The sequence below is a fragment of the Dermochelys coriacea genome, chromosome 27 (genome assembly GCF_009764565.3).
Source record: "Dermochelys coriacea isolate rDerCor1 chromosome 27, rDerCor1.pri.v4, whole genome shotgun sequence".
Lineage (NCBI taxonomy): Eukaryota > Metazoa > Chordata > Testudines > Dermochelyidae > Dermochelys > Dermochelys coriacea.
The window spans coordinates 3,563,329-3,685,224 of record NC_050094.1 but is presented as its reverse complement, the minus strand read 5'-3'; the positions used below and the strand labels follow the sequence as shown (position 1 = coordinate 3,685,224).

Below are 121,896 nucleotides of genomic sequence, written 5' to 3'. Positions count from 1 at the left end.
TTTGTTGCAAGGATAGGTTCCTGGGTTAGTGGTTCTGTTGTGTGGTGTGTGGTTGCTGGTGAGTATTTGCTTCAGATTGGGGGGCTGTCTGTAAGCAAGGACTGGTCTGTCTCCCAAGATCTGAGAGAGCGATGGCTCGTCCTTCAGGATAGGTTGTAGATCCTTGATGATGCGTTGGAGAGGTTTTAGTTGGGGGCTGAAGGTGATGGCTAGTGGCGTTCTGTTGTTTTCTTTGTTGGGCCTGTCCTGTAGTAGGTGACTTCTGGGTACTCTTCTGGCTTTGTCAATCTGTTTCTTCACTTCAGCAGGTGGGTATTGTAGTTGTAGGAATGCATGATAGAGATCTTGTAGGTGTTTGTCTCTGTCTGAGGGGTTGGAGCAAATGCGGTTATATCGTAGCGCTTGGCTGTAGACAATGAATCGAGTGGTATGATCTGGATGAAAGCTAGAGGCATGTAGGTAGGAATAGCGGTCAGTAGGTTTCCGATATAGGGTGGTGTTTATGTGACCATCGCTTATTAGCACCGTAGTGTCCAGGAAGTGGATCGCTTGTGTGGACTGGTCTAGGCTGAGGTTGATGGTGGGATGGAAATTGTTGAAATCATGGTGGAATTCCTTAAGAGCTTCTTTTCCATGGGTCCAGATGATGATGCCTCTAGCTTTCATCCAGATCATACCACTCGATCCATTGTCTACAGCCAAGCGCTACGATATAACCGCATTTGCTCCAACCCGTCAGAGACAAAACACCTACAAGATCTCTATCATGCATTCCTACAACTACAATACCCACCTGCTGAAGTGAAGAAACAGATTGACAGAGCCAGAAGAGTACCCAGAAGTCACCTACTACAGGACAGGCCCAACAAAGAAAACAACAGAATGCCACTAGCCATCACCTTCAGCCCCCAACTAAAACCTCTCCAACGCATCATCAAGGATCTACAACCTATCCTGAAGGACGAGCCATCGCTCTCTCAGATCTTGGGAGACAGACCAGTCCTTGCTTACAGACAGCCCCCCAATCTGAAGCAAATACTCACCAGCAACCACACACCACACAACAGAACCACTAACCCAGGAACCTATCCTTGCAACAAAGCCCGTTGCCAACTCTGTCCACATATCTATTCAGGGGATACCATCATAGGGCCTAATCACATCAGCCACACTATCAGAGGCTCGTTCACCTGCGCACCTACCAATGTGATATATGCCATCATGTGCCAGCAATGCCCCTCTGCCGTGTACATTGGCCAAACTGGACAGTCTCTACGTAAAAGAATGAATGGACACAAATCAGACGTCAAGAATTATAACATTCAAAAACCAGTTGGAGAACACTTCAATCTCTCTGGTCACTCGATCACAGACCTAAGAGTGGCTATACTTCAACAAAAAAGCTTCAAAAACAGACCCCAATGAGAGACTGCTGAATTGGAATTAATTTGCAAACTGGATACAATTAACTTAGGCTTGAATAGAGACTGGGAATGGATGAGTCATTACACAAAGTAAAATGCATCCGATGAAGTGAGCTGTAGCTCACGAAAGCTTATGCTCTAATAAATTTGTTAGTCTCTAAGGTGCCACAAGTACTCCTTTTCTTTTTACTTGATGAAGGAATCCATCAGCTATCGCATCTAGGAAAATCTGAGCCCTATTATTATTACTAGCACTGGTCCTCCAGTCTATATCTGGGAAGTTAAAGTCTCCCATGATCACGCAGTTTCCATTAGTATTTACTTTATTAAAGACATTAAAAAGGGCTGTATCCATATCCAAATTAGATCCCGGAGGTCTATAGCACACCCCAAGCACTATCGTAGGAGTACATGGGGAAGCAAACAGTGAAACAAACTTTTCAGCTTTAACTTTTATGAGGAACTCGCACACTCTTGTCAAAATGTGCTGGGATGTTAAAAATAAGAACCTTATATTGCCTTCCTGTGACTTCGGTGTAATCATACACCTATAAACAATGAAATGTATGGGGTGGGGGGGAGTCCATTTAAGTTACATGTAGTCCATGGGTGAGAAAATCATGTATCTGAAATATGGCTGGGGGTTTGTAGGCAGCCCAGAAGTGTGCCGGGGCAGAGGTAGGGGTGTGACGGCCTGCAACAGCAAGGTGGGGGGGGGGGGCAGAAAGGGCAGAGTAGGGATGGAGCCTTGGGCAAAAGAGGCAGGGCAGGCTCCCCAAACGGGGTTTGGGGGGGGTGCACACACCACCCATGCCTTTGCACCTTCTCTCACTCTCAATTTCAGTCACTCCTGGCTCTTTTCCACCAACTAGGCGACTGCTTCCTCTAAGCTCAGACACCCTCCCTCTTTCCCTCTGTGGCTACCTCCCCATCTACTCCCTGTTCCAGGGCAGCTGGCCCCTTGAAATGAAGCAGATCCAGCTCCCCTTGCTAGAACAGGGGCTCCCAGTGTGGCCAATTAAAAGAGTGGGGCAGCACCTGGGGCTATGGACAGCAAGGCTGGCAGTAAGGACGGGATGCTCATGGAGCAGGAGGCAGTGAGAACGTGCTGGGGGAAAAAAGGACGCCAGGCAAAATGCCCTGGTAGGTGATGCTCTGTCAGAGGAGCACAGAAGAATCTGCGAAAAGCCCTGAAGCAAGAGGGACTGAGAGGCAAAGGGGGAAATCCCTGAGCACAGGCTGAGGATTTGTTTTGTGGGTTTTGCTCATGTTTGGGAAATAAAATGGCATGAAAAAAGATGCTGGGCGTGGCAGCGGCTCCTCCATGGGCTGGGGACAAGCCAGCACCTTACATGTCCTTTGCCTCCAAACTCCGGGACTCCACTCTGTTGCCTTCCTCCCCTGGCTGGAGGACAGATTTGCTAAAGAGCTCGGCAGCCAACCTGCACCTGGCATGCTGACTGCGGAGAAATCTGGCCACATGTTGGTATATAAATGGAGCTGGGTTGGCCTGGAAATTCTGGCCTTACTCTCTCCTAGATCCTCCCCGCAACTGTGGGATTAGTGAAAGGTGAATTGGCATAAAGCACAGCTTCCGAAAGCCCCTCTCCGGGACTAGAGATAAACTGAGTGACCGCTTCCGTAGCATGACATACAATTGGGGATGGGGGGGATGGGACAGCAAGGGTTGCTCTTTGGGACCAGGTAGCTGAGGCTGAGAACTACTAACTCGCTGCATGGGTGAAATGAAAAGGGTTGCCAAAGCCACCACAGAGGGGGCAAAGGAGGGGGTGGTCACCAGGTGCTGACACAATGAATGTGACCAGGCTCTAGACAGTGAGTCAGGCAGGGGCCATGGGTGCTCTGTCCATTCCAAGCAGTGCAGTTAGTGAGGGAGCAGGCCAGCAGCTGGTCCTAGCTGGGTAGGTCTCTGCCCAAGGTGTCCGTTTGCTTTGCACTAATCTCCCGCCGTCCCTCTCATTTCCGTGGTGAATTGTCACAGGAGCAGGTGGGATGTTTGCAGAGAGAACGGGGAGGCATTGGCCGAAGAAAGTGCTACAAGTCCATGTCTCAATCGCGGGGCTGCAGCCTCCTTCCAGCCCAGGGCCAGGGGATAGGGCAGATGGTCTGGGAAGCAGCAGCTGAGATGAAGCCTGTCCATGCCCCCCGCCCCGATCCTGGGGTGTCTGGCTGCCGGCGGGGTGCTCTCGGGAGGGGAGGGGACTGCCAAGCAGGGGTGGGGGCTTCAGCGGGAATTTCCCATTGTGTTGGCATCAGGAGCTTTAAACAAACACAAACATCCCCTGAAACAGGATCAAAATCACCCCCCCACACACACCTGCAGACACCTGTAGACATGGACCCCCCAGAACTCTCCCAACCCCAACAAAGACTCTCCGCACAGTCACCCCCCGCCCTCAAGACAGATTCCCTTGTACCCCACATAAACCCTTCTCCCCAGATGTCTCTCCACACACACATATGGTCCTGGTGGGTTCCATGCTTCCATCTTCCCCTCCTTTGCCATCTACAACACACACAGACCTCTCCAGCCCATGGACTCGCCCCACCCATAAAGCTGTAGGGACTGGAGTTGTGTGGGTGCATCACACCTACCTGAGCCGCAGGGGGCGCTGTACTCAGCCTCTGTGTGTTCACCTGCAACAGCAAGGGATGTAAGGAATGGAGGAGAGACCCAATGGGGGGGATGTGAACCCCCTTCCCTAATCCCACCCAGGCAGAGTCTGTTACCCCAGTACCAGGGGATCCCTCCTGTAGGTCTGACTCCTAGAAGGGAGTGGGAGGTCTCCCCCAGCTGTCTGAGAGGGGCTGTACACTCTCTCCCATCCCCCATCTCCAAGTGAGTCAGACAGGCCCAGCAATCACCACTGAGTCACCCCTCAAAACGCTCATGGAAACCATCCTGCCAGCTCCTGGGCCCAGCACAAAGGGTTCTGGGGGCATCTGAGGAGCTGGATGGCAGGGTAAATGTGGGGGATGCTGAAGGGGCAGGACTCGGCTGCTCCTGCTGGGACGGCCCCAGTTACACCAGCCACACCCTCCACACTAGCCCGATGAGCACACGGCTCCTGTGTCCCTCGCGGTGAGCCTACCCCAAAGATCGAGCCCGGGAAGGCTCTGACCTGAGTGGGATTTATGGGAATGGGGCACTTGGAACCTGGGGAGATTTCAGTGATCCCACGCCCTGAGTGTGACACAGAGCCCACGAGAACAGCTGTAATGGGGGTGGAGCCAGCACAGGACACGCCCACCCAGCCACTGACTATGCCACAGAGCATTGGGGTGGAGCCAGGACAGGACACCCCCTCTGCAGCCACAGACGGCACCATGGGGCCCACGGGAACAGCTCTACTAGGGTGGGACTCACCTGTCTCATAGTAATCGTACAGCCTCACTGGGGCTGCTCTGAGATTCTTCACAGGGAAATCCTGCTCCAGGGAGAAGGTGAAACTCGCCGCCTCCTTCGTCAGCTACCAAGAGAGCGACAGAGCGAGCGCCTGGGCTGAACATCTGCACTGGCAGCTCTCACCCCCTCCTCCCCGAGGCTCGGACTAGCCCAACCCACTTCCTTCTGCCCCTGCGGCCTGGAGCAGTGAGAAAATGCTCCCCCCGAATCCCTGTTCCACCCCCCTGCAAAATGTGACCCCTTTCATCACACTCAGGGCCAGCTCCAGCCTCCACAACCCTGAGCTCCCCGTCACTCAGTTCACGGCCCTCCCTGGGGTTTAGCTGAGTCTGGTCCCATCTCCCCATCCTTTATGGATTTCACTTGGATTTCAGTGACCCCATGCCAGGTGTGTGACACAGAGCCCACGAGAGCAACTGTAATAGGGGTGGAGCCAGGGCAGGACATGGCCTCCCCGTTCACACCAGGCCCCCCTGGAGCCCCGAGCCACCTGCACTCACCTGGTCCAGATAGAGCGTCACCTGGTCGTTCTGCACCTCCAGCCTCTTCACCAAACGCTGCTTCTCCAGCTAGGAGCAGAGGGAGGAAACGGCTGAGCCAGGAACGGAGGGGCTGGGGCCAGAGTGTCTGCTCTGCTGGGGACTGGGATGGGGCACCAAACGCCCCCATGGCCGAGGGGCCTGGCTGCCACCCCCCATGTCAGTCACAGCTGAGCACTGGGTGTCTGCTGGGGGAGGGGTGAGTCTAGACATGGGTGTTCTGTTCTGGGGGAGCTAAGCAGGGTCAGGACCTGCTCAGTGACTGGATGGGAGACCCAGGGCTGCACAGTGACCCGCTGCAGGGGGCAGAGCTCTGCAGGGGGAGCTCCCCCTGGGGGTCAGAGCTGCAATCTGTGTTCTCCTGGGGGTCTGGGCTCTCCCCCCATGGATCAGCCCCTGGTTTCATGCTGTGACTGGCCCGGCCTGTTCTCCTCCCTGGGAAGCTCACCTGCCGCAGGGAGCTCTTGACAGGGGTGTAGCCAGAGGGTAGCTTGGCCTCGATGATGGCCATGTTGGTGACTGAGCGCTCCCCGCTGTACCTGCAACAGGAGCCGTGTGCTGAGGTCGGGGTTTGCTCTGGATACAGACCCCAGGGGATGGAGGGGGAGGGGAGGCCTCCCATCTTCTCAGACCTGCCGGCGTCTCTAATGCCCTCTGTCTGCCCTGGGCTGTGAGCCAGGGCATCTGGGAGCTGCTAACTATCTCAAAGCATCCCCCACGTCAAACCTAAAGCCTAAAGTGTATCATGTTAATTCTCTAAAGCCCTTTTATTCCAGAGAATTAAAAGATTTTCAGTTTGCAGCCCAGGGAGGAGATGACGTTGAGTGGCTTGAAGGTGTCTACTACAAAGGAAAAAGTGATGGTGGCATGGAAGAGGTGAACCTCTCCATGACCCTTGGGTGTATGTAGCGCCAGCAGATCAAGTAGCTGTGCACCAGGATCGCACCAATGTTCTCAGCCACCCCAGGACAGATCGAACAGGCATACTACTCCATTGACACAGGTAATGCTCACCCAATTGGAGCCCAACCTTACCGGGTTGCTCCTCAAGCCAAAATTGCTATAGAACGGGAGATCCAGGACATGCTACAGGTGGGTGTAATCCGCCCCCTAACAGTGCATGGGCATCTCCAGTGGTTCAAGTTCCCAAACCAGATGGGGAGATACGCCTTTGCGTGGACTACCATAAGCTAAATGCTGTAACTCGCCCAGACAACTATCCAATGCCACACACAGATGAACTACTGGAGAAACTGGGACAGGCCCAGTTCATCTCTACCTTAGACTTAACCAAGGGGTACTGGCAGGTACCGCTAGATGAATCCACCAAGGAAAGGTCAGCCTTCACCACACATGTTGGGCTGTATGAATTTAATGTGCTCCCTTTCGGGCTGTGGAATGCACCCACCACCTTCCAGAAACTTGTAGATGGGCTCCTAGCGGGATTGGGAGAATCTGCAGTCGCCTATCTTGACGATGTGGCTATATTTTCGGATTCCTGAGCAGAACACCTGGAGCATTTCCAGAAGGTCTTCGAGCGCATAAGGGAGGCAGGACTAACTATTAAGGCTAAAAAGTGTCAAATAAGCTTAAACAGAGTGACTTACTTACCTTGGACACCAGGTGGGTCAAGGAACTATCAACCCCCTACAGGCCAAAGTGGATGCTATCCAAAAGTGGCCTGTCCCAAAGTCAAAGAAACAGGTCCAATCCTTCTTAGGCTTGGCTGGATATTACAGGCGATTTGTACCGCACTACAGCCAAATCACCGCCCCACTGACAGACCTGACCAAAAAGAACCAGCCAAATGCAGTTCAATGAACTGAAGAGCGTCAGAAGGCTTTTAACTAGCTTAAAGCAACAATCATGTCTGACCCTGTGCTCAGGGCCCCAGACTTTGACAAACCGTTCTTAGTAACCATGATACATCGGGATGGGGGGGTGGGGGAAGGCTTGGTTTGTGCTCTTTGTTTATGTGTTTTCTCAGGAGGCAGAAAGGAACCAGGTCAGACAGAAATCCATCTCCTTCTCAGCATGCTGCCTCTCTCTTTCCTCCTCCCCCAACTCCAAGCACCTAAAGGCCATCTGTCTTTCATGTTCTTTCTGTCTCTCTTCAGCTTCCAATCTGGCTAATTCTAATTTCTTTTGGACCTCACTTTCTGTCATCCTAGCCTTCATGTGCTTAGCTAAGCCTAACCCAAGAGCTAGAAAGACAAAAAAAAAAAAAAAAACACTTGGGAATTCCCTTGCAGGAAGTTAATTACCCTGCCCTTAGGCAGAGAAAGAAAAACTCCAGCTGCTCTCAGCTTAAAAAAAAAAAAAAAAAAAAAAAAAAGGTGTCCTTTAAAAAAAACCTCTCTGCTCTCCAAGTAGCCAAAAGGAAAAAAAAAATTGTCCTTTTAAAATCCTAAGCTCTGTGCTTTTGATTCAAAATGATCCCTCCGCGCTGCCACCATGTCAGGGTTCCCTCCCCACTCTGAACTCGGGTACAGATTTGGGGACCCGCATGAAAGACCACCTAAGCTTATTTCTACCAGCTTAAGTTAAAATCTTCCCCAAGGCACAAATTCCTTCCTTGCCCTTGGTATTGCTGCCACCACCAAGTGATTTAAACAAACATTCAGGAAGGGTCACTTGAAGCCCTATTTTCCCCAAAATATCCCCCCAAGCCCCTATACCCGCTTTCCTGGGGAGGCTTGAGAATAATATCCCAACCAATTAGTTAGAAAGGGAGCACAGACCCAAACCCCTAGGTCTTAAGGACACTGAAAATCAATCAGGTTCTTAAAAAAAGAATTTTATTAAAAAAAATAAATAAATAAAAGAATCACCTCTGTAAAATCAGGATGGAAGGTAACTTTACAGGGTAACAAAAGATTTACAACACAGAGGAATTCCCTCTAGGCAACTTCAAAATTACAAAAACAGGAATACACCTCCCTCTGGCAAAGGGAAAATTCACAAGCTAAAACAAAAGATAACTTAATGCGCCTTACCTTGGTTACTTACACTTTTTGTAAGATTAGAGACTCATTTCAGGATTGTTTGGAGGAGATGGATTTCTGCCTGACCTAGTGCCTCCTGAGAAAAACACACAAAGAGCACAAACCAAGCCTCCCCCCCACAAGCTTTTAAATTATCTTCTTTCTCCATTGGTACTTTTGGTCAGGTGCCAACCATGTTATTTGAGCTTCTTAACCCTTTACAGGTAATGGAGGAATTTTAGGCTACCCTTAGCTGTATGGTTATGACAGCCCCACTAGCCCCCAGCCAGCCCTGAGCTCCCCAGGCAAGGGGCCCTGGCCCCAGGAGTGTCTTGGGAGCCGACTGTGTGTTCTAGATCAGCCCTGGGACCAGCTCTTTAGTCCCTGGCACATTTCAAGGGGCCCCCTGCCTCTGCCCCAAGGCCTGTGAGAGGATGGCTCCCCCGGTGATTCCAGCCATGCAGTGGGGTGGCTCTGCCCTGGCCATTTCCCCACTGCCTGGGGCCTGTCCCTGCCCCCGGGAGCTCAGACTCAGATGGGTGGGGGGCTGGGGCTCATACCGGGCGTGCAGGACGAGGCTGAAGTGGGATCTGGCGCTCTCGGTGCACTCCTTCGGCTCCGTCTCCACCCGCAGGTCAAAGGTCACGGCGCTCTTTGGGGGCGGCACGTTGTAGCGCAGAGTCAGCTGGGAGGAAAGCAGGAGGGTTGGGGCAGAGCCTGCTGATCAGCAGATCAGAGCCTGGGCCCAGAGCCCGGCGCCATGGGGCAGTGCCAGGGCACAGCCAGTCACCGCTGGGCCGGCTGGTCCCCAGGGGCCCCTGCACTCACCTGCACAAAGACACAGCCCTCGCCGCTGGCCCGCACCGTGTACTGCCCGGGGATCTCCTGCAGGGCCGCTCGCTGCAGCACCAGCCGATTGGCGTTCTCCACGTGGAATTGCTGCCGGGCCCCGGCTTGGGAGCTCACTGTCACCGACACAGCCCCGCTCGTGCTGTACGTCAGGGCTGCGTATTTGGCCAGGGCCTGCAGGGCCACCACCGTGTCCTGGGGAAGGAGAGTCACCGAGCTGCTGTCACGCTCTGGGGAGAGGAGCCCGGCTCAGACTCACTGCGGCAGCATCGGGACCCGCCGGGGCGCTGACACCGGGACCCCGGCTCCCGGCCCCTGAGGGCAGGGGGCTCTGCACCCAGGACTCCCTCTCCCAGGAAGGGCCCAGCTCAGCTGTGGAGATGCAGCCCCCGGGGGGCTCCTGGCCCCTTCCTGCACCAGGGCCCCGGCGCTGGTTTGCCCCAAGGGCAGGGGTGTTACCTGTGTGGAGGCAAAGCCCCCGTAGGGGTTCTGCTGCTTGCTGAGCCAGCGGACAATCTGGGCGGCAGTCGCCATGTCGGCTGCAGACACATTGGGCAGGGAGAGATAGGCCAGGAGCACGTACGCCATCATCTCCACCTCCGCCGACGGGGCCTGGTTCCCATAGGGGCTGGGCAGGGCCTTCACCTTCCTCTCCCAGTGGAGCTGTCCCCCTAGGAAAGGGGCCGAGGGAAGTGCAGCCCCATGGCTGCAGTTACAACACAGTGGGTCACCTGTTTGCTTTCCAAAGGGGCCCCAGGGGCTTCCCAGGCCAGAGGGACGCCTGCTCCTCACTGAATGCAGCCACCTCGGGGGCAGGACACGGCAGCTGATTCAGAGCGCACAGGAGGGCTACACAAGTGTAACACGATGCCCCTGCGTGGGTCGTCAGCAGGGATTGAACCCTGGCCCGCTGGCTCGAAACCCCTGAACCGCTGGTATCTGAGCTAAAAGCTGAGCCCAGGTGGGTCACCGGATCCAGACGACCCCTAAGCCTCTGGGGTGCAGCCACTAGAGGGGGGCAGAGATCCCCTGTGTTAGTTTGGGCCCCTGCCCAGAGTCTGACCCAGCCAAAGGGCATGGGGCAGAGCGGATGCTGGGTTAACACCCCCCTCCTGAGTGATCCCTGGGGCCTTGAAGACGGGACCTTCACCCGAGGGCTGTTTCAGGCCAGTGTCCAATGGGCCCTCGGTGCGCCCCTAGGAGCACAGCTCAGTCTGAGCTCAAATGGAGCCGGTGAGAAGCCCTGATGGGGCGCATGGTGCAGACAGGGTCGCACCCAGAGGCCTCCTCCCTGCCCAGCCCCTGCTCCAAGAACTGGTTTATGCCTAGTGCCGCCACTGCCAGAGGGGGGCAGAGAGCCCCTGAGTGAATGTGCAGCCCCCTGGGGGTGGGAGCACGAGGGGAGCACAACCCAGCTGGAGGACAGGGGTTGGAGCTGACATCGGGTTATCACCCCCGTCCAAGGGGTCCTAGGGACCTCGCAGATGGGTCCTGTTACCCAAGGGCTGTTTTACCCCAGTGCCTGGCGGCCCCTCCCCCAGGAGCAGAGCCCCCACCTCTCCTTTCTCTGGGGCAGGACCCAGGTACTGCTCCCAGCACTTCTTACCCGCCTCGGGGCGGGGCAGGAGGCGACACACACAACTTGCGGGCACAGACCAGCTCCAGCCGCCGCGCCAGGGCTTGGAGAGAAGGGACTTTTCATCTGAGCCAAGACACGACAGAGCTGCCCAGACCATGCAGGGGGGGGACGTCTCCCCAGGGCCCATCAGGAACCGAGCGCGCCAGGCCTCAGCTCCCAGCACGGCTCAGTCTGAGCTCGAATGGAGCCGAGGAGACGTACAGAGATCACTGGGGCGTGTTCATGACGAGTGTGAGGGACCCAGCTTGGGAATCCCAGGCACCACACAGAGGGCTCCTTCAGCTCAGCACCGACGCGGGGCAGCACCACCTCCTGTGTCCCCAGCCATGGTCCCAGTGGGCCTCAGGCCTCCCATGGGACCTCCTGCCCTATGGGGAGCTGACCCCAGGCTGCATAGCTCACACCGGGGGCAGGTCTGAGAGCGGCACAAACCCAAGGGCATTTGTGCAGAGAAAGGCTAGGGGGACTGGAGCTGGGGGATGAGTAGCCTCCCATGGGTCCATGGGGGGCACATGCCGCAGACAAAGGGGCACCCAGACACCCCCTTCCCTGTACAACCCCCTGTCCCAGGGACAGCAGGGCCTAGCCGGCTGCCAGCCCAGTGCACTCCGTTCCCCTCTCAGTACTAGCTGGGCCAAGCAGAGACTCGGGCAGGGACTCCCCCGCTGGGATGTCCCCAACACAGGATGGGTGCTGGGATCCTGCAGCATCTCCCCAGGGCTTGGTTACAACCCATTCCCCTTGGGAGCTGCCTACACAAGGCCCTGCGCCACAGGCTCTGAGCCCACTGGACCCCATCACGATCCTGGCCTCGGGTGCTTTACAGGGCTGGGCGAGACATGGGGCTTTGCCCCTCTAGGTTCTCAGCTCCGATCCCCACAGCCTGGCAGCGACCCAGACTCGTCCCCCTTCACTCTGTGCGCTGGGCTCTGGGAAATGGCGGACCGATCTCACTCCAGGTCTGAGGGGACAAGTGTCCCCATTACAGAGCCCAGCGTGTCGGCCCCTCGCTGGCAGCCTCAGCAGAGACCACGGACTGACTGGGCCATGGAGACCCAGCTCCCCTGCCAGGCTGAGAAGGCCCCAGGGCAGGGGTGACACCTGGGTGGGCAGAGCCGTGGGGGGCAGCTGGCCCTGCCATGTCGAGAGGCTGGCAGCGAGGAGAGCACTAGAGCGAGGTGCTGCCGGTACCAGCGCTGACGCTGTGCTGGGCCAGGCTCTGCAGAAGGGCGCCCCGCAGCTCCGTGCTCCCCGCCAGCCCGAAGGCGTAGGCCAGCAGCGCCTGCGTGTAGAGGTCACTGGTGCTCGACTCTCGGAGGCACTGGAGGGCCCTGGTCATCATGGGGTCCTGGGACGGGGGAGACACCGAACAGACTCCCCGTCAGGCTGAGCCGGCCAGAGGAGACACCCTGCGCCTGGGGCCTGCGGACGTCCCCCGGCTACCACCCCATGGGGCCTTAACAATGCTCCACCAGGCAGGCATCTGTCACCTCCCCTGACCCATCCCTCCCCACCACCACCTGTGCCCTGGGCCCATCTATAAACAGCCCACCCAAGCCATGCCCAGAGCCAGAGTTGCAACCGGACCCAGGAACTGACTGAGCTGCTGCATCTTTCTGATGCCCTGACTCCACTGTCCCCATCCCAATCTCTCCCTCACCCGCTTCCCAGGACCAACCCCTCTCCCCACGGCCCCCAACAGCACCCCAAATCCCTCCCTGGTACCAACCCCCCCATCTCACCCCAAATCCCTCCCTGGTACCAACCCCCCCACGACTCCCCCATCTCACAGCAAATCCCTCCCTGGTACCAACCCCCCCATCTCACCCCAAATCCCTCCCTGGTACAAATCCCCCATGACTCCCCCATCTCACCACAAATCCTTCCCTGGCACCAACCCCCCCACAACTCCCCCGGCTCCCCCCAATCTCATCACAACTCCCCGGCTCCCCCCAAATCCCTCCCTGGTACCAACCCCCCACAACTCCCCCATCTCAACCGAAACCCTGCCCTGGCATCAACCCACCCACAACTCCCGCATCTCACCCCAAACCCTGCCCTGGCACCTACCCACCCACAACTCCCCCATCTCACCCCAAAACCTTCCCTGGCACCAACCCCCCCCCACCCCCATGTCTCACCCCAAACCCTTCCCTGGCACCAAACTCCCACGACTCCCCCATCTCACCCCAAACCCTTCCCTGGCACCAACCCCCCCCACAACTCCCCCGTCTCATCTCAAACCCTTCCCTGGAACCAAGCCGCCCACAACTCCGCCGTCTCACCCCAAACACTTGCCTGGCACCAACCCCCCCACAACTCCCCCGTCTCACCCTAAACCTTTCCCTGGCACCAACCCCCCCCCCCCCCACGACTCCCCCATCTCAACCCAAACCCTTCCCTGGCACCAAATCCCCACACCAACTCCCCCGTCTCACCCCAAACCCTTCCCTGGTACCAACCCCTGCGCTCCCCTGTCTCACCCCAAACTATTCACTGGTACCAACCCCCCCCACGACTCCCCCGTCTCTCCCAAACCCTTCCCTAGTACCAACCCACACACAACACCCCCATCTAACCACAAACCCTTCCCTGTATCAACTCCCCATGACTCCCCAATCCCATCCCATACCCTTCCCTGGCACCAACCCCTGCACAACACCCCCATCTCAACCCAAACCCTTCCCTGCTACCATCCCCCCATGACTCCCCAATCTCACCTCAACCTTTCCCTGGCACCAACCCCCTCACGACTCCCCTGGCTCCCCCCAAACCCTTCTCTGACATCTACTCCTCCACAACTCCCCCGTCTCACCCCAAACCCTTCCCTGGTACCAATCCCCCACAACTCCCCCGTCTCACCCCAAACCCTTCCCTGGTTCCAATCCCCCACGACTCCCCCGTCTCTCCCCAAACCCTTCCCTGGTACCAACCCCCAACGACTCCCCCGTCTCACCCCAAACCCTTCCCTGGTACCAATCCCCCAAGACTCCTCCGTCTCTCCCCAAACCCTTCCCTGGTACCAACCCCCAACGACTCCCCTGTCTCACCCCAAACCCTTCCCTGGTACAAACCCAACCACGACTCCCCAGTCTAACCCCAACCCCTCTTTGGTACCAACCTTCCACAATTCCCCTGTCTCACCCCAAACCATTCCCTGGTAGCAACCCTACCACAACACCCCCATCTCACCCCAAACCCTTCCCTGGTATCAACCCCCGCACAACTCTCCCGACTCACCCCATACCCTTCCCTGGTACCAATCCCCCATGACTCCCCCGTCTTACCCCAAACCCTTCCCTCGTACCAACAACCCACGACACCCCCGGCTCACCCCAAACCCTTCCCTGGTACCAACCCCCCCATGCCTCCCCCATCTCACCCCAAACCCTTCCCTGGTATCAACCCTCGCACAACTCTCCTGACTCACCCCAAACCCTTCTCTGGTACCAACCCCCCCACGACTCCCCCATCCCACCCCAAATCCTTCCCTAGTATGAACACCCCCAACTCCCCCATCTCACCCCAAACCCTTCCCTAGTACAAACAACCACACAACTCGCCCGGCTCACCACATACCCTTCCCTGATAACAACCCCCCCACAACACCCCTGGCTCACCCCATACCCTTCCGTGGTATCAACCCCCTCACGACTCCCTCATCTCACCCCAAACCCTTCCCTGGTACCAACTCCCCCCACGACTCCCCCATCCCACCCCGAATACTTCCCTGGTACCAATCCCTCATGAGTCTCCCGTCTCACCCCAAACCCTTCCCTGGTTCCGACCCCCACACCTCCCCCATCTCACCCCAACCCTTCCCTGGTACCAACCCCCCCAACAACTCCACCGGCTAACCCCAAAACTTTCCCTGGTACCAACCCCCCCACGAATCCCCCATCTCACCCCAACTCCCACCCTGGTACCAACCCACCACGACTCCCCCATCTCAACCCAAACCCTTCCCTGGTACCAATCCCCGCATGCCTCCCCCGTCTCACCCCAAATCCTTCCCTGGTACCAACCCCCGTCATGAATCCCCCGTCTCACCCCAAATCCTTCCCTGGTACAAACCCAACCATGACTCCTCCGTCTAACCCCAAACCCTTCCCTGGTACCAACCCCCGCACAACTCTCCTGGCTCACCCCAAACCCTTCGCTGGTACCAAACCCCCACAACTCCCCCGTCTCACCCCAAACCCTTCCCTGGTACCAACAACCCATGACACCCACGGCTCACCCCAAACCCTTCCCTGGTACAAACCCAACCACGACTCCCCCGTCTAACCCCAAACCCTCTTTGGTACCAACCCTCCACAATTCCCCTGTCTCACCCCAAACCATTCCCTGGTAGCAACCCCACCACAACACCCCCATCTCACCCCAAACCCTTCCCTGGTACCAATCCCCCATGACTCCCCCGTCTCACTCCAAACCCTTCCCTGGAACCAACCCCCCCACGACTCCCCCATCTCACCCCAAACCCTTCCCTGGTACAAACCCAACCACGTCTCCCCCGTCTAACCCCAAACCCTCTTTGGTACCAACCCTCCACAATTCCTCTGTCTCACCCCAAACCATTCCCTGGTAGCAATCCTACCACAACACCCCCATCTCACCCCAAACCCTTCCCTGGTATCAACCCTCGCACAACTCTCCTGACTCACCCCAAACCCTTCCCTGGTACCAATCCCCCATGACTCCCCCATCTCACCCCAAACCCTTCCCTAGTACAAACCCCCCCACAACACCCCCATCTCACCCCAAACACTTCCCTAGTACCAACCCCCTACAACTCCCCCGTCTCACCCCAAACCTTTCCCTAGTACGAACGGCACGACTCCCCCAGCTCACCCCAAACCCTTCCATGGTACCAACCCCCCACAACTCCCCCATCTCACCCCAAACCCTTTCCTAGTACCAACCCCCCCACAACTCCCCCGTCTCACCCTAAACCCTTCCCTGGTAGCAACCCTGCACGACGCTCCCATCTCACCCCAAACCCTTCCCTAGTACCAACCCCCCACAACTCCCCCGTCTCACCCCAAACCCTTCCCTGGTACCAATCCCCCATGACTCCCCTGGCTCACCCCAAACCCTTGCCTGGCACTAACTCCCCCCTCACTGTCACCAACAAACTCCATTCCCCCCTGGCTGTTTGCCCCTCCCCTGGGACAGCAGGGCTTGGCCTCACCGTGAGCGGCTGCCCCAGCTCCAGCAGCGCTGCCGTGATGTAAGCCGAGAGAGAGAGCTCGTCCACCACGCCACCCTGAGGGGGATGGAGACACCGGGAGCCGGCTCAGACCGAACTGCGGGCCACCTTGCCAGGAACAGGTGAGCCACTGCCCAGCACAAGCCCATTGGGCCAGAACAGAACCGGCTCCAGCGCTCCGAGTGGCTGGTTTGGGTCCTGCCTCCTGCTGGGACCTGTCAGGCCCTCTGGGTCCCGAGCAGCTGCCCCCAGTCTGTGGCAGTGAGTTCCCCAGGCTAGTTCAGGAGAGGCAGTAGTGGCTCCATAGCCATGGCTGCACTGGACTCCCAGTATGAAATCCTATCTGAGCCCCCCTGGAACCAGAGGCTGGTAAATTGCTTTGAACTGACATTTGCCAGATTTCCTGTGAAGACCAGGGGCCCTTTTGCAGAGGCTGACGGATTCGCCCCTCGTTGGGCGAGTTCCTGCTCATTAAATGCCTCCCCTACCCCTTCCCCAGCTTGTCCCCTCCTCCCCCATCCCATCAGCCCATCCCGCGCCCTCCCACCTGCAGGGCATTGTTGAACAGCTTCCCCACACTGCGGAAGCAGCCGCTCTCCAGGTGGTGACGCTGCAGCCACCTTAGGGCGTCCTCTAGGTGCTTCTCGTCGATGGAGATGTAGGGTCTGGCCTGGCCAAAGGACTTGAGAACAAAGGCCGTCAGCCTGGGCAGGGAGAGACCCCGTTAGAGGGACACGCTGCCGGTGATGCTGCGGGCCAGGAGGGAGGTGCACGGGGGATGGGGATGGGGGTCAGCACTGTCAGAGGTGAGCAGAGCTGTCAGGGAGCCCAGGACGGGAATGGGGGGGTGCTTTGAGTGAGTATGTGGGACAGAGCTGTGTGGGGAGCAGGACTGGAATAGCAGTGGGGCTGGGGGTCAGGCTGCAGCCAGGTAGGCCCTGCCTACCCAGAGCCCTGACTTGCCCATGCCATGCAGCCCCTCACCAGGTGTTGCCCACGGCGTCGCTCTCCCCAAAGGCGCTGTAAGAGCCATCGTTGTGCTTATAGAGCAGCTCACGCTGGTAGCCTGTAGGGAGAGGAGAGAGACAGCGAGTCCTGCATCCGCTCATCCCTGGGGGCTAGAATCCACCCCCAGCCTGCGCCCCGTGGGGCCCGCTAGCCCTCCCCTCCCCTATGACACTGAGACTCAGAGATTCCAGGGGTCGGTTTGAATGGAGGGATGGAGTTAAGGCTGAATAGGGGCCCTGATCCCTCCATGCTTTGGAGGTGGAGAGGTGGGAAGACACTCACCACTCTGGAGGTATCCCTGGGCCTTGTGTCTGATCTCCGGGCTCAGCTGCCCGCTCTTCTCCAGGTACTGCTGGATGTAGATGTTGGGAGCGAACCGGACCATGTTCTGCTCTCCGCAGCCGTAGGGCATGGCCAACAGGCGGTCTATGTTCTGCAGAGCCGTGCCCATTATGTCTCCTGGCACCAAGGGAGTCGGGGGAGCAGAAAATTACCAGGCTGCAAAACAGCTGCCCTGTCCCTAGCACCATGTCTGTGGAGCCCTGGCTCACGGGGGCCCAGAGCCCCAAGTTGGATTCAGGCCTGGTGGGGTTACGTGGATATGTGGTGCTGAATGGCCAAGACGCCAATGCCCTGGCACAGCTTCATGGCATCACTGCGAGAGTCTATTGCCCCTTGCTGGGGATGAGGCCCTGGAGCACAGACTGCAGGGACCAGTCCTGCCCCCGGTCCCAGGCACCCACTAGACCTCATTGGTCTTTTCCATCCGTGATGCCCCAGCCTCTCTGATCAGACGGGCTGGTTGGAAAAGGGCACCGTGCCCTGACAGGGAGGGGGCATGGGAATTCCTTACCCAGGACAGTCACGTGGGCCCGCTCGGACCCCGCCAGGACATTTGCAGGCAGCTGCAAGGAGATTTCTTCGGATGCTGCATAACACGAAGGCGAAGACACACAGTTAAAGGTCTCTTGGGAACCTGCCCCTGCCTCCAGCCAATCAGATCCCTCCATTCCTCACCATTCGGGGCTCTCGCCCAGTCACAGCCCCTCTCTCAATCCCAAGCTCCCCCCACCATGGCACAAACGTGCCCTTGAGGGTGAGGGCTGGGGGGTCACAGTGTGGAGTCCTGCCTGTGGAACTCGGTCCCTCTCCTGGCCCCAGAGAGCTGGTGTGACGAGCTCTGCAGGGAGCATCGTACACACGGGGGCCAGGCTGAAGGGGAGAGGAGCTGGCGTAACAGGGGTCCAGTGAGACTCGGGAGCAGGAGCCAGACGTGCTCGAACCTTCGGCCCATGGCAGACAGGTCCATAACTGCCCACTGGGGGGTGCATCTTCCCCGGGCAGCTGGGCCTGGACCCTGTCCCAGGCCGGACATTGGTCTGGATGCCTCCTGCTCCAGTCCAGCCTGGAAGCTCCTGAGCCCCGAGCTGAGCCATCCAGCGGCCCAGCCATCACTGATGTGCCGTAGCCAAGAGACGGCTCGGGCATCTCCCCGCCTTAGTGACACCCACTGAGTCCCGGACAGGCGCTGGGATCCTACCTTCCTGGCAGAGCAGGGAGCTGTGCGCCTTCTCCTCCAGGATCCCCCCCGGCTGATGGGAAGGAGCATCAGACAGAAGGTCAGGATGAGGGACCGTGCACGTCACAGCCTGACAGGGCCTGCTAGGTCAGCCAGTGCCCATAGCCAGGGCAGGATCATCCCCTACAGCCCATGCTGTGGGGCTCGGGCACATCCAGCTGCCAGCACCACAGCGATGGGGCTCCCGTCCCTTCCTTGGGGAGACAGTTCCCAGCCCAGCAAATCTTGCCACTTCCTCCTCTTCAGCGCGGTACTTCCCTCTGCTAGTTCCCTCCGCCCCGTCGAGCCCTCCCGTGTGTCACACTCAGGCACCCCCCTTGGGGCTAACCCCTGCCTCTGTCTGCCCCAGGACTCTCCTGCCAGCTCCCTGATCTCGCTGTGACAGGGCCGTGTGACGGGGCTGTGCAGGTCAGGGTCTGGGACATGGACGGCGTAGTGCTGGGACATTATTTCCTGTGGCAGGACAAAGAACAATCACAAGTGCAGACTCGGCCCACGGCTACCAGGGGGTGAGACCCAGGCACCAGATCTTGCTCTGCTGTGCCAAGAGGCCCCGACCAGACACTGACCTGGACCAGCAGGGGCTTTATCACAGTGTCCATTCGCCCCTGAGCCGGCACCACGGCCAGCTCGTTGCCACAGAGCTTCTCGGTGTGCAGAGCCTCGGTGCTGACGGTGAAGTTCACCTCCCCTGCCGAGCAAGGTGGGAGATGCTCCCATTAGATAGACCAATGCCCCTGCCCGAGGCAGAGAGAAGCCTATGTCCAAGGGGGGGCGGATAGTGGAAGGGGAGAGGCAGGGGAGAGGGTGGTGAAAAAGGGATTGAAAAGCAGAGAAAATGGAGAGAGAGAAAATGGGGGAGAAAAGAGAGAGAAGGAAAGAGGGGAAGGAAAGGATGGAGGGAAATGATGAGTTGAGTGTAATGGGTTTCTCTGCCTTAGCCCTTGTGCGGGAACAGCGAATGGCAACCCAGAAACTGCACCTCTCCCTGCTGAAATCACTGACAGCTGCGTTAAGTGGGGGAACCTCAGAACGTGACATTGCAGCTGGAAGCAGCAGCGGCCAGCGAGATGGCAGAGGGGTCCTGATCTACAGGGCTTGGTCAGTGAGACTGCTGGAAGCGAGCGGGGAGAAACTGTGCTTGAAGCTGATGTAGTTTGTTAAGTCAGGTAATAGTAAATGGCTTCTCTTTATTTTTCTTGTAACTATTTCTGACTTTTATGCCCCATTCCTTGCACTCACTTAAAATCTCGCTTTGTGGTTAATGAACGTGTTTGATTGTTTTATCTAATCCAGTGTGTTTAAACTGAAGTGTCTGGGCAACTCTATTTGGGGTGACAAGATGCGTGCATGTTATTCTTGTAAAGGAATATTGGCCGTAATGTAACTTGTATTGTCCAGGAGAGGGCTGGGGAGGCAGGACAGACCTTTCTGGAGGAAGATCTGGGACTGGGGATGTTGGGGTTGCCCTGCAGTATAACCCAGGCTGGTGAAAGCCAGAGTGTAACCCGAGAGTGGCAGGCAGGCTGCAGTCACACACAGACGCTCATGGTGCGGCTTGCATGCTGGGGGCTGTTTGTGAGCGGCCCAGGTGGGAGCTACTGAAGTCAGCTAAGGTGTCAGGGCAGGAGTGACAGAGCTCCTCATTCGTCTGGATTGTGCCCGGCTATGGCGCAGTGGCTCAGCGGCAGAGAGCCAGTGGCAGCTTGGGCCAGCTGCAGACAGCAGCAGTAAAGGCATTGGCAGTGAGTGCGGCTGAGCTGGCTCTGTGTCGTGGTCTTAAGGGGAAGCCCTAGATATTGAACCCGGCCCTTGCTGCTGCCAGCTCCACCTGGCAGAAGGGTTAACATGAAAGGGGTCTTTCTGCTGGAGTGTCCTTCTCTTCCCCCTTCCCCCGCTGCAGCTCTTCCCATCCCCTTCCCTTCCCCTCAGCACAAAGTCCTGAGCAACCCTGTTGTGCGCCCTCCTTCTCACTCCCAGAACAGAGCCTCCAATGCCCCTTACCCGTCTCTCCCCCCATGCAGAGCCTCCAAAGGCCCCTACCTGCTTCCCTAATGCAAAGGCTCCAGCACTGTGCAGAGCCCCCCACCCCTTCCCCGCCCCTCCCCTCCAGCACAGAGCCCCCAGCGCCCTTACCCAGGCTGCTTGCCGTCACCTCCCATTGGAAGGTTTTCCCTTCATCTGCACAGAGGCAGCTGGTGTAGGCGCCGTCCTCACTTGCCTGCATCTGGAACTGCGCAGACTCCGCCAGCGTCAGCCGCACCTGTGGGGCCCAATACGAGAGCCCCCTTAGGGTTGTGGGGACTCACTCACATGTGCCAGCTCCAAGCCGAGACGTGGCCCCTCTGGGGCTCAGGCCCCCTCACCGTGATGTGCTGACCCCAGGGGTCACGGGGTCACAGCCGGTGACTGCCAGTGCCACTTGCCAGCCTGTGCCACTGCCCAGCTCCCCAGCCCCAGATCACCAGCCCCAGCAGCTCAGCCCCGGGCGGTGCTCACCTTGATGCATTGCTGCAGGTAGTTGAAGACGGTGGCCTTTAGGGCGAAGGCCTCTCCCCGGATCACGGAGTACGGCAAGGCCAGCTCCACAAAGAAGGGTTTGAAGGCCATGAAGGTGGCCGTGGGGGAGAGCCCAAAGCCCACCTCTGCCGTGCAGAACATCCCAGCTTTCCACTCCGTGATGGTGTCGGGCAACACGACTGGGATGTCCTTGGAGCCCCCCTTGCTGGGCCAGAACAGACACAAACAGAGCATCAGACACGCAGCCACCCCATGGGAAGCGCTCATGAGCACGGCCACCAGAGACGTCCCTGCCCGACCCTCCACTGGGCTGAGGCCCTGGGCCGGTGGCACAGAAACAGGCCAATCCCAGACAGCAGAGAGGGAAAGAGCTGTCAGTGCCCCCATCTCGTCCCCTCCTCCGCCCCATGCCAGCTGCGCAGGATCCTTCCCTGCTCCGGGACGTTCTGGTCTGGGCTCAGTGTGCCACGGGATGGGGATCCCCTTTCTGCAGCCAGACACATCTCCCTGTCACGGGGTTATTCCTGGGTGTCAGTCTCAATTCCCCCTGCTCAGGACTCCCTGCCTCTCCCACTTCTAACCCACGTGCCACCCTCAATGTCCCCCTTCCAGGGGTTCATTCCCCTCCCATGTTCTCAGTGCCGGAGCTCCCAGGCACCGCATGGGAATGAAACCACCAGAAGGGCAATGGGGTTGGGATGATAAATGGGTTCGGGATCCAGGGAACGGCCGGGGAGGGGTTGGCACGAACCCCGCTCTGCTGGCAAGACACAGGGTCACGGTGCTGCCTGGGCTCCCAGCCCTCTCCCCCACTCTGCGGGTTCATTACACCTGTAAATAGACAATTCCCATAGCACTGGGGGCTTGTTATTCTCCATTGCTGTGCTGGGTTCCTCTCCGCTGGCAACAGGGCGCAGGAACCAGCCTCATGTGGGCAGCCAGCCCTCCCCCAGCCAGTGCGCCGCCTTTGGGAGCTGCTTCTTTCGAGGGTGTGGCCTGGAGGCCGCTCCGCTGGGACGGTTTGTGACAGCTCCTCACTCACCCCACAGGGACCAGGTCCCACAGCCATGTCTCTGGGAAGTATGCACGTGCCACTGCCTCCTCCTGGGTGCTGGGCGCTGGCACTAGCAGGTCATTGATCAATGGGGTCCCTGCTGCACTATCCACATGTGCTGCCCCAGGGATCATGCCAAGAAAAGATACAAAGGCGGGTTGAGGGAGCCGCACGCTGATTTGGAGGCAAATCCAGACGATGATTCACGTGTGTTTGCACTTGCAAAATCTCGATGTTTGAGGACATTTCGGGGGACTGCACATGGCCACTGGGAGCTCTGAGAACTGACCCCTGCTGGCAGGACTGGGGCTGGAGGGGGCTTGGGCTGGGGGTGTCCTAGATGCAGCACACATTGGTCGACTCAGCACGTGGGCAGGAGCCAGGGAGTTCTGAGCTCAGTCCCAGCTGTACCCTGAGCAGCGTTAATGGTACATTGCACTCCTAGAGCCCTTCACAAAGAGCCGCTAGCCAGGCAGGTTAAATCATTAGCCACACTGAGCAGCTGGGACATGGAGGCCTAGAGAGGCTCAGTGCATTTCTGCTGCAACCAATGAGAATGAAAAGCCATCGGTCTCCGTGTGACCATAAGAACGGCCATACTGGGTCACACCAAAGGTCCATCTAGCCCAGTATCCTGTCTTCTAACAGTGGCCAATGCTAGGTGCCCCAGAGGGAATGAACAGAACAGGTAATCATCAAGTGATCCATCCCATCACCCATTCCCAGCTCCTTGCAAACAGAGGCTAGGGACACCATCCCTGCCCATCCTGGCTAATAGCCGTTGATGGACCTGTTCTCCATGAACTTATCTAGTTCTTTTTTTAAACCTGTTATAGCCTTGGCCCTCACAACATCCTCTGGCAAAGAATTCCAGCTGAAGGAGGAGGACCAGAGCTGAATTGGAAGGGTCAGATGATCATGTGTACCCAGCCCCCACTGAATACTCTAGAGAAACCCTCCCATCCCCGCCCTATTGAGAACAATGGACAAACTCCCACCCTCGGCGTCTTTGAGAACAATGGAGAAACCCCCACCCCCACTCCATTGAGAACACTGCAATTGACAATGACAGTGGCAGAACCAGGATCAGAACCCAGGTCCCAGGTCTGATCCACGAGCCCACACGTCTCCCCTCAGAGGGCAGAGAGGGCATTTGGAATTGCTGATCGAGGGGGATGGAAGCTCTCGGCCCAACTGACCTGCTATGGGGAATGACAGGCCAATGTCACTATAGCCGTAGTACTTTACGAGTCCATCTTCACAGGGCTGCCTGGTGTTGGTGTTGGTGAGAATTTTCAAAGCTGCATCCTGGGTGAGAAGGAAGACAGAGGAAAAAGCATCAGGAGCTGCTAAAATAGGGGACTGTGGCATCATTCTTTGGCCTTTCTCCTCCCCCACCTAAGCTGGAAGCAAAAAGAACCCTGGGAGGACAAAGACTTCAACTGAGGAGATTGGTCCCAAGCTTAAAAGATCCCCTTGGGACTGTCACCTGATTTGCTGAAATTGCCTCTGAGCCCATTTTCCCTGTCAGCTTGGGACTTCCAGAACCCTGTCTTGTTGAGCCAGACACACTAGTCTGCTGCAACACAAACCCAGGGTTTGGTCCATGCCCCCAAAGCTGCAGACTTAACTGAAAACAGCTTAGCAAGTTACCTGTCGCCAGCACCCAGACACCCAGCTCCCAATGGGATCCAAACCCCAAATAAATCTGTTTTACTCTGTATAAAGCTTATACAGTAACTCCTCACTTACTATTGCATGCATCCGATGAAGTGAGCTGTAGCTCACGAAAGCTTATGCTCAAATAAATTTGTTAGTCTCTAAGGTGCCACCGGTACTCCCTTTCTTTTTGCGAATACAGACTAATACGGCTGCTACTCTGAAACCTATTGTAGTTATGTTCCTGAGAAATGCAACTTTATGCGAAATGATGTTAAGCAAATCCAATTTCCCCATAAGAATTCATGTAAATGGGGGGGTTAGGTTCCAGGGACATTTTTTTCACCAGACAAAAGACATTATATACATAAATAGTATAAGTTTTAAACTAATTTAAACAAGCAGTTTAATATTGTACACAACAATGAATGATTGACGGAGGAAAAGATCCGAGGTTTGGAGATGCAGGTGGAAAGTCTGGTTGAGTTTAGGAAGGGGTTTGAGCAGATGATGGAGCAAAGATATGAGGTATCAGAAGGGAAAAGCTCAGACTCACAGATGGAAGCAGGGCTGGGGAATTTTGAGGGGAGACTGGATGAGGAAAGTGGTCAGTGGAAACATGTGACTCAAAGAACCAGGCAGAGAAAAAGACGGGCTAGTGAAGGAGAAATAGAGCTTAGGAACAGGTTTGCAGAGTTGGAAAATGAAGAAGGGGCTCAGCAGGTAGTCGCTGAAGGTGGAAGGGTAAGGAAGAAGAGAAGAGAGGCTAGCCCTATAGAAAAAGGGGAAGAGTCAAGGGAGACTACACCAAATATGAGCCCCAGGAGGATACAGGATGGGTTGAAGAAGATTGTAAGGGAAAATAGGAATGGAAAGAACTTGCAGCCAGAGAGAACAGGGGAGAGACTGGAGAATAGCACTGTCACCAGGAAAAGGCAGGTCTATGTGATCGGGGACTCTTTATTGTGAAGAATAGACAGGCCTGTAACTAGAGCTGATCCTGAGAATAGAAGGGTGTGCTGTCTTCCGGGTGCTAAGATACGGGATGTAGACCTGAGGTTGAAAAGGATCCTAAAGGGAGCGGGAAAGAATCCCCTAATTATCCTTCATGTGGGAACAAATGATACGGCTAGATTCTCGCTGGAAAGTATTAAGGGAGACTATGCTAGGTTGGGGAAGACGCTTAAGGAAATTGAGGCTCAGGTGATCTTTAGCGGGATCCTTCCTGTTCCTAGAGAAGGGCAACAAAGGTCTGACAAGATTATGACTGTCAACAGATGGCTTAGGCAGTGGTGCTATAAGGAGGGCTTTGGGATGTATGACCACTGGGAGGCATTCATGGACAGAGGTCAGTTCTCTCGGGATGGACTTCATCTCAGTAGGGAAGGAAATAGACTTCTAGGATCGAGGCTGGCACAACTGATAAAGAGAGCTTTAAACTAGGAATTGGGGGGAGATGGATGGGAGATGTCCAGAAAATCTCCACGCCAGATTTTAGCATTGAGAGGGAAGAAGATGAAGTAAGAATGGATACAGCCGTGGGTAGGAGAATGTATATAAGGACTGAGGGCGGTGTGGATACTAGTCTAATAGGTTATACTGGATGTAGAATGACTGTGCCTAATAGGGTACAAAATGTGAGCGAGGCCAAACAGTAAAAATTAAGATGTTTGTACACCAATGCGAGGAGACTAGGTAACAAAATGGAGGAACTAGAGCTACTGGTGCAGGAAGTGAAACCAGATATTATAGGGATAACAGAAACATGGTGGAATAGTAGTCATGACTGGACTACAGGTATTGAAGGGTATGTGCTCTTTAGGAAAGACAGAAACAAAGGTAAAGGTGGTGGAGTAGCATAGTATATCAATGATGAGGTAGAATGTAAAGAAATAAGAAGCGATGCAATGGATAAGACAGAGTCTGTCTGGGCAAAAATTACATTGGGGAAGAAAACTAGTAAAGCCTCTCCTACGATAGTGCTTGGGGTGTGCTATAGACCTCCGGGATCTAATTTGGATATGGATAGAGCCCTTTTTAATGTCTTTAATCAAGTAAATACTAATGGAAACTGCGTGATCATGGGAGACTTTAACTTCCCAGATATAGACTGGAGGACCAGTGCTAGTAATAATAATAGGGCTCAGATTTTCCTAGATGCGATAGCTGATGGATTCCTTCATCAAGTAGTTGCTGAACCAACTAGAGGGGATGCCATTTTAGATTTAATTTTGGTGAGTAGCGAGGACCTCATAGAATAAATGGTTGTAGAGGACAATCTTGGATCAAGTGATCATGAGCTAATTCAGTTCAAACTAAATGGAAGGATTAACAAAAATAAATCTGCAACTAGGGTTTTTGATTTCAAAAGGGCTGACTTTCAAAAATTAAGGAAATTAGTTAGGGAAGTGGATTGGACCGAAGAACTTATGGATCTAAAGGTAGAGGAGGCCTGGGATTACTTTAAATCAAAACTGCAGAAGCTATCGGAAGCCTGTATCCCAAGAAAGGGGAAAAAATTCATAGGAAGGAGTTGTAGACCAAGCTGGATGAGCAAGCATCTTAGAGAGGTGATTATGAAGAAGCAGAAAGCATACAGGGAGTGGAAGATGGGAGGGATCAGCAAGGAAAGCTACCTAATTGAGGTCAGAACATGTAGGAATCAAGTGAGACAGGCTAAAAGCCAAGTAGAGTTGGACCTTGCAAAGGGAATTAAAACCAATAGTAAAAGGTTCTATAGCCATATAAATAAGAAGAAAACTATGAAGGAAGAAGTGGGGCCGCTTAACACTGAGGATGGAGCGGAGGTTAAAGATAATCTAGGCATGGCCCAATATCTAAACAAATACTTTGCCTCAGTCTTTAATAAGGTTAAAGAGGATCTTGGGGATAATGGTAGCATGACAAATGGGAAGGAGGATATAGAGGTAGATATTACCATATGAGAGGTAGAAGCGAAACTGAAACATCTTAATGGGACTAAATCAGGGGGCCCAGATAATCTTCATCCAAGAATATTAAAGGAATTGGCACCTGAAATTGCAAGCCCATTAGCAAGAATTTTTAATGTATCTGTAAACTCAGGAATAGTACCGAATGATTGGAGAATTGCTAATATAGTTCCTATTTTTAAGAAAGGAAAAAAAAGTGATCCGGGTAACTACAGGCCAGTTAGTTTGACATATGTAGTATGCAAGGTCCTGGAAAAAATTTTGAAGGAGAAATTAGTTAAGGACATTGAAGTCAATGGTAAATGGCACAAAATACAACATGGTTTTACAAAAGGTAGATCGTGCCAAACCAACCTAATCTCCTTTTTTGAAAAAGTAACAGATTTTTTAGATAAAGGAAATGCAGTGGATCTAATTTACCTAGATTTCAGTAAGGCATTTGATACCGTGCCACATGGGGAATTATTAGTTAAATTGGAGAAGATGGGGATCAATATGAACATCAAAAGGTGGATAAGGAATTGGTTAAAGGGGAGACTGCAACGGGTCCTACTGAAAGGCGAACTGTCAGGTTGGAGGGAGGTTACCAGTGGAGTTCCTCAGGGATCGGTTTTGGGACCAATCTTATTTAATCTTTTTATTACTGACCTTGGCACAAAAAGTGGGAGTGTGCTAATAAAGTTTGCAGATGATACAAAGCTGGGAGGTATTGCCAATTCGGAGAAGGATCGGGATATTATACAGGAGGATCTGGATGACCTTGTAAACTGGAGTAATAGTAATAGGATGAAATTTAATAGTGAGAAGTGTAAGGTTATGCATTTAGGGATTAATAACAAGAATTTTAGCTATAAGTTGGGGACGCATCAATTAGAAGTAACGGAAGAGGAGAAGGACCTTGGAGTATTGGTTGATCATAGGATGAGTATGAGCTGCCAATGTGATATGGCTGTGAAAAAAGCTAATGCGGTTTTGGGATGCATCAGGAGAGGCATTTCCAGTAGGGATAAGGAGGTTTTAGTACCGTTATACAAGGCACTGGTGAGACCTCACCTAGAATACTGTGTGCAGTTCTGGTCTCCCATGTTTAAAAAGGATGAATTCAAACTGGAGCAGGTACAGAGAAGGGCTACTAGGATGATCCGAGGAATGGAAAACTTGTCTTATGAAAGGAGACTTAAGGAGCTTGGCTTGTTTAGCCTAACTAAAAGAAGGTTGAGGGGAGATATGATTGCTCTCTATAAATATATCAGAGGGATAAATACAGGAGAGGGAGAGGAATTATTTAACCTCAGCACCAATGTGGACACAAGAACAAATGGGTATAAACTGGCCACCAGGAAGTTTAGACTTGAAATCAGACGAAGGTTTTTAACCATCAGAGGAGTGAAGTTTTGGAATAGCCTTCCAAGGGAAGCAGTGGGGGCAAAAGATCTATCTGGCTTTAAGATTCTACTCGATAAGTTTATGGAGGAGATGGTATGATGGGATAATGGGATTTTGGTAAGTAATTGATCTTTAAATATTCAGGGTAAATAGGCCAAATCCCCTGAGATGGGATATTAGATGGATGGGATCTGAGTTACTATAGAAAATTCTTTCCTGGGTATCTGGCTGGTGAATCTTGCCCATATGCTCAGGGTTTAGCTGATTGCCATATTTGGGGTCGGGAAGGAATTTTCCTCCAGGGCAGATTGGAGAGGCCCTGGCGGTTTTTTCGCCTTCCTCTGTAGCATGGGGCATGGTTGACTTGAGGGAGGCTTCTCTGCTCCTTGAAGTCTTTGAACCATGATTTAAGGACTTCAATAGCTCAGACATGGGTGAGGTTTTTCATAGGAGTGGGTGGGTGAGATTCTGTGGCCTGCGCTGTGCAGGAGGTCGGACTAGATGATCAGAATGGTCCCTTCTGACCTTAGTATCTATGAATCTATGATTGTGAAGCTTGGTTGAGGTGGTGGAGTAAGAGGGTGGGATATTTCCCAGGGAATGCCTTTCTGCTAAATGATGAACTAGCATTCGGCTGAGCCCTCAAGAGTTAATACACTGTTGTTAATGTAGCCTCACACTCTACAAGGCAGCATTGACTGAGGCAGGAGGGAGGAAACACAATAGCTGCAGGGCAGTATCTGCAAACACTTTCCTGCAAAAAAATGAACATGATGATGAGCCCACGCTATCCAGCTGGATCGCATCATTTCCTCCTCCTGACAGCACATGCACGTCTGCACAGGTGCAGACTTTTCAAAGTGCTGGTGGGTGCATGCATGAGTGAGAGAGAGACATGCATTGCCCCTTTACGTACGCTGATGGCATTTCAAGTACGTTGCCCTTTTAAGCAGATCAGCCAGTTCAGACAGGAAGCAACAGCTTCCTGCAAGCTCCCCCGCCAGTCTTCTCCCTGAGCCCTGTGACTGTCCCCTCCTCCACTTTCTGGAGAAGGGGTATGGAGGGGGTGGGGAAGGAACAGGGGGCATCTAACATCAGCAGCATAGGTGCCAAGTTTTCTCGCCCCAGGCCCTGCCCCGACTCCATCCCTGCCCTGCCCCCTCCCGCCCCTGCCCCGCCCCCATTCCAACATCTGACATCAGCAGCATAGGTGTCAAATTTTCTCGCCCCTGGCCCCGCCCCAATTCCACCGCTGCCTTGCCCTCTCCTGCCCCTGCCCCGGCCCTTTTCCAACCCCTTCCCCAAAGTCCCCACCTCAGCTCTGCCCCCTCCCTGCCCCTATTGGACTCCTTCCCCAAATCCCTGCCCCGGCCCCGCCTCTTCCCAGAGTACGCCACGTCCCCCCTCCATCCCCTCTGTCCCAATGCTTGCTGCGGCGAAACAGCTGTTTCATGGCAGCAAACCCTGGGTGCTAGGTGGAGAAGCGGGAATGCGGCGCACTCAGGGGAGGAGGCAGAGCGGAGGTGGGGTGGGGTGGGGGGGGTGGGGAGCTGCTGGTGGGTGCAGGGCCTATGATCAGCACCCCTCTCCGCCCCTCCACCAGCAAGCAGGAACCTCCTGGGAGCCGCTCCAAGGCAGAGGGCAGGGCAGGAGCAGCACGGCAGTGAGGGGAGGGCCACTTGAACTGATGCTGGGCAACTGCTGAAACACCTACCTCACAGGGAATTTAGGGGAGCTGATGGGTGGGGGGGGTGCTGCCGGCTTCCCCTGGTTCTAATCCCCATGAGGAGGGGCTGCTCTTCCAGAGAATCCTGCAAGTGGTGGACAAAGCAGGCAGCTGCCAAACGACATTATAAGGGAGCATTGCGCAACTTTAATCAAGCAAGTTCCCTAATTGATCAGCAACGTAACAACGAAACAACATTAACCGGGACAATGTTAGACAAGAACAAATGGGTATAAACTGGCCACCAGGAAGTTTAGACTTGAAATCAGACGAAGGTTTTTAACCATCAGAGGAGTGAAGTTTTGGAATAGCCTTCCAAGGGAAGCAGTGGGGGCAAAAGATCTATCTGGCTTTAAGATTCTACTCGATAAGTTTATGGAGGAGATGGTATGATGGGATAATGGGATTTTGGTAAGTAATTGATCTTTAAATATTCAGGGTAAATAGGCCAAATCCCCTGAGATGGGATATTAGATGGATGGGATCTGAGTTACTATAGAAAATTCTTTCCTGGGTATCTGGCTGGTGAATCTTGCCCATATGCTCAGGGTTTAGCTGATTGCCATATTTGGGGTCGGGAAGGAATTTTCCTCCAGGGCAGATTGGAGAGGCCCTGGCGGTTTTTCGCCTTCCTCTGTAGCATGGGGCATGGTTGACTTGAGGGAGGCTTCTCTGCTCCTTGAAGTCTTTGAACCATGATTTAAGGACTTCAATAGCTCAGACATGGGTGAGGTTTTTCATAGGAGTGGGTGGGTGAGATTCTGTGGCCTGCGCTGTGCAGGAGGTCGGACTAGATGATCAGAATGGTCCCTTCTGACCTTAGTATCTATGAATCTATGATTGTGAAGCTTGGTTGAGGTGGTGGAGTAAGAGGGTGGGATATTTCCCAGGGAATGCCTTTCTGCTAAATGATGAACTAGCATTCGGCTGAGCCCTCAAGAGTTAATACACTGTTGTTAATGTAGCCTCACACTCTACAAGGCAGCATTGACTGAGGCAGGAGGGAGGAAACACAATAGCTGCAGGGCAGTATCTGCAAACACTTTCCTGCAAAAAAATGAACATGATGATGAGCCCACGCTATCCAGCTGGATCGCATCATTTCCTCCTCCTGACAGCACATGCACGTCTGCACAGGTGCAGACTTTCCAAAGTGCTGGTGGGTGCATGCATGAGTGAGAGAGAGACATGCATTGCCCCTTTACGTACGCTGATGGCATTTCAAGTACGTTGCCCTTTTAAGCAGATCAGCCAGTTCAGACAGGAAGCAACAGCTTCCTGCAAGCTCCCCCGCCAGTCTTCTCCCTGAGCCCTGTGACTGTCCCCTCCTCCACTTTCTGGAGAAGGGGTATGGAGGGGGTGGGGAAGGAACAGGGGGCATCTAACATCAGCAGCATAGGTGCCAAGTTTTCTCGCCCCAGGCCCTGCCCCGACTCCATCCCTGCCCTGCCCCCTCCCGCCCCTGCCCCGCCCCCATTCCAACATCTGACATCAGCAGCATAGGTGTCAAATTTTCTCGCCCCTGGCCCCGCCCCAATTCCACCGCTGCCTTGCCCTCTCCTGCCCCTGCCCCGGCCCTTTTCCAACCCCTTCCCCAAAGTCCCCACCTCAGCTCTGCCCCCTCCCTGCCCCTATTGGACTCCTTCCCCAAATCCCTGCCCCGGCCCCGCCTCTTCCCAGAGTACGCCACGTCCCCCCTCCATCCCCTCTGTCCCAATGCTTGCTGCGGCGAAACAGCTGTTTCATGGCAGCAAACCCTGGGTGCTAGGTGGAGAAGCGGGAATGCGGCGCACTCAGGGGAGGAGGCAGAGCGGAGGTGGGGTGGGGTGGGGGGGGTGGGGAGCTGCTGGTGGGTGCAGGGCCTATGATCAGCACCCCTCTCCGCCCCTCCACCAGCAAGCAGGAACCTCCTGGGAGCCGCTCCAAGGCAGAGGGCAGGGCAGGAGCAGCACGGCAGTGAGGGGAGGGCCACTTGAACTGATGCTGGGCAACTGCTGAAACACCTACCTCACAGGGAATTTAGGGGAGCTGATGGGTGGGGGGGGTGCTGCCGGCTTCCCCTGGTTCTAATCCCCATGAGGAGGGGCTGCTCTTCCAGAGAATCCTGCAAGTGGTGGACAAAGCAGGCAGCTGCCAAACGACATTATAAGGGAGCATTGCGCAACTTTAATCAAGCAAGTTCCCTAATTGATCAGCAACGTAACAACGAAACAACATTAACCGGGACAATGTTAAGTGAGGAGTTACTGTACATGGTAAATTCGTAAATTCTTTGCCCTTTATATCACTGATAGAGAGATATGCACAGTTGCTTGCTCCCCAGGTATTAATCACTTACTCTGTTTATTAATAAACAAAAGTGATTTTATTAAGTATAAAAAGTAGGATTTAAGTGGTTTCAAGTAATAACAGACAGAACAAGGTAAGTTACCAAGCAAAATAAAACAAAACACGCAAGTCTAAGCCTAATATATTAGGAAACTGATTACAGGTAATAGCTCACCCTCAAAGATGTTCCAATAAGCTTCTTTCACAGACCTGACTCCTTCCTAGTCTGGGCCCAAACCTTTCCCCTCGTACAGTCTTTGTTAGATCTAGCTCACATCTCAGCTGGTAAGCAGGGATTTCCTCATGACTGGCAGCCCCCTTTGTCCTGTTCCACCCCATTTATAGCTTTGGCACAAGGCGGGAGTCTTTTATCTGTGCTTATCCCCACTCCCGCCTCATTGATGGAAAAGTACAAGGATTAAGATGGAATCTGGTATCATGTGACGTGGTCACATGTCACTGTAAGACCCCTAGTCTCCATTCTTCCTGGGTTGGACCACACGTACATAAGAAAGTTTGCAGGTAAACAAAGCATTTACAACCAATTGTCCTAGTCAATGGGAGCCATCAAGATTCTAAACCACCGTTAATGGCCCACACTTTGCATAATTAGAAAATGGACCTCAGAGTTATACTTCATATTTCTAGCTTCAGATACAAGAATGATACATGCATACAAATAGGAGGAATGTATCCAGTAGGTTATAACCTTTATTATGATACCCTACAAGAGACCTTTTGCATAAAGCATATTCCAGTGACATCATATTTACACTCATAAGCATATTTCCATAAAACATATGGAGTGAAACGTCACACCTGTGTATTAAGAACTATAATCTCTAGTGAGGTGAGAAAATTGCTTGATCCAAATACCGCCTAATGTAATTAAGGTCTAAGATTTAGACTGTGCACTTACCTTTTATTTTCTTTGGTAACTATCTCTGACCTTTTGTGCCTAACTTCCAAACGGAGCCGCTGCAGAGCGGAGGCAATGGGCACAACTCGCAGCCTCCGAAACCTGCCCCGGGTAGGGCCTGAACTCACAGCCCGTGGGCACCCCGGTGATTTACGGGCCACAGCACATCCCCTGGCACCCCTCGGTTACTGTGACACCAGGCTGCCTGCAAACTGGCTGGCTCCACGGAGCCCCAGCCAGGCTGCACATGCGCATCCCACTCTCTGGGGCCTCAGTTCAGGTCGCCCCCCACTCGGGTTCTGACCATTCCCCTCAGTAACATTGGGAATATTGCTCCCCAGAGATGGGGGTGGGGCACTAGCTGGGGTAAATCCCAAGCAGCTGAGATCAGTTCGGGAGAATCAGAGCCAGAGCTGGAGCCCCAAGTGTGCGCAAACAGCACAATGAGAACTGGCGCTTGTGTAAACACGTTTTATGAGGGGGGCTGTATCTTGAGTCCCCCCACCCCTGCTCAAATGACCCCACATTTGGCCCCCTAGCCCCACCCTGCACTGCCACAAGGCACAGCAAATCTCAAGACAGGCTGTGGATGTCAGAGCACTCAGACACTCCTCTTTTAAACAGCCAGTGACACTCAACCTCTGCTCGAGCAGAGCTGCCACCCCGCTGCAATGTGCGGCACCCGACCATGGGGCCGGCCGCGCCTCCCCGAGCTCCCCGCATGGCAGCATCTGTCTGGTCCCGTGGTGCCCAGAACCCAACACCCCTGCCCGCCTGGGGGACAGTTCTGGGGAGTGACTTGGCAACTGGGCAGCCTCTAGATGCCGCAGTGCATGCGGTGCTGGGTGCCATGGGCACCACGCTCACTGTACGGGGCTGCTGGCAGTGGGAGGGCAAGCTCGGCCCATTCCGCTATGGCCGTCTGACTGGGATCCCAGGCCCTAGGGAGGCTGCCATCACTCAGAGCAGTCCCCAGCTGGGACAGAGATCCAGTCTCCCAACTCCCAGCCCCCTGAGGGCTTTGGGAGGACGCCATCCATCCCTCCCTCTGCTGGGGCAAGATGCCATCACCCCACTCCCTCCTTTCCCCTCTTTACCCATTCCCTCAATCCCCTCCTTGCCACCCTGCACCTATCCCCCATCCCCTCTTTACCCAGCTCCCAGCCCCTCCTTTCCCCCTCCACACCCATCCCCCACCCCTCCTTGACCCCTCTTTTCATCCCCCCAACTCCCTCTTGCCCCCTCTGCCCTATCCCAAACCCTGTCCTTGCCTCCTCTGCACCCATCCCTCTCCCCCTCCTTGCCCCCTCTGCACATCTCACTCAGGTGGCTTCCTCCTCCTCCAGGCTGCCTGGGACCGGCTGGGGAGCACTGGGAGCGCCAGAGGCACCGTCTCCAGCAGCCCCGTTCCCACATCCAGTGCCACAGCAGGTCCTGCTGGCCGGAGGAGCCATTTCAGGAAAATCCTGTTCTGCCCGTGGCCCCGGGCTGGAGCAGGCTCAGTCGCTCTGTGGCGAAGGTGCGCGCAGGCCGGTCGGCACATAGGAGGGGATGGAGCAAGCGTGGTGCAGAGGGATTCCTTGCAGAATAATGCTGCCAAACTCCAAGCCTCTGCTGGGCATGTGGGTCCTGCCATTCCCAGGGGCTTCCCATTCAGCCAAATGGGGGCTGGATGCCATGGGAAAGGCAAAGGGCACCTCCCTGACCCCAGGGCAACCTCCCAGCCAACAGTCAAGTCTCTGCTCCGAGGCAGGGAGCTTCTCAATTAAACAGCTTCATTTTATCATGGGGAAATGGAGTATTTTCCCAACCTCCCCTTCTGAGCAACTGCTGAGCTGTGTTAGCTGAAATGCCTCAGAAAGTTCGGCCTGAGGCTGACCCCTGGCTGGAGGAATTTCAGCCCCAAACGTTTCAGTCTGACAAAGTTACAAGAAATGAAAACTTCTAACGGGAAGCGCCAGAGAACCGTAACTGGAGGTGATGCTGCCAGCTCCGCCTGTAACATCCCTGTACCCAGGAGTGGGGCGGGATGGGACGTTCCTGCTCTCTGGATACGCTGGGGATCTGTCCCAGGGCCTGGGCCATGTCTGAAGGTGGCTGGGGAGGTGTATCCCAGGCCTGAGTTTGCTACGAGCATCTCTGGGGATTCAGTAGAACAGGCCGGATCGTTTGGTTCGATGTCACCCCTGGGTGCCAGCAGCTCTGAGCACATCGGAGCCAGCTTAGTCCTTTCAGGCTACAGAGGAGTGTGAGGCATGGCCAGGAGCAGCCCTACCTTAAACAGGCTGTAGGCATCACGCAGTGGGGGAGTCCAGCTGCTAGTCCCTCTGCGACACCTCCACCTGTGACCTAAGCTGCGGCAGTGAGGAACTGGAGACTGGGGTAGTTGATAACATGAGTCAGGCTCGTGAGCTGCGGCGGGATAGTCTCCTTGGGGAAAATCAGGGAGCAAGTTATAGACCTAAAGACAAACACAGACCACATCAGCCATGAAACCAAGACACAAGCTACCCCAGAGCCAGTTCCTGCCCCTCCGCCCACTAACACATCACCCCACAAACCTCCGCTCTCGTCCCAGCCTCATCTCTAGCCTAGACACCTCTGTGCACTCTGCTCAGCACCCACCCCCAGCCCCCATGTGGGCGTCTGTCCCTGCATCTCCCCCCCACAGTCCTAGGAAAGGGACCTGTGGCTCCCAAGGCCCTGGGAGAACCTGGGGGAGGGAGGTCACGTGCCCCTTCTCTCCGTGGGGCAGTGAATGGCTTTTAGCACCCCTCCCCCACTCTGTCCGGATCACAGAGGTGCCTCGCTGGGGGCTGGCACTAGGACCACGGCTCACAGGGATACGTGACTCAGCCCCTGGTTCATCGAGTCCCGTCTCCTGCTGCCCCACAGGACTTGGGAGGCTCCAGTTGTCATGTGCAGAGCCCATGAGCCCCTGGACAGCAGGCACCAGCGATGGGCCGAGTGCGATTCCGTATCGTCACCCGGGCAGGGACAATGCATCTGGCCAGCTGACCCCTGCTGTATATGGGGGGCAGGGAATTCTCCTGCCCCTGCCCCTGGGGACCAGCTCTGCCCTGGAGAGCGAACTCCTGTTACCCCGGCCATTATCTCAGCTCCGTGTTCCCAGCCGGAGCCGAGGGAAGGGGGTGCCGGGAGCGGGACACTGCAAGGAAGGGCTGATGGGAGAATAGGCAAGGCAAGCGGGGACCCCCCAGAGTCAGAGGCTGCCAAGGGAGCAGCCCACAGATGGGGAGAGGTGGCCTCGAGGTCCCCCAGCAGCTGTGCATCGCCCCTCCCTGCATGGGGGGAGACTCGAGCAGGAGGGGCCGGGCGAGCGGCCGAGCTGCTCTGGACTCACCATGTCGACGCTGAGCTCGGCCTCGGGCTTCATGAGCAGCACGCTCTGATCCACGGCACGGATGGCGCACAGGGACCCGGGGGCAGCCTGCACCCGCAGCTGGAGCTCTGAGCCCGGCAGGGCCCGGTCCTGCGAGAAGGCCAGCTTCACCTGGCGAGGCACAGCATGTCAGAGGGGATGGGGAGAGAGACCCCCAGGGACAGGAGAAGACAGGCCAGGAAAGGGGCGGGGGCAGGCACCGAGTGTCACTCTGGCCCCAGACCCCACTGGCTGAAGGGCTGGGGCTTTGGGAGTCGGTGCTCAGGGGCACGGGGATTGAGACAGTCCAGGCTCATTCAGCGCCCCCGTGGGATGGCTCATGGAGCTGCAGTTATTCATAGACACCCTGGGGGTAGCAGGATAGGAGGTGCAGAGGGGTAGGGGGATACGATGGGATTGCCAGCCCCACCAGATAAAACTCATGAGTCAGATCCCTAAAAGTCCTGAGATTCTTGACAAGGATGAAGCCCTGGGTTGCAGTCTGTCGTCTGGCTCCTCCCCTCCCCTGCCCCTCCCTGTGTGTCTGGACACGAACAGCATTGCCGGGGGGGTCTGCTGAGATTTGTGCCCCAGTCTTTAGAAGCCCTCTAAAGAAATAGGGCCAGCTGGCGACCCCCACAAGACTCCAGAGAGGAAGGGGGATCAGACCATCATATCCTGCCCCCCGCCCCAGGAATCTCCCAGGGTGAGCAGGGGCAGCGCAGTCTGGAGGATGGGCAGTGGGTAGCATTGAGATGGCAGAAGTTCTGTGGGGTTGGGGGAGCATGTGGCTGTGCAGACCGGGGAGTGGGGAGGGCTCAGGGCAGCAGGTCCCTGCCGGGGAGCCCAGAGTGGGACGGGGAGGGGCTGGGTCACAGGTACCTGCCTGGACCTGGTCAGTGGGACGGGAGGGACAGGAGAAGCAGGAGCTCTGGGGAGCTGGGTACAGGGAGGGCGAGGGGTGGGGCAGGCAGGCAGCAGGTACCTGCTGGGCCCAGAGTGAGAGGCTGAGTCCGCGGGGGAAGCAGGGTGGGCTGGGGGAGGCAGGAAGGGTTTAGGGAAGCAGGTACTTGCTGGAGCCAGGGCGAGCAGAATGGGGAGTGGGGGGAGTGCAGGCACCTGCTCCTACACTGTGTGGGGGCAGGAGCATTTCCTGTTACCGCGGGAACGCCTGCAGACGGGGCATGAAATGGCTAGTGATCAATTCACCGGAGCTGGCACAATCACAATGACCCTGGTGCTGCTGTAAGGCTGGGGAAGGGAGGGCTGAGGGCACCCAGCGATGCCCCTGCTCAGCGCTCCTGTTATGGGGCAGGGAGCTATTTCCCCACCCCAGAGGCTCCTACACCCCAAGCCCCAGGCTCACCTTGTTCGGGAGGCACTTGGCCATGTGCAGCAGGGTGCTGTCGGCAGCTATCTCTCCATTGGGCAGCACTGTGTAACCCAGCACCTTGGCAGTGGGCGCCAGCTCAGCATCAACGGGCAGCTCCAGAGAGAAGGAGCCCTTCAGCCCTAGGGACAGTGGGAAACACCCAGGGGAAGTCAGGCCCAGCCAGCAGAGCCCCCACCCCCAGCCTGGCCCCTGCTTTGGGGCTCAATCCCCAGTTGCCCCCTGGGTGCCCACTATCTGCACAGACCCCTCCCCCGCCACTTACCAGCCCCCTCCCTGAGGTCCAGCCCCTTCTGGAGGATCCTGGCGATGGCTCCCTTGCCCACGACCTGCGGAGGAGGAGACGGGAGTCACTGAGCTTGTGACGCCATGTGGAATCTGGGAGACACTTTAGGGTATTGTTGATGCCAACATTATAAAATTGCAAGAAATCTGACCAGATATGCCATGTGAGGTATCTGTGAAAATGGTATGATTTTCCAAGTATGATGATCTTGTTTATATGTTTGTATCACCTTTGTATTGTGTTCTAGGTCTGTACGGTAGATCTGTATTTCAAAACTCATGCTGTGGTTCTGGGTGACACCCCCAGACAGATTGGCATCAGCACTGCCTCGCCTGTTCGATGGCCCATCACGGGTCATCAGCCCTACAATGAACCCACTGAAAGGAACCAGAAGATACACCTTACGGGTCAGCAAGGCATGTAGGGCAGGCTGGTGGACAGAGAACTCTCAGGCTTTTCCATGCCATGTGCTGTGCAGCTTGTGTTTGGGACAAAGGAAGTAACAGCCGCATGGCAAAAGGACTATAAAGGGCAGCTGCATCGTCTCCATTGTGTCTCCATTCCTGCTTCTTACCTCTAGAGTCACTTTTCTACAAACGAAGCTCTGAACAAAAGACTGAACGACCCATCGAACCTGTGGATCTGTTCCAGAGGGACTTTCAAGCCAGCAAACTCACCAATACTGCTCAGAACCTGATATATGGACTTTCAAGTCTCTGTATGTGATTGCTTTACCATTTAACAACTCTCTTCTTCTTCTTCTTCTCCTCCTCCCCTTTTTTCCTTATAAGAAACCTTTCATTTCAGACACTAAAGGATTGGCTGCCAGCGTGGTATTTGGGTAAGATCCAAACTAACATTGACTTGGTGACGTGGCTGACACTCTGGGGTCAGAAGAACATTTTGTATAGTGAGTAGAGGTTTTAAATGACTTCTCACTGTATTGGTCCTAGGCACTGATTGGGAGCCAGAGGACTGGAATGCAGTAAAGGGGGCTCTGTGATTTCTTTTTTAGCTTCTTGATAACCAGTATTGGGAATCAGGAGCAGTTTGCGACTGGTTGGTGAGTCCACCTTCAGTGTGAACCACCAGTTTTCAGAGAATCTGTTCTTTTTGCAGCCTGCCCTGACCTGGGCATTTCCAGTGAGGGCTACCCCAGGGACAGTGGGTCATAAGCTGATGCTATACAGGGGGCTGACAAATGCCCCGACATGGGGATGGCCACGCAGGCTGGAGTCAGGGCAGGGTGCAGCCTCTCCTCCCCAAGGACTGAGCCAGCAGAGGTGGGGGTGCAAGAAAGAACATTCAGGCAGGTATCCCAATCCCCAGCCCCCCAGGCCAGCCAGCCCCCACTTTGGGGCCAGATTGGAACCAGAGCCCCTAGTGGGGACAGGGGAAAAGCCCCATCCTGATCTAGCCCAGCCCTTGTAATTTAAAGGAACCGTTCCATTCCCCACTGCTCTGCTGTGGGGTCACAACGCTAACTCCGCAGCTCATGCTCACACACACACCTGCCCCCACACACACACACACACACGGACATACACATACACACGCGCACACACACTCGCTTTAGTGTACCAGGATGGGGCTCACCAGGAAGATGAAATCCATGCTCCTGGACCCGTTTCCCAGGGCCTCCCTAGCAATGATGTAATCCACCTGGAGCTGCTGGGCCTGGTCGCAGGGCAGCATCCCACCCAGCGAGTGGATCTTTAGGAAACTCTGGCTCTTGGAGTAGAAGGGCTTCAGGTGACGATGGGCATCCGGGTAACTGGGAGAGACTGTGTCATCCTCAGCACTGTCGTTCACCTGCTTGAAGTGCCCCTGGGGGACAGAGAGAGCGATGGGGATCGCTGGGGTGCAGAGAACCCAGCACAGAACAGGAATGCAGCCAGGGCAGGCTAGGCTCTGATGCTGCTGACTGAGCTCACCCCCATGGCCTCTCGCCCTGCGTCCGTAAGAGTGACCTGGAAAACCCCAGCGGTTCGAATGGGGCAGCCCGACAGCGGCAATGGGGCAGCTCCTGAGCTGAGCTGCCCAAAGGGGACGACCTTCCTAACTAAACCCCACCCCGAATATATGAATGAGAAGACAAGTGGCGGCACTAAGATGCCGTTTGCGTCACCCCATTGATGACTCTGCTGGTGAGTTCTGCGCCTTCCTCCACCCACCGTCTGGCCTGGCTATTCAGCCTGCAGGCTCTTCAGGCAGGGCCGTTTGCTACGCTGAGTGTGTGCAGCGCCCAGCACCATGGGGCCCCGATCCTGGCTGCTCCTTAGGCACTACCATAATAAATCACAGACACAACAACAGAGGCTGGAGTGCAGGGGCCCCACTGGGGCTCGGAGGCCCATTGCTTACCCTCAGAGTGACGCTCCCGGTCCAGCCGGAGGTGTCCAGCTCGAAGGAGGCTCTGCCAGACTCATCCGTCAGGAAGGTCTGGTTCTTATTCTTATCTCCATAGCTAACAAAGAGCTGCAGCTTCTCATTCTTCAGTGCAGAGCCATCTGCCGCCTTCAGAAGCATCTGAGCCAGGAGAGAAAGGGGGAGACGCACCACTCAAGGGAGCAGACTCCTGGGAAAGTGTTCCCGCACTGTTTTCCCTAGGAATTGAAATTGGGGGGGGGTGTTCAAATTTACTGGGGGGGAGGGGTGTCAGGGCCAATGAGGGATGAGACCATGAGGTGAAGGTGGGCTGTATGGCACCATAGTAAAAACTGAAAAATCTTTCATGAACATTTTATTGGATTTAACTCATGTTTTAAAATAATCACACAAATTAAAGTTGGCTACTCAAGACTTCTATGAAGCACTACATCTACATCCTTCTTGGTTTCTTGTTATAATTTTGCAGAACTCCGTTAACGAACTTCTCGAATGCAATGCGTTCATCTTTGGTGGCTTCTCGTGTGTCTGGTACTTCCATTCCTTCAGTTGATATGCTCATTAGATCATTCACATGATCAGGCAGAAGGCGACTTTTTTCAAAACACAAAATTCTATTCAACAAGTCAAAAGAACGCTCAACTGTAGCTGTTGTGACTGGGAGTAGCAAGAGATGAATTTCTACTTCTTTCATGCCAGGAAACATAGCACAAAGATCGGGTCGAGCCACTAGTGATGATAAAAAAGAAGTTGAAGACAAATATTCATTCGTTCATCGTATGATATTCCACTGTGTGTTCAAATTCTCTATTCTGTCCTGAGCACATGGCAACCCCATTGCCAGTAGTGCCTCGCTTCACTCAACTGTCAGAGTTTTATAGGACAGGGATCTGTAAAAGCTACGTAGAGGTTGAGTAGAATCTAGAAGTCGCTGTTGTAGGTTTTTAAGAATCAAGTCTATGTACTTTTTAGGTTGTCTTAACAAACACTTCTTGTCCTCTTAACTTAAGGATTCAATATAAATGCCTTCATTAGTCAACTTCTGGACTGAAGTCTTTGCTTCTTCTAGTACGTTTTCAATGGATAGCTCTCTGATCCAAATGTAGCTTCTATTGCTGGACAAAGATCTACTACTGTTGTAGCAGATGCCTGGATGGCATTGTTTAATGACCCAAGTGGTTTCAACAGTAAACTTACAAGAGAGAGAATGGCAATAGTCTTCTCTGAACGTAGTAGCAAAAGTAATCCACCAGCCTCACTACTTAGATCCACCCCATCTTGGCAGATAATTTCCAAAGCCAGTAATAACGGCTGGAGTAATTTTAAGACAACAGCCAAGGGTTGCTCATGAGAAAGCCAGCGAGTTTTCCCAGGTTGGACTAATTTGAACTTCAGTCTCAGAGTATCTTCTATATTTTCCAAGATATTCAGTCTTTTTGGACTCTTGCTGAAAAAAGAATATAATGAAGACATTACATTTATAGCTTTATTAATGTCTTTTGAAGAGTCTTCAGCTCGTACTAGCGCTAGTTGGAGTAGATGGCCTCTGCAGTGTGTACAGGAGAGATTAGGGTTACACTTTTCTCTGAGCTAAGCTTGTACTCCACCATGTCTTCCAGAGAAGTTTGCAGCTCCATCAAATGCACAAGCAGCCATCTCTTTGGGGTCCAATTGACAAGCATTTAACTCTTCTAAGATGTGGGTTGTCACAGATGCAGCCAATGTGTCTTCTATAACTTGAACATCTAGAAATGCATCTACTGGCCTACCACACAATGTACACAATGACTTAATACTTGATGACCATTTGCATCGGTGCGTTCATCAGCCATGTATGCAAATTTTTTGAATGTGATGAGAGTGTTCTTCATTTTTTCAACTGTTGAGTCTTTCACTGTTGCACCGCAGGCTTCTAGCCAGACAGTTGAGTTTCTTGCAGAAAGATAGTGAGGATTTGCTGGTCTTGTTCAGAACCAGTGTTCAACTTCAGGATGAACAAGTAACAATGCACTTAACATTGGCCTCCAGTTTGTAGTGTGTGGTATCTCTTGCTTAAATAGAAAATATGATGCCACAGCCATGTTTGTTCACATGAACTGTGTTGTGTCTCCAGCATTCTTAACAGCCTCATTAAGTACTTCTAAAATTGGCTTTGAAAAGGGGCTTATAAGGCTTTCTGCATGTTGATGCACTCCAGAGGCTTGGTGTTTTGCAGCCTTTTCATGTAGTTTGTCAGCATTGGCTTTGCTGATCGATCTGACAAGCCCAACTCCTCCACTTTTACCAATTGTAGCATTGGGAAGCTTTCCTTCTTCGTAAGCTTTTTTGCAAGAGGTGCACCAATAGCCATCTTTTGCAACTTCAATAAATGGGAAAAATTGGACTGACAAATATCGGGAACTGCCATTAGGTTTTGGAGACATTGTTTCTTCAGTACGTAGCTGTATTTGTGTTTCAGGCTGGTCGGATGTAGATACACCACTTGAACCTTCAGATGACATGTTGATATATTCTTGGTTCTTGATGCGTTTTTCACCTTTTCTTTGAGGCCTCTGAGTGGAAAAATTGTTGCATTATTTTTTGTCTTTTCATTTTCACTTTGACCTGCAACGTATAAAAGAGATATGAATAAATTAAATGTTTTGTTAGGATAATGCAAATTTAACATAAGGATAATGCAAAATACACCAAAACACATAACGGTTTACTTTTCAAAAGTCAATTTAAATTAAATCATTTTTTTTTTTAAAAAAAAAAAAGGTATTTGTTTTAGAAATCTAGAACTATCATGGGATAAGAGGGAAGTCCTCTCATGGTTCAGTAACTGGTTAAAAGATGGGAAACAAAGGGTAGGAATAAATTATCAGTTTTCAGAATGGATAGAGATAAATAGTGGTGTCCCTGAGGGGTCGGTATTGGGACCAGCGCTGTTCAACATATTCATAAATGATCTGGAAAAATGGGTAAACAGTGAGGTGGCAAAATTTGCAGATGTTACAAAACTATTCAAGATAGTTAAGTCCAAAGCAGATTACAAAGAGCTACAAAAGGGTCTCACAAAACTGGGTGACTGGGCAACAAAATGGCAGATGAAATTCAATGCTGATAAATGCAAAGTAATGCACATTGGAAAACATAATCTCAACTATAAATACAAAATGATGGGGTCTAAATTAGCTGTTAACATTCAAGAAAGAGATGTTGGAGTCATTGTGGATAGTTCTCTGAAAACATCCACGCAATGTGCAGCGGCCGTCAACACAGCAAACAGAATGTTGGGAATCATTAAGAAAGGAATAGATAATAAGACAGAAAATATCACATTGCCTCTAGATAAATCCATGGTCCGTGCACACCTTGAATATTGTGTCACCCCATCCCAAAAAAGATATATTGGAATTGGAAAAGGTACAGAGATGGGCAACTAAAATGATTAGGGGTATGAAACAGGAGGAGAGATTAAAATGACTGGGAATTTTCAGCTTAGAAAAGAGATGACTAAAGGGGGATATGAGAGAGGTCTATAAAATCTTGACTGCTGTGAAGAAAGTGAATAAGGAAGTGTTATTTAATCCTTCACATAACACAAGAACTAGCAGTCACCCAATTGCATTAATAGGCAGCAGGTTTAAAAGAAACAAAAGGAAGTACTTCTTCACACAACATAAAGTCAACCCATGAAACTCTTTGCCAGGGGATGCTGTGAAGACCAAAACTATAAGAGGATTAAAAAAAGAACTAGATACATTCCTGGAGAATAGGTCCATCAGTGGCTATTAGCCAGAATGGGAAGGAATGCAACACCATGCTCTGAGTGTCCCTAGCATGTTTGCCAGAAGCTAAGAGTGGGCAACAGGGGATGGATCACTTGATGATTACCTGTTCTGTTCATTCCCTCTGGGGCACCTGACCTTGACCACTGACGGAAGACAGGATACTGGCCTATATGGACCATTGGTCTGACCCAGTATGGCCGTTCTTATGTAAAAGTTAATTATAATAATAAAAATGTTTAGTACAGAAACTCCCCAACATAATGGTCTCTCAAGGTAGCAACAATGTGAGAAAACAATAATGCATTTTAAAAATCTTGGTCTACTAGGAAACAGATTTATATAAGTTTCCATTTCCAGTCACAAATCTAGCATTCTGGAGCAAAGTCACTAAAATATAGTCCAACAAACAAATGTTTATTTAACGTGCCCCTCACTTTCCCCTCCACCGCACCCCACTCACCAGTGTTGTCCTTGGTCAGTGGAGACTCAGAGTTCACAGGTGCTTTCATGCGAGTTCACCTCCCAGGTGGGGGCAAGAAGGCACCTTGCTTGTTCCTCCAGCTGCTCACTGTTCGCTCTGGCCACTGTTGTTCGTTCTGCCACTGTTCACTCCATCGCTCTGTTGCCAGTGGCCCTGCACCGTCACCTTCTGCTGCCACCTGCCACTGTGACCTCTGTGAGTTGGTCTCTTGAGGTTCCACCAGCTCTCCGTGATTTCAGCTGAGCTCTCGGTGGGGGAACCTCACTGCTAGTGCAGGCTGGGCTGTCTCTTCCACAGAAACACTGTCCCCACCTCAGGTCTGAGCACTTAGATCTGATTATCAGTGATTTCAGCTGTAGTGATCACTTAACAGAACAAAAGACTCTCTGTGGAGCCTAATCAGCTCTGTCTTTAAACAGTGGAGAGGGGCAGGTCAACTAGTACTTGTGACTCAGGCAGACCATCAAGCAAAACACCTGTCCCCACCCTCTCTCTTGATGCCCTCAGTCAGCACAGGGCTAAGGACAGATCTACTGCCCTTTACCTTATCATACACTGTATATGCTTTTAAAGTGTGTGTTAATGTTTCAATTTCAATTCAAATTTCCAAACAATCACTAAATTGGCAACACTGCATGTAACTAGTTCACAAAACTGGGGGGGGGGTGTTGGGGAAATTCAGGGGGGGTGTAGGGAAATCCCTGGAGTTGCCCACTAGGGGCTAAAGAGCTGGATGGGGGCAGAAAAGGACAATGCAATCCAGCACTGAGATGCACTGGGAAAGCCCAGGGCTGGGATGGGGTGTTGGGGCTCAGGACTGAGGGGCATTAGCAGATCTGGGAAGAAGTTGGAGCAGGACTGGAATAGCTGGGGGTGCTGGGGTGAGCACTGAGGGATAACAGGTTGTCTGACCCCTTGACTGAGCCCTCCCTTGGGATGTGGGATTCTGCAGTCCAGCTGCCCCCAGGCCTGAAACCAGGGCCTCAGATCTCCCAGCCCCCTTGCTTTGTTTACACACATTGCCTCTGAGTCCCATCTGGGCTGTGGCCATGCTGGGCTTTAAGATTAACCCCTTAGAGACAATGTGGTAGGCAAGCAAGGAACTCGGGGTTAATAAAGGAATTTCTGAACTACAGTCACTGAGACGGCTCAAGAGTTACAGATCTTTGCCAAAGAACAAACGTCCTGATGAGCACCCTTCTCTAGTCTGATTTCATCCTGCCTCTGACTCTGGGATTTGTCAACAGTTGAGGCTGGGCAGAATCCCTCCTGCCTTGTCTGTCTCCAGCCAGTCCTTCTGGCGTGTGGTGATGGTCAGCACGGCTGCACAGAGCAGCACCCCTTCTTAAGTAGAGCCTCTCTGGACCTTTCTGTTATGTGCTCAGCTGGAAAACTCCTTCCCCCTCCCCCAGACGTGCTCACCCCACCTGCAGGCCCTTGTGTAGAAATAACATTGTTCTGTGGGGGGGGGGGGGTCAGTAGTTGAGAGACAATCAATATTGATGGCACTAGATTGCCATCTTGAGATCTTCAACAAAGTATCACGCACCTTTTCTAGGCTGGGCATCTGTCGGGAATGCAATATGATAATCTGCCTTGGGTAAATTTAGGCATGTGCACAGCACATCATACAGTGGGAAGGTACTTACCTGTTAGTAACTAGAGTTCTTCAAGATGTGGTGTCTATATGTGCTCCACTTCTGGTGCGCATATGCCCTATACACTGGAGATCTGAATGCATTAGCCACCAGTGTCCATTGGTTGTGCCTGCCCACTGCATGCCTCCCTTGGGAGCTGGGATCTAAGACATAACTAGTAAGCTGTGGTGCACTGGTCCTTTGGGAGCAGCAGGCCTGGTAATTCTGGGAGTGCCCAGTGGAGAAGGGGCCGGACACTACAGGGGACGCTCAGAGGACTGAGGGCTATTACTCCCAGATCCTTTCCAGCAGCACTATCACCGGGCCAGGTGTTCCTCATTTTGTAGTTGTTCATTTGACTTCTCCTTCCTAAGTGACATCTTCATCATATGGACCCACAGGAAGGAGGCCCCTGAAGAATTCCACCTGGATTTCAACAATTTCCATCCCACCATCAACATTAGACTGGACCAGTCCACACAAGAGATCCACTTCCTGGACACTACAGTACAAATAAGTGATGGTCACATAAACACCACCCTATACCAGAAACCTACTGGCCACTATACCTGCCTCCAGCTTCCATCCAAGACACATCATACGATCCACTGTCTACAGCTAAGCCCTAAGATACAACTGCATTTGCTGCAATCCCTCATACGATACAAACACATACAAGATCTCTATCAAGCATTCTTAAAACTACAATATCCACCTGGGGAAGTGAGGAAACAGATTGACAGAGCGAGACAGGTATCCAGAAGTCACGTACTACAGGACAGGCCCAACAAGGAAAATAACAGAACACCCCTGGCCATCACATACAGCCCCCAGCTAAAACCTCTCCAGCACATCATCACAGATCTACAACCTATCCTGGAAAACGATCCCTCACTCTCACAGACCTTGGGAGGCAGGCCTGTCCTCACTTACAGACAGCCCCATAACCTGAAGCAAATATTCACCAGCAACTACACCCCCACACCACAGAAACACTAACCCAGGAACCAATCCCTGTAACAAACCCCGTTGCCTTCTCTGTCCCCATATCTACTCTAGCGACACCATCACAGGACCCAACCACACGAGCCAGACCATTAAGGACTCATTCACCGGCACATCTACTAATGTTATATATGCCATCACATGCCAGCAATGCCCCTCTGCCATGTACATTGGTCAAACCAGACAGTCTCCACGTAAAAGAATAAATGGACACAAAACAAAAGCCAGTAGGAGAACATTTCAATCTCCGTGGACATTCTATAACAGGTTTAAAAGTAGACATACTTCAACAAAAAAACTTCAAAAACAGACTTCAAAGAGAAACTGCAGAACTACAATTCATTTGCAAATTTAACACCATTAATTTGGACTCGAATAGGGACTGGGAGTGGCTGGCTCACGACAAAAGCAACTTCCCCTCTCTTAGTATTGACATCTCCTCATCAATTATTGGGAGTGGATCACATCCACCCTGATTGAACTGGCCCTGTCAACGCTGGTTCTCCACTTGTGAGGTAACTCCCTTCTCTTCATGAGTCAATATAATAATGCCTGCATCTGTCATTTTCACTCCATGCATCTGAAGAAGTGGGGTTTTTACTTATAAAAGCTTATGCCCAAATAAATCTGCTAGTCTTTAAGGTGTCACTGGAATCCTTTTTGTTTTCCTAAGCATAATACCGCACACTGGTCTTTAATAAATTTCATCTTGTTGATTTCAGACCAATTCACTAATTTGTCAGTCATTATGAATTTTAATCCTGTCCTCCAAAATTCTAGCAACCCCTCCCTGCTTGGTGTCATCCACATATTTTATAAGCACACTCTCCATTCCATTATCCAAGTCTTGAATGAAAATACTGAGTAGTATCGGACCCAGGACTGACCCCGTGGGACCACACTAGACACGTCTTCCCAGAGTGGAGCAAACTATTGAGAACTACCCCTTGAGTATGGGGGTTTCAACCAGCTGTGCACCAACCTTGCAGTAATTTCACTTAGATCAGTGATTTTCAACTCGGGGGACAGGGGCTCCTGGGGGGCCGTGAGCAGGTTTCAGGGGGTCCAACAAACAGGGCCAGTGTTAGACATGCTGGGGCCCAGGGCAGAGGGCTGAAACCCCACCACATGGGGCAATTGCCCTGCTTCCTATCCCTTCACACCGGCCCTGAAAACCAGTTGTGGCATAGGTGGGCTGTGGAGTTTTTACAGTATGTTTAGGGGGAGGCTCAGAAAGAAAAAGATTGAGAACCCCGATGTAGACCACATTTCCCTAGTTTGCTTATGAGGATGTCAAAGCCTTACTACAAACAGAATATATCGCGTCTACTGCTTCCCCCCATCCACTAGGCCAGCTAGACATGGCTTTTCTGACTGGGCCCTCTAAAATCTCCCCTACTGCTCCTCACGGAGCCAACTAAGGGGCGTCTGGGAGTTCAGAAACGGTCCAATCACCTGGTGCTGTGCCTGTCGGTGTGGGACACGAAACGAGATTCAGCACTGTCAGCAGCGGTGCTGAAGGACCCGTGCAATGGATGCTGAGTGCAGGAAAAGGGACATCTGGGCCACAGGTGCGGGTAGCAGAGGCGCTGAGGAGAGCGGCACCTGGTGCAACGAAGGCGAGAGCTCCAGTGGCGATGCGTCGGTGCAGAAAACAGTGGTGCCAAATGCACCCGCAGCAGCACCAGGAGCAATAACTGTGCCAGAAGCAGTGGTGCTGAGAGGCCACCCCCAAGTGAAATCATCTCTGGGCTTCAAGGGATGAGACAGAAGTGGAATCAAGGACTCAGGACTCCTTCTCTTTGGGCACCAGAGGGACCAGGGATTGGTCTTGAGCTGCCCTTCTTAAGTGACAAAAAAAGAGGTGACTTAGCAGGCACCTGGGGAGGAGAGCTACTCCCATGCTCCTTGGCAGGATGGTGTCCATCACACTTGAGGTCGCTAGCCGGGGCAGGGACAGCCTTAGAGTGGAAGAGATGGCTGCCAGGGTACTTTTTACCCAAGGATGAATTGGTCCTAGGAGAATCTTGCATCTCTTTAGGGACTGAGCCTGGCCTCCTAGACTTCTGCATGAGAAATACTTTCAGTCTAGTCTCCCTGGATTTCACAGCCCATTTTGGGAGGGCTCTGAATTCCCTGCATTGCTCTCTAATGTGTGTCTGTGTACCCAGACAATACAGACACTTAGAGTGTCCCTCGTTCCAGGCATGGCAGACCCACATAAGAAACAAAATTTAAATCCTGGGGACTAAACCCCCCTGTACTTGGAGAAGACAGCAACTGCTCACCTCACAGCCCTACCCCCCAGTACCAGGATTCATAGACTCCAAGGCCAGAAGGGACCATTGTGATCACCCAGTCTGACCTCCTGCATAGCACAGGCCAGAGAACTGCCCCAAAATAACTCCCAGAGCCGATCTGTTAGAAGAACAACCTGTCTTCGTTTACAGATTGTCAGGGATGGAAAATCCATCATGAACCTCGGTAAATTGTTGGTTAATTACTCTCACTATAAAAAATTTACACCATATTTCCAGTTTGAATTTGTCAAGCTTCAATTTCCAGCCATTGGATTGTGTTCCACCTTTCTCTGCTAGATTGGATATATGTTCCCCAATATTTACAAATTGTAATCAAGTCACCCTTTAACCTTCTCTCTCTTAAGCTAAATAAATTGAGCTCTTTGTCTCTCACTATAAGGCATCTTGTCTAATCCTTTCACCATTCTTGGGGCTCTTCTCTGAATCCTTTTCAATTTATCAATATCCTTGTTGAATTGTGGGCATTGGAACTGGACACAGTGTTCCAGCATCAGTTGCACCCCTGCCAAACACAGAGTATCCTACTCGAGAGTCCCGTTTATCCATCCCAGAATCGCATTAGCTCTTTTGGCCACAGCGTCGCATTGGGAGCTCATGGTCAGCTGATTATCCACCACGACCCCCACATCTTTTTCAGAGTCCCTGCTTTCCAGGCTAGACTCCCCCGCCCTGGAAGTATGGCTGACATTCTTTGCTCCGAGGAGAGGGCGTCAAAGACTCTAATCTTCCCTAAAACAGGAGAGTTCAGCTAAAGTAACTAAACCACTTGAAGAAAAGGAGTACTTGTGGCACCTTAGAGACTAACAAATTTATTAGAGCATAAGCTTTCATGAGCTACAGCTCACTTCATCGGACTCCTAAACCACTTGAGGACACTTGAAGGCTTGAGGACATGGAGAGCACAGCTAAAGCATTCTGATCTCCAGTGCATGGGGGACATGTGCACCAGAAGTGCAGCACATCTGGCAAACAGTCAATGTAAATGGAGGTTACAGTTTGATACAGACATATTCCTCTCTGTCACACTGGTAATCCCGTTACCTTGCCAGTGTAGGGGATTCCAGCCTTGTAGGTAGCGTCAGCATCCTCAAAGGTCACCGTAGCGATTTCAGACACGATGTCGCAGTGTTTGGTTGCGTTGAGCTCCACCCCTAGCAGAAGAGGGAGGGACGATAGGAGGAAGGTGCCGGGAGCAACACCAGAGTTCAGGCTACGTCCCAGATTTCTCTCCATAACAATACATGCAGCCATTTCTACCCCCTCTCACTATGGGCTGGAGGGTGTGATCTTGGTGGAGAATTTGGGAAGTTTGGCTGGGGTCGAAAAGCATTTTTCTGGGGAATCTGGAAACTAGAAAATTTAGATCCACCTTCCCATGGGGCTTAATCCCAAACCAGCCACTTGACATTTGCCAGCAGGGTCTCCTGGCGCTGCGGCCCTTCCCCCAGCAGAGAGCTCTTTACTGAACGGCCCCAGAGCTGACCCCGCACACAGGCCTCTCGGCACAATGCCTGCCCCCAGAAAGGGCCGTTTTCAGAAGTGCCCAGTAACCCGTTGCCATTCTGGACCCGCTCTTCTCCAGCCACTTCGCCATCGCTGATGTCAGCACCCAAGGGTAACGCTGTAGCCACCCCACAGTTACAGTTTTCAGCCAAATGGGTGTCGGCCGCTCTGGAAATCAGGATTCTTCTGGGTTAAATGTGGAGTTATCTGCGGTCATTACTAAGCGATTAGTACTTGCAGTTTTGAACGCTAAGCGCTAACGTCACTGAGGCCGTGACTCAGGACCCAGCGACACAGACTGGGCCTTCACTCCACTCTGCCAGCTCAGTCCAAAGCCAGAGGCCACTTGCGGGAGGCTGTTTAGTCTTTGCATGAATGTACCCAGGTCTGAACTCCTCATGAGGGATCGATCCAGAGATGGGCTGAACCAGAACCCCAGATCCAACCCCCAAACGCTACCTCTTGGGCCCATCTCTAAATCAGCTGGGCTACAAACGACATTACCACATGTGCAAGTGAGACCCCTCTGTCTCAGGGTTTACTGCTGGGGGCTGCCCAGGGGCGTGCATGTGTGCTTGATTTCAGTCCCACCTGTCCCCTCCTCCATGAGAGAGGCCTTGGCCTGGAGGCGCCTCTTGTAGCCAGAGTGGGTCAGGTTGAAGGGAGCCGTTCCCACCTCTCTGGAAAAGCAGCCGTTGCTGTCAGTCTGGAGGGAGAGAATCACGGCCCGTTAGCAGCAGCTCTGCACCAGGCCCTGCAGGTGTCAGCTCAGCAGGTCTCTAATTGGGCTTGGCCTGGTTAGCGCTTGGACGGGAGACACTCAAAGAAAACCTGGATGCTGCAGTCAGCAGGAGGGGGCGCTCGCACCTTGGAGTCGGCCCTGACACCAGTATCCCAGCGCAGCGCTAGGGGGCGCTGTGCAGCTGGAGCTGCTGTGGATGCATGAGACATAAAACAGAGGCCCTGGCCACTCGTGACCATCCCCTGGTGCTTGTCCCCATGGTCGTGTTAACGCTGGCTAATTCCAATTGGCCCCCCCCCACTGCCCAGGACGGAGAGCATTCGGGGAGATCTGTATCTTTACAGTGCCCCCGCCTAACGAGAGCTGCTGATGAGGAAGGGAGGCCCCGTAACCTAGGGCACTGGCCTAGGTCTGGAGAGACCTGGGGGCAAGTCCCTGCTCTGCCACAGGCTGCCTGCAAGTCCCTCTGAGTACGGCTCCAGCAGAAACACCCTGCGGCAGCGAGTCTCAGAGCCCAGCTTGTGCTGCGGGGCTAAAACCAACAGGTCGACATTTGGGTCCAGGCTCTAGACCCAGGGACGTGGGAGGGTCTCGCAGCCCAGGCTGCAGCCGAGCAGCTACACTGTTACTTTATCCCCACGGCGCAAGCCCCAGGCAGCAGAGCTGGGCTCGGAGACGCTGCCGCAGGGTTTTTACTGCGCAGACGGACCCTGAGCATCTCCGTGCCTCAGTTCCCCATCTGTGCAATGGGGACAGGAGCCTGCCCCGCCTCCCGGGGCTAGGAGGGTCAGTGAGGCCCTGAGATATTATGGTGAAGGGGACCGGGGATGCGGGGGCGCATAAGTCCCTAAGCCCTGCTACACAGCGGCCAGTCCCCACCCTCCTACCTGCCAGATGGGGACCCTGACGGATCCAGGGCCTGATTCGCCTGCACTGACACCAGCTTTACACCAATGTCATCAACATCATCAAGGCAGATCACAGCGCCCCCTCTGACCAATGTAAGAAAAGCATGGAGAGGAGCCTCCTCCAGCAGCATGCCCTGAACCTCCCCTCCCCCTGCCCCAGTTGCACTCACCTGGCCAGTAAGCTTCATGCACTCAGTTAGCCCCAGATAAAAATGGTACCAGGGATATGATGGTTGTTTCTCCCAACACAGGCTGGCCTGGACCCTCCCCAGGACGGGCTTCCCGTAGCTGTATCTGTTTAGCAGAGGGGAGGGAGAGGATAAGTGGGAGGGGAGGGGCCCAACGCCCCTGCCCATGGGGGGCGTCCCTGCTGGGGTGGGGCTGGTCATGTGGGTGGGAGTGACAGCCCCAAGGAGCCCTGCCTGGCCATGAGCATGGGGCAGAGCGGGGCGCAGGCAGGGAAGGGGCAGGTCTGATCCTGGCCTGGGGGCGTGGGGGCGGTACCAGCCCCCCCCTTTATCGGCCCGGCAGGGCTGCTTTCAGACTCACCGGCCGCACACTCGCAGCAGGAGCGTCTCATCCAGCACCGTCACCACGGGGGGCAGCTCGAGGATCACTTCGAACTTGGGCAGCACTGGGGGGCAGAGAGGGACTGGGTGAAACCGACCCACAGCCCCAGCCTTGGAGCTTCTCCCCTGGTCTTGCAGCCCCCAACCAACCTGCCGGCAGGAGTCTTTTCTCCCCCATTGACAATACAGCTGAAAAATAGCCTCTGTCCCCCCCGCCTGGTTCCCAGTCGGTAGGGGCAGGGGCAGCACCAGGAATGACTTGGGCTTGAGAGCTGGTGTCTGGGCCAGAGACCACGTGGGGCTGAGAGCGAGGACGCGCCAGGGTCCACATGGGGCTGAGAGTGAGGACGTGCCAGGGTCCATGTAGGGCTGAGAGCGAGGACGCGCCAGGGACCATGTGGGGCTGAGAGTGAGGATGCGCCAGGGTCCACGTGGGGCTGAGAGCGAGGACGCACCAGGGTCTATGTGGGGCTGAGAGCAGGGATGCGCCAGGGACCATGTGGGGCTGAGAGCAGGGATGCGCCAGGGACCACGGGGGCCCAGTGGACGTGGGCGTTTCTCCTGACTGATGAGGTCCTGGCTGTTCCCCTCCGGGAGCTGGTGTTCGGCTGGGACCTCGCCCCCTGCCAGGCACCACTAGGCAGTCTGGACAGAAAGGGCCAAATTCACACCAGGGCTCAGCCCAGAGGAGCCGGGGGGCTGCTCCTGGGCAGTTTGTCCCTCAGGGTCTGGGCCGTCCTGGGGCACTGATAGGAGCTGGCTGGGCGGCTCCAAGGCCCAGAAGCCCCAGGAGGGGAGCGTGTTTTGGGGCTGGGTGAACGTGCGGCACTGGCATGGGCTAGTAAAGGAGAGAGCGTGATTGGGGGGTGCCTCATTTTCCCCTCCTCCTCAGGGGATGGGGGATTGGCCAGTAGGGGAAGGATGGAAGTATTGTGGAGGATCAGGTGCAGGGTATCTAAGGTGAGGGTGGGAGTAGGAAGCAGATGGGGGGCTCAGGAAGGATGTGTGGGAGAGTGGGGGTGGAAGGCAGTTGGGGGGGTCAGGGCAGGTGTATGGGGCGAGGGTGGGGGTAGGTGGCAGCTATTTCAAGGGAGACATCAGAGCTCTTCTCTCCCCCTCCCCCGCAGGAGCTAGAGGAGATTTGGGGGGGGTGGGGATGGAGAGGGGGCCGCTGACGTTTCCCTCCCCCTCCCAGCAGCACCCACTCTGGGAAGGGTGTGTATGTGTGAAGAGCCCCTTGTGGCGATGGGGGGCACAGGGCAGATGTGGGTGGGTGCTGGGCTGGGACAGGGCAGAGGTGTGGCCGGGGGGCACAGGGTTGATGTGGGTGGGTGCTGGGCTGGGGCAGGGCAGAGGTGTGGCCGGGGGGCACAGGGTTGATGTGGGTGGGTGCTGGGCTGGGGCAGGGCAGAGGTGTGGCCGGGGGGCACAGGGTTGATGTGGGTGGGTGCTGGGCTGGGGCAGGGCAGAGGTGTGGCCGGGGGGCACAGGGTTGATGTGGGTGGGTGCTGGGCTGGGGCAGGGCAGAGGTGTGGCCGGGGGGCACAGGGTTGATGTGGGTGGGTGCTGGGCTGGGGCAGGGCAGAGGTGTGGCCGGGGGGCACAGGGTTGATGTGGGTGGGTGCTGGGCTGGGGCAGGGCAGAGGTGGGGCTGGGCGGCACAGGGTTGATGTGGGTGGGTGCTGGGCTGGGACAGGGCAGAGGTGTGGCCGGGGGGCACAGGGTTGATGTGGGTGGGTGCTGGGCTGGGGCAGGGCAGAGGTGTGGCCGGGGGGCACAGGGTTGATGTGGGTGGGTGCTGGGCTGGGGCAGGGCAGAGGTGGGGCTGGGCGGCACAGGGTTGATGTGGGTGAGTGCTGAGGTGGGGCTGGGGGGATAGAGTTAGATGCTGGGGGGTTGGTGAGAAGCTGGAAGCTCCATCCCATCCGGCAGCCAGCGAGCTCCAGCAGCAGGAGCCAGGATCAGACACAGTGACACAGTAACTGCCCCCATCCACCTCCCACAGACACTGCGGGGAGGTGGGGGACGTGGGGGGGAGCTGCAGAAATCCAAAGTCAGACCAAAAACATGAAACAGTCATGGCTTTGACTGATGATGTTGATATCTCTGGGGCTGGCCATACTGAAATCCCCAGCTCTGTATCTCCCCAGCAACGCTGACCTGAGGCCTCCCCAGAGGCCCTAGAGTAGAGTGGGGCAGGGCCTGGGCAGGGCAGGGAGGCTGAATTCTCAGTGTCCTGTTGCGGGAGGATTGTTCATGGGGTGGCTGGGGCCCAGGAGACCTTGGAGCTGCCTGGGCCAGTCCCAGGGCTCTGAGCTCCCAGGGACCCTCTGATAGGGACCCACGGACACCTCACCCCAGGGAGACTCATGAATCTCCCTCCACCCCCACGTGCTGGACCCGTGGCCTCAGTCACTGCCCTGGGCTCCGCTGCCCACCGTATTCCTCCACGCTGAACGAGTGCCTCGTCCCCTGCGCCTCGATGGCGTACGTCCCCAGGGCCGGCTCTGCAGGCAGCGGGAGGGACAGATCCACGATGCCCTGCTGCGGAGTCACATCTCGCCACTGGGCGATGCGGTTCCCGCTGGGATCCTGGCACACGGACAGACCCTGCTCAGCAGCTGCCCCCACACACGGCTCGTCCCCGGCAGCCCCCGAGTGCCTCGTGCTGCCGACGGGGCTGGATCGACGGCCGGGGGCTCAAATCCTTCTCCTTAGCCTGGAGCAGACACCTCCGGGCAGCCGCTGGGCAAGGGGCCCTGCCAGCACCCCTCAGCCCTGACCCGAGGGCACCGCCTGTGGAGGGGAACAGGCTCCCAAGGGACGCCCCATCTCCAGCCTGGATGAAGCCCCGGGAACATGCCGTAGGGACCATTTTCATCTCAGTGCTAGGCCTCTGTGGGTATGTTCCCTGTTCGCCACCCCCCACACAGCCCCCCAAACCTCCACCCCTCCCCTCTACCCCTGCAGCTCCCAGAGACCCTCCCTCCTCCCCTGCCCTTCTCCCATTCAAGCTCCCACGGGAGCTCCCCGCTGAGTTCCCCACTGGGCTGATCAAGTCACCGCCTGACCCAGAGTTCGGGGGCTGGGAACATTCGGGGTAAGCGACTCAGGCAGGGATCCCAGCCAGCCCCAAACCCACCGGCCTCCCGGACAGACAACTTCAGACTCTGCAAACTCAGGGTGGGGAGGATGTAACCCGATGCTACAAATATCCCCTCCCAGCCCCCCATGCGGTCCAGCCCAGAAAGGCCCTGTGCTCTGGGACACTTTGCACCCCCACAGCGGGGCAGAGGGGTCTAGGGCTGGATTGCTGGACACTGTGGTCACAGCCCAAACTCCTCTGGGATCCCCACCACCGAATACCCCTGGGTGCCCTCAGATGAGCCAGACAGGAAGAGGAGGAGGCTGGAGAGGCACAGACTGACCTGCAGAGTCACCAGGGGCAGCTGCAAAGCAAACAGACAGGAGATGGCTGGTTAGAGGGACAGGAAACACCCCCCACTGCCCAGGGCTCTGCCTGTGACTTCCCCAGGGCCCGGGTGTCTCTGGGGCCATGGGGGATCATGCAGACGGCAGCGGGGGTGACCGAGAGAGCAGGGACCGGAAGGGGAGCCCACAGCCCTGTCCACACTGGGACCATGAGGCTGGAGCCCTCGCACCTCCCATGGGCCCCTCCCCTCCCTGCAGTGGCGGATGCAGGGCAGTGGCTGGTCTGTGTGTGAGGAGGAGCCGGGCGAGAGGCTGGGGTCTCTGCCAAGGGGCAGTCTAAGGCCGGGCGAGATGGCTGCGAGGGGAGCTGTCAATCTGTATTTCCACACTGGGCCCGATTCTGCCACCTCACTCAGAGCGCCCAGCACAGTTAGACTGAAAGGTGCTAATGACTGTCATCCCGGGGGGGGGGGGCTGGCATCCACAGCCAATCACAGACTTCACTAAAGCCAGGGGGTGCCCAGCGCCCTCATTCAGGCTCAATGCCATGTGCAATCACCCCTCTCTGCGTAGTAAAGAGACTGCAAACAACAGAGGCGACTGCCCAAGGCACTAGGCCCCAGGGGGGTGGGTCCACACTGCTGTTTTCAGCCGGCCAGCACAAGCCCTGCTATTGCAAGTCTGTTAACCTGCCCTGGGAGACTCGCCCCCAGCAGCAGAGAAGACCGGGGTGACAGCTGAGACATTCCCAGGATACCGGAGATCCCGGTGTTTCCAGGAATGGTGTCGGCCCTCCCAGCTGGCGTGACCTCGCACACTCAGTGTGTGTGAGTTCACACCAGCAGGGGCGGAGCAGTGCGCTCTTCCAAAGGGCGCCCCCCATCCAATACCAGACACAAGCATGTACTGGACAGGGGCAAACTACTCAGGAAGAGGACGGTCTGATTTCAAACCGGATGAATGGCCTGCCTGGTGTAGACACACCTAGTGTGTTCAGTGCACCAGGGCCCTGTTACCCTGCCCCCGGCCCCTGCCCCCAGCTCTCACCTTCCTGGCACTGGGAATGAAGTCTTTGTCCAAACTGACGATTCGAAACTTCACTGGAAAGGAGCAGAGACAGAGGTGGGATCAGCCCTGACTTGGTTTGTCTGAGTGAATTCCCAGCTGGGGAAGGTGCCAGCCAGACACCCGGGCACTGACGGCCTCTGTGAACCCACAGAATGGGCACAGCCCGGGCAGTGCAGTGCCAGCTTCCCCGCGCTGCCCTCTGCCAACGACCACAGCCCTGCCCTGCATGGCTGGAGGCTGCCAGGGGGGGCTGATCGGTGCCCCTGCAGCGTCTGTGCCATCACCAAGGACGGGCTGAGACCCCCACTTGGTTCCATACAGGCCCCCAAACAGGCCTCAGGTTTTGGGCCTCTCACCCCATGGGACCAGGTGCAGACAGGCCTGGAAGTGAGAGACCCGTATCCCTCGCGAGTCCCCCAGCCTGACCCCAGAGCCCAGGAGTCCGTCCCAAGGGGCTGGGGCCCCAGGACTCTCCCTCCAGCAGCTCCTACCCTCTCACCTGTCTGTCCCGGCTTGTAGACAGCCTTGTCCGTCTGCACAAAGGTCCCGGGCTCCAGTGCCCGCAGCAGCACTTTCTTCCGCTCAGAGAACTGCAGGGCATCTCCCCGGATCGAGACGTGCAGCTCTGCCACTTCCTGCTGCCCCCCGGACGGGGCTGGAACCTGCACCGGGACCCCAGCAAGGCCACAGCAGCTGGTAACGGGCTGGTCATAGTGCAGACCCGCTATCGTGTGGGGAGGGGGGCAGTGGTGTTTGTGAGTCCCTGTTCCAGCCCCCCCAACACAGGAAACCCCTCCTCAGCCTGGGGGCCCTGAATGGGAGGGAGCATGAAACTGGGGTGCTCGATGGAGTTGGAAGCCAGGGCGCTCTCTGTACCCCCCTCCCCATCCCCGCTCCCTCCTGCCTGTCGCTGCTGAGGGATGGTCTCAAGTTCTGTGGCTACAGCTGCCCATCGAGTGACCAGCTCCGTGCCCAGGCCAGTCCCCTGAGCCCTGCTGTGCCCGGGCCCTGAGGCTGGGTGGGGGCTGCAGACCCGGGGCTGACGGGCTCCGTGCCCACGACCAGTGCCCGGGGCCGTGCCCATGGCTGCGGGCGAGGGCTCACCTGGAAGCGCACGTTCTCGTGCAGACGGGGCCCCTGGACCTCTCTCTCCAGCAGGGGGATAGCGCTGGACCCATCCCCCCTCTCCAGCCGGACGCTCACCCGGACGGTCTCGTTGAGGTCGCTGAGATGAACTGACACCGTCCCCGTGTGCGGGTGGTAGAGCGCGGCTGGGCTCACCACCACATAGTGCCTGGGGAGGGGAAAGCACCATGGGCAGTGCGGGAGGGGGAGGGCAGGGGAGAGCCCAGAGCCTCCCCCAGGGCTGGGGGTGACTCCCGATTCCTGTGTGTCCCTCCTGCTGGGGACAGAGCTGGAGGCTGGTTCGTTTCTCTAACCACAGGGCAGGGGCAGGGCAAGGCCCCCCCCGCTGCATCCCCCGCCCCAGCCTGCCTCCCGCAGAGCTGGAGGGGCCCCAGGGGCACAGAGAGGGGCTCAGTCCCCATCCATCCCTGGCTCCTTGGCTGCTCGGTCTCCCCAGAAGGGGGGAGCTAATGGTGCTGAGAGTGAACAGAGGCCCCTATGCACAGCAGGGGCCGGGGGGGCTGATTAGTCTGGGGCTGGACTGAGCACCTGAGCCCTTTGCAGCCAGTAACCAGCTTAGCTACAACCCCACCCCCACCCCCAGGCCACTCTGCACCCCGGGGCCTCCGCCCGCTCTCGCAGGGACCCTTCGGCGTTTGCACCTTCGGGGCACTCCCAGGTTCTGGCTGAGACGTTCGTTTAACGCCCTGTGTTCGTCGGTAATTACTGTTCTATTTCACTGTGGCCTGGAGACCCAGCCCAGCCTGGCCCCCCTGCACTGGGGCTGGACAGACCCGCAGGCAGAGACAGGCCGTGGCCCGAGGAGGTGACAGGCTGAGGGAGCAGGCGGCCACAGAGGATTATCACCCCATGGTACAGAGCGGAGCTGAGGCTCAGAGGGTCGGTGTCTGGCCGGGGGCGCACAGGGCGTCTGTAGCAGAGCTGGGCACTGAACCCAGCTCTCCTGCTCCCCAAGCCACTGTCTTAACCAGAGCCAACCTCCCCTGGCGCTAGGAGGGGCAGGACCAGGGGCCCAGGAGGGACCCAGTGTCGGGGTCTGAGTTCCCAGGGGAGAACGGAATTGTCCTGTCAGTTTCGGATCGAGCACCCCCCAGATCGGTGCCCTCGGCTGCTCTCAACCCCCCCGCCCAGCACCACCCACCAAGCGGACAGACACGGACAGGGCTTACGGCTCTGCAGATGTCCCCACTGTGAGGTGCAGAAGGATCAGCAGGCAGGCCAGGATTACTGAGGCCCCCATTCCTGGGGTGCAGGCAGACGCGCAGGCGCAAGGGGACACACACACGTCACCCCCCTCTGGGTCCTTCTTCCTCCCTCTCTCCCCCGCTCTGTGCTGGAGACCAGCCTGCTCTGCCCTGATATAGACTCCGGAGCCAGAGGTTCACTTTGATCCAGGGTAAACAAGGGTCGTGTCAGATCTCGGACTGGAGCTGGGGGATGCAGCCAGGACAATATTTATCCACCACCCCCAGCTGCTGGATTCGAGGCTCTGACAGATTGTTGTAATTTGAGTTAGAGGATGTTGCCTGGCAAAGGTTCAGGTGAGCCAGGAGGCCCCTTGCATTGGTTACAGGGCAGGGGATAGGACCCCTCTGGGGGTCGATGGTGGTGCAGTAGCCAGAATGCTGGGAAAGCTCTGGCAGGAGCAGGTGGGAGGAGCGACCCCACTACTGCAAAGCAAATGAGAAGAACGTTGGGGTTGCTGAGCATGTCTCATGAAAATCCCATTCATGATCGCTTCTAACGTTCCCAAACTGGGACTGTCAGGGATGAACTTTCCATGCTCAGTCTCTGCCTTGGGTTGAATGTTTTTGTAAACTTTCAGCAAAAACAAGTTGAGGCATTTCTGAGAACATGGTTAGCATTAGCACAGGTAGCTTTTTCCAGGGCGATCCATTTTCCTGACCATTTCTTTGAAGAACTCTAGCGCCTCCATGCTTTGGAGCCTGAGACTGAAATTTGGCAGGAGGATTGTGCTAGGGGAAGAGAAGTTTTTTTCTATTGCAATGAAAATCCATGTCCCTGTGGCTAGATTATAAAGTACAGAACATTGCCATTTGCACCTGGTCAATAGAGTGTCTCAGACTTGTTTCCGAGTCACTGACAACTTGGAAGAAAATGATCTTGAATGGTTATGGATCACTGTCCTAACTGATACAGCACAAGATGGGGGGTTAGCTGGTGTCTGGGGCAGATCACCAAATCACAGTAAGGAACAGGATGAGTAGCTGTTATGCAACTATTTATAGAGTGTAGGGAAAAAAGCTATGTGACTCTGAGGGATTTTAATGTGAGTGACATGCTGGAGGTCTGATCCTACTAGTACTAAAACATCTCTGGAATTTCTCATAGATAACATTTTCCTCACCCAAAAGTGTTGCATCCACCATGGGAGTGTTCTTTATGAGCCCTAACCTTGAGAGATAAGAGGAACTGATCACAGAACTAAACATGAACATTAGCCTAGGTACAGGTGATCATTACTCAATCACATTTATAATGTGCCAAGAGAGTAATGTCCAGACCGGTAGTATTTCTACTTGGTGCTTTGAAAGGGCCTGTTTCATAAAACTGAAAACAATTATGAGGCATGCCAGCTGGGAGGAAGAATTAAATCAGAAAAATGTGAATGATAATTGGAAATTGTTTAAGAATACTTCACTAGATGCCCCAAAAGTCACAATCAAGGAAAGCAGCAATACTGGTTTAAAAACTGACCTGACTTAGAGAGCACAAAAAGACAACCATAACATATAAAAAATAATGTATAACAAATGCAAGAAAGGAGATATTGACAATAATGAATATAAATCAGAAGCTAGGAATTGTAGAAAATTGATAAGGGAAGCAAAGGGATACAAGAAAAAATCTATGACAAGTCAACCTAAGCACAATAAGAAGGAATTTTTAAAGTAGATTAGGAAAAATATGAATCCTAACAATGATATTGATCCATTATTAGATGAAGTAGTAGAATTATCAATAACAATGCAGAAAATGATGAAGTGTTCAATAAATATTTCTGTTCTGCATTTGGGAAAAAACAAATGATGTCATCATACCATAGGAACATGATAACACTCTATTCTACTTGAATCTGGGGAGAATGTTAAACAACAGTTCTCAAAGTTAGACATTTTTAGAGCATCAAGTCCACATCAAGTCCACAAGTCTTGCATCCAAGAGCTTTAAAAGAGCTGGCTGAAGAACTCACTGGACCATTAATGGTGGTTTTCAGTAAGTTGAACACTAGGGAAGTTCCAGAAGACTGAAAGAAAGCTATTGTTATGCCAGTACTTTAAAAGGGTAAATGGGATGACCTGGGTAATTATAGGCCTGTCCATCTGACATTGATCCCTAGCACAATAATAGAGGGGCTGATAAGGGACTTGATTAATAAAGAATTAAAAGAGAGTGATATGATCAATACCAATTAGCATGGGCTTATGTAAAACAGATTTTGTCAAACTAATTTGATATTTTTTTATGAGATTACAAGTTTGGCTGATACAGGTAATAGTGTCAATGTAATATACTGAGATTTCTGTAAAACATTTGACTTGACACCACACGGCATTTTGATTAAAAAACTAGACTGATAAAAAATTAACACAGCACACATTAAATGGATTAAAAAGCGGCTAACCGATAGGTCTCAAAATGTAACTGTAAGTGGGGAGAAAGAACGAGGAGTACTTGTTGCACCTTAGAGACTAACAAATTTATTTGGGCATAAGCTTTCATGGGCTAAAACCCACTTCATCAGATGCATGCAGGGGAGGGATAGCTCAGTGGTTTGAACATTGGCCTGCTAAACCCAGAGTTCAATCCTTGAGGGGGCCATTTAGGGATCTGGGGCAAAAAGGAGGGGGGGGGGGAATTTGGATGATTAGTTGGGGATTGGTCCTGCTTTGACTAGATGACCTCCTGAGGTCCCTTCCAACCCTGATATTCTATGAAAATACAGTAGGAAGATATATATATATATATATATATATATATACAGAGAACATGAAAAAATGGATGTTGCCATACCAACTCTAACGAGACTAATCAATTAAGGTGAGCTATTATCAGCAGGAGAAAAAAAACTTGTAGTGATAATCAGGATGGCCCATTTCAAACAGTTGACAAGAAGGTGTGAGTAATAGTAGGAGAAAAGTGGCAAAGAGTCCTGTGGCACCTTATAGACTAACGCACGTATTAGAGCATAAGCTTTTGTGGTTGAATATCCACTTTGTCGGATGCAGGAGAAGTAGGGGGGAAAAGTTTTGACTTTGTGTAATGATTCATCCACTCCCAGTCTTTATTCAAGCCTAATTTCATAGAATATCAGGATTGGAAGAGACCTCAGGAGGTCATCTAGTCCGACCCCCTGCTCAAAGCAAGACCAATCCCCAATTTCTGCCCCAGATCCCTAAATGGCTCCCTCAAGGATTGAACTCATAACCCTGGGTTTAGCAGGCCAATGCTCAAAGCACTGAGCTATCCCTCCTTCCGTTTAATGGCACCCAGTTTGCAAATTAATTCAAGTTCTGCAGTTTCTCATTGGAGTCTATTTTTGAAGTCCTTTTGTTGAAGAATTGTGACTTTTAGGTCTGTAATTGAGTGTCCAGGGAGGTTGAAGTGTTCTCTGACTGGTTTTTGAAGATTATAATTCTTGACGTCTGATTTGTGTCCATTTATTCTTTTGCATAGAAACTGTCCGGTTTGGCCAATGTACATGGCAGAGGGGCATTGCTGAGACATGATGGCATATATCACATTGGTAGATGTGCAGGTGAACGAGGCCTTGATGGTGTGGCTGATGTGATTAGGTCTTATGATGGTGTCCCTTGAATAGATATGTGGACAGAGTTGGCAATGGGCTTTGTTGCAAGGATAGGTTCCTGGGTTAGTGTTTTTGTTGTGTGGTTGCTGGTGAGTATTTGCTTCAGGTTGGGGGGCTGTCTGTAAGCAAGGACTGGCGAGTCTTCCAAGATCTGTGAGAGTGACGGGTCGTCCTTCAGGATAGGTTGTAGATCCTTGATGATGCACTAGAAAGGTTTTAGTTGGGGGCCGAAGGTGATGGCTAGTGGTGTTCTGTTACTTTCTTTGTTGGGCCTGTCCTGTACCTGACTTCTGGGTACTCTTCTGGCTCTGTCAATCTGTTTCTTCACTTCAGTAGGTAGGTATTGTAGTTTTAAAAATGCTTGATAGAGATCCTGTAGGTGTTTGTCTCTGTCTGAGGGATTGGAGCAAATGCGGTTGTATCGTAGATCTTGGCTGTAGGCAATGGATCGTGTGATGTGGTTTGGATGAAAGCTGGAGGCATGTAGGTAAGTATAGTGGTCAGTAGGTTTTCGTTATAGGGTGGTGTTTATGTGACCATCACCTATTAGCACTGTAGTGTCCAGGAAGTGGATCTCTTGTGTGGACTGGTCCAGGCTAAGGTTGATGGTGGGATGGAAATTGTTGAAATCATGGTGGAATTCCTCAGGGGCTTCTTTTCCATGGGTCCAGATGATGAAGATGTCATCAATGTAGTGCAAGTAGAGTAGGGACGTTAGGGAACAAGAGCTGAGGAAGCTTTGTTCTAAGTCAGCCATAAAAATGTTGGCACCCACAACTATTTTACAATGTATACCTTCAACACTGCTATGGGTACCCGCATGGCCCCACAGTATGCCAACACTTGGGAATTATGGAATTATGGAATTCCACCACGATATCCTCAGGAGCTCAATTTATTTAGCTTAACACAGAGATGGCTAAGGGGTGATTTGATTACAGTCTATAAGTACCTACACGGGGAACAAATATTCTAAAGCGTACTCTTTAGTTAACAGAGAAAGGTCTAACATGATTCAATGGCTGGAAGTTGAAGCTAGACAAATTCAGGCAGCGGATAAGGCATACACTTTTAAATGTGAGGGTAATTAACCATTGAAACAATTTTCCAGGTGTCGTGGTGGATCCTCCCTAACTGGCAATTTTTAAATCTAGGTTGCATGTTTCTCTAAAACATGCTCTAGGAATTATTTTGGGGGAGTTCTCTGGCCTGGCCTGGGGTACACAGGGAGTTAGACTGGATGATCACAATGGTCCCTTCTGGCCTTGGGATCTATCACTCTGTGAATCTTTGCTGCTCAAGTCTCCCTACATTCCATCTGCGCTGCTCATGCTCCAGCCCTGGTCCCTTCCACCCACACTGAACATGTCTAGTTGGCAGCCGGTATCAAGTGAAATGGCCCAAGTGTCAGTCCTCGGGCCGGTTTTATTCAATATTTTCATAAATGATCTGGAGGATGGTGTGGATTGCACCCTCAGCAAGTTAGCAGATGACACTAAACTGGGAGGAGAGGTAGACATGCTGGAGGGTAGGAATAGGATACAGAGGGCCCTAGACAAATTAGAGGATTGGGCCAAAAGAAATCTGATGAGGTTCAACAAGGACAAGTGCAGAGTCCTGCACTTAGGATGGAAGAATCCCATGCATTGCTACAGACTAGGGAGCGAATGGCTCGGCAGCAGTTCTGCAGAAAAGGACCTAGGGGTTACAGTGGACGAGAAGCTGGATATGAGTCAACTGTGTGCCCTTGTTGCCAAGAAGGCCAATGGCATTTTGGGATGTATAAGTAGGGGCATTGCCAGCAGATCGAGGGACGTGATCGTTCCCCTCTATTCAACATTGGAGAGGCCTCATCTGGAGTACTGTGTCCAGTTTTGGGCCCCACATTACAAGAAGGATGTGGAAAAATTGGAAAGAGTCCAGCGGAGGGCAACAAAAATGATTAGGGGACTGGAACACATGACTTATGAGGAGAAGCTGAGGGAACTGGGATTGTTTAGTCTGCGGAAGAGAAGAATGAGAGGGGATTTGATAGCTGCTTTCAACTACCTGAAAGGGGGTTCCAAAGAGGATGGATCTAGACTGTTCTCAGTGGTAGCAGATGACAGAACGAGGAGTAATGGTTTCAAGTTGCAGTGGGGGAAGTTTAGGTTGGATATTAGGAAAAACTTTTTTACTAGGAGGGTGGTGAAGCACTGGAATGTGTTACCTAGGGAGGTGGTGGAATCTCCTTCCTTAGAGGTTTTTAAGGTCAGGCTTGACAAAGCCCTGGCTGGGATGATTTAGTTGGGGATTAGTCCTGCTTTGAGCAGGGGGTTGGACTAGATGACCTCCTGAGGTCCCTTCTGACCCTGATAATCTATGATTCTATGAACATGTTCTACAGACCCACTGCCCGGCATCAGCACTGAGCCTGTTCCTCGCCCCACAGACCCATGTGCCCTCACTCTGCTCTTCTAGCGCACGGAGCCAGCTCCAAATGCCCTTTGGATGGGACAGGACACACACAAAATGGATCCTCTTAGTTATTCCCATCAAAATATGCCGTGGCCTTGGGGAAGGTGCCCTGTGTTGCAAGGCAGGAAACCATGAGCTCCTGTCTTCTGACTGGTGTTAACAATTCTTTGCAATCTACAGCTGTTATTAATGAGCCAGCCCTTGTACATTACCTTAGATGAGAGGCAAGTGTCCATCCCACCAGTTTAACCAGAGTATCTGAGAGATTTTATAAGGTCACCTTTGGAAATGATCCCAGGTCTCTGATATGGCAGACCCCAAGCTTAGCTACACGGCCTCCCATAAAGAATCTACCAAATCCAGGTGCTTAGCTAAGCTGTCTGTGCAGTGATTAATTTGTAATGAAAGAGGTGCTGGAGCTCAAGCAATATTTTTACTTTCAAAACTGATGCGGCAAGTCCAGAGGTGCCGGGACTATGAACTGCCAAACCCAGAGATGCCGGGGACATGAACTGCCAAGCCCAGAATTGCCGGGGCTGTGAACTGCCAAACCCAGAGATGCCGGGGACATGAACTGCCAAGCCCAGAGGTGCTGGGGCTCTGAACTGCCAAGCCTAGAGGTGCTGGGGCTCTGAACTGCCAAGCCCAGAGGTGCCGGGGCTCTGAAATGCCATGCTATAGGTGCTGGGGCTATGAACTACCAAGCCCAGAGATGCCAGAGCTCTGAACTGCCAATCCCAGAGGTGCCAGGGATCAGCCCTGACAAGCCCTGGCACAAATTAAGCCCTGCTTCTCTTAAATGGGTGACTGCTAGTCTATATGGCTCATTACATAACAAAGTCGCTCCATTAGATGAAGGGGTAAAGCAATGCTGAAGGTCCAGGGATTCAATCCTGTTGTTAAAGGGGTTGTTTGAGTGCATATACTAATATTTCTGTTTTCTTTTTTCCTTTATAACCCTGTCCACCGCCCACCAAACCCCAGGAAATCACATAGAAAAAAATACATGAAAAGAACATTAAGGTTGCAAAGCCTAGTTGTCAGTGTTAGGAAATGCCAGAACTAAGATTGTCCTCGTGCCACTCATTCAGCCCGCTTTCACATATACATTATGACATGCTTTTTAATTATGTAATCACATGCTACTTGTTCCTTCATTCTGGCATTTCCTAACTTTCAAGTGCTTGACTTTGCAACTGTGACAATGTTTTTCAGCTAGGTTTTAGGTGTGTAATTATTATATCGGGTGCAGAAATCTACCAGCTGGCTGAGTCCTCATCCACCCACGTTTATATGCACACATACACACACTCATAGGCGCACACACAAAACTCCCCCAGTAGAGCCCCAGCCCCATGCTGGGGTGGGCAAACTCAGTTTCCATGTTTTCTCTGTTTTGGGCTTCAGCACATACACATGGCTCCCCTTGCAGCCCCAGCCCTGCTGCATAGAGACCCCTCTGTAATGATGTGGGCTTTGGTGGGACACAACTGAGAGTATCAATTCAGGACAAATTGCTTAGAACAGGGCAGTTACAGCCCAAGGCTGATGGTTCTCCACCTCTAAGGCTCACCAGACCAGCCAAACAGAGAGGACTTCAGTCTCACCCCACTGGCTAACCAGAAGTCATACTGTTAATTTTGGTTTTAAACCCTGTTTACTTCTGCCAAATTATTGAAATATATGTATAAAGTTAAGATAAGTTCTGTAACTCAAAATGGCATTTTGTTTTAGGAAAAGGACAAGGTAACCTCCACCTTGTGTCAGGTTCTTGTTCCTTGGTACCAAGAAAAGGTGGGAAATCACAGAGGTGGGAAACTAGGTTTGCCCGGCAACAGCTCCCTATAAAAGTGTGTGAGGGGAGGAGCTAGGGGCTCTTGGTCTCTGGAGCTTTCGCGTTGTCAGAGGTTCAAGTGTCCAGTTCTCTCTCGTGGTGTGATACCATCTTGGCACTAGCTATTGGCCTGCAATAGCTGCTTACTAATTAGTTTGGGTTTGTTTATTTTTTTATTTGGGGAAAGCAGACTTGCGTACACGGAATTAGTCCGATTAGTTAGATCAGTCTCACACGCCCAGATGACACAAAGCAGGTTAGGGTGGGAGTTAAGATAGGGATACATACCTGTCCATTCCATCTGCCATTCACGGTCGGTGTCCGTCAGTCCATCACTGGCTTTGGTCGTCTGGATCCTGCAATCTTCATCGTGGACATCTGGAAAGGTAGAAGAACATCTTGGTACCATTCAGTGTATGTGTGAGTGCAAGTGTCAACTCAAATCTCCAGTATTGTTAATCCATTCATCTTTCCTCCCTTCCTCTTCCCTTAGTTAAATAAAGTATTGCTGTTTACTTTTACATTTGGTGTGTGTGTTGGTTTATGGGAATCTAGCTCTGATTGATGGGCTTAACAGGGGGACTCAGCGGGAGGTAAACTGTAAGGCTCCCTGAGATCTTCTGATCAGATCGGCCTCCAGCAGTAAAAATCCTTACAATACAAGCAATTCCCTTAGACACTCCAGTTTCCCAGTATCACCACCAGTGCCACTCGTTATTGGGACGAATGGTTGTGAAAACCAATACCCAAATAAAAGAAAAAAGGTTCTCTCAATCCCAAAGGACCAAGCCCCAGACCCAGGTCAATATACAAGTCAGATCTTACCCACAAATCACGCTGTTGCCAATCCTTTAGAATCTAAAATCTAAAGGTTTATTCATAAAAGGGAAAAGATACAGATGAGAGCTAAAATTGGTTAAACGGAATCAATTACATACAGTAATGGCAAAGTTCTTGGTTCAGGCTTGTAGCAGTGATGGAATAAACTGCAGGTTCAAATCAAGTCTCTGGAGTACATCCACAGCTGAGATGGGTCATTCAGTCCTTTGTTCAGATCTTCAGTTTGTAGCAAGGTTCCTCCAGAAGTAAGAAGCAGGATTGAAGACAAGATGGAGGAGATGCAGCTGCCTTTTTATAGTCTCTTGCCATGTGGCCTCTGCTTTCTTTGTTCCAAAGACAAGCTATCCAGCACATGGCATGGAAAAACCTTAGAGTTCTGTCCATAGGCAGGTCTCTGCATGCCTTGCTGAGTCACAAGGTGTATCTGCCGTCTCTCAATGGGTCAATTGTATAGCTGATGGTCTTTAATGGGTCATCAAGCAGCCTAGGCAGTGCTGATGCCACATTGTCTGGGTGTCACCCAGAAGCACAGCACAAGTTTGAAATACAGACAGTATAGAGCCAATACTTATAACTTTAAATACAAAAATGATGCACGCATACAGATAGCATAATCATAACCAGCAAGTCATAACTTCCTCATAGATACCTTACTTGACCTTCTTTGTACATGATTTGGTACGGGATCTTGGTTGCAACAATGATCTATACGGTCCCAGTTCATGTCAATAATGTCACACCCTCTCCCTGGAGTGATGGGCAAACAGGTTGGGTAACCGAAACACCCACTTCCCCATCTCACTTTCACCCATGTGGGGGTGCATTGTGTCTTTCACTCCCTCAACCAATGCAGGGGTCAGATGGGGGCTGGAGGTTCCACTGGGACCAGATGAGTCCTGCAGAGAAACCCAGAGACGTGAACACTGACTTTCCAAAGGAAGGGTTAGGTTTGAGGAGAGGGTGTGGGGAAAGGGCTGGTCAGTGTGACGATTTGGGGAACCTATGTTTCTGGTTGGTATTATGGAGTTATTATGAAGTTGTTGCTATGAAAATTGCTGTGTCATAAATGCCCTTCTGTCTCTGTGTATCCACCATTGCTGACGAGGCTTTAAGCATGTCCCTCCCAGAACAGGGACAATCGTAGGTCCTCAGAACTCAACGACCACCTATTCAGGGCAAAGCATCTTGTGCCAATGGGTTTGCTGGAGTCTAGGAGGGAGGAAGGGATAGCTCAGTGGTTTGAGCATTGGCCTGCTAAACCTAGGGTTGTGAGTTCAATCCCTGAGGGGGCCATTTAGGGATCTGGGGCAAAAATTGGGGATTGGTCCTGCTTTGAGCAGGGGGATGGCCTCGATGATCTCCTGAGATCCCTTCCAACCCTGATATTTTAGGAGAAGCTACTTCCTCCCCTTGTCTGAAGTGAGGAGGGAAGCCAAGTGGAGATTCCCCAGACTGGACAAGGAGACAGGGGACAAAGCAGGCCTGTATAAAAGGATTCAAAAGGGGAAGAGCCGTCTGGGCAGGAGATAGCCGAGGTCAGAGTAGGCGAGCTGCGGGAGAAGCTGCAGGTTTCAGATCACAGGCCGTGGACTGTAACAGAAGGCCCAGGGCCATCCAGGGACAACCCTGAGCCCTGCCCAGAGAATGCTCTGGAGCAGTGAGGAAAATGAGGCAGGGAAATGCACTTAGGGTTCACTGGTTTTGTATAGACTTGTGTATTAAGGAAAGAATACTACCATACTAGACACCCCTGCAAAGTGTCTGTGCGAGTTCTATGCTGCACCAACCCCCTTGAAGCCATGCACCGGAAGCACACCCCATCGGGTAGAGCACTGGGACAGGGTGCATCTCAGCTACGGCACGAGTTTGAGGGGCCAGCTGGTTCTAGGGACTGCATGGTGTCAGTTCTCGGGAGATCTGCATCTTGAGCATGTGCCCAGTGGCCCTAAGACAGGGTCAGGCTCTGGAGGGATGAAACAGTCGAGCTCCAGCAGCGGGATCCTCTCTCAGCAAGCTGGTAAGTGGCCAAGAGGAGGTGTTCAACTGAAGTTGCCCTCCCTCCCTCACCACTGCAAAGACCTATGCAGTGAGGCAGCAGCCTGCTTGCTCTGGCTCGCTGTCCATATCCAGAGATGCAGAGATCTGGCCCCAGGTCACTGCCCCTTGCTCGTTTACCCTCAAATATTTACCTGTCCTCAGGGACCGTTCAAAGGTAACAGGGATTTCAGCACCAACAGGCAGACAGCGCCCTTTGAAGCTGGTGAAGCTGGTGGTGAGGTGAGAGGCCCCTGCCCAGGGGAGAGTGATTCAGGAAGGGGGTGAGCGTCAGGCATCAGGCCTGGGGCCCGTATCCCTTAGATTGCTGTCCATGAAACGGCTCAGGTCTCTGTCACGGCCAGTCCTGGCATCACAGAGCCCAATTCTGCCCTTGGTCACAGCTGGGCATCCCGAGACAGCCCCAGCAAATGACCCAAACAGGCTACACAGCCCCAGTGTGGTCTGGGCACAGCTGCAGGAGCATCTCGAAGAGCAGCATTTGCCCCCCGGAAATCAGACCTGAGTCCGAGCGACTGGGGACAGCTCGTCCTGCCCCTCCCGACCTGGCCCTGTCCCCAGTCAGTGCAGTGTCCTGTTTCTACCAGGGCTTTCTCCGCACAGGGCACCGTGTGCCAAGCCATATCTCAGCTTCACCACATCCATTCTGGCCAGCCCCTGTCTAAGGAAGAATGCAGCTGCATCTCCACGTGTCCCCCTCTCTACACATAGAACTGAAGAGACTCCAGAAACCCACGAGGGATCCAGTGCGGATCCAGGATCAGTGCCAAGGATCCAGAGAACAAAGGGGAGTTATGACTGATAGGACCAGAGCCCGTGGGAGCCATGCAGAGCCCTGCCCTGCTGGGGCTTTCCAGGGTTTCTGTTGGTTTGCTCTGGGTTTGTCTATACTGTGGAGGCATCAGTAGCTGCTCCTCTAGAGAGCAGGCTGTGTGGAGATGCTGAAGCCAGCCCAGTTTATGGCTGTAGCCTTAGATTTTCAAAGGCGCTGAAGAAGTGCCCAAATCCCACTGAATTGGTGCATCCCTAACTCCCTTGGACTCCCTTGGAAATCCCAGCCTGAGTGCCTAAATTCATAGCCAGTTCCACTCCACATGCATGCCACGTGAAAGGGGCAGCCCGACCGGCCATGAGTCCTGATTGATTGGGGAGCTGGCCCCAGAGTCTTGGATGGCTAGATTAGGGGTGATGGGAAATGCCACCCTGCTCTCCTGCTGCCAACCCCCATCCCATTGGCACAGTGGAATGCCAGCCCAGAGCAGCTCAGTGGTGCCCCAACAGGGACAGGACTGGATCAGACCACGTGGTTTGTTCCGGGCCACTCGACTCACGCAGGAATGGTGCTGGGTGAAGGCTGCCCAGCTTGGGGGAAAGCATCCGTAGTGGCTGTGGCTACTGGAGGGAGCAGGCTGGGGGAACAGCCACCACCAGGATAGAAAAGTGAAGGGAGCCCTGACCAGCTTGGAGTCGGATACTTGGCAAGGTAGCAGATCGCAGGGCTCTGAGCTCGCACTGCAACTGAGGGACAGGAGGGTCCCTGTTCTTGGAGCCGGGGCGGCAGGGCACGTGGATGGCTTGTCAGTGGAGCGAGGGTCATTGTGCAGCTGAGGCGCCCGGCCTCGGGGCACCGGGGTCTAGTGGGGATGGGGATGTGACTCTCCTGAATGGTCCCATGTGCTGATGGGGCTTTGGCCACGTCCAGCTCATCCTCACGCTCCACCTGAGTGCAACACACAGCTGGTCACTGATACCAGTCAGCTCTGTGTTCTTGGGGAACCAGGGCACAGTATCCAGGCTGTCTGACGAAAGACACCCCTGCCCCAGCCTCTGCTTGAACCAAAACCGATCAGAGAAAAGACTTGCAGAGAGCAGTGAAGGGCGGTGGGAGACACACCTAGACCCCTCCTGACAAGGGTGACAAGATTAAGGCAACTCCCCTAGCCTCATCTGCATCAAAGATGGGACAGGGAGGCATCTCCATTAGCGTACAGAACGGAGAACAGAGATTCCAAGGAAAGAACCGCACTGAACTCTGGGCCCAGAAAAGCAGGGAAGCACTGCATCCTGGGGGATCTTTGCTCCAGATATTAATGAACCTACACCTGCACACACCCAGCTCAACAATTATCAGACCAATTCTAGTAATAAATCCTTGACTGATATCCAAAATACTGAAGCAGCCTAGTTGCATTGTGAGCTCCCTGGAAGGAACACCACCCATAGCCAAGAGCGATCAGCTTCTATTGTCTAGCCTAAAGAAAACCCTTGAGTCATCAGTTTACACATAAACAAATCTAGTGTTCTCCCTTGAACCATTGTTGTTTCCCTACAAAAAAACCTACCCGCACTCCAGTCAGTATTCTGATGCATGGATCCAAACTCTGCATCAGTTCCACTGGGATTTCATCTTCTTCTGACTGATCGTGCTGGGGGCTCTGCCTGTCTCCAGCACTCAGGACCCTGAGCTACCACCATCACCTGGGAACCCTGACCAGTTCAGGCTTTATCGAGCGGTGGAGATCCCTCCCTCTCTCTGCTTTCTTTTCTAACTCAGGTATTAATCTTTAATAATGTAACTGTTATGTTGGTTTAGGCTCTCCTTGTGTGGTTATCACTATTATTCAATAAATAACTTTAATGGTTAAGCTGGTTTCTTCCCTCTCTCTCTCTCTGAACTTTACTCTTTTGTGTCTTTAGCTTCCCCATTTACTCTGCAGCAACACTTCTTTTACCTAAGCTAAAGATCCCTGGAGTGCCCCAAAATACCGTGGGGTTTGCTCATCCAGTGGATTACTACCAGTACAACTGCTACGTGAAAGTGGGGAAAGGGATGTGCTGAACCTGTGACATCCGAGGGTGGCAGCTTGGAAGTGCTGCTCGACCCAGACTATGGAATCCAGGGGCACATAAGGATGGCAGCCTGGAAGTGCTGTTCGACCCATCCTGCTCAGGCTTACTCTATTCTGGTGCGGTACCTGTGGCACATAAGGGTGGCAGCTTGAAAGTGCTGCTTGGCCCAGCCTATTGAGCCCAGGGGCATATAACGGTGGCAACTTGAAAGTGCTGATTGACCCAGTGCACTCAGTCTTTCTCTGTTAATTTGTGTGTGTGTGTTCATCCAGTGCTGGGGTTGGAGGAACCCAGCCCGGAGGAACCGAGGTCCGGCAGGATAGTTCCATTGGGAGGGGACTTGCAGGAGGGAGAAGTAGAGTTCCATATGAGAACACAAGTGACACAAGCAGTACATTAATAGAATTGCAGAACACCTCCCCCCCGAAAAGTAACCCTATAAATGAGCGTATCTCAAAGTAAGGGGCAAATCTGGTAACATCACGGCCTCCTGCCAAGCAGGCGAGGGGCGGGGCAAGAAGAGTCCTTGTCATGGGTGCCCCCCGCCCAGCTCCCCACACTGCCCACATCCTGGGCCTTCAGTGCCTCACTGCAGTGGAGGTTGGCACTTGTCAAGTGGAGACCCCCCCTCTCTGCCCATGGCTCCTCTCCCATAGAGGCTGGAGGGAGGCAAGTCAGTGCAGGCCCAGCACCCTCGGGAGACCTGTCCCCATCTCTCTTGGCCAGGCCTGATGCAAGGCCAAGACTAGGAGGAGAAGAGGAACCCCTCAGCGCTGCAGGCTCCCCTCCCCTCATTTATCCGGGGTCCTGTGTAGGAGCAAGGGACACTGTAAACAGGGATCCTCCCTGCTGTCCTCACCCCTCCATAGGGTTGCCAGGCATCCACTTTTTGACCAGAATGCCCCGTTGAAAAGGGACCCTGGCAGCTCCGGTCAGCACCATTGACCAGGCCGTTAAAAGTCTGATCAGTAGTACAGCAGGGCTAAGGCAGGTTCCCTGCCTCCCTGGCTCCATGCAGCTCTCGGAAGCAGCCGCCATGTCCCTGTGGCCCCTAGGAGCAGGGGTGATCAAGGAAGCTCCCCGCACTGCCCCCACCCCGAGCGCCACCTCCGCAGCTCCCATTGGCTGGGAAACAAAACCAATGGGAGCTGCAGTGCAGGGGCAGTGCCTGCGGGTATGGGTAGCATGCACTGTGCAGAGAGGCACCTGGCTGCACTTCCGCATAGGGGCTGGACATGCCAGCCGCTTCTGGGAGCAGCGCGGCACCAGGGCAGGCAGGGAGCCTGCCTTAGCCCTGCTGCGCTGCCCACTGTGAGCCCCCTGAGGTAAGTGCCACCCAGCCAGAACCCACACCCCAAACCTCCTATCCCAGCTTGGAACCCCCTCCCTTACCCTAACTTCCTCTCAGACCCCACACCCTGCCCCAGCCCTAAGCTGCCTCCCGCACCCAAACTTTGTCCCAGAGCCTACACCCCAACCCTCTGCCCCAGCCCTTAGCCCCCTCCCACACTCCAATCCCCTCATCCCTGGCCCCACCCCACAGCTCACACCCCCAGCCAGAGCCCTCACCCTACACCCTCCTGCACCCCAACCCCCTTCCCCAGCCCAGTGAAAGTGAGTGAGGGTGGGGGAGAGTGAGCGATGGAGGGAGAAGGGCTGGAGTGAGTGGGGGCGGGGCCTCAGAGAAGGGTCTGGGCAGGGGCGAGGCCTCAGGGTGAGGCAGGGGTGTTCGGTTTTGTGCAAATAGAAAGTTGCCAACCCTACCCCTCCAGAGCCCTAGGAGCTGCCTCGGGGGATCAGAGCCTCAGCTGGGATTTAAGGGTGTGATTTTTCAAAAGCACCTACATCCTTTCAGCTGAAACCCCTGGCCTCAGACCCTCGCATTGAAACTGCTGTGTCCCCTGCCCCGCTGGGGACTGAGGTGAGAGCAAACAGCCAGAGAAGGCAGTTAGTGGATGCCCGGTAAACCCCAGATCTCCTGGGTTCTCCTCGTTGGCTTTGATGCTGAATGCCCAGTAACACCCCCCCCCCGCATCCCCCAGACACCAGGGGACTGCTGTGATGGGGGCACCCTCGGGTCAGTGGGCTCAGCTGGGTCTGGACACTGGGACATGACGGGTTAAAACGCTCTGCAGAGTGGGATGGTCTATTCATGTCAATAGAGTTTGGTCTGTTCAGAGCGGCAGGCTATCTCTTTGTCTGGCTGAGCAGCGCCCAGCGCAATGGGGCACCAGGTCTCTCTGGGGTCTGGGGGGCCAGTGCTGTATTAACAGTGGGAAGAACCCAAATAGGGTGCTCTGTAGTGGAGTAGGGTGGTTCTGCTGGGAAGTCTCTTTATTCCCTTCGAACGGGGATGTCCTACGTTCATTGGGCTGGGTCTGGCCACACTCAGGCTTTGTACCCATATCACTGTGTCGGATCATGACCATGTACCAGCTACTGCACAATGGGGCTTGCTGGGATGCATTCCCAGGTTTGCCCCAGGGCCTTTTAATAAAGACAGGTACCACCTGGCTACTCCCCAGCACTTCGGGACAGCGACTGATTTGAACGAGAAGTTGCATGTTGTATTAGGGCGCTCATAGAAAACTGAATCCTCATTGGCTGGATTCAGCAAAGGGGGTGGTCAAGGTTCCTTCCCAACTCTGAACTCTAGGGTACAGATGTGGGGACCTGCATGAAAACTTCCTACACTTCTTTTTACCAGTTTAGGTTAAAACTTCTCCAAGGTACAAACTATTTTCCTTTTTCCCTTGGACTTTATTGCTGCCACCACCAAGCGTCTAACAAATATATAACAGAGAAAAAGCCCACTTAGAAACGTCTTTCCCCACAAAATCCTCCCCAAAACCTACACCCCCTTTCCTGGGGAAGGCTTGATAAAAATCCTCACCAATTTGCATAGGTGAACACAGACCCAAACCCTTGGATCTTAAGAACAATGAAAAAGCAATCAGGTTCTTAAAAGAAGAATTTTAATTGAAGAAAAAATAAAAGAATCACCTCTATAAAATCAGGATGGTTTTAATACCTTACAGGGTAATTAGATTCAAAACATAGAGAATCCCTCTAGGCTAAACCTTAAGTTACAAAAAGACTCAAAAACAGGAATATACATTCCATTCAGCACAACTTATTTTATCAGCCATTTAAACAAAACAGAATCTAATGCATATCTAGCTAGATTACTTACTAAGTTCTAAGACTCCGTTCCTGTTCTGTTCCTGGCAAAAGCATCACACAGACACACACAGAGCCTTTGTTTCTCCCTCCCTCCAGCTTTGAAAGTATCTTGTCTCCTCATTGGTCATTGTGGTCAGGTGCCAGCGAGGTTATCCTAGCTTCTTAACCCTTTACAGGCGAAAGGGTTTTTCCTTTGACCAGGAGGGATTTTAAAGGTGTTTACCCTTCCCTTTATATTTATGACACGCCCCACAAATCACACGTAGGGTGAAACGCTGGCTGTGATTTCTTCCTGGAGCTCTAGGAGAAAACAGAGTTAATAAGACACATGCACCTCTAAATATACTACCAAGTATATAAAGACTAACAATATTTTCCACATCTCAAGGACAGTTTTAACCAGTTGATTCTGGGAAACTTTCACAATAAAGTGAGCTGTAGCTCACGAAAGCTTATGCTCAAATAAATTTGTTAGTCTCTAAGGTGCCACAAGTACTCCTTTTCTTTTTGCGAATATAGACTAACACGGCTGCTACTCTGAAAACTTTCATGGGAGAATGTATCAGCCACTTTGTTAGAAGCTCTTGAGATGTATTGGATGTCGAAATCAAAATCTTGGAGAGCTAAACTCTACCAAATAAGTTTTTTGTTATTTTCCGTGGTGGTATGAAGCCACTGTAGCGCAGCATGGTCAGTTTGCAGGTGGAAACGCTGTCCCCAAACATATGGGCGTAGCTTTTCCAGAGCATAGACAATGGTGTAACATTCTTTTTCACTGACTGACCAGTTGCTTTCCCTCTCAGACAGCTTCTTGCTGAGAAACACTACAGGGTGAAATTCTTGATTTGGTCCTTCCCGCATTAAAACTGCTCCCACACCATGCTCGGATGCATCTGTGGTTACTAGGAACGGTTTTTCAAAGTCTGGGGCCCTTAGTACAGCGTCAGACATGAGTGCCGCTTTAAGCTGGTTAAAGGCCTTCTGACACTCTTCGGTCCTCTGAACGGCATTCAGCTGTTTCTTTTTGGTTAGGTCTGTCAGTGGGGCAGCAATTTGGCTGCATTGCAGTAGAAATCGCCTGTAATAACCAGCCAAGCCTAAGAAGGATTGAACCAGTTTCTTTGACTTTGGGACAGGCCACTTTTGGATAGCATCCACTTTGGCCTGTAGGGGGTTGATTGTTCCTTGACCCACCTGGTGTCCAAGGTAAGTCATTCTGTTTAGGCCTATTTGACACTTCTTAGCCTTAACACTTAGTCCTGCCTCCCTTATGCGCTCGAAGACTTTTTGTAGATGTTCCAGATGTTCTGCCCAGGAATCCGAAAATATGGCCACATCATCAAGATGGGCGACTGCATATACTCCTAATCCTGCTAGGAGACCAGCTACAAGTCTTTGGAAGGTGGCGGGTGCATTCCACAGCCCGAAAGGGAGTACATTAAATTTATACAGCCCAACATGTGTGGTGAAGGCTGACCTTTCCTTGGCAGATTCATCTCGGTACCTGCCAGTACCCCTTGATTAAGTCCAAGGGAGAGATGAACTGGGCCTGTCCCAGTTTCTCTAATAGTTCATCTGTGCGCGGAATTGGATAGTTGTCTGGGTGAGTTTCAGCATTTAGCTTATGGTAGTCCACACAAAAAAGTATCTCCCCATCTGATTTGGCAACTAGAACCACTGGAGATGCCCATGCACTGCCAGAGGGGCGGATTACACCCATCTGTAACATATCCTGGATCTCCCGTTCTATAGCAGTTTTAGCTTGAGGAGACACCCGGTAAGGTTGGACTTTAATTGGGTGAGCATTACCTATGTCAATGGAGTGGTATGCCCGTTCAGTGAGTCCTGGGGTGGCTGAGAACATCGGCGCGTAGCTAGTGCACAGCTCCTGGAACTGCTGTCGCTGCATATGCCCAAGGGTCATGAAGAGGTTCACCTCTTCCACACCACCAGCACTTTTCCCTTCATAGTAGATACCTTCAGGCCACTCAGCGTCATCTCCTCCCTGGGCTGTAAACTGACAAACCTTTAAGACCGGAATAAAAGGGCTTTAGAGAATTAATATGGTATACCTTAGGCTTTTGATTGGAGGTGGGGAATGCTATGAAATAATTAACAGCTCTCAGGTGCTCCTGGACTGTGAATGGCCCTTCCCACAATGCTTCCATTTTATGGGCCTGGAGCACCTTTAAGACCATGACCTGGTCTCCTACTTTGAAGGAATGCTCTCTGGCATGTTTATTATACCTGGCTTTTTGCTCTTTTTGAGCATCCTGTAGGTTATCTTTAGCAAGGGCTAGAGAGGTTCGGAGGGTGTTTTGTAGGTTGGTTACGAAGTCCAGAATGTTAGTTCCTGGAGAAGGTGTAAATCCCCCCCATTGCTGCTTCACCAACTGTAATGGCCCCTTAACCTCGCAGCCATATACAAGTTTAAATGGTGAAAACCCTAAACTGGGATGTGGTACAGCTCTGTAGGCAAAGAGCAACTGCTGCAACACTAGGTCCCAATCACTGGAGTGCTCATTTACAAATTTACGTATCATGGCCCCCAAAGTTCCATTAAACTTCTCCACCATGCCATTTGTTTGATGGTGGTAAGGAGTGGCAACCAAATGATTTACCCCATGAGCTTCCAAAAGGCTTTCCATATTTCCTGCCAGGAAATTAGTTCCTGCATCTGTGAGGATGTCGGAGGGCCAACCTACCCTGGCAAAAATGTCTGCTAGGGCCTGGCACACACTTTTAGCCCTGGTGTTGCTTGGAGCTACTGCTTCCGGCCATCGGGTGGCAAAATCCATGAAAGTCAGTATGTACTGCTTTCCTCTGGGTGTCTTTTTTGGAAAAGGAGCCAGAATATCCACAGCTACTCGCTGAAATGGAACTTCAATGATGGGGAGTGGCTGGAGAGGGGCTTTGACCTGGTCTTGGGGTTTTCCCACTTTTTGGCATACCTCACAAGACCGGACATAGAAACATCCTTGCCCATTCCCTCCCAGTGGAATGACCTCCCCAAACAGTCTTTGGTCCTGTTCATCCCAGCATGGCCACTAGGATGATCGTGGGCTAAGATCAAGAGCTTGACCTGGTACTTAGTTGGAACTACCAACTGTCTCTGAGATGCCAGTCTTCCTGGTGTCCACCAGAAAGAGTTTCCTTATATAAAAGTCCTCTTTCTACAACAAACCTGGATCGATTAGAAGAGCTGAGAAGCGGTGGGTTGCTCCGTGCCGCCGTCCAAGCTCTCTGGAGGCTTTCGTCTGCTTCCTGTTCGGTCTCGAACTGTTCCCTTGATGCTGGAGACATCAGTTCCTCATTGGATTGTGGATCTGGGCTTGGTCCCTCTGGAAGCGATGTAGGGGATGGGGCTGTTTCCCTTGACTGTGAACCGCTCTCCGCTGGTGCACTATGTTGGGGTTCAGGCTCTGACTGAGCCTCTTGTGTAGGGTTATCGACTGCTGTTGGTTCATGTTCGGGGGGTCCTCTGGTGTTGCGGTTGCAAGTACTGGATTCAGTGCTGGCAATGGTCCGGTGTTGGTTGTTCTGTTGATTCCGGTTCTGTGACTGGCTTTGTCTGGGTCTTTGGGACTGGATCCACTACTGCTGTTGCAGACGTTGGCCTGGGATCCGGTTCCATCACCTCTGACCGGGTCCTGGTAGAAGTTTCCGGAACAGAGCTTGGTGTGACGGCTTGTTTAGCCTGGCTGCGGGTGACCATTCCCACCCTCTTGGCTAGCTTCACGTGATTGGCCAAGTCTTCCCCCAACAGCATGGGGATGGGATAATCATCATAGACTGCAAAAGTCCACTTCCTGAGCAGCTCTTGTACTGGACAGGCAATTTGGCTGTAGGCAAATTGAAAGAGTTGGACTTGAAGGGTTGAATCGTCACTTTGATCTCTGGGTTGATTAAATTGGGGTCCACTAAGGAAGCATGGATAGCAGACACTTGTGCTCCGGTGTCCCTCCACGTGGTGATCTTCTTCCCGCCCACACTCACAGTTTCCCTCTGCTCTGAGGGTATCTGGGAGGTATCTGGGCCTAAGGACCTCTGGTGTGATTCCGGTGCAATGAACTGTAATCTGTTGGGGTTCTTGGGGCAGTTGACTTTTACATGCCCTGGCTCGTTACATTTAAAACTTCGTCCAGCTGATGGGTCACCGGAGCGAGGTGGGTTGCTAGAGAACAGTATGGTAGAAAGATAAGGTGTCTGGGAGGTTCTTGGGAGGTAGCTGGGGCCTTGGGCTGCCCCCGGTAGTAGGGTGTGGTCTGAGGTTGTCCCTTCTGGTATCCGCTCCAACTGCGACCAGTTTTTTTCTTTTCTGCACCTCCACGCATTTGGCTCCTATCTCCCCCACCTTGATTACAGTTTTGGGCTTCCCATCTGGGATGTATCTTTCTATTTCCTCAGGAACACCCTCTAAGACTTGCTCCATTTGCATTAGGAAGGGCAAATCTTCTGGAGATTTAACACTTGCTCCTGATATCCAGGCATTCCAATGTTTCACAATGTGGTAGGCATGTTGGGTAAATGACACGTCTGGTTTCCACCTTAGGGCTCTGAACCGCTGACGGGAATGCTCGGGGGTTAGCCCCATTCTGACTCTCGCCTTTGTTTTAAACAGTTGATACTTTTTCATGTGTTCCTTAGGCATTTCAGCCGCCACCTCAGCTAAGGATCCACTGAACTGCGACCTCAGCTCTACCATGTATTGGTCTGTAGAGATGCTGTACCCAAGGCAGGCCCTTTCGAAGTTTTCTAAGAAGGCCTCGGTATCATTGCCTACCTTGTAGGTGGGGAAGTTTCTGGGATGGGAAGTGGTACCTGGAGAAGGATTGCTAGGGTTTGCTGATATACTCTGCTGAGCCTTTGCCTTCTCCATCTCCAGTGCATGCTTCCATTCTTTTTCCTTCTCCTCCAGTTCTTTGTCCCTTGCCTCCATTTCTCTCCTGTGGGCAGCCTCCATTTCTTTTTCTTTGGCCTCTTGTGCATCCATCTCCATCTGTCTGAGTTCTACCCGTCTTTCATGTTCCTTTTGTCTTTTCTCAGCCTCAAATCTGGCTAATTCCAGCTTCTGTTGAACAGTGCAGTCTGTCATCCTAACCTCTCTGTTTTTAACTAACTTTACACCCAAAAGTTAGAAAGAAAACAAAAAAAAAAAAACTTGGCTTGTAAAATTTTGCTGTGCTGTCCGGATACCTATGTTTTCTGATAGTGATTGTCAGCCTACAGAAAAATCCTTAAAAAAAAAAACAACTTAACACCTTTGTCAGGTAAATAGGCAGAAAACCCCTCTAATTGCTCTTAGGTGAAAAAACAACTTCAGGTCTGTGAAGACTTGTGAATTTCCCTGCAGGAGGTTAACTACCCTGCCTTTAGGTAGAGAAAGCTCCAGCTCACAAAAGACAATCTTCTTTTGTCTCTGCTCTGGCCCCCAAGCAGAGAAAAAAAACTAACTGCTTTCAGCTTAAAACCTGCTTTCCAACAGCCCAAAGGAAAAAAAAAATATCCTTTTAAAATCTGTGCTTCTGGTTCAAAAAATCTCAAATTGATCTCAAAATGATTTCAAGTTAATCCCACCGCTCTGCCACCATGTCAAGGTCCCTTCTCCACTCTGAACTCTAGGGTACAGATGTGTGGACCTGCATGAAAACCTCCTAAGCATAGTTTTACCAGCTTAGGTTAAAACTTCCCCAAGGTACAAACTATTTTACCTTTTGCCCCTGGACTTTATATCTGCCACTACCAAGTGTCTAACAAATATACAACAGGGAAAGAGCCCACTTGGAAATGTCTTTCTCCCCAAAATCTTCCCAAACCCTACACCTCCTTTCTTGGGGAAGGCTTGATAAAAATCCTCACCAATTTGCATAGGTGAACACAGACCCAAACCCTTGGATCTTAAGAATAATGAAAAAGCAATCAAGTTCTTAAAAGAAGAATTTTAATTGAAGAAAAAGTAAAAGAATCACCTCTGTAACATTAGGATCGTAAATACCTTACAGGGTATCAGATTCAAAACATAGAAAATCCCTCTAGGCTAAACCTTAAGTTACAAAAAGACACAAAAACAGGAATACACATTCCATTCAGCGCAACTTATTTTTTCAGCCATTTAAACAAAATAGAATCTAATGCATCTCTAGCTAGATTGCTTATTAACCCTTTACAGGAGTTCTGACCTGCATATCTGGTCCCGGCAAAGGCAACACCCAGACAGAGAGAACCTTTGTTTCTTTCCCCATTCCAGCTTTGAAAGTATCTTGTCTCCTCATTGGCCATTTTGGTCAGGTGCCAGCGAGGTTATCCTAGCTTCTTAACCCTTTACAGGTGAAAGGGTTTTTCCTCTGGCCAGGAGGGATTTTAAAGGTGTTTACCCTTCCCTTTATATTTATGACAGGGCTCCTCATTATAGAGCAGTGCTGTGCCTAATAATGAGGAGCAGCTAAGAGGTGTGAGAAGATTCCCACATATAGCTGCATGGGGATTTGCTGAATGCACAGTCATTCCCACCCCAGCTGGAGAGGACAGACGATCTCATTGCAGGGAGAAACCCCCCTGCCCCACACCTCCCCACCTTCCAAAGAAAGCTGCTCACTCCAAAGCTGCTCACTTCCCCTCTATGCCACACACGTCCCAGGGATTTAGGCATTTAATCCTGCACAGCTATTGACTTCAGAATTGCTGAATCTGGTAACCGAGCATGCAGGGGAAGGATTGGGGCTTTGAACCATGCTAGCCAGCTTCTTCTTCTCCCTTGTGGCATTCATTAAATCCATTCCTACCTCACAGCAGTGGAAGAATATTCTCCTTGTGTAAACAGACTTGGACAAATTACGGAAGCCTGCTGCATATTGATTCTCTTAAGGCTGGGCTTCAAAGTGAAGTTGATTTCAGTTGTACATATCAGTTTTATGAGTTGAAACACACTGGGATTTATTCAAACTGATAAGTACCATTTTAAATATTAAATTGCATCTTATGATAAGTGCATTCTGCACTCGAGGGCACTGGAAATGCCCACTTGAGATAAAAAACCTTGCTGTGCTACAGGAAATTGTGTGTCCCTAAAATAACACATGGTGCCTTGTTTTTCATGTGGTTTCCCCTTATTTCCAGCCAGCAAAGGTGCCCAGAATACCGAGAACACAAAGGTGCCCCCACTGCAATTCTGCCCCGCACACACAAGCTGGAATAGTCGGCAGGTCAGGCCTGCAGGTGAAAAGTCAGGGCCGCGGGTAGAGCCATGCAAAAGGGAAACTAGTAGGTCTGCAAAAGGCAGAGCTGGTGAGCGAGGATGGGGGCAGCAGCTAATTATTAATGAGGAATAAATGGATCTCCCAGCTCATCTACTAACACCCCCTTTGGTTAGTAACATGGCAAAGACTGGAACGTTTTCTTCCTGTCTCCTTTGTGCATCTCTCCCCATGCCAGACGATGGGAACCAGCCAGTTACGTTTCCCTTCTGCTCACACTCCCTACCTAGATCCTTTCCCTTTCAGGTTCCCAGGCCCTGGCCCTGGCTGTAGCGTCTGAACTACTGGGGAAAATCTGAGACAAAATCTTCCTATGCAGGCTGGTCGCTTCCTTGCTTTACAATCCAGGGGAAGCCGATGGTTCTCCCAGATGGCAGCTGAGTGTCTGATTTCACCAGGTGTTTTCAAGGCAGTAACTAGCGCATGTAAGATCATAACAACTTACAAGGGCGTCCTAGTGCATCTGCAGCATGGCATCTGGCCTGGCAGCATGCTGAACTTTGTCGGGCTTTAGAAGCAGTTTTCCTGCATTGTTAAAAAACAAATGGATTTAGCACAGCAAAGAAAGAGCAGCCACAAACCAGAGCAGAGCAGCCCCGGTGAGAGTCCTAGGAGCTGGCTTTGAAGGACCGAGCTGGAGGCACCTGTGTCGGGTGTCTGGCAGGTGGGTGCTCCTGTCACTTCCCAAGCACACACACACCTGCCTTCTGCAGATCTAAGTAACATCCCCAGCGGCTAAGGAAGGCTGTCGTTTGAGGCCATCACCTGTCCCCAGTGCCCGCTCTCAGTGGGCACAGGCTTCATGCCCGCGCTCAGTATCTGAACAGGCTCTGCCACAGCATTGCCAACTCATGAGTCAGACCCTCAAAATCATGAGATTTAGAACCCCATCAAATCATGGCTTTAATTTGGCTTTTGACTTTTTAACTCCCCCCAGTCCTCTGCCAACACACGTGGGAGAATTTCAAGGTTAAAAGCCACCCTTCAATGCACACACAAATGCACGCTGCTCCCTGGCTGCTCAGATGGAGAAGGGAACCACCAGCCAGCCCTTGTTACTGTCCTGCCTTTCCTCTCCTACGTCATTTTCTTTGATAAAAGAAAGGCTGGATGGTATATAGCTTGTGAACCACTGACCAAATTAGTGCAACATGATTCACACTTGTACACAGAACTTATCTTATTTTGGGGGTTGGTGAGTTACAGAGATACATATTAAAGAACCTTAACTCCTGCTTTCTGACTTAGCTGCAGAAGTGCAGAGGAATATCTCAGGAGAAAGTGTCTGAGGCAAAAATGAGCATTGTACATTGTATGGAACAGCGGGAGAGAAATACACTCCATCATTACAGATAAATAAACTCACCATGTAGTACAGCAACAAAAGAACAGATGACATAGCCACAAAAAAGTGTGAAATAACTGGGGTGAACTGATTTAAATCAAGGTGATTTAATTCAGTGATTTAAATAATAACTTAATTCACCAAGTGGAAAGTCTCAATTTAAATCAGTTTGAATCAACTTTTCCATTTGTACTTCAGATATCTTCTAAAGAAAAATGCGTTTCCATTGGGTGATAAAACCATTCAAACATGGTGATGTGCAGATAAATAGAGCCGTTACACTAGATTTGGTACATATTGTTGCTAGCTGGGAGGGTATGCTATAAATATACATTTATTTAAACAATTCTATAGTTTAATCATTTCAGATTCTTATGAATTGTATCTTTCTAGTATGCTGCAAATGGAGAATGAGATATTGCTTATTTACTAGAGAATTAACTTTTTGCTCATGACTTTGTCAAGCTGCATTAGAATGGTAACCGGAATTTCATTAAGCACCCAAAACAGCATACCAAATGTATTTTTACTAAACAAGACAACTTTAAATGGTTTGGCTCATGAGCTGGAGAGTAACTTTTCATAGTGGGTGGAGTCATATATATTCATAATTTGAGAACTGAGCCCATCAGAGGTCCGGTAGGGAGAGGCCTGAGCAGGGGTGATAAATGAGCCATGAACATGTGTCACTGGGCTTCAGGGGAGATTTCAGTGACCCCACCCCACCCTAATAATGGGAGCAGCCATAGCAAGGCTGGAGCCAGGACAGGACACCCCCTCTGCAGCCACAGACTGCGCCATGGGGCCCGCAGGAGAGGCTCTACCAGGGCGGGACTCACCCGGCTCGTAGTAATCGTACAGTCGCACTGGGGCTGCTCTGAGATTCTTCACAGGGAAATCCTGCTCCAGGGAGAGGGTGAAACTCGTCGCCTCCTTCATTGGCTGGTGGTCACAGCCTGTTCCTGGGCCTCTCTCCAGCTCCCTGCAGCCATGTGTCTCCCACCCTCAAACAGAGTCTGGTCTCTTCCTGGAACCAGACCTGAGGCAGGGGAAGTGCTGTGGGGAAAGGGGCTGATGGGCAATGGAGTCCCAGCTTTGCAGATCCATCACACCAGACCCCCCCCGAATGGCCTTCACCCCCAGAGACCTCACCGTCCCCGGCAGGGACACAGCTCCTGCAACCTCTCCAGAGACCCTGGCGCTCGGACACGCCGTCGGCCAGCACCTGACCCCCCGCCCTTTGTCCCCGCACTGTGCAGCACCACTTCGGGCACAATCCCTGGCTGCTTCCACCATGGGCAAAGGAGGCAGAAGGCGAGTGCCTGAGACACCCTGCTCTTGCTCTGCCCCGGCTTCTCTGCGGGGGTGTGGGTCACAGCGCCCGGCTATCATGGAAGACACAGCACCTTGGCCAGGCAAAAGCTGCCAGCCCGGAAACTGGGCATCAGGCACTAGGGTGCTTTCTTGGGGGGTGGACCTGGAGGGGTTGGGGGGGTGGGCTCATGGGCCAGAGATGATACTTTAGAGGGCAGCACTGTCAGCTGATTCGCTGGGTGACACGGGGTGAGCGGAGGGGGGAGGCAGGCCGTGGTGATCAGCATCATCTGCTCTGCGGGGAGAGCTCAGCCTGGCACCACGAGCCACCCAGCAGGTGGCTGAGCCCCACCTGGGGGCAGCACAAGCCCCTTGGCCATAATGAGAGTGAACCAGGGCAGCTCAGTGCTCCAGTTGCTGCCTGAGCAGTGATAAGGTGTCCACCCTTCCTGGCCCCCGACAGGAACCATGTCGCCCTGAGAACAGGCGCGGACGGGCCATCACAATGCAGTGGCTACCAGCTCCGGCCAGGCCTGGCAGGGCTGATGGGAAGGGGGGTGGGGTGCATCTGGGGGCTCAGGCACCTTTCCCCCAGGTCCCCAGGCCTGGCAGCAGCTGAGCTGCGTTGCCCGATTCCAGCCCGAATTGGCACCTTTGCTCCATGCATTGGGTGGGCTGGTTCCGGCACCTTGATACCCAATGAGCTGAGGCTCTGCCCTGGGCAAATCTCCCTCTTCGTGCCACGTCCTTCCACAGCACAGGGGGCTCCTGAGGTGCAGCAAGCACCTTGTCTTGCACCCCCTTTTCCGCTGCCCCAGGGTGGGGAGGCTGCTGAGGGACGAGGGCTGAGAGGAACCTGTCCCCCCCGGGTCCAAGCAGACACAGAGGATCCAGCACACATCTGGGTGGGCACAATCTGACCCTGCCAAGCTACGAACGCCAAGTGTCCAGGCAGTGCCATTCTCTGGGACTCCCCAGCAAGCTGCTCCCACACTGGCCGGCCGCAGCGCCTCTGGAACGCTGACAAGCCAGGAGCCCTCAGCTCTGCATCCCGCCAGCTAGGCTGCGCGGACACACGGTGCTGAGGGCCGCGGAAGAACCTGCACAGAACAGAACAGCCAGGCATGTGGGGAGGTTAGAGCAGGGCTGAGCGCCGGACGCAGCTTCCACTGCAGCTCAGCACTCCCGGCCCTGGAGCTGCCAGGCGTGGGGGGCAGCGTCCACAGAGCCCAGAGCCTCCAATTCAGGGGCAAGCTCAATTGGTACCATGACAAGCTAGGCAGCCCCGCCAAAGTCAGTTAGCCCCTGGCCCACCTTGTCTGTATCCCCATTTTAGAGGGGAGCCATAAGGTCAGAAGGGAAGTGACTGATCCAAGGTCACACACAGAGTCAGTGGCAGCAGGAACAGGAATTCTCACTCCCATGTCCTTGCTCCATGCTGGACATAAACCAGTGGTTCTTAACCCCCCACCCCTGAATCCCCCCTCCCATGTAACAGTATGGGAAAGGCAGGGTGGTCGAGCCCCAGGTTGAGAACTGTGCTACCCCCGCCCTGGCAGCGATCCAAGCCCTGGGCACACCTGCTGATTTATCTTAGATTCACAGATTCCAAGGTTAAAAGGGACCACTTGAGTCTGAGTCATAGAATCATAGAATCATAGAATATCAGGGTTGGAAGGGACCCCAGAAGGTCATCTAGTCCAACCCCCTGCTCAAAGCAGGACCAAGTCCCAGTTAAATCATCCCAGCTAGGGCTTTGTCAAGCCTGACCTTAAAAACCTCTAAGGAAGGAGATTCTACCACCTCCCTAGGTAACGCATTCCAGTGTTTCACCACCCTCTTAGTGAAAAAGTTTTTCCTAATATCCAATCTAAACCTCCCCCATTGCAACTTGAGACCATTACTCCTCGTTCTGTCATCTGCTACCATTGAGAACAGTCTAGAGCCATCCTCTTTGAAACCCCCTTTCAGGTAGTTGAAAGCAGCTATCAAATCCCCCCTCATTCTTCTCTTCTGCAGACTAAACAATCCCAGCTCCCTCAGCCTCTCCTCATAAGTCATGTGCTCTAGACCCCTAATCATTTTCGTTGCCCTTCGTTGTACTCTTTCCAATTTATCCACATCCTTCCTGTAGTGTGGGGCCCAAAACTGGACACAGTACTCCAGATGAGGCCTCACCAGTGTCGAATAGAGGGGAACGATCACGTCCCTCGATCTGCTCGCTATGCCCCTACTTATACAACCCAAAATGCCATTGGCCTTCTTGGCAACAAGGGCACACTGCTGACTCATATCCAGCTTCTCGTCCACTGTCACCCCTAGGTCCTTTTCCGCAGAACTGCTGCCGAGCCATTCGGTCCCTAGTCTGTAGCGGTGCATTGGATTCTTCCATCCTAAGTGCAGGACCCTGCATTTATCCTTATTGAACCTCATTAGATTTCTTTTGGCCCAATCCTCCAATTTGTCTAGGTCCTTCTGTATCCTATCCCTCCCCTCCAGCGTATCTACCACTCCTCCCAGTTTGGTATCATCCGCAAATTTGCTGAGAGTGCAATCCACACCATCCTCCAGATCATTTATGAAGATATTGAACAAAACGGGCCCCAGGACCGACCCCTGGGGCACTCCACTTGACACCGGCTGCCAACTAGACATGGAGCCATTGATCACTACCCGTTGAGCCCGACAATCTAGCCAGCTTTCTACCCACCTTATAGTGCATTCATCCAGCCCATACTTCCTTAACTTGCTGACAAGAATGCTGTGGGAGACCGTGTCAAAAGCTTTGCTAAAGTCAAGAAACAATACATCCACTGCTTTCCCTTCATCCACAGAACCAGTAATCTCATCATAAAAGGCGATTAGATTAGTCAGGCATGACCTTCCCTTGGTGAATCCATGCTGACTGTTCCTGATCACTTTCCTCTCCTCTAAGTGCTTCAGGATTGATTCTTTGAGGACCTGCTCCATGATTTTTCCAGGGACTGAGGTGAGGCTGACCGGCCTGTAGTTCCCAGGATCCTCCTTCTTCCCTTTTTTAAAGATGGGCACTACATTAGCCTTTTTCCAGTCATCCGGGACTTCCCCCGTTCGCCACGAGTTTTCAAAGATAATGGCCAAGGGCTCTGCAATCACAGCCGCCAATTCCTTCAGCACTCTCGGATGCAATTCGTCCGGCCCCATGGACTTGTGCACGTCCCTATAGAGTCCCTATAGAGCACAGGCCAGAGACTTGCCCCCAGATAATTCCCAGAGCAGATCTGTTAAAAAAACATCCAGTCTTGATTTAAAAGCTGCCAAAGATGGAGAATCCACCATGGCCCTTGAGAAATTGTACCAATGGTTAATTACCCTCCTTGTCACAATGTGCCCCTTATTTCTAGGCTGCATTTGCCAAGCTTCCTGTTGGAAGCCATTGGCTTGTGTTGGACCTGTCTCTGCTAGACTGAAGAGCCCATATTAAGTATTTGTTCCCCAAGTAGGTACTTACAGACTGTGATCAAGCCACCCCTAAACCGTCTCTTTGTTAAGCTACATAGATTGAGCTCCCTGCATCTAGCACTAGGAGGCACGTTTTCTAAACCTTTAAACATTCTCGGGGCTCTTCTTTGAACCCTCTCCAATTTATCAACATCCTTCTTGAATTGTGGGCATCAAACTGGACCCAAGATCATAGGTGCCAACTCCATGGGTGCTCCAGGGCTGGAGCACCGACTGGGAAAAATTGGTGGGTGCTCTATACCCACCAGCAGCTCCCCACCCTGCCCCCCTGCCCCAGCTCAACTCCGCTCCACCTCCTCCCCTGAGTGCACCGCCATGTCCTGCTTCTCCCCCCTCCCTCCCAGTGCTTGCGCTGTGAAACAGCTGTTATTTTGAATAATTATATTATATGTTATTTTGAATAATTATATTAAATTTGTTAGTCTCTAAGGTGCCACAAGTACTCCTTTTCTTTATGTCAACACTATTACCTTTATCTACCAAACTTTTAATCTCATCAGAAAAGATATCAAGTTAGCTTGGGAAGATCTATTTTCTATAAACCTACGTTGATTTGCATTAATTACATTACTCTTCTTTAATTCTTTATTAATCAAGGCCCATATCAGTCACTTCATTTTCTTGCCCAGGAATGATGTCAGGATTACAAGCCTATAATTACCCAGGTCATCCTGTTCACCCTTTTTAAATATTGACACAACATTAGCTTTCTTCCAGTTTTCTGGAACTTCCCCAGTGCTCCAAGACTTACTGAAAATCAACGTTAATGGTCCAGCCAACTCCTCAACTAGCTCTTTAAAGTTATCTGGACATGCTGGTTTTAAAATGTCTGACTTTAGCAGCTTCTGCTTTACATCCTCCAGTGATACTAGTGGAATGAAATGAGTGTTAGTATCACCCTATGATGAGAGGTTTCAGAGTAGCAGCCGTGTTAGTCTGTATTCGCAAAAAGAAAAGGAGTACTTGTGGCACCTTACAGACTAACAAATTTATTTGAGCATAAGCTTTCGTGAGAAACAGCTCACTTCATCGGATGCATGCAGTGGATATGATAAGACTATATCATGTTTTCTCCCAAATACAGAACAGAAATTTTATTGAATACTTCTGTCTTTTCTGCATTATTATTGATAATTCTACCATTTCCAGCTAGTAAAAGACCAATATCATTGTCAGTATTCTTTTTTTTCCTAATATACTTACAAAACTCCTTCGTACTGTCATGAATTCTGCTGGCCATAGAGTTCTCCTTGTGTCTGTTTGCTTCCCTTATCAATTTTCTACAATTCCTAGCTTCTGATTTATATTCATTACTATAAACTTCCCCTTTCTCCTATTTATTATATATATATTTATTATTTTTATAGCTGCCTTCAATTCCTCTCTAAACCAGATAATATTTTTTCACCTTTAAGGCTGTCTTGCTTGTGTGTGGGATTGTGGCTTTATGGGCATACAGTAAAATGCACTTAAATTATACAGTAAAATGCACTTAAATTATTCCCAATTAGCATCCACATTTGTCCAATTAAATTCTTCCTGCCAGCTGATTTATTTCCATCATCCCTTGATGAGATGCCCCCATGCCGGCCCCCTGAGCTTATGCAGGGCTCTGGTGCAGACAGACCTCCTGCCTAGAGCTGGAGTGCCCAAGTCTTTAGCAGACAACAATGGCACCCCAGTGGTGGGGATTATCTCTGTGCCAGGGGCTCATTCCCCCGGAACCATGCAACCTCGGTTGCCATCCAGGGGCACACTAAAGGGGGTAGCAGAGTGTGGGCTTCCCTGCCTCTCTTTGTAGCTGGGATGAAATAAGCACTAAGATGACTACTCTGACCATCAGGCTACAGAGCTGTTCTTGCCTGAGACTGACAGCCCCGGGCAGGTCCCTGTGGAAGTAGCTCCTCACACCACTCAGCCCCCAGGGGAGGTTTCGGGAATAAATTGATAAACTAAACAGTAATAAATCACCAGGCCCAGATGGGATTCACCCAAGAGTTCTGAAGGAACATAGATGTGAAATTGGAGAACTATAATTGTGGTTTGTAACCTATCATTTAAATCAGCTTCTGCACCAGATGACTGTAGGGTAGCTAATACCATGCTATTTTTTTTAAAGGCTCCAGAGATGATCCCGGTAATTACAGGCCAGTAAGCCTCACTTCAGGCAAATTGGTAAAAAAACTATAGCAAAGAACAGAATTATCAGACACATATATGAACACAATTTGTTAGGGAAGAGTGAACTTGGTTTTTGTAAAGGAAAATCATGCCTCATTAATCTATTAGAATTCTTTGAGGGGGGTCAACAAACATGTGGACAAGGGTGATCCAATGGATATAGTGTACTTAGACTTTCAGAAAGCCTTTGGTAAGGTCCCTCAATAAAAGCTCTTAAGCAAAATAAGCAATCGTGGGACAAAAGTGAAGGTGCTCTCATGGCTCAGTCACTGGTTACAAGATAGGAAACGAAGGATAGGAATAAATGGTCAGTTTTCAGAATTGAGAGGGGTAAAGTGGTATCCCCCAGGTCTGTATTGGGACCAGTGCATAAATGATCTGGAAAAAGGGGTAAACAGTGAGGTGGTAAAATTTGCAGATGATACAAAACTACTCAACATAGTTAAGTCCAAAGCAGACTCTGAAGAGATACAAAGGGATCTCACCAAACTGGGTGACTAGGCAACAAAATGGCAGATGAAATTCAGAGTTGATAAATGCAAAGTGATGCACTTTGGAAAACATAATCCCAAATATACATACAAAATGATGGGGTCTAAATTATCTGCTCCCACTCAATAAACAGATCTTGGAGTCATCGTGGTTAGTTCTCAGAAAACATCCGCTCTCAGAACACATCAATGTACAGCGGCAGTCAAAAAAGCTAACAGAAGGTTAGGAACCATTAGGAAAGGGATAGAAAATAAGAGAGAAAATCATATTGCCTCTATCCACGGTACACCCACATCTTAATTACTGGTTTCAGAGTAGCAGGCGTGTTAGTCTGTATTCGCAAAAAGAAAAGGAGTACTTGTGGCACCTTAGAGACTAACAAATTTATTAGAGCATAAGCTTTCGTGAGCTACAGCTCACTTCATCGGATGCATTTGGTGGAAAAAAAAACTCTTTTTTTTCCACCAAATGCATCCGATGAAGTGAGCTGTAGCTCACGAAAGCTTATGCTCTAATAAATTTGTTAGTCTCTAAGGTGCCACAAGTACTCCTTTTCTTTTTATCTTAATTACTGCAAGCAGATGTGGTCGCCCCATCTCAAAGAAGATCTATTAGAATTGGAAAAGGTACGGAGAAGGGCAACAAAAAGATTAGGGGGAGGAACAGCTTCTATATCAGGAGAGATTAAAAAGACTGGGACCTTCCAGCTTGGAAAGTCAATGCCGAAGGGGGGATAGGACAGAGGGCTATAAAATTGTGACTGGCGCAGAGACAGGGAATGAGGAAGTGTTATTTACTCCTTCACATTACACAAGAACTCGGAGTCACCCAATGAAGTTAATAGGCATCAAGTTTAAAATAGACAAAAGGAAGTATTTCTTCACACAACGCACAGTCAATCCGTGGAACTCGTTACCACGGGATGTTGTGAAGGCCAAAACTATAACAGGGTTCAAAAAAGAATGAGATAAGTTCATGAAGGACAGCTCCATCAATGGCTATTAGCCAGGATGGTAAGGGATGCAACCCCATGTTCTGAGTGTCCCTAGTCTCTGTTTGTCAGAAGCTGCGAGTTTAAAACACAAAGGATTTCCTCTGACTCTGCTTCATAGTTACAAAAACAGGAATAAAACTACCTTTGTAGCATAGGAAAATTCACAAGCCAAAACAAAAGATAACCTAATGCATTTCCTTGCCCTAATTACAATTTCTGTGGTTTTAGGTGGATTATTCCAGGTATATTTTCAGGAAATGATATACCTTATGTGATGGGGCAAGGCCAGATGGCTATGGAAGAGTAGCCTTAATGGGATCCGGGAAGTGGGTGGGCGAAACCCATCCACTGCTAAAGGATCCCTCCCAGCCTAAAAGAGGGATTCACAGGACCTAGATGCCCAAAAAATTCCAGGGGGCAACTAATAAAATAACAGGGACAGGAGTGCGGTCAAAGGGCCAAACGAAGGGAACCGGATGGGGACACCGAGCAGAGAACCCAGGACAGCGCCCACCGCTCCTCAAAGGCGTCAAGGGAGTCAGAGGACGCCGCCCAGAGGAACTCTGCCCAGATACGTGAACGGACCGAGGATCGGAAATAGGCCCCACAGTCACAGGAGACTCCATCGGCCAACCTCCTGACTCTGGTTTTGTAGATGGCCATTTTAGCTAGGACCAGGAGGAGGTTGACCAGGAGATCCCGTGACTTTGTGGGACTACGGATAGGGAGTGCATAAATGAGAAGGTGAGGGGAGAAGTGCAACCAAAATAGTAATAAACTATTGGTGAAGAGCCGGAATAGGGGCTGCAGCCTGGCACACTCCAGGTATACATGTGCCAGGGTATCCCTCACACCGCAAAAGGGGCAGGTGTCTGGGATTGAAGTGAACCGCGCCAAGTACACGCCCGTGCTCACGGCTCCGTGAAGGAGCCGCCAACTGACATCCCCGGCGGGCTTTGGGACTAAGATGGAATATAGGCTGGCCCACCGGGGCTCCGCACCCTCCAAAGGTGGCAGGAGGTCCCGCCATTTTGTATCGGGGCGGGACACGAGGATGCGGGCGTGAAGGGTGTGGAGCACGAGCGTGTAGAGATGTTTTCTTGGCACGGTTTGAAAGCAGACCGGCTGCATCTCGTGCAGCCTGCTTCTAGTGAAGGGGTGAAGGGGTCGATTGGTTCCATGGGGCAGGGGTCCAATTAAAAGGTCCGGCGGGCCTGGGGTAGAGGGTGGGCGGGGCGTGCCCACGTGCAGGACCCGGTCGAGATGAACCCGAGCAGCGGGCGGCAAAACGGCATTCACCTCTGAAAGAATGCACCGGGGAGTACAAGGTGTGGAAAGCCCCATGCGCTGAACGAGTGTCAGGGGATCCAGCCAGTCTCCCCGGTCATAGTCCAGGAGGTCTCTGACTCTTGTGACCTCTGCCAGGACCAAACTCTGGCGCACCGAGCGGGACTCCGCCACCTGCAAACGGAGCTGGGGGTTGTGTAGCAGGGGCTCCGCGAGGAGATCTGCCCCCTCGGTGGCCGCCACGGACCTAGTCGTTGTAAAGAGTTTCCAGGTCCGGAGGAGGTCCTGGTAGAAGACCAGCAGCCCGGAGAGGTCTCGCGGAAGACTTCTCGGATGGAGATAAAGGAGCTGCCGGTCGTATCGGAGCCCTCGGAAGCGGCGCAGGAAGGCTTGCGCCAGTATGCTCCACGCCGGACTACCTGCACCATAAAAGAGCCTCTGCACGGTCTGGAGGCGGAAGACATGGACCTGAGTGAGCAGACATTTTAGGCCCTGCCCTCCCTCCTCCAGAGGTAGATGAAGAACCCCTGCAGGGACCCAGTGCAGTCCTAAGCAAAAGAACCCCAGAATCGAAGTCCGGAGGTTGGCCAGGAAGCCCAGGGCCGGGACCAAGGTGTTGAGCCGATAGCAGAGCATGGACAGGACTAGTTGACTGAGCACTAGCGCTCTCCCTCGAAGGGAGAGGCAGCGCAGTAGTCCTGTCCATTTCCGGAGCCACTCTACCACTCCGCCCTCTAAATTCTGCCAGTTCTCCGGCGGAGAGGGATGCGTGGCAGAAAGGTAAACGCCCAGATAGAGCAGCAGACCCGTGCTCCACCGGATGGCCTGAAGCGCAGATGGGAGGGAGCTCGCCTGCCACCAGTCCCCTACCACCAAGCCAGAGCTCTTGACCCAGTTGACCCACGCGGAGGAGGCTGCCGAATAGATGGCCTGGCAAGCCTCCACCCGCTCCAAGTCGCCCGGGTCCTGGACGACGAGAAACACGTCATCAGCGTACGCCGACAGGACCAGCCGAGGCTCCGGCTCCTCCAGCACCAAACCTGTCAACCTCCTTCGGAGGAGACAGAGGAAGGGCTCAATCGCCAGAGCGTACAGCTGGCCCGAGAGGGGGCACCCCGCCGTACTCCTCGCCCGAAGCTGACCGGTTCGATAAGGGTCCAGTTGAGCCTGACCAGACTCTCTGCGGAAGCGTACAGCACCCGGAGAAAATTCACAAACCTGGGTCCAAAGCCAAACGCCTGCAGAGTGCTCAGGAGATACCCGTGATTCACCCTGTCGAACGCCTTCTCCTGATCTAAGGACAGGAGGCCGAAAGACAGACCATCCCTACATCCAAGTTCCAAAAGGTCCCGGACCAGATTTAGGTTCCCGAAGATGCTGCGGCCTGGGACGGTGTAGGGCTGGTCTGGGTGGACCACGTCCGCCAGCACGGACCCTAGCCGCAGGGAGATGGCTTTTGCCACGACTTTGTAGTCCGTGCTGAGGAGCGAGACGGGACGCCAATTTCGTAAATCGCGAAGGTCCCCCTTCTTCGGCAATAAGGCCAGCGTGGCTTGCCTGCACGAAAGAGGGAGGACCCTGCTCTGCAAAGACTCGGCCCAGACGCTGACTAGGTCTGGGCCCAGGACGTCCCAGAACACGCGGTAGAACTCCACAGTTAGCCCGTCCATGCCCGGAGATTTATTGGTGGGCATGCGACGGAGGGCTTCCGAGAACTCGGCCAGAGTGAGAGGCAGCTCTAGCCAGTCTCGATCGCCCACGCTGACCATCGGGAGCTCCTCCCAAAGCACTCTGCAAGCGTTAGGATCGGTCGGATCCGGGGAGAAAAGGCTTGCGTAAAAGGCTCTCGCCCTCCCGCACATCTCCACCGGATCCTTTAGGGGGGTGCCATCTTCTGCCAATAGGCAGATGATATGTTTCTTAGCCCCCCTCTTTTTCTCCAGGGCGTAGAAGAAGCGGGAGCCGCAATCCATCTCCCGTAGGAGACAGATGCGGGATGGAACAAAGGCACCCCGGGCCCGATGGTCCTCGAGGGTCCAGAGCTCCTCCCGCTTCTCCCGGCACGCTCCACAGAGGGGTGGATCCTCGGGGCTGGTGGCCAGACGCCTCTCCAGCTCAAAGACCTCCCATTCCAACTGCTCTATCGCCGCATCCCTCCGTCGGCTGGCGCCCCGGGTGTAGTCACGGCAGAAGAGCTGGGCGCGCACCTTCCCTAGGTCCACCACCGCCGTGCCGAGGGAAAGGCACGCCGCTGCCCTCGCCAGGCCAGCCAGAACTCCCGGAATCATGCCACGAAACCCGTATTCTCCAGCAAGCTGTTGTTAAAATGCCAATAGGCCGGCCCCGGCCTCTCCGCGCAGAGGGAGGCTGTCACGGTGCCTATATGATGGTCAGAAAATGGGGCCGGCCGGATGCTGTAGGAGTGGGCTTGTGAAAGATGAAAGCGTGATAAATAAATGCGGTCCAACCGGGAGAGGCACGACCGATGGGCCTCCACCCGGACAAAGGTGAACGTGGAAGTGTCATCCGGATGGTGGTTGCGCCAGACGTCCACCAGGGAGTGGTTTTCGACTATCTCCTGGAGGACAGCGACGGCGGCCGGGCTCTGCTCGGTCTCCGAGCGGTCCCGCTCCTCAAGGGTGATGTTAAAGTCCCCTCCCAGGACCAGGCACGCCTGAGGATCCAAGGTGCCGAGGAAGGCGGATGCCTGCTGATAGAATTGCAGCTGCTGCGGGCTCGCTGCTGGGGCATAGATGTTGACGAGGTTGACTACACGCCCCTCCATGTGGACCCGGAGGTGCAGCAGGCGGCCCGGCACAGCCTCGGCGACCCCCAGCACCTTGGGCCGTAGGTCGGGGGAGAACAGGGTCGCCACTCCAGCCGTACGAAGTGTGAGGTGGTAAAGTAGACCCTGTCTCCCCAATCCAGCTGCCAGCTGACTTCGGCGGTCGGATCCGTATGGGTCTCCTGCAGGAAAACCACAAAGTACCTCCCCTCCCGAAGGAAGGAGAGCACCTGGGACCTGCGGAGACCCATCCTACAGCCGCGGGTGTTGAATGTTGCGATGGTAAAGGTGCCATGAGGAGGGCTGGGGGGGATCCTCGCCGGCAGGGATGCTCGTGGCTCCCGGCGGGCCGCACAGCAGTCCGTGACCCACCCCGTAGGTGAGTAAGGAGTCAGGGAAGAGGCGGACCCGCGGGTAGGCCACGGCGCCCTGCCTCCCGGTCCTTTTACCCTCCCCCATGAGGGCCCTTGTGGCCCGGAGGATTTAATTAAAGTCCCCCCATCGCTGGAGGCAAGCTGGACTTTGTTGTGGGAGCCACGGACGTCTTCTAGAAACTCCCGCAACTCCTCTCGCAGCGCATGGGGGGCTGGGGTTACGGTCTGGTTACTCCCCAACGGGGCCCTTGCTACAACTCCGTGGCCCACCGAGACGGGCAGACAGGGGGCGGACCCCCGACGGGGCTCCTGATGGGTTGGCCTGAATGCTGGAGCGATAGGGGGTGGCGGAGGGAGGATAGCAGCCCCTGGTGGGTCGGGACGGGCAAACACAAAGGCTGCTCCCTGGGAGTCATCTGTTGAAAAGGGGAAGGAGACAGTCCCAGGGGCGGCAATAATATCTGGGGAGGTGGACGGGATAAGGGCAGGGGCAGGGGTAGAGGTGAGAGTCTGGGTGGGGAGAGGGCTCTCAGTGATGCCGGGCACAAGCTCTCTTGTGGATTTGGCAGCCACGGCATCAGGAGGTGGACTCTATTCTGTAGGGCCCTTTCCCGGGAAGGAGGTCGAATGCTCCTCACCAGCGAGGGATGCCCCTGGTGGCTCAGGTTCCAGCCGCGTGACACTGGCCGTCGCCTCAACAGGCTCGGCGGCTCTCAGCGGGGTGTCCTCTGCAGCCGGTTTGATGGAGGAGTCCAGGGGCTCCTCGGAGGTGGGAGCAGAAGCAACGGTTAGGTGGAGGGAACATGGGGAAAGGGGGGCTGGAGTGAAGTCGCCCAGATCGACGCCCGCTGGCATAGGATCGTCCTCCCCCTGGGTGACCGGGGTCAGACCCAGGGCCTCCATCTCCTCATATATAGACGGGAAATTGTTTTCCGCTACCCCGGGATTCTCCCCGCCAGCACCTGATGCGACGATTGCTTCGGGGCACACTGGGGTTTCAGATGGTGCCTCGGGGATCTTGGAGGGGAGGGACTCCCGTGGAAGGGAGATACTGCCTTCCAGTGCTGCCACGTCTTCCCCAGCCGGCTCCGGTGGATGGAGCACACCCGTGGGTAGAGTGGAAGGCTCGGCATCGGTGCCCCCCTTCCTGGTCTTCCGGGGGGCCTCCGCGTCAGATGGGAGGAGCGGAGCTCGAGCCTTCCGCTTGCCTCGCTTCCCCTGGACTAGGGCCCAGACCTCCATGGCATCATCTGGGGGCTGAATAGCAGGGGTTGTGTCAGGGGCAGAAGTGATGGCTGAGGGACTGGAGCGGGTAACGGTGGAGCAGCACAAGGGAGGGAAGATTCCCCTTGGGGCGGGCCCTTTCCCATGCCCAGCGGTGTCCCTGCCGCACCCTCCTCCACAGGCCTCGCCAGATTGCAAGCAGCGGGGGCGGGGCTCTCCCGCTCATCTAGGCATAGTTGGGGAGGTGCCCCTAGGACCCGAGCGGGAGCAATGGTGGACTGGGAAGGAGGAGGGGTGGTTTCGGGTGCCGGGCAGCCAGGGGCGCCAGCGATGATGGGGCCGGTGCCCTGCCGGGGCTCAGGGATCCCGGATGCCCCTCCTTGCCGAGCCAAGGGGCAGTCCCTCCGGACGTGCCCCATCGCCCGGCAGAGGTAGCACCGGGCCTCCCCCGTGGAATAATGCACCCTGTAATGGGCCCCCTGGTAGGGGACTAGGAAGGACCCCTCCAGCGCCTCTCCGTCACGCGCCGTCGGCGGCAGTTGAAGCTGCACTTGCCGGCGGAACGAGAGGGAGGCTGTCATGGTGGCTATATAATGGTCAGAAAATGGGGTCGGCCGGATGTTGGAGGAGCGGGCTCGTGAAAGATGAAAGCGTGATAAATAAATGCGGTCCAACCGGGAGTGGCGCGACCGATGGGCCTCCACCCGGACAGAGGTGAACGTGGAAGTGTCATCCGGGTGGTGGTCGCGCCAGACGTCCACCAGGGAGTGGTTTTCGACTATCTCCTGGAGGACGGCGATGGCGGCCGGGCTCTGCTCGGTCCCCAAGTGGTCCCGCTCCTCAAGTGTGATGTTAAAGTCCCCTCCCAGTACCAGGAACTCCTGAGGATCCAAGGTGCCGAGGAAGGCAGAAGCCTGCTGATAGAATTGCAGCCGCTCCGGGCTCGCTTCTGGGGCATAGATGTTGACACGGTTGACTACCAGCCCCTCCATGCGGACCCGGAGTTGCAGCAGGTGACCCGGCACAGCCTCGGCGACCCCCAGCACGTCAGGCCATAGGTCGGGGGAGAACAGGGTCGCCACTCCAGCCGTACGAACTGTGAGGTGGCTAAAATAGACCCTGTTCCCCCAATCCAGCCGCCAGCTGTCTTCGGCACTCGGATCTGTATGGGTCTCCTGCAGGAAAACCACAGAGTACCTCCCCTCCCAAAGGAAGGAGAGCACCTGGGACCTGCGGAGATCCATCCTACAGCCGTGGGTGTTCAATGTTGCAATGGTAAAGGGTGCCATGAGGAGGGCTGGGGGGGATCCTCGCCGGCAGGGATGCTTGCGGCTCCCGGCGGGCCACGCAGCAGTCCGTGACCCACCCCGTAGGTGAGTAAGGAGTCATGGAAGAGGCGGACCCGCTGGTAGGCCGTGGCGCCCTGCCTCCCGGTCTTTTTACCCTCCCCCATGAGGGCCCTTGTGGCCCGGAGGATTTGATTAAAGTCCCCCCATCGCTGGAGGGCAAGCTGGACTTTGTTGCGGGAGCCACGGACGTCTTCTAGAAACTCCCGCAACTCCTCTCGCAGCGCATGGGGGGCTGGGGTTACGGTTTCCTGATTACTTCCTGACGAGGCCCTTGGTACAGCCCCGTGGCCCACCAAGACGGGCAGACAGGGTGCGGACCTCCGACGGGGCTCCTGATAACTTGGCTTAAATGCTGGGGCGATAGGGGCGGCGGAGGGACGATAGCAGTCCCTGGTGGGTCGGGACGGGTAAACACAAAGGCCGCTCCCTGGGGGTCATCTGTTGGCAAGGGGAAGGAGACAGTCCCAAGGGGGCAATAACATCTCGGGATGTGGACGGGATAGGAACAGGGGCAGGGGCATGGTTAAAGGTGAGATTCTGGGCAGGTAGAGGGCTCTCAGTGATGCCGGGCGCAGGCTCTATTGTGGATTTGCCAGCCACTGCATCAGGGGGTGGACTCTTTTCTGTAGGGCCCTCTCCCGGGAAGGAGGTCGAATGCTCCTCACGAGAGAACGAGAGGACGTGACGGAGGGCGGGGTCTTTGCAGCCCAACGGGAGAGGGCTGATGAGAGAGATGGGCTTCCCCAAGGTAGAGAGGATGGGTAACAGGGCGGCATTGGGGAGAAAGGGAGGGACGGAGGTCAGGACAAGGCGGACGCCCAGGTCCTCTAGTGTCTCTAAGGGGACGAAGACGCCCCCAACTGCCAGGCCCTTCTCCACCGCCTCCTGGCAGCGGCCTCCGATGTTAAGAAGAAGACGACCTTGCCATACATTTTGGAGGCCGCCACAATGGCCGTGGGCCCCACCACCCTTGCCAACTTCCGCACATAGGTCTCCACGTGGGGCGAGGCAGGCACCAGGTGGCAACGGACGCCGTGCTTCCTGGTCATGGTGGGAAAGGGGCCCCGGCTGCTATAGATGGTAGTGGAGGCGGTGGGCAGGAGAGATGACGTAGCGGCAGGCGGGGGGGCTGCCGCCACCTGGGCGTACGCCCTGGGGGCCGGGGGAGAGACACCTGCAGAGCTGGTGGAGGGAACAGCGGGGAGGGACGCCCCAGCCGGCGGTGGGGCCGGGGCATTGGGGGCAGCCCCTGCCAAGGAGGGCCTGGTCTTCTTAGCGGGCCCCTTCCCCTTCTTCTTCCTCTGGCCCTATCTGCCGGCTGGGGGGGCTCCCCCCGAATCTGAGGGGGGGATAGACGTAGCAGCAGTGGAGTTCACCCCAATGCCCGTCGCTGCTGGTGCCCCAGCGTGGGCGGTGGCAGATGGTTCGGCAGCGGAGGTAGAAGCTTGGGCGGGTGACGGAGGGGTAGGCGGGGGAGGGGGAGCTTGGGATGCTGGAGGGGTCCCACCCGTCTCATCCCCCGCCATCATGAGCAAGGAAGGAAGGGAGGACACCAGAAGGAGGAGGGGAGAGGGGAAGCAGGTCGACCACTTCTCCCCGCTAGGCTGCAGGCAGGGGAGGAGGGCGCCAAAAGGGGTGGGCTGGATGGGGGGCAATCAGGGGTTGGGGTTGGGGTCAGTCACTGACACAAGGTGGAATTCCGGCTCCTCTTGGTGCACTAGGGGAGCGGGAGATACAACAACATTCGGGGTGCAGTGAAAGAGGTTGAAACTAAAATGGGGAGTTGCACAAGCGCATGGGAGGGGGCATGGGCACATGGAGCGAGGGGCTAAGCGGTCTGGAGGTAGAACAGGGAAACCAAGGGGCTAGCTTCAGAGGCTGGGGCGGGGCAAACAAACAAAGGCTGCAGAAGGAAATGGGCAGGGCAGGCAAACAAACTGAAGCTAGTAAGGGGGGCTGGGGCAAAAGAGGGGGCAAAGCTACATGTGGCAAATGGGGCAGGGAGTAAAGGGCAAAGCTGGGGGGTAGGCATTCCGGGGGGGGGGCACATGTGCCCACGTGCACTTGCACAAGTCTTTTTTTTTTTAAGCTGGCTGCTGCTTCTGGCCCAAAGGGTGGAAATAGGGCGTGGCAAGCCAAGCAAGCAGCTGAGTCCAGAGGCAGGAGCTGAGGCAGATGGTATACAGCCAGTGGGGGTGGTGGAGGGGGCAGCGGTGGTGGTAGTAGTGGTGGGGGTGGGAGGACACACAGATGGATCGGGGGGCAGCTCCACGCCACACCCCCTGTGTCCCTGGAAACACAGTCAAGGCCCCCACCACAAGAGCACAGTTTGAAAATTACTCAGTCTTAGGGCCCCTCCATGGTGGTCTGCAAAGTCTCCAGGTGCTCCCCCACTGGTAGATGGTCCTCTTCTTCTCCTCCTCGGGCTCCAGCAGCTCCAGCCAGCAGCCTCTGCAGCAGCAGCAGCTCCAGGAACTCCACGTGGTGGTCCAGGCAGGCAGAAAGGACCCCTCTCAGGTGGTGGTGGTGGTGGTGGTGTCCACAACAGCAGTGGCTGGGGTCCCTCACTCCTCCTCTCTGGGGAGTGGGCTAGCAGCCCCCCCCGGGGCTGTAGTTGGAACAGTAGCAGCACCCGAGAATGGGGTGTCCAGCAACCAGGAAGCAGAGAACAGGGGGGTGGTGTCTGGCCCAGCCAGGGGAGCAGCTGGAGCAGCAGGGAGAGCTTAGGGCCCAGCAGCAGCAGGAGTAGCAGCTTCCCACCTCCCTCCAAGCTAGAAGGCTATGGAAGAGCAGTGGGAGAGAGAGAGGTTAGCTCCAGGCTAAACAAATCCCTGGTACCAGGATAAATGAAATGGCAGCTGCTCCAGGTCAATTAAGACACTTGGGGCCAATTAAGAACTTTCCAGAAGGCAGGGAGAATGTTAGGTTGATTGGGACACCTGAAGCCAATCAGGGGCTGGCTGAAACTAGTTAAAAGCCTCCTAATCAGTCAGGTGGGTGTGCATGTCAGGAGCTGTGGGAAGAAGTTGCGCGGTTGGAAAGGCTGAGTAGTACACACCATATCAGTCACAAGGAAGGAGGCCCTGAGGTAAGGGTGAAGTGGAGCTTGAGGAAGTGAGGGCTGCTGTGGGGGAAGTAGCCCAGGGAATTGTACATGTCATGTTTCTAAAAGGTCAGCTACCATAGCTGATACTATTAGAGTCCCTGGGCTGGAGCCCGGATTAGAGGGTGGGCCCGGGCTCCCCCCCACCTTTGCCCCCTGATTAATCACTGAGATTGGGAGACAACAGAGACTGTGCGAGGAAGGATAACTTCTCCTCACTCCCTTGCTGGCTTATGATGAAAATGGCTCAGTAGACTGTGACCTTTGTCTCTAGAGAAAGAAGGGTTATGTGGAGGGTCACAGTGAGCCACTGAAGCTAGCGAAATCCGCCAGGAAACGCAGGACCCACGAAGGCAAGGACAGAGCTTTGTCACACTGCTTGGCTTCTCCGTGTGTCCGGAGAGGGAACAACAAAAGAGAACAACAAACAAATCCTTCCCCCTGAGATTTGAAAGTATCTTCTTTCCTCATGGTCCTTCTGGTCAGGTGCCAACTAGGTTATTTGAGCTTCTTAACCCCTTACAGGTAAGGCGATTCAGTACAGCTGCCAAGGAGGGATTTTATTCTACTGCATACATAAAGGTTGCTACCCTTCCCTCTATATTCATGACACAGGCACTGGAGAATCCCAGAGCTAGAGGAATGGCACAGGGCCCCTACCTATCAGGTGACCTTTCCACAGCAGGTGACCTAAGGCTGAGGTGACCTGCGGAGATGTAGGGAAGGGATGTGGTGGGCTCAGGAGAAGGAGCAGGCTCAGGGCATGCAGTGGAGATCCCATGGCAGCTAGAGGAGGGAGGGGCTTTCAGGCTAGACAAGGTGTGGACGGCAAAAGCCTCATTTGTTTTGCCATCTTGTGACCTCCAGATTGTCCCAGTCAAGATGATAATTTGCCAGTCCTGGGAGCCCTTCCTCCAGATGGGCCATCACAAGGGACAGTGGGCTGGGGATGGGTTCCTCACAACGGGCTCTCTGGAAGTAGCTGAGCCATGCTAAGCTAGAAACCCAGCTCTCCTGCTCTGAGTCTGCCCGGTGGGAGCCAGGGGTTATCACAGAGTTTAGTCGCCTTTGGGGCCAATCCTTTGATCCATCGCAGAGGGCCTGGATGGATTAACTCCCCAGCTGAGACCATCACTTTGCTCCTCACCCCCTGCCCCCAGCTGGGGGTGGTGGGGATGTGATCATCCCAAACCCTCTCTCTGATGGCCATTCCCCCCCCCCCCCCCACCGCTCCCCACAGCCTCTGGGAGTGGAGCTGGCTGTCAGGTGCAGGAAGAAAGGCTCCTTCCCCTTCTTAGGGCCCCTCTCTCAGGGTGATCTCAGTCAGCAGCCCAGTTCCTACAGGTGGCTGAGCTGTTTGGAGAGGCCCCGATGAACCATGGGATGGGGCGGGGTTTGCAGTGACCCTGCTCCTCTCCTTTGACTGGGCCTTTTACCCCCTGAGGGTTTCCTTCTGTGGTGGCCAGCAGGTCCCTGCCACGCTGGAGTGGAGGCAGCTCCGGGAGTTTCAAAGAAGTTCCCAGGACAGGATGATATGGGCAGCCTGGCCCTTAGCTGCCCTGCATGGGCCATGCAGCCTGGCCGGCCCCTACCCTGGGCTGCCCCACATGCCTCATCTACAGTCCCCCAGCCCTCACCCTGCTGCCGGGACCCCCTTTGGCACAGCCACACGGCACCCCATGGCAGGGAGCGGCCTAGTGCATCACGGACCCACAGGCCAGCCTTGGGTACATTTCAGACCACGGGCCAGCTGCCATGAAGCCACGGCTCACCACAAAGGTGGAGCCGCCTCTCAGGCTGGCAGAACAAGGGTGTAACTAGCCCAGGAGAGGGGAATTCCTCCCTGAGCCTCTAGGGACAGTTCGATAGGAGGGTTCCTGGTTGTCCTTGTCCCTCATGCCCATCCCCTCTTCAGTGTGTCTTAGGCCTGGGCTCAGCTCTGCTGCCAGTGTCTGGGTTGGCACGGCCCCTTGGCAGATCTCCTGCCCCACAGCACCCTGGCAGGGATCCCACGTCCCCTCCCTGCAGACAGTTCTCCCCACATGACCCCTTGGGCCTAGAGGGCTGGGCCAGCCCCTTTTCCACTGGGGACCCCCCCCACCAGCTGGCCTCCGAGGCCCTGCCTCCTCAAGGGCCAGTCAGCCCTGGCCTCTGCTCAGACCGCTCTCCCCAGCCCCATCCTACTGTCCCTGAGGCCCCGCTGCCTCCCCCAGCACTGTGGGTCGCTGCGCCTGCTCCCCTAGGACTCTTCCAGCAGCACCGCCCCATCCTCATGGCGATCGTGGGAGGTCCCAGACGACTGGAAAAAGGCTAATGTAGTGCCCAGCTTTAAAAAAGTGAAGAAGGAGGATCCTGGGAACTACAGGCCAGTCAACCTCACCTCAGTCCCTGGAAAAATCATGGAGCAGGTCCTCAAGGAATCAATTCTGAAGCACTTAGAGGAGAGGAAAGTGATCAGGAACAGTCAGCGTGGATTCACCAAGGGCAAGTCATGCATGACTAACCTAATTGCCTTCTATGATGAGACAACTGGCTCAGTGGATGAGGGGAAAGCAGTGGACGTGTTATTCCTTGACTTTAGCAAAGCTTTTGATACGGTCTGCCAGCAAGTTAAAGAAGTATGGGCTGGATGAATGGCCTATAAGGTGGATAGAAAGCTGGCTAGATTGTCAGGCTCAACGGGTAGTGATCAATGGCTCCATGTCTAGTTGGCAGTATCAAGCAGAGTGCCCTAAGGGTCGGTCCTGCGGCCAGTTTTGTTCAATATCTTCATTAATGATCTGGAGGATGGCATGGATTGCACCCTCAGCAAGTTTGCAGATGACACTAAACTGGGAGGAGAGGTAGATACTTTGGAGGGTAGGGATAGGATACAGAGGGCCCCCTAGACAAATTAGAGGATTGGGCCAAAAGAAATCTGATGAGGTTCAACAAGGACAAGTGCAGAGTCCTGCACTTAGGACAGAAGAATCCCATGCACCACTACAGACTAGGGACCAAATGACTCGGCAGCAGTTCTGCAGAAAAGGACCTAGGGGTTACAGTGGACGAGAAGCTAGATATGAGTCAACAGTGTGCCCTTGTTGCCAAAAAGGCTAATGGCATTTGGGGCTGTATAAGTAGGGGCATTGCCAGCAGATCGAGGGATGTGATCGTTCCCCTCTATTCGACATTGGTGAGGCCTCATCTAGAGTACTGTGTCCAGTTTTGGGCCCCACACTACAAGAAGGATGTGGAAAAATTGGAAAACGTCCAGCGGAGGGCAATAAAAATGATTAGGGGACTGGAACACATGACTTATGAGGAGAGGCTGAGGGAACTGGGATTGCTTAGTCTGCGGAAGAGAAGAATGAGGGGGGATTTGATAGCTACTTTCAACTACCTGAAAGGGGGTTCCAAAGAGGATGGATCTAGACTGTTCTCAGTGGTAGCAGATGACAGAACGAGGAGTAATGGTTTCAAGTTGCAGTGGGGGAGGTTTAGGTTGGATATTAGGAAAAACTTGTTCACTAGGAAGGTGGTGAAACACTGGAATGCGTTACCTAGGGAGGTGGTGGAACCTCCTTCCTTTGAGGTTTTTAAGGTCAGGCTTGACAAAGCCCTGGCTGGGATGATTTAGTTGGGGATTGGTCTTGCTTTGAGCAGGGGGTTGGACTAGAACCTCCTGAGCTCCCGTCCAACCCTGATATTCTGTGATCCTCACTGGGCTGCTCTGCCTCCTGTTCTGCCCCAGCCCCCAAGCGCTGCTCCTCCTGGCCATCGCTCTGCTGGGCTCGGCCAGCCGCAGCCTCCACCCTGCCCTCTCTCTCCTGTCTCCTTCTGCTCACTCTGGGTCACAGCCTGCTGTGATGAAGCAGGGGGGTTTCTTGTTGAGTTCAATGGTTTGCATATAGAGGGCATGGGACTCAGTTTCCCTGAGTGTTACTGGTTTAACAAGGTGGTGGGAGAGGGAGTTTGTTGTTACAGAGGGCCAGCGAACAGCCTGGAGAATGGATACCCCAGCGACTGGTGACCTGGTGACCGGCCTGGAGAATGGGTACCCCAACAACTGGTGACCTGGTGACCGGCCTGGAGAATGGGTACCCCAGCAACTGGTGACCTGGTGACCGGCCTGGAGAATGGGTACACCAGCAACTGGTGACCGGTCTGGAGAATGGGTACCCCAGCGACTGGTGACTGGCCTGGAGAATGGGTATCCCAGCAACTGGTGACCTGGTGACTGGGAGGCCCAGCTCAGGAGTCACAGCCAGTTCTGGCCAGTGGGAGGACAATGGGCTGTGAAGAGAGGACCCTGGTGACCTGACCAGCCGGTTCCAGCCAGAGGGGAAACAAAGGATGGATGAGAGGAGAGGAGGCCCAGGGAGGCTTGTTTACCTAGGACAGAAAACAAAGGACAGAGGCTGGACTTGCGGGACAGTGATATCAGATGCCCAGCTGGAAGCAGGAGGTCTTTGGGCTGGGAAGGGAGAGCAAGCAGAGCCCATCTGGAGCTGCAGAAACCTAGATGTCCTGTGCTGAGGGAGGCCAGGCCTGAGGCCCTGAGAGTTTCCTGTGCTGTGTTCAGACACTCAATAAACCCTCCTGTTTAACGCTGGCTGAGAGTCGCTCCGGTCTAGAGAACAGGGTGGCATTATTCCCTCTGGGCGTGGAGGACCCAAGGGTCCAGAGTGAGTGGACCCCCTGGGGAGCCCATGGCAGAGACAGGCGTGCTAAGGCTCAGAGAGGTAGGTTCCAGGAGGCGGAGGGACCTATGGCTTGACCCCCGAGAGAGAGTGGACCCCCGAGAATGGCTGTCACATCAAGCGGGGTTCCTCCCAGGGACCGTACAGAGCCGGGAGAGAGCACGAGTCCTGTGAGTTCGTGACACCTGCCCCTCTGCTGGCCAGACGCTGCCCTGTGCCTTCCTGCTCATCTCAATGCGATCCAGAGGCCCAGCAGCTGGCTCATTCCCTCATACCCTGGAGATACCAGTGGTGCGTGTGTAACCCACTGGTGAGCGTATGTCAGCTCCCCCTCAGCCCTATCCACAGCTGTCACGTCTCCCAACTCCAGGCACTCACAGCTAGCTTGGGAGGGCGCCAGTTCAATCCCCGGTGTGTGGGCCAAGAGCATGGCTGTCACATAAGGATGGTGCAGGCCAAGGTGGCCAAGACATAGCTGACAACCAGGCACCAGCCCTGCCCATCCTGGGAGACCCAGGCCCGGGACACCAGGACTGTCCACTTCCCTGGGAACCTCGAGGTCCCTTCCATGGCAGCAGCAGAAGGGAGAGGACACATCAGATGGCAGCCCGTCGCTGCCAGAGCTAGTCCAGGTAATGAGGGGGGACAAAGGACAGAGTGGTCGGCCAGGGCCCAATGCACCAGCTTCGCTGGGCTGGGGGCACACCTGCTGCAGCAGGGATCCCTGGAGCCAGGCAGGGACAAGGGTGCAGGCGAAGAGGAGAGCTTCCAGGAGGCACAGAGCCAGGCTCACAGCTTGCCCTGGGTGTAGTCGTAATACTCTGCAGAGAGAAAGGGGAGATGGTGACAGTGCAGCGAGGGGGCGGCCCGTGGCCCTGCCCTGCCCTCCCGGATGTCAGAGGGATGCAAGGCCAGAGGGACCCCAACGCCGGGCCCGGAGCCACCCAGCGAGGGCTGGGAGGGATTCGGCCTGGTCATGTGGGCCGTGGGAGTAGAACCCAAGGGGAGGCGGCAGGGACAACAGCAGGAAGGCTCCTGCCCTACAGGGTTGTGCTGCAGGCTGGAGCTAATCTGCATTTACCGACCCCGCTCCTGGGCCTTGGGGCTGTTGCTTTTCGGATCCCTGACCCGGGGCTTGGCACTTCAACAGGGGAAGGCGAGCACTGTGTACATGGGCTGGCCCAACGGCACGGGACCTGGGAGGGTTAAGGCCTGTGCTAGCAGCCGGGGTGGTGTCAGTGACAGTGCTGCTGAGGCTGAAGGGGGAGATGAGCTAGGCCCCTCACAATCCCCGTCAGGCCGGGGGGAGTCGTAAGGGGAAGGGGTTTGTCTGCAGCTGGAGGGGAAAGATGGCCACCTCTGCAGGCAGGAGCTGTGCCAAGGGCAGGCTTGGGCGGGTAAGGGCGTCCTTACCAGTGGCCGGTGGGACGTCGGCTCCCACCGTCCCCGTGGCGCTGGGTGGCGGGGGTGGAGGGACCACTTTGCTGTGGAAACAAAGCGAGGGCAGGGAGTCAGCAGCAAAAGGGGCAGGAGGGAGCTCCCCATCCCCCGAAACAAGCCAAACCACCGCGGCCTGCAGGGGCTAGTGGAGGGAACAGTTCGGGAGTCCTGGAGCCAGAGAGCCCAGGCAGAGAAGACCCTCGGGCTCACACAGTAGGAAGGCCCTGTCTGGCACTCCCACCCACTCCTAAATCTCTCCAGCCACCCACAGCATAGCCCATCTCCCATTGATGCTTCACCTGTCACCCAGGGTGCTAGTTAGTGCAGTAGCACCCAGGGGCCCAGCTAAAGGAGCCCCGTTGTGCCCGGAGCTGTGCGCCTGCACACACACACAAACAGACACTGTTGTGCCAAGTGCTGCACGCACATACACACACACACATGCACACACACAGAGTGAGAGCCACTCCCCGCCCCAAAGAGCTCCCAGTGTGAACAGAGAAGGGGACGGGCAGGAGAGGGGAACGTTCCATCCCTACGTTACAGCTGGGGAACCGAGGCACAGAGATGAAGTGACTACCCCAGCGTTACCCAGGGAGTCTGTGTCAGGGCCAGGGATTGAACCTGGATCTCCTGAGTCCTAGCCCAGTGCCTAGCCACAAGGACATGAATGTCGAAGGTGCAGGTCTGGTTAATTACATCTTATAAAATTAGCTGCCCCCTGAGGCCCCAGGTCCCACTGTCCGGGTTCCCTGGCTGCTCTTCGTCACCACTGGTGGCAAGGGTTGGGTGAAAACTGCTCATGTAAACAGGAAGACTGAAAATTGCGTTTCTGTCCCAATGACTGTGTTCATGGCGCTCCCCGGGAAACTTCACGTTTTTGTAAAAAAACTGAATGTCCCCAAACCAAACATTTCTCTTTGTCTGTCCCGCTGCAGTGCCTCATGGGAGCTGCAGTTCGGTTTCTACATGCCCCCATTCCCTTCTATAGGCCGGGCTACATCTTCCACAATGTGCGGGAGGCCTCAAGCACCCCTCTCTCCAGACAGGACCCCTGCTAGTGCCCAGGCTGAGATTTTATTATGTACCTTGGAATGGCCCCCTCACCCCAGTCCTGTCCCCCACCTGCACCCCTCCCTGCCTCCAAGGAAGGGACTGGCCTGGGGTCTGAGTGGAAGGAGGTGGAAGAGCTGGTGAGTGTGGTCCATGGGATTCTAACCCGGTCGGAGGGGATTTCGTTAGTTAAATGGGAGAATTTACTGGAATTTTTGGATTCCCCGCAGCTGGCTCCCCCCATCTCCCACTCTGATGCGGCTGGGACCAGGGCGTTTCCCACCTTCCCTGCTTGTTTGATAAACCCATCACCCCCCTCCTCTGCCCATGCACCAGCATCTCCTCCCTCTGCTGGCCTGGGCCCACCTCCCCAGCGCTCAGCATCCAGCGCCCTATGCCTCCTGGGGCTGGCTCCCCAGTGACGATGCATTCTCATTACTCACTCCTCCCAAGTCCTGCCTGCTGGGGCTGGGTGTGGGTCCAGGCCGACATGGCGTATGCTAGGGGGCTCCTGTGCCCATGCTGGAGGCTGTGCCAGGGGCTGCCATGGGGGGCTGGGAGTGGCGCTGGGGTATGGTGCATAGTGGTGGTGAAATACCAGATCTGCTTCTTCATCTTCAGTGTGCAGAGGGACCAGGTTCACCTGCAGGGAAGGAATAAAAGGCACCGTGGGTTGTCTCCTTGCCCTTGGCCATGACCGCTACCCCTGGAACTTTACCTGACCCTCTGTAACTGTGTTTAGAGAATTGATTCCTAAGCCCAGCAAGACGCCCCCACGCTCACAGGCTCTGCAGCTCACAGCTGAGCTTGCCAGCCACTCTTACAGCTTACAGCTGGTGACCCTGATCATAGGATCATAGAAGATTAGGGTTGGAAGAGACCTCAGGAGGTCATCAGGTCCAACCCACTGCTCAAAGCAGGACCAACCCCAACTAAATCATCCCAGCCAGGGCTTTGTCAAGCTGGCCTTAAAACCTCTAAGGATGGAGATTCCACCACCTCCCTAGGTAACCCATTACAGTGTTTCACCACCCTCCTAGTGAAATAGTGTTTCCTAATATCCAACCTAGACCTCCCCCACCACAACTTGAGACCATTACTCCTTGCTCTGTCATCTGCCACCACTGAGAACAGCCGAGCTCCATCCTCTCTGGAACCCTCTAGCTCAGTGGTTTGAGCACTGGCCTGCTAAACCTAGGATTGTGAGTTCAATCCTTGAGGGGGCCATTTAGGGATGGGGCAAAAATTGGGAATTGGTCCTGCTTTGAGTAGGGGGTTGGACTAGATGACCTCCTGAAGTCCCTTCCAACCCTGATATTCTATGATTCAGGTAGTTGAAGGCTACTATCAAATCCCCCCTCACTCTTCTCTTCTGAAGACTATGGGCATGGCTACACTTGCAGATGTAGAGTTCTGTGAGTTAAACCAGCCCTCGGAAAGTGCTGCCATGTGTTCACACTGACAGGAACAAGCGCACTGGCATGGCCACATTTGCGGCATTTGCAGCGGCATTGGGAGTGGTGCATTGTGGGCAGCTATCCCACAGAGCACCTCTTCCCATTCTGGTGCTGTGGCTTGTGGGAAGGGGGCAGGGAGTGTGGAGCATTCTGGGTCCTGTCCCAACACCCCATGATGCATCACTTCGCATCCCAGCAAACCCTGTGCTTCCATCCACATTTGGTACCATCTTTGAATGTTTTTTGTACCACGCGTGCTGTCTTTCCTTTCGGTCTGCAGGAATGGAGCCCAAAGGGCTGAGGAGTATGCTGACGGGTGTCGCTAGCACATCACATCTGGCAGTCGAGTTACTCCTTAAGCTACAAACTGACAGTGAGGAGTCCGATGATGATGTCGACTTGCATAACACATATGACACAAGTTTTCTTGTGGCATTCACGGACATGCTCACAGCAGTGGAACGTGCTTTTGGGCTCGGGAAACAAGCACTGAGTGGTGGGATCACATCATCATGCAAGTCTGGGATGACGAGGAGCGGCTGCAGAACTTTCGGATGAGAAAAGTCACTTTCATGGGACTTTGTGATGACCCTGTGGCACAAGGACACGAGATTGAGAGCTGCCCTACTGGTGGAGAAGCGGGCGGCTATTGCAATCTGGAAGTTGGCAACTCCAGACAGCTACCAATGGGTCGCTAACCAGTTCAGAGTGTGAAAGTTGACTGCTGGAATCATGTTGATGCAAGTTTGCAGGGCCATTAATCACATCCTGCTCAGAAGAACCGTGACTCTATGTAACGTGCATGACATTGTGGCTGGCTTTGCACAAATGGGTTTCCCTAACTGCAGAGGGGTGATAGATGGGACGCATATTCCAATTCTGGCACCAACCCACCTAGCCTCCGAGTACATTAATTGGAAGGGGTATTTCTCTATGGTTCTCCAGGTGCTTGTGGACCGTGGGCGTTTCATTGACATTAACGCAGGCTGACCTGGAAAGGTGCATGACACACGCATCTTTTGGAACACTGGCCTGTTCTTCCCAGACCAGAAGATCACCATGGGGGAAGTCGAAATGCCCATTGTGATCCCTGGAGACCCCACTTACCCTTTAATGCTGTGGCTTATGAAACCCTATACAGGGAGCCTTGACAGCAGCAAGGAGCGGTTCAACAACAGGCTGAGTCTGCAGAATTGGGTGCAGAATGACTGTGGAGTGTGCTTTTGGCCGTTTAAAGGGCTGCTGGTGCTGTCTGTATGGGAAGCTAGACCTGGCCGATGACAACATTCCCACAGTTATATCCGCGTGCTTGTTAAGGGAAGGGTAAAAGATTCAGGCATGGACCTTGGAGTTTTAACACCTGGAGGCTGAATTTGAGCAGCCAGAGAGCAGGATTATTAGCAGGGCTCAGCGCAGGGCTGCAAGGATTAGGGATGCCTTGAGGGAGCAATTTGAGGCTGAAAGCCACCAGTAATGTCTGGTGCCCTGCATGGGCATGAAGTGCAGTGGTTCCAATGTTAGTAGGAATCTGTGTTTGCTACACTGACTTGCAGTGCCTGTTGCTTTCCTGGGCTAAGGTATCTTTTATTTAATGCAATTATAAGGAATGTTTTCAAAGCTAAAATATCCATTTATTGAAAAGAAAAAAATCATTTATTGAAAAGAAACACAACTGCTTGGGAAACAGAAAGGGCAAGGGGGTGGGGAGGGGAATGGTTCAATCACAGATTTGCGTATGTCCTGTTCTCATACTCAGCCTTCCTGTCTGGAGCGCTGTGCAATGAGTGCTGCAGTTCAGGACGGCACTACTGCAAGGTGATGGGGGTTGAGTGCAGAGGGTAAGGATCGTAGTTTTCAGGGCTGGGTGGTGAAGCTACAGGTGTTGGAGGCAGCGGGTGGCGATAAGAACCCAGATGTTGGGGAAAGTGGGTTGGCGGTGACATGGGGGCACAAGGAAAGAGTTTTGGAACAAGGGCTGCCGGGGGGGGCACAGTAATGCTCTGCCATTGCTACGAGCGCCTGGATTGAGTCCGCTTGGCGCTCCATGATGCTTAGCAGCTGCTCCGCACTTTGGTGCCGGCGATCCACATTCTGCCGGCAGAGCCTCCTTTCACTCTCCCACCACTCCTGCGCTTCTTGATTGTCATTAAGGGACTGCTGCATTACTTCATGCCGCAGGTCCTCTTTGCTTCTACATGGCCGCTTCCTAATTCTTTGGAGTCTTCCGGCTGTTGATATCCAGGACGGTTGAGATCTCAAGGTTGCATCTGTAAAGCCAAAATGCAACACTTAACAGAGGCAGCATTGTTCACACCAGACAGAGCAATGATTCAGCCATACTTAAACTAGACAAGCACAGTCTACACAATAGCAGAAATTGCCCATCCCAAAGCGAGCGCACATAACCCACAGGAGCCCCAAAATGGTGAGTAAGCACAGGGGCAAGGGGGACTGATTGTTCCACAGCCATACTGTCCTCTGGGATTCTGTGCCTTGGGGAGAGCCAACAGCTGCAGGGGGCCCCTATACTGAACACTGTCCACACATTTTCCACAGGAGTTCATCCTGGAAGAGATCTCACTGCTGAGGGTGACCTGGAAAGCAAGGGAGGGTCTTCTACAGCAATGCGGCTTCTGCCCTGGTCCATATGCAGCTTGCCTATGTGCAGCAATGGTCCCCCCACCCCTCACGGCACAGTGGCATGGACATGTTAGCCTGACTGGGACAAGGACCACAGTAGCGCTCCAAGGAACCTGCGCAAGTGGATTGCCCATCTTCTGCATGAGACCTTTGAAGAGATCACTGAGGCCGATTACTGAGCACATCAAAGCCCTATTCTGCATCTAGGCATGCATGCAGCCCTAACCGTCCTTGCCCCAAGAGCCTGCACTGAACAACTTCCTTCCCAAAATAAAAGCCACTTACCGGGCACGTCCCCTGGTGTTTGTCCTTCCCCAAGCACTGATCGTTGCGACTGGCTACCTTCCTCCTGGCTTGAGAACAGCTCCTGACTGCATGCATCTAGGGATGCTGGGCTGTCCCCCTCCTCCTCAGCACCCTTGCTCCCGCTTTCCTCCTCCTCCTGCCTGCCTTGTTGAACTGGGCTCTGAAGTGTCCATGGTGGTACTCAGAGTGGAGGTGGGGTGGCCCCCAAGTATTGCATCCAGCTCTTTGTAGAAACGGCAGGTCACGGGGGCAGCACCAGAGCAGCTGTTTGCCTCGCAGGCTTTGTGGTAGGCATCCCGCAGCTCCTTCACTTTAACCCTGCACTGCAGTGCATCCTGGTCATGGCCCCTTTCCATCATGTCCCTTGATATCTGCCCAAAGGTATCATAATTCCTACGGCTGGAGCGCAGCTGGGACTGGACAGCTTTCTCCCTACAAACACTGATGAGGTCCAGCACCTTGCCGTTGCTCCATGCTGAGGCTCGCCTGGCGTGTGGAGGCATGGTCACCTGGAAAGATTCACTGAGAGCACTCCACGCCTGGCTGAGCAAACAGGAAGGGGATTTTCAAAATTCCCAGAGAATTTAAAAGGCGGGTCTGACGGTTGGTCACCTGAGGGCAGGACAGTAGAGTTCAAAGTGATGACCAGAGTGGCCAGAACAGGCATTGTGGGACACTTCTGGAGGCCAATCAGAGCGCACTAACAGACCAGGGTGTCCACACTGGCATCATGGCACTCCAGCCAGGGAGCATCAAGCATTATGCTTCTCGTTGAGGTGGATTATTACCAGGAGCGCTCCAGACGCAGTGTCCAGGTGCTCTACGTGCCTTGCCAGTGTGCACACATCATGAGTTAGGTTTCAGAGTAGCAGCCATGTTAGTCTGTATTCGCAAAAAGAAAAGGAGTACTTGTGGCACCTTAGAGACTAACAAATTTATTTGAGCATAAGCTTTCGTGAGCTACAGCTCACTTCTTTTCCACCAAATGCATCCGATGAAGTGAGCTGTAGCTCACGAAAGCTTATGCTCAAATAAATTTGTTAGTCTCTAAGGTGCCACAAGTACTCCTTTTCATCATGAGTTAGGGTGCCCGGGGCTGCTTTAATGTGCTCTGACTCCCAAGTGTAGCCATGCCCTTAGATTATTCCAGGGAAAGAATTTTAAAATCTTATTTACGTTCCGCTGCTAGGACAGGGGCTTACTCACCTTCTGCACCTAGGTCAGTGGCTCAGGCAGAGAACTCAGGTCAAGTTCTAGTCAATATTTCTGAGATGCTGACAGACTAGGGCCACCTCTTGCCAAAGCCCCAGGCCTCACTGAATGCTTACAAATGCATAGCTGGAAGCCATGCCAATTCCCTTGTATATTAGTATAGATCAAAGTGGTTGTTAAATGTAGAAGAGTGTTTAAACTTCACGAAAACGAATGGGATGTTACATGCATGGTTTTTACTCTTTAGCCTGTTATAATGTAGCAAACATTCACATTGTGTTACCCCGTAACTAAATAACCCACCAAACAAGAAAGAAGCCTTGTGGCATGCAAATGACAAACTTTAACAGGAAAGTGCTAATTTCAAATCAAGTGGTTACTGCATGTGTGATGATTGGAGGTCAAAGACTCTAAATGCATTCCTCACTCTCCATCCTCAAAGGAAAAGACCACATGGGTAGTGACCCTGGCAGCCTGCTTTCTGTGAGAAGAAGCTATAAGTGTGGATTCACAGGGAATCCTTCATCTCTGGACTGTTTGGATCCTAGCAGGGCAGAATAACTGAACGAGAAGACGGAAATCCCCAGAGTTATTCTGTGTAGCCCGGAGAGACTTTTGGGAAACTAGCAGACTACTACATCTCTGCTATCATTTGGAATTACAGACTGTGACTCACCTGTACATATATTATACCTGCTTTAACCTCTCAATAACTCTCATTCCTTTTTCTTAGCTAATAAACCTTTAGTTACTTTACTATAGAATTAGCTACAGGCATTGTCTTTGGTGTAAGATCTAGGGTACCAATTGATCTGGGGTAAGTGACTGGGCTCTCAGGACTGGAAGCAACCTGAACGTGGTGTGATTTTTGGTGTAAGTGACCATTTATCCCAAAGTCCAGTTTGTCGGGGTGGCAAGTTAGACTGGAGAATCCAAGGGGACTATCTGTGACTCCATGGTCACACTGGGATAGTGATCCAGGAGTTCACATTTGTTACTGGCTTGGTGAAATCTAATTAGAAACCACACCACCAGCTGGGAGCATCTGCACTGGTTTTTGACAATGTGCCCTGAGGCAGGCACTCACGGGGTGGGCTACTCCAGACAGCGTGACAATCTCATCCCCAGACATACATACCTGGGCAGCAGCGGGAGCTGGGCTGAATCCAAAGGATGTCAGTGCGGCCATCGTTATGTTGTTCATGATCACCTGATGCATCTGGGCATTTTGTATCATCATGAACTCTATCAGATCTGCCAGGGGGAAAGAGCAACCCCTCACTATAGAGCTGGGTGAGAACGAGCGAACAAAGCCATTCAGCTCAGAGTAACAGTCAGTTCGACTGACTAATGCCAAGCTATTTGCTGGCTGTTGTGCATGGAGCTCCGAGAAGATCGATAAGAGGCTGTTAATCGTATCTTAGGGGACACGGCCATTGCTTTGCTGTGTCAGGAATTCCTGTCACTGGTTTCAAGAATTGGAGCAGTCTGAGCTGATGTCAGCTGTGATCTCATAAGAGCATGAAGCAAGATGCTTGGAAACAGTTAACCCGGCTGTGTGATGCTTCTTGGGGATGACCAGGGTTGGGAGGCACCTCGCTACCACCTGCTCCCAGCATGAGGCTTGTCTGTGCCTCCCAGGGGTCAGTTCCCCACCTCCACCGGCAATGGGCAACACAAGCCCTTTTCTCTCAGCCTGCCCACTCTGTTGGTTAGCAACCGGCACATGCCCAGCCGTGAGCATCCCTCTGGAGTGTCCAACCCCCGTTTCACTGGCCACTTGCATAATTCCCAGATCCGCTGTTCCCAAAGGACCAGCACCCCAGATTACCAGAGACACCACGGGACCACCACTCCGCTCAGTTCGCAGCACTGATTCATGGTGAAACCAAGTGTAAGCTTACTGAACAGAGATTCAAGTAATAGCAAGTGGGTAGAAGCAGTGATGAGCTGCCAAAATCTTAACAACCAGTTCCCTCCTCACCCCACTAGGGGGTCATGCCCCCCCCAGAACCCCTGCCCCATCCACCCCCTCCCCTGTCTCCTGACTGCCCCCAGAAACGGGCATGAGGGTCTCGTGGGCCACTGTAGTGGGTGCCCACCCTGCTCTGCCCCTAAGAGCCAGAGGGACCTGCCGGGAGGCAAGGTGGGAAGTCCCAGCGGTGCTTACCTGGGGCGGCTCCTGGGAAGCATCTGGCAGGTCCCTCTGGCTCCTAGGGGTGGGGTTGCGAAGCTAGGGGGGAGCAGGGGGAGCAGCCGTTCCCCCCACTGATCGCATCAAAAGTGGCGCCTTAGGAGCCGACTCCATGGTTGCTCTGGGGCTGGAGCACTCAAGGGGAAAATTTTGTGGGTGCAGAGCACCCACCGGCAGCTCCCTGCCCCGCGCCCAGCCCCAGCTCACCTCCACTCCGCCTCCTCCCCTGAACCCCCCCCCCCCCCGGCTTCCTGCAAATCAGCTGTTCACGCGGGAAGCCTGAGAGGGCTGAGAAGCAGGCGGTGGCTTCGCGCTCAGGCCCAGGGAGGCGGAGGTGAGCTGGGCCGGGGAGTGGTTCCCCTGCGCGCCCCCCCCCCCAGGTTACCTGCTGCGGCGCTGGTGGCCCTGCTCGTGCCCCTTCGCCCCAGCTCACCTCCCTGGGCCTGAGTGCGAAGCCGCTGCTTGATTCTCAGCCCTCCCAGGCTTCCAGTGCAAACAGCTGATTTGCGGGAAGCCGCGAGAGGACGGAGAAGCAGAGCAGTGCAGAGCGTAACTCAGGGGCGGAGGCAAGCTGGGGATGGGGACAAGGACAGGGACGGGGAGGGGAGCTGCCAGTGGGTGCTTTGCGCCCACCAAATTTTCCCTGTGGGTGCTCCAGCCCCGGAGCACCCATGGAGTTGGTACCTAAGGCACCACTTTTGGCCGGTTGTTAAATTTAGAAGCCTTTTTAGAACCAGTTGTCCCTCGCAGGACAACCGGTTCTAAAAGGGCTTCTAAATTTAACAACCAGTTCCAGTGAACCGGTGCGAACTGGCTCCAGCTTACCCCTGGGTAGAAGTTTTGGAAACAACTGGTTCCAACTTTTAAAAAAAGTCATACTATGCCTTCTAGAGCTTAGACTTACCTAGCAAGCCATTCCCCTGTCTCATACAGATTAGCTCAACCAGAATCTTCCTCCCAGAGTTTAACAGACAGGCTGGCCCTGGTCCTCCACTCTGAAGACAAGCATGCGGGCTGCTTGTCCACTAGGTAGGTACCGGGTATCTCTCTTCATTCTCCAGAGATACCAGACTAAGGGCTTGTCTACACTTGAAATGCTACAGTGGCACAGCTCCGCCTCTAGTGGTCTGGTGTAGACACTACCTGCAGCGATGGGAGGAGTTCTCCTGTTGGCATCGGGGAGCCACCACCCCAAGAGATGGCCACTAGGGCCTTGTCTACATTACACAGTTTCATCGATGCAAGTTACGCCGACAATCAAAAAACAGTGTAATGACATCGCTTGTGCATGTTCGCACGACGCTTCTTCTGTCGGCGGAGCTTGTCCACAGTTGATGCTCTAGCATCGACAGAGAGAGCAATACACTGTGGGTAGCTATCCCACTGTGCTACGCGCCACCTACTCGCTGGGAAGACGCGAGGTGAGCTGTCCACGCCGAGCAAACAGGAAGTGGAATTTCCAGAATTCACTGGCCTTTAAAGGGGGAGGGGTGAATGCCTGCTACCTGGGTGCAGGGCAGTGGAGTTTGAACTGCTGACCAGAGTGGTCAGGATGGGCATTGTGGGACACCTCCTGGAGGCCATGTACAGTGACATAGCCAAGCGCGGTGTCTACACACTAACACGCTGTGCTGCAAAAAGCTCTACGATTCTCGTCAAGGTGGTTTTATTTTGTTGGCAAAGCAGGAGAGTTTTGTCAGAAGGACCTCCACTGTTTTGCCGATGAAACCTGACTTTTGTCGACAAAACTGTGTCGTATAGACAAGGCCTAGGTCAAGAGAAGAATTCTTCCATCAACCTAGAACTGCCTACACTGGGGGGTTAGATTGGCTTAGATTGGTGTGGAGTTTTCACACCCCTGACTGACAGAGTTAAGACGACTTAATTGTCTAGCGTAGACCAGGCCGAATTCTTTGATCTTAGTCATAAACAGGACAACCCCCTGCTGTGTGTTCCTTTTTGCAGATCTCTCCTTGACTAGACAATCTTGATTAGCTCGTGGCGCCGTATGCAGATCGACTTACATTGTAAGACACCCAATGATCAGCCAGGGAGAAAGAAGCCTCTTCTACCCCCTGCCTGAACCGAATCTGTTTGTCACCTTCAAGTGACCTGTCTGAACTTACACATCTTCAGAGCATAGTTTTCAGTATGGCTACATAACTCCTTAAATATCACCCATAGCTACATCTCCCAGTGACTAGGATGACCAGTGCTTTACTGGCTGTTGGTAGAGACTTCCGTGCCATGCTTCGCCGCATTGTTGTATAGGCATTAGACCCAAGGGATCCCTGTAAACCTCTAGGTACCTTCTATGCCTGTTATAAGTTGGCACCAAATGGGCTCTGGGTCACGAGTACCTGCTTTAAAAGGGATGATGTGCCCTGTTTGGTTTCTTTCGAATTGATAAAGATATCCATTT

The 121,896-nt window shown here is 53.4% G+C and overlaps 2 protein-coding genes across 4 annotated transcripts in view; both read right to left on the bottom strand.

Annotated features, from left to right (window-relative positions):
* Nucleotides 1-1,842: 1,842 nt before the first annotated feature.
* On the bottom strand, nt 1,843-60,478 carry LOC119849184 (alpha-2-macroglobulin-like protein 1). Its single transcript, XM_043503269.1, has 36 exons — nt 60,408-60,478; nt 59,197-59,386; nt 58,592-58,754; nt 58,072-58,124; nt 57,021-57,041; nt 56,031-56,184; nt 53,573-53,657; nt 53,194-53,317; nt 51,965-52,079; nt 50,912-51,021; nt 40,627-40,791; nt 39,859-40,089; nt 38,242-38,305; nt 37,953-38,098; nt 36,569-36,718; nt 35,480-35,665; nt 23,452-23,543; nt 22,224-22,409; nt 21,161-21,386; nt 20,798-20,924; nt 19,231-19,352; nt 18,623-18,674; nt 17,936-18,010; nt 17,365-17,541; nt 17,059-17,140; nt 16,622-16,778; nt 16,057-16,131; nt 12,054-12,210; nt 9,683-9,894; nt 9,203-9,418; nt 8,935-9,059; nt 5,839-5,929; nt 5,352-5,420; nt 4,813-4,915; nt 4,041-4,082; nt 1,843-3,704 (listed from the first exon to the last, which is right to left on the bottom strand). Exons 1-36 carry the CDS (start codon nt 60,476-60,478, stop codon nt 3,670-3,672), a joined length of 4,449 nt encoding a protein of 1,482 aa, XP_043359204.1. The 3' UTR covers nt 1,843-3,669.
* A 47,597-nt stretch (nt 60,479-108,075) lies between these two features.
* PRR29 (proline rich 29) overlaps nt 108,076-121,896 on the bottom strand; it is a 16,796-nt gene continuing 2,975 nt past the window's right edge. Inside the window, exons 3-7 of one of the 3 annotated variants that reach the window (XM_043503271.1) lie at nt 118,419-118,534; nt 112,109-112,308; nt 110,586-110,656; nt 108,668-109,993; nt 108,076-108,503 (exon numbers count right to left, since the gene is read on the bottom strand). In XM_043503271.1, the coding sequence (XP_043359206.1) occupies nt 109,962-109,993; nt 110,586-110,656; nt 112,109-112,308; nt 118,419-118,534 (419 nt within the window). In that variant the 3' untranslated portion in view covers nt 108,076-108,503; nt 108,668-109,961. Of the gene's footprint in view, nt 108,590-108,667; nt 109,994-110,585; nt 110,657-112,108; nt 112,309-118,418; nt 118,535-121,896 lie in introns of all 3 variants that reach the window. The other 2 variants (XM_043503270.1, XM_043503272.1) reach the window with 2 other exon arrangements.

What these genes read in the sequence shown, in the direction of transcription:
- LOC119849184 (XM_043503269.1), bottom strand. Translation starts at nt 60,478, where the DNA reads ATGGGGGCCTCAGTAATCCTGGCCTGCCTGCTGATCCTTCTGCACCTC. An exon ending in GGCTATAGTGACATTGGCCT is followed by an intron (nt 22,410 to 23,451) that starts GTCATTCCCCAT and finishes CCTCCAAATCAG; the next exon opens with CGTGCGGCTCCCTCAACCCG. An exon ending in GGTGACGGCAAGCAGCCTGG is followed by an intron (nt 19,353 to 20,797) that starts GTAAGGGCGCTG and finishes CTTGCTCGGCAG; the next exon opens with GGGAGGTGAACTTCACCGTC.